The sequence below is a fragment of the Phascolarctos cinereus genome, unplaced genomic scaffold, assembly GCF_003287225.1.
Source record: "Phascolarctos cinereus isolate Bilbo 61053 unplaced genomic scaffold, phaCin_HiC Scaffold_5;HRSCAF=322, whole genome shotgun sequence".
In the NCBI taxonomy this organism is placed as follows: Eukaryota; Metazoa; Chordata; class Mammalia; order Diprotodontia; family Phascolarctidae; genus Phascolarctos; species Phascolarctos cinereus.
The window spans coordinates 41,580,540-41,724,718 of NW_027555958.1; the positions used below are offsets into that span (position 1 = coordinate 41,580,540).

A 144,179-nucleotide genomic window follows, 5' to 3' on the forward strand; every position below is an offset into this window, starting at 1 on the left:
TAACCCTGTTTGCCTCAGTTTTCTCATCAGTAAAATGAGCTGGAGAAAAAAATGACAAACCACTCCAGTATCTTTGCCAAGAAAACCCCCAAATGGGGTCAGGGAGAATTGGACAAGACTGAAATGATTGAACAACAACAGTATCAGAAGAGTCACGAGAGCTGAGCTCTCAGTAACTTCAGGTTCTACATATTATAGCGGCAAATGTTTAAAGTGGCCATTTTAACCTCCTAAATCATTTGCCCTCATTTCATTGCTAGCAGCAATGAGAACATTACTAATTCTCCTGCTCTCTTGGTTGAAGGAAAACCAAAATGAGAAGCAATGAAAAATAGCACAACAATTTGTTATTAGCTCCTAGAGCTATTAATTTGGTTCATTCTCTCAGCTTCCCACAGTCGAGAGAGAACTAGTACTAGTTGGTAACTAGTTTACTAGGTGCCACTGTGGTGCGGTGGAAAGAGAGATGAACTTGGAGTTGGGAAACCTGGATTTGAATCCTTGCTGTGATCCACATTAGCTGTGTGGTCCGAGGCAATCTACTGAGCTGTTCTGAGTCTCAGCTGTAAAAGGACAGGCAGTTTAGGGATAGTAGAGAGTGTGCTGACCTTGGAATTAGGAAGATCTAGATCCAGGTATTGCCTCTGACTCATAATAGTTGGATAGCCATAGACACTTGAGCTTTTCAGTGCCCCACTCCCTAAGATTCTAAGTTATAGAAGTGCTGCAATTAACACCAATAGACAAGAGTTTCCATTCTGGAGTTCCCTATACCAATGAAATCACATTTGGCTGGGAAAAAAAACAAAACAAAACAAGGCGATAATAACATTTGCCCAGCATTCCTCATGTGCTCGTTGTGAAGTGAGTTACAGAAATATGAGTTAGAAGGAATATTTCTGCTTGGAGGGACAGCAATTAGAGCAGTGCCCAGAGCACAGTAGGCACTTAATAAATGCTTGTTGACGACATAAATATGAGATGAGAGAAGAAGTTGAAGCTTAGCCTGGAGTAGCAGCGGTGTTACTTGTGTGTCAAGAATTGCAATGAGTTCTGGGTTTCTGAGATGTAAGAAAGGAAAAGGAATAACTGGTCAAAAGAACCACACACTGAGCCAATTTCCTATTTTCTTTTCTATTTTCTGGGCTACTAATTACCTTCCAGGTTCTTCCACATTAGCACACAATTCTGAAGAGCTCACATGCAGTTCTTCATCAACCTTGGGCTTCTCTTTTTATACCTCTTTTTCATCCTTAATGAGCTGTGTGACCTTGGGTAAGTCACTTCCTATGCATGTGTCACACATTGTGGTCCCATGCACTAACTAGCTGATTCAGTTCAACAGGTTTTTGTTAAGCACAGTGTGCCAGGGAGGCCAACGCACATTGTTGAAAAAGAGCTTGTCCTCAGTGGGGGAAATGGCTAAAGAAGTTATGACACATGAATGTAATAGAATACCACTACAATCATGACTAGGGAAGCATGAAAAGGCATATATGAAACAGTGTGAAGTAAGAGGGTGGGCAAGACAGCTATAGACAATGACTAAAATTTAAGTGAAAAGAAAAACAATTGCTATAAGACAATTGAAAATGGATTGTGCCAAACTGCAGAGAATAATCTTGGTCCTAAAGAAGACCTAGGAGAAAACAAGCCCCTCTAACTCCTTTGTAGAGATACATGTATTGAGGGATGTGGAGGGGAAGGGGGGCATCCACAAATACAGAAGACTGAATATATCAAATTTTTGCCATTTATTGATCAATTTTACCAATTTTTTTCTTTTAAAATTCTTTATATGGGATGACTGTGGATGGGGTGATAGGAAGGCTACAGTGGGAAATATAGGTGATGCAAATCAAAATATGTATGAGCAAAATTGATTTTAAAAAATATTGGTGTGAACAGGCAGTTGAGATTAGACAACAGTCTTGTAGAGGATGCTGTCAGAATAGTTGTGTGATTTCCTCCAGAGCTGGTCAGCTGCGAACCCAGTGGGAAAGGCTGATAGTAAAAATGAATCCAAAGAGTTGCCTCAGGCTTGGAGATTAGGTTAGCTGGCCCTCAGGTTACACAGCTAGTCGCTCTTGCGGGCTGGGTTCTGAAGGCAGGGCTTCTGACTACAAATTCAATACTGTAATCACCAGGCCGTATTGCTGTGTATTGAATATGCTCTCATTAACAGTACCACATCATGGCATAGAGGGGCTGTGTGTGTGTGTGTGTGTGTGTGTGTGTGTGTGTGTCTGTGTCTGTGTGTGTGTCTGTGTAAAGGCACGAGGGAGTGCTGGAGTCAGCTTGAATCAATTCATGAGAGCCCATTGTTAAATTTTCAGTGTGAGCATTTATACCACAGAAATCAACAAGCTCCAAATCTGGCCTTGGTTCATTGTTTTGTTGATTGTCTAGACTGAAAAAAGTGATGGAGAAAATGTAAATAGAGTAAAGTAAATTTAAAATATACAGGGTTCCCCTTGCCCCCCTTTTCAGAGAGCCACTTGTTAAATATTTGCCTGCACATCTGTGGAGATGACCCTCCGGTCTCCAGCTAGCTGAAAAAGCACAAGTTCTCAGAGGTCCTACCATACTGGAAAGGTTTCAAATTCAGCCCAGCTAGGTCTGTTGTCTGAAGACAACCTGGCTCCATGCAGGGAGATCTATTTCCAGACTAGAAAAAAGGGGATGAATTTTTCAGCTATAGAAACTTTCAAAGATCATCTCCTAAGTCAGAGAGAAGCTTGTAACCTGCTCTGATAGAAGAAACTAGCCCCACCAATTCTGAGACCCAATTATAATGTGATTGACATTTCTATTGCATTTTAAGATTTACAAAGGGCTTTTAGACATAATATGTAATACATATGTATTATATATATGAAGAATAGAGAAAATGCACTTCTCTCCCTTCATTACAGAGGCAAGGGCCTGTGTGTATAATATAGCATATTATTTTTTGTCCTTTATTTTGAAGAGAACCGATTATATCATGAGGTAATGTCTCGACTAGTGAGTGAACTGGCTTAAAGTGAGGCAGGGTTGCATCAAGTCGTCAGCCTCTCTCTCTCTTTTCCAGAGTCATCAAAGTCCAGTGGCAGGACAAAAGTCAGGATGACTGGCATGGCCCGGGTTGGGATGGACAACCTTGGCATCGTCGCTGTCTGACCAAGCTCCAAGCGCTCCACTGCACCTGTTTCAGCCACCTTCGTGGCCGTTGGAACAAATTGTTCTCATCCATCCATTCCACAGGAGGAAAGTCTTCACATTCTTGGTACCAGGAGGCACAGTCAATCTGTTGAGTGGTTTTGCTGAACTATTTTTTTCTCTTTATTTTTTTAAACCTTTGTTACAAGGGATGGCTTGCAGGGGAGGGGAGGGATACATTCAGAAATTAATGTGCTATCAGTTAACAAGTATTTATTAAGGGCTTGCTATGTGCCAGGCATTGTGTTGATTGCTAGGGATACAAGGAAAGGCAAATACACAGTCCCTGCCCTCCAGGAGCTCACAGTCTAATGAGAAAGACTGCAACAGATAACTTTGCATGTTCTTCACTTTGAGAATGATAACAAGGCACCTCCTACTGCTGCCTACTAAGGCACCTACTGTGTGCTAGGAAGGACTGAGCCAAGTTCTAACCTTAACCCTAACCCTGGTGGGGTAGGATGTAAACATAAATATCAAGCAGTGTCCTACCTCTAGGAGCTTATATTCTATGGGGGAGAGATAACATGTAAACAAGACAGACTAACTTCAAGGAGAGATCTTTGACAAGTGGGGGGAGGGGGTCAGGAAAGGCCTCGTGTGGGAGGGAGACTTATGAGGCTTCCTCCCCTGTCCTTCAAGAGAAAATTCCTAGGTGAGGAACTTCTGGGAAATTGTGTGCTCCTCAGCTTTCTGACAAACCTGTCAGCTCTTCCAATCCATAATGGTTGCCTTCATCTGCAGAGAGGAGTTAATGAGGTGTGTGGGACAGTGATGGGAAAAGGTCAGTCTCAATATTACTTCTGACACTACTGCTAAGTGAAGGGGACAGAAGGAGGAGAGAGCAATAGGGGAAGAGAGATGGACCAGAAAACAATATCCACTTAATTAGCTCGATGATTCTAAATGTGTGGAAAGAGGCCAAGGTCCAGCTTACAGACTGTAACAGAACATCATTGTAAGGCAGTGCCATGAAGCCCGGGCAAAGGCCAAAGCCTTGAGAAGGCCCCTCTTCTCTTTTTCTATCTCTGGGGAAAATTCTTTTTCTGATTCTCTCTCTGCGTTTTTCTCTCCCTTGTCTTCTCTCCCCAGCTCCTCTTGTTTCTCTTTCTGTTTTCTTTTCTTTCTCTCTTCTGTATCTATTCTGTTTCTTCTCTCTCTCCCTTTTCTCTATGTCCCTTCCCTTCGTCTCTTTGGTATTTTTTCCCTTTGTCTTGTCTCTATCTCTCTGTCTCTTTCTGTGTGTCTCTCCCCCTCTGTATCTCTACTCTCTCTTCTGTCTCTTCCTTTCTCTCCTTTCTCTTCTCTCTCTCCTCTTCTCTTCTCTTTCCTCCATTTTCTTTCTCTTTTCTTTTTCTTTCTTCTCTCTTTTTCTGTATCTCTACTCTCTCCTCTTTCTGTCCTCTCTCTTCTCTCTCACTTTCTCTATATCTTCTCTGTCTTCCTTTTCCTTTCTGTCTTCCTCTTTCTCTCCTCTTTCTTTTTCTTTTCTCTCTTCTGCCTCTTTCTCTTCCTCTGTCATTTTCTTTCCCTTCTCTGTTAATATTCTCTCTTTTTCTTTCTTCATTCTTCTCTCATATTTCTACTCTCTTTTCTCTCTTTCTCTCTCTCTTTCTCTCCTTGCCTCTCTGTCCTCTGTACCTCTTCTCTCATATTTCTTTTTCCTCTCTCTTATCTCTTTTCCCTATCTTACTTTCCTTCTCTTTGTATATACTCTATTTCTCTTCTCTCTCCTCTTTGTTTTTTTCTCTTTCTCCTTTTCCTCTGTCTCCATTACCCTCTGTCTTTTCTTCCTATCCTCTGTTTCCCTTCTCTTTCTTGTCTTTTCACCCTTACTTCAAAATAAAAAAAAATGATTCCCAAAAAGCAGGTGCCAGGTGACCTCTGGACAAGGTCCTGGTTGTCAAGGAAAAAAAAACCCTTTTAAAGTACTTTTGTTTTTAAGAAAATAGCACTTTGCTTATAACTCACCAGTGTTTACAGCCTCATTGACCAGAGCTCAAATGAGATTCCTCAGCTCCTGCAGAGGCCAGGGCCGGAGTATTGCATCTGAATGGCTACAGGTCCTATGAAATGCCATCAAACCAAGAGATTGACAAAAATGGATGACTCTTTTGAGGTTGATTTTCAACTCAAAACCAGAGAGGACTGAGTGATGTCGCCAAAGGAGGCTTGAAAATGGGCAACTTAAGGCAGAGTGTTTTTTCTTTAAAATGGGATCCTTGTTACTCTTTTTTCTCCCTGGTCACTTGCTTCATGTCTGCCACTAACCTTTGAATGCTAGTTGAGTTACTTCCCTTTCTGTGCTCCATTTCCTCAAATAGAAAATGAATGGGTTGTGCCAGATCCTTCTCACCTCCCAAATTGCTGTTCAACCACAAGGAGAACATTTTAGCTGCAAACAATGCAGTCTGTCTTGTCTAGAATCCATAGACCCTGGCATTTCAGTTAACCAAGAATTCCTTGAGATCTCACTGTGTGAAGAATAGTGTACTAGGCTTTATGGAGGGACGTCTTTCTTGCCCTCAGTGGGCCTTATGATCTGGTTGGGTAAAGAAAAGTGTGCACCCATGAAATGCCTTGAGAACAGTTATAAGATACATTAACAAACTAAAATTGGAACCCATTCATGGGGCAGAGATGTACAAAAGTAGAAATAATCACAGTAGGACGATGCTAATGAGGAAGGCTTTCAGTTGGAAGCAATTTATGGACCCAGAACTCAAAGGAAGTAATAAACCTAAGACAAGTGGCTCATTTCCATGTGCTGTGAATTTCTGTTAAATCAGTAGACCTCTCAGGCCAGTAGTGGGAAAAATGTTAGGATTTAGAATTAGGAGGCCTGGGTTCAAATCCTCGTCTTCTGAGACTTACTAGCTGTGATCACAAGCAAGTCATTTAACTTGGGCCTGAGTTTTCCTCTTCTGTGAAATGGGAATAATGTTGGCATCACCTGCTTCACACAATCAAGCTTGGTAAACCTGAAAGCATCATATAAACATGAAGTGGAATTGGAGGAAGAGGAGAAGTTACTATGGGGGTTATTATTGCCATCTGTGGAATGGGGACAAGAATGCAATCTGTTTTCCCTACTCCAAAAAGCTCTGTGAATATCTTAAGCGAGAAGTGCTGCATCATCACTGCATAATAACGAGCCAGAATCTCCACCCTGCAGAACTAGGGCCAGGGTGAATGTGCAGTCATCAGGGCATGACCAGATACTTTGGGAATCCTTCCTATGGGGCAGAGTGATCATACCTGTCACCATGCACAAGGTGCATGGTCTATGGTTACCCTTTGGGTAAATCCATACAATGGTATGCATAACTGGTTCATGGATCCTTGGGAGGTTCCCAGGCACTTCAGCAGGGGGTATTTGGTAAAGGGGAATGAGTGGGTCTCCTCTCGAGTTCAGAACAGCACCACAGTGGAGTAGATTCCTGGCTCATGTGGCACTAACCTGGAGCCTTTCTATGCTGAGTCTCTCCAATCTTGAGTAAAGTAACAGGTACAAAATGACCAAGATGAGAATGTGCTCACCTCCTTGAGAGCACTGGGGGTCAGGAATCAGTCACTGATGAAATATTCAGTACGCTATGCTCTGCATTGTTTGGTCCTGGAGATAAAAAGGCAGAAAGGATCCTTTTTACCCTCAAGGAGATTATATTCTATGAGGAGAAACAATATGTTCCTCTAGAAATACAAAATAAATACAAAAAATGTAAAATGATTCAATATGAGGTAGTTTGGGAGGGAGAACATTAACAGATAAGGAGGGTCAGAAAAGTCTTTGTGTAGAAGGTGGCACTTAATCTGCATCTTGAAAGACGATAAGGTCTCTTTGAGGCAGAGGTGAAGGAGGGCATTCCAGGCATGACGGATGACCAGAGCAAAGGCAGTGAGATGGAAGATGAAGTATCATCTTCCCCTTTGGCTGGACTATAGAGCATAAGAAGGGAAGGAATGTATGATGAGGCTATGAAGAGCATAAAAAGCCAAACTGAAGAGTGTATATTTTATATCAGAGGCAGTAGGAAGCCACCGGAGTTTTATCAAATAGTGGAGTAACATGGTCAGATATGAATTTAGGGGAAATCATTTTAGTGGCTATTGGGAGGGACAATTATCGTGGGTAGAGTCCAGAGAAAGAGGCCAATTAGAGGCTATTGAAATAGTGCAGGTGAGAAGTGATAAGGGATTAAACCAAGGTTAATAAGTTTCCCTATTATCAGAGTTGGGAACTGAGGCTGGGTGGAACTACGGTCCTCACATTTCCAGTCCCAGAGATAATGTACTTTGCAAACTTTACAATACCTTAGAAATGTTGGTCCTTACTAGCAGTAGTAATGGCAGTAATGGTCATAGTAGTAGTAATAGTAGTAGTAGAGTAGTAGTAGTAGTAGTAGTAGTAGTAGTAGTAGTAGTAGTAGCAGTAATTAATGATCTGTAAGAACACAGTAGTGCCTTCTGGGGCAATGTTTTGTGCCACTGCCTTACCTAAGCCAGTCTAGTTGCACTATCCCAGCTGTATCACCCTGGCTGGCTAGGTCAAGATGGCCTTGGTCCTTGTAGGAAAAACTCCTTGTGCTGAGGCTACACAGGTTGCTTCAGTCTTTCCCCTCATATATTTAGAATGAGTATAGTGTTTTCAGGTTTGTGAAGCATTTGACATTCTTCTGCCCCTCACAACAATAACACTATAACATAGATACTACAGATTTTAGGCTACCCATTTTGCAGATGAGCAAAGTGAGGTAAGTCAAGTCAAAAAGCATTTATTAAGTGCCTACTATATGTCAGATGCTGTGGTAAGGGATGAGGATACAAAGAAAGGTAAAAACAGCCCTTGTCCTCAAGGAACTCACAACCTAATGGAGGAACTCACAATCTAATACATAGAGAGGTTATGTGACTTGGCCATAGTCATACAATTAGCAAGTGCCAAGATTTGAAGGCATCTCTTTACTGGCACCACGACTCTTTCCATGTTACCATATTGCCTCTTGACATGAAAAATGAGGAAGGGATATAGGAGAAATACATAAGTATTTTATTTTTCAGGGCAAGGAAGGGAAGACCTGAGTCTAATAACTTTGTAGTGACCTTCAGTTAAAGTTACTGTGGTCTCCGAACCACAAAGAATCCAGATGTTTTTATCTGCAAACAGAAAGAGGAGATCAGGCTAGATCACATTTGTGAAATTAAAGAAAAAACTATGCTTGGAATGATTTCAAGTTGTTCACTGCCATAGGAACCCATATTTCTTCATACCAGTATTATCTCAGCATTGTAATGTGTCTGCCAAACATAGAATAGCAGAACTTCAGAAGAAAGAAGCCTAGCATTTGGAGCAGAAAAGAGGAATACATTTCACATCACACACGCATTGAAATATCCAGAAATCAACCTAATGCTTTTTCTCCCATCAAAAAGCTATTTGTTTTTTCATTTTCCTTTTTAAAAAAATTAATGATCTGTAAGAACACTTCTTGCTTCAAGGCTGCTGAGCAGACAGGTAGAAAGGTCAGTCATTTTTACTTCTCTGTCTCTCACCTTTGTCTGAGCCAAGTTATTCCTTTCTTGGGACATGACTTTCTCTCCAGGGACTACCTCAGCCTCACCATTCAAACCAGGCCATGAATAATGACCAATGCCTACCAGTCAGCTTCCCACTGTGCTATTACTTGTGAGTGTTACTGACTCATTTTGATGTCCAGAGAAACCCCTCTAGTGAATGTATTCTCTCTTTTCTGAGAAGTTGTTAAAATAAGCAATATCTCCTTTGAGTATGATCCCCCAGCCAGAAATCCCTCTAAGCAATTCATTCAAGCAATAATATATGCTATTTAGTAATTCTGTTGATCAATAGCTTTATCACATTTTCCCACTTGAGAAACAAAGTAAACCTTTAAACACACAAGGGTAAACATTCCCAAGCTCCAAGGGAAGAATTGAGTTCAAAAGGAGTGCATTTTCCCTCTTTAGAGAGAAGAAAAAAAGCAGGAGGGGGAATCAAAGTCACTGGCCTCAGTCTTCAGTTACAGAAGGTCTTCATAATGAGTTTCACCCCGGACATGGTACATACATATGCTGCTCCTACCAAGCCACTGGCAACCCAACCTCTTGTCTCCTCCTCACGGTACCAGCTTCTTCCTTCCACTGTTGGACTTTAGATTGCTTCCTTTTTTGCTGCTGTTGGGATTATAAGTAATGCTGCTATAAAAATCTTTGAAGAGTTTTTTTTTAAATAACAGTTTCAGGGCATATTGCCCCAAAAGGAATGATTGGATCAAAGGAAATAATTATTTTTATAACTCTTACTATATTCTGCCAGATTGCTGCCAGAAAAGATTCTACAGGTTTGCAATTCCATTAATAATTAATGATTTTCTGTATTTCTTCACAACCCTACCAGCATGGAGTTTTATTGCTTTTTATTATTATTTCCAAATTGATGGGTGTGAGGTAGTATCTCACAGTTGTCTTGATTTGTACCACTTTGATTATATTAATTGAGTGGTTATTAGCAATGTGTGTTTTTTCTGTTAAAAATCCTTTGTCCATTTATCCATTGTGGAATCAGGGAGACATTTGTAAATTTTAACCATTCCTTATATATTTTACATTTTGAGTTTTTAATCTGTCATATTTACCACAAATATTTCTCAAATCTTTTTAAAATACATTTTTATTTTAATTTAATTCAATTTAAAACTTTTATATTAAGAACACTTGTCTCTTCCTTAATAATTTATTCTTTTTTCAATTAAAAATGACCTCCCCTCTACCACTTAGATAGACATATTATTCTACTCTCTTTCATCTTTTTATAATTAAAAAAAAATTTAAGTGGATTAACCAGTTGGAATTCACTGAGATGAATGGTACAAGATACAGACCTAGAGATGTTTCTTGTAAAATTGTTATTCAATTTCTCAAGTTTATTTGTTATTTGTTGAATCCTTTCCCCAGTTTTAATTTTCTGTAGATTCACCAAACATTGATTTCTGGCAGACATTTGATTCTCTGATCTCAGATTCCCTTGATTTATTTCTCTAGCCATCATCCCCTCCCCTCCTCAGCACCAGATTGTTTTGTCAACACTTCATAGTGTTTTAAAATTTTCTTTAGCATAGACCCTTGATAATCACTCTCCTTTTTGTTTTTTCATATGAATTTTGTCATGATTTTTTCCAGTTCTGTGAAGAAATTCTTTGCCTCTTGGGTTATAATCTCATTAAATCCATAGATTAATTTGAGGAGTATCATAATTTTTATTACATAAGTCTAGCCCTTCCATAAGCAATCAATGACTCTCCAATTGCTTAGGGTTTCAATTCTTTATGTAAAGTCAAATTTGTATAATGCAAATTTACATAAAGCACGAACTATCTGTACTGGAAATATTACTTTCCTTCGAATCACACTCAGGGAGAGAGAGAGAGAGAGAGAGAGAGAGAGAGAGAGAGAGAGAGAGAGAGAGAGAGAGAGAGAGAGAGACTCAGTTATTATGGAGGGGAAGAGGAATAGCTCATTGTCCTGAAGGCATTCTGAGCTAGGGTGTAGTATTAGCTTAATATCATGCTAGGTTACTAGTTTTGAATTTAATCTTTTACTAGGCAAAGATCCTGTCAGGTACTCAGAACACCTTATTTCTAAAAATGTTCAGGGAGAAAGTCGTGGGTGGTTGAATAAAAATGATAAAGTGAATTGACTCTTCAGTAGCTTCCCTAGCAAAGATAATCTGATTGCAGGAGGTTTTAAGGACAGGGCAGAGAGCTAGAAGGGACTTCTGGATGTGACATTGTTCTCATCAGCCCTGCAGTCCCATAAAGCACTTTGTACTGAACTCTATATCCAGTAACCTTTGAGCAGGAATGAACCTTAGAGTACATTCAGTCCAGCATTCTCATTTTACAAAGGAGGAAATCAAGGCTCAGAGAGGTAAAGGGACCTGCCCCAGGTCATACCGGAGGTAAATTGCTGAGTAGAGGTTTAAATACAGACCCTGTGATTCCAAAGCTCACACTTGTTTCCACAGCCTCCATATTCCCTCAAATTTTCGGACTTCTACCTTTGCAGGTACTATATAGTATAGCTTACAGTTCCCCTACCTTCGTTTGGTAGCTAGGTGGTGCCATAGTGCACAGAGCATTGGACCTGGATTCAGAAAGACCTGAGTTCAAATTTTGCCTCAGACACTGTCTTTGTAACCCTGGGCAAGTCATTAAGCCTCTTTCAGCTACAGTTTCCTCCTCTGTAAAATGGAGATGATGATAATAGTGCCTGCCTACCTCTCAGAGGTTGATAAAATGAGATATTTATAAAGCACTTTGCCAACCTTTAAAGCACTACGTAGCTCTTTGTAGTTAGTTGTTTATTCCTTCAACCAGGATATATTGAGATTCAGCACAAAGAAAGAGATATGCCAGGCACTGGAGAAGCAAAGACAAAGACTGTATAATAATGCCTGTTCTCAAGGATTTTTTACTCTACTGTAGGGATACAACATATGTACCATAAGTACAGTAATGTGGGGAGAGAGACAGCTTGATAGAGGCTTTGTAGATGAAGTGGTGACTGAGCTCAGTCTTGAAAGAAGACAAGGATTCTGAGTGATGGAGATGAGGTAGTCCATTACAGGCGCGCAGAATAGCTTGGACAAATGCATGGAAGCTGGAAATGAGATATGAATTCAGGGAACAGCTAGTAGTTCAGTTTGACTGTAACATAGACTATGTGAAGAGGAGTAATGTGAAATGGATCTAGAAAGGTAGACTGGAGCCAGGCTGTGACTGGTTTCTAATTCCAAGATGAGGAAGGATTTTGTATTTCCTTAGAGCTGCTAGGGAGCCATTGAAGACTGTTGAGTAGGGAAGTTATATGGTCAGACTTGTGCTTGAGGAAGATCATTTTAGCAACTGTGTGGAGGGTGAGTTTGAGAGGGGGAGAGACTAGAGGCAGGAAGACCAAATAGGTCTTTCCTGGAAGAAGTGGTTTGTTATTGTTGTTCAGTTGTTTCAATCATGTCTAACTCTTTGTGGGCCCTGGGGGTTTTCTTGCCAAAGATCCTGGAGTGGTTTGCCATTTCCTTCTCCAGCTCATTTTACAGATGAAGAAACTGAGGCAAACAGGGTTAAGGGACTTGCCCCGGATCACATGATTCGTAAGTATCTTAGGTGGGATTTGAATTCATGAAGATGAGCCTTCCTGACTATCCACTGTGCCACCTAGCTGTGAAAGAGGTTACTTGAGTGGCAGCTGCATGAGGGGGAAAGAAGCAGACAGATGCAAGAGATAATTGTGCAGTTAGGATTGACCTTCTGCCCCTCACCACTCAGGAAACTATTATGTTTGTGGAGGAGTGATGGGCAGGTAGAACTCAGCCAGATGCAGCTGTGTGCATGTGTGTTTCTTTTCTTTTCTTTTTCCTTTTTATTCATTTTGAACTTAAATACAAAGAGAGAGAGAGAGAGAGAGAGAGAGAGAGAGAGAGAGAGAGAGAGAGAGACTAACATAAAAAGAGGATTCAATATAAAACCATGAATTTCCATCTCACACTGTTTATTTTTTTGGGAGAGAAAACTATGTAAAAAACGTGACACATTATTTTCAAAGCTACCCTGCTTTTCTGTGCTTTTTTCTAAGTTTTCTTTTGTTCTCTGCTGTGCAGCAGCTTTTTAAAAAAAATCTAATCTAATAAACTAAGTGTACCAACATGCTAAAGGTAGAAGGCTTTGGACAAAGTTGCTTGTGTATATTATTAAAAAAAGCCACCAAGAGACAATTAGCATCACCTCAAATTGGGCTATTGCAATAGCCTATCATTTCTTTTCCCTACTTCAAGTCTCTTCCCACTCTAGTCTGCCTTCCACTCAGCTGTCAAAACGATCTTCGGAAAAATGAAGATTTGATCATGTCCCCCTCCCCCCCCCATCAATAAATTCCAGTGGCTTTCTATTACTTTCAGGATAAAATGTAAAATTATCTGTTTGGCTTTTACAGCCTTTAGTAACCTGGACCCTTTTACCTTTCTAGTCTTCTTATGCCTTACTCCCCTCCTAGAACTTTGCAATCCATTGACATGAACCACTTTCCTATTCCTCACATGAGACACTCCATCTCCTACCTCTGGCCATTTTCACTGATTATTCCCCATGTCCAGAGTTCCCTTCTCATTTCTACCTCGTGGCTTCCCTAGCTTCCTCCAAATCTCAGTTAAGATCCCACCTTCTGCAAACAGCCTTTCTGAGTCATCCTTTATCTTAATGCTTTTCCTCTGAGACTACCCCACATTTGTCCTGTCTATGCATTGCTGGTACATAGTTGCTTGCGGGGTGCCTCCCCCATGAGAGGATGAGAGCAAGGACTGTCTTTTACCTTTTTTGTATCTGCAGTACTTAACACAATGCTTGACACATAGGAGGTGCTTAATAAGTGCTAGTTAACTGAATGACCATCTTCCTAATGTATTAACTTGCATTAAAATAATTATGAACCAGTACCAAAATCAGCAGAATGCTCAAAAGATTCTGAAGTTCCTAAGGTCCTCCTTCAGTCAAGGATGGAATGGGAAAGAGGGGCCAAGGTGATGAGGAAGGCCAATAGCTCTTTCCTCTCTGATGCCAGACACTGGAACCCTCTTAGTTCAGAATTGGCTTACTATTTTATAGATGACCCACAGGGTGTGGCCAAGTTTCTATAGACAATAAAAAAATGCTCTTCTCCCGGCATCACTCCCTTTCATCCAATGGCTTTTCAAAGACTTCTAAATTGATCGAGGACTTTGGAACTTAGTCTGAAGTCTATGATTTATTTGTTGATTTAATAGAGAAGTCTGGGCCTTGTTCATACCTCTGATGAATGGTTCTCACCTGACAGAAATATCAAGGCTTAACATCTTATCTATTGCTTTCGTGAGGTATATACCCTTACAGATGTATATATGGAAGGTGGGGGTCAGTTGCATCAATAAATCACTTGCTTTACCCTACTTAAAGTGATTGATATATATGTACATATATGTATAGATGCACATTGCTTATATGCACATATGTATGTATATAATGATGTAATTCTTCAGAAAGTTACTTTATAAAAATGCTACCATAAACTGGCTGTTTTCCTTTAAAAGTCTGCCATCTTATGCTTGTTGCTTGGGCCTTCCTGGCTCTACATTTTAGGACATGGTCTGTAATTTCAGGTGCAGATTGGCAGTTCGACAATAACTGTCATAAATCTATTTTGTTTCAGAGGCTAGACTTGAACCTGGGTTTATTCTGATTCCAAAGAAACCACACCAGCCACTCCACCTCAGTGCCTCTCACATTATTGCCCATCCCACCATCTGTCACTGTACTGTCCAGGCTCTGCCCCAGTGAAGCCAGGACAAATTCACTAAGACTCCAAAGAGCTTGCGAAGGAGGTCCCAACCCTAGAACTGCCCCATTAACCCCACAGAAAGGCTGTAGGCTTCAGAGCAACTCCATGGTCAGCTGCCCAGAACACAGATGAATAAAACATTCTGGCACCAGCCTGAGACCTGTCTATATTTATTTCTTTTACACTGCAGGGAAAGAGCTCACATTTTGTCAATTGGCCAGTTCTTTGGGGCAGGTTCTTGGGGATTTTATTCAGGTCCTAGGGCAAGGACATCAGATCAGGCCTCTTTTCTCATTAGGCATGATATGAACCAAAAAGGTAAAAATGAAAATTATAGGAATCATTTGAATTTTTATGACGTTGTTCCAGAGTTGCTGGAAAAACTTAGCAATTAGTCCTCTCATGCAGGGAAATCTTGGGCATATAAAGAGGAGGGAGGGGCTCATTATGTTAAGGCAGTTAACCTGAGAGGGACATAATAGGAAGTGCTTCTCATAGGAGGAAAGAGTGAGGAGAAACTGATGGGAGGTATTTTTGGAGGGATCACAAATCTTTATAATTGGGCTGGGGCCTCAGAAGGATCACTCTCATTGAAAGTCAGGTCTGGTAATCTAGATGGTGAAACTTGTTCCTTGCTGGTACCCAGAGGGTACATCACAGAATGTCAATTCTGTGAGGGCAGGCCTTGTTTTTTTTTTTCTTTTCATTTTGTATACCCAACACCTAGGACAGTGCCTGGCATAAATGGGCACTAAATAAATGTGTGGTGGATGGGATTAGATTGGGGTGCGATTCTTTATTGAACACCAACATCTTTGAGACTTTGCCTCGGAGCTTTGTTGTCCCCTTAAAGAAATAGTTGGTCAACAAACATTTATTAAGGTCCTCCTATGTTAAGCATATGTCCTTGGGGAGTTAGAGGAACTAAGAATTTGAGATTTAAGGTTGGGGGGATGGAGGTGGGTGGGAAATAGCACACTTAAACACTTGATTAGTGACCTGGAAGTTCTGCATCTGCATCCTACTCTACCTAGATATTCATCTTACTCCTCTCAAGGTTCAGAATCACAGAATTTTGAAACAGTAGAATTTTATAAATGCGAAAGACAGCAGGGGTCATCCAGTCTTTATCTGATTCTAATTTATCATTCTGTTTTTCCAATATCTACTCACTGTTCCTAAACCTACTCTTCATCTTCGTCATGGTCTGCAGTCCTTTTACTCTAAAATTGACTCCCCTAGAACTCCTACTTTGCCTTCACTTTTCTCACTTCTTTTTTTTTGGTTGGGCAGTGGGGGTGAAATGACTTACCCAGGGTCACATATCTAGTAAGTGTTATGTGTCTGAGGCCAGATTTGAACTCAGGTCCTCCTGAATCCAGGGCTGGTGCTCTATCCACTGTGCCACCTAGCTGTCCCCACTTTTCTCATTTCTTAAACATTAACCTATAGTTCAATTTGATACTGTCATCAGCTCTAAAATCTCTTGGTTCCTTGTCCTATCTAGGCTCTGGTCTCATTGAAGCCCAACTCTGGATTACTCCCATCATCTATTTCTTCCATTCTTACTCATATACTACTAAATGGTGCTGGAAGGAAGTTATGGAATAATGCTGAATGGGTATAATGCAAATTGAGGTTATCTAGTCTCAGCTGGACCCTCAAACCCAGCATGGATTTTTTTCTTTCCTTTCCTTTTATACTTCCCTAATAGATTTTCTACTGCTTTCCCTCAGAGGCTTTTCCCAAACTTTTCTTCTTTCCACATGCTTCCCACACCCCGCTTCCTCCCCTTACCCTTTCTGAAAAAGACCTTGCCTCATACTTTACTAAGAAAATAAACCCTCTCTCCTTGCCTACTATACATCTCAAAACCTCTTCATGCCATCCTTCTTTCTCTCATTCTTTACTGTAGCCTCTGAAAAAATGACTCTTCTCACCCAGGCCAACTCCTCTACTTGAATTTTACTCTTATTGTATTCCTCTCATTTCTTCAGGCAGATTGACTCCCCCCCCCCCATCTCTTCTGGTTCCTTCCCTGCTTTGTATAAGCATGTCTAAATCTCCCATCCTGAAAAAACAAAAAACAAAAAACAAAACTTACTCTCTCACTTGAACCTACCAGCCCCTTAAGCTATCATCCTATCTATTCTCCTTTTCTCAGTCAAATTCCTTTCCAAAGTTACCAATTAATTTAACAATTCTGATTACTTTTTCCTTAAACCATATCCTTCTTGACCTTTCTGTGATTTGACAGTGATAGCCACCCTCTCCTGAATATTCTCCCTTCTCTGGGTTTTTCTGACACTGTTCTCTCTTCGTTCTCTGACCTACCTAAACACTCTCATCCTTTTGCTAAATGATCATCATATTACACTCTTTGTGTCTGTCCAAGTCTCTGTTCTAGTTCCCTTACCTTGTCTTTCGCTCCCCACTTCTGCCATCCCCTTTTCCTTTCCCTTCTTTTCCCTTCCCTTCCTTTTCTTTTCTTTCCCTTGTCTCACTCTCTCTAGGTGACCTCATCAGTTCTCTTGGGTTCAATTATCATCCCTAAGCTGATGATTCCCACATCTGCATATCCAGCCCTCACCTCTCTTCTGACTTTCAGTGCCACAAGACCAACTGCCTACCTGACATTTCAAATTGGATGTCCCATAAGTACACCAGACTTAACAAATCCAAAATGGAACTCCATTATCTTTCCCTTCAAAATCCATGCTTCTTTTGAACTTCCCAATCTCTGTCAAGGGCACTACCATTTTTCCAGTCATCCACACTCTAAACCTCAGAATCATCCTCAATTCCTTGCTCCCCTTTACCTTAGATTGTCAAATAGTTGTCATGTCTTGTTGATTCTACATTCTCTGCCCCTCCCCCAACATCTCTCATAACTGTCCCCTTCTCTTTACTCACATAGCCACCACCCCCGATCAGGCCCCATCGTCTCTCTCCCACATCACTGCAATAGCCTTCTAATTGTTCTGCCTGTCTCAAGTCTCTTCTCTGTCTAATCCATGCTCTACGTAACTACTACCAATGTCATCTTCCTAAAGCATGAATGAGTCTGAGAACATCATTCCCTTCTCAATAAGCTCTAGTGGCTCTATATGACTTCTAGGATCGCATACAAGCTCCTCCATTTGGCCTTTAAAACCCTTCAGGACTTGTATCCAACCTACTTGTGTGACCAGCCAAATTCGACATCACTCCTCTTTACCCAGTCTTTGATCCAGCCAATCTGGCCTCCTTACTGCTCCTCATATACGACATAGACAACCTTCAATGTCTTCACTCTATAACTGCACTGGCAGTCTCCCATGCCCAGGAAAACATCTTCTCTTCACTTCTCCCTCTTAGAAGCCCTGGTTTCCTTCCAAATTTGGCTCAACCAACACCAATTGCAAGGGGCCTTTCTTCCTCCCCTTCCCCTCCCCTCAGGTATTAGCCTCTTTTTCATCGAATATTTTAATTTTGTGTAATGTGCATAAGTTATCTCTCCCCACAGAATATAATATCCCTGAAGGCAAAGACTAGCTCATTTTTGGTTTTGTGTTCTCACTGCCTCAGACCAGGGCCTGGCGCTGGTATTAAGTGTTCAATAAATGCTTATTGATTGATTGTGTTCTACCCTCACATTTTAAAGAGGATGAAACGGGCCAAGAGAAATTGTGATTTACCTAAGGATGCACAGCTAGTTAGGGACAGAGCTGGAACCAGAATCCAGTTTTCCTGACTCCCTAATCTATGATTCCATTATCCCACACACAGCCAGGTACCCTATCTTACTTTGTTTAATTACATCACACCTTACCCAGACCTGTTTTGTGGTTTGCATTTGTTTTTTTTTTCCTTTTTAAAACCAGGGTGGATTAAAATTATTTATTTTGAGGTTTCCTTGACAGCTGGAGACAATGCCATAGCTAGAATTTTTTGTGGCTCAGGCAAGAGACTAGAACTGAGCGATCAAGTTTTAGTCCAAAGGAGTAGGGGAGAGTCCAGGACATTGTCCAGCTGCTTCGTAGATTAGGGACTGGGGCTGGGCTGGGGAAGCGCTCAGCTGAGGTTATTGGGGCCAGGGAGGGAGCATTTAGCATTTTATTTTAGATAATTATTCAAACTAGACACTGAAGTGCAATTGATTCTACCTTGCTAAAAGACTGCAGGTATTGTTAACATTCTCTAAACATCAGTTCTGCCCCCCCCAAAAAAAATTCTCTCAGGTGTCCTGCCCTTGAAAGTCTAAGAAACAGGATTATGTTGCAGTCAACAAGTGTAAAATCTCTTAAGTGTGTTTGGACCAACTTCTTCCTGCCCTGTACTAGAAGGCAATCATGCAAAGGAAGAAAGTGGGCCATAGGTTTGGAGATGAAAAGGATTTTAGACATCATTTAGTCCATTTTACAGGTGGGGAAACTGAAGCTTAGAAAAGTTAAATATTTGCTCCAAAGCATATAGCCAATGAGCGACAGAGGTTCTCTGACTTCAAAGCCAATACTCTGTTTATAGTTACAAAAAAAAATCATTTATAATACTAATCCCCCAAAGAGAGTCATTCCATAGCAACTTGTTAGCTCATTTTGAGAAATCCTGAAGGTTTGATTATGAAAGTTTTACATATAATTCAATAACTCTGAAAACCTTCATAAGGTAGGCCAAGTTGGAGCTGTAAATAAATAGGCATTCTCTTCAAATCAGGGGTTCTTCACCTTTGGGTCCTGGCTGGACTCCTTTGGTGGCAGTCTGGTAATGCTTATGAGACCTTTCTCAGAATCATATTGACAAAGGAAACCAATTATATTGAAACACAGTGGTTGAAATAAAAGAAACAAACCAAAGTTTGTTTATAGATAGTAGGTAGTAGGTAGAAGATTTTAAATCCCTGCCCTAAATGGTCTTAAAAAATAATTTCATAGGCATGATCTAGACAGGATTCAATGTTTTCTTTTCAAATTCAGTTTCCCTTAAAATTAGTGCTTGAATGATGAAACCAAATAAATTCTGGGTAATTATGACAAAACTCAGCTCCAGAGAAGAAATAGGAAAATGGACCTGCCTCCTTTCTATGTGGAGGTGGGGGCCTGTGGGTGTGGAATATTGAATATACTGTCAGGTTTGGTTAATTGTTAGTTAATTTTGTTGTACTACTTTTTTTCCTCTTTCTTTTTTATTCTCTATTACAAAAGATGACACTCTTGATAGGACAGGGGAGTAGATGAGGGATATAGTCCAAAATGTAAGTGATGTGAAGAGCATGGTTGTTAGAAAAACCTGATAAGACTTGCATGAATTGATACAGAGTGAAGGGAGAGGAACCAGGACAACATTTTACATAATAACAACAATATTGTTGGAAGACTTAGCAATTTTGATAAACATAATGGAATCAAGTACAATTCTAGAAAACTAATGATAAAATGTGCTATCCACTTCTAGATGGAGAGCCAATGGACTCAGAGTGAAGACAAGCATGTTGGACATGGCTAATTTGTTTTGTTTGAACATACGTATTTGTAACGGGTTTTATTTTTCTTGCTTTTTCAATCAGTTAGAAAAAGGAATGTGGGAAGAAGAGAATTTAAACTTGAAAGCAAAATACAATTGAAATTAAAAATAAAACAAAATGAAGGCTATGTAAAAACAAAAAATATTAAATTTAAAAAAAACTTTTGAGCATTTTTGCTTAAATTAAAATTAGTGTTTGAGGTAGAAGACTCAAAGGAGATGAATGCTCCTATTCTTTTGGTCTTTTAAATTAGGCTTCTCACTCCTTAGCAGACTTTATATATGGAAATAGACAGGGGATGATATAGCTCAAATTTCTCAATCTACAGATAAGAAAATGTAAGATCAGAGATGCTGAAAACTTGCCTAAGATCACACAAGTAGTATGTAACAGAGCTGGTAAGTGGTAAGAAGGGTTTGAATTAGGAAGGCGAGTCATGTGAGTAGAGACCAGGGGACAATATTTCTACCTAACAAGGAGGCTAGATACATGAATTCACTCATTTATTCACTAATTGCCTCAACAAACATATCTAGTATGTGTGAACTGTCCTAGGTGCTGAGAGATACAAAGTGGTTTAGATGAGACAGTCTCTGTCCTCATGGAGTTCACAATCTAGTCCCTTCCCTGCCCTCCCCAAGCCAAGGACTCCAAAAGGGCTCTACTATGAAAATGCTTAATAGAATTTAAGTCTTAAAGATTTAAATGTCTAGAGATGGAGGAGAGCTGCCCATATCTCTCTGTGCCCATGAGAGTGACCCTCATGGGATCTGGCAAGGCTTGCCCACTTTCTCCTTAAGCCTGGCTGTTTCCCCACCTCAGTTAACCAGAACTAGTGCCCATCCTCTTTTTGATGAGTGAATCTCTGGGGTCTGTCAAGAAAGGGCTAAAGGACACATCCGTTAAAGCTCCAAGGATCCATGATGTGGTCCTCGAGTATGCTTCCTACATATCTGCAGCTAATCCAGGGATGAGACTCTAAATTTAGCTGGACTTGCTTCTAGTGTTGCTCAGGTGACAAGCAGGCCATCGTTTGGCCCCTACTTGAATCTGATCCAATTTTGTAGGACCTTACAGAGGTCATGTTCCATTGGCATGGTCCTCAAGAACCCAGGATCTGACCATGTTACATCATCAGAACAAGACTTTTTGTGGAGGAATGAACCACGCATTGCCTACATAGTTCATAGTAGAATAGAAAGCGAACAAGAAAAGACTCTAACACAATCTAATTAAATGCCCTTATTTTATAGAGGAGGAAACTGAGTCCCAGCAGGGCTAAGTGACTTGCCCAAGGTCACCCAGATAACATCAGAGGTGGAATTTTAAACCATGTCCTGAGTGACTCCAGAGTCAGTATTCTTAAAACTGTGCCATGCTGCCTCAGTTCCACTCATTCTCCATAAGTAACCACCATTCAGGACTCAGCTTTAGGCTCCAAATCACCATGTTCCCCACTACCTTTTCCTCTTTGTTATAGTTTCACTATAGAATTATACTGAGGTTTTTTGTACCTCTGACAGGGGTCTTGAAGCCTGTAGTGTGCTTTTTTATTTTTTAATCTTAATTTCCATTTGAGAGGAGTTGCTATAAAGCAGTGGTTATCCAACTTTTTATCTCAGGACCCATTCACACTCTTAAAAATTTTTGAGGACTACCTAACCCCCACCCCCAGAGCCTTTATATAGTGTATATCTATCAATATTTACCATATTATAAATCAAAGCATCTTAAAATTTTAATGAAAATAGTTTTAACTTCATAAATGCCCTGAAAGGGTCTCAGGGACTCTCAGGAGACCCCAGACCACACTTTGAAAACCACTGCTGTAAAGACTGAAGTTCTAGGTGATAGTCATTGTACATACCTACTTCATCCCTACATAGTCTCTTTTGTGACCACAATCAAATTACTAAGATTGAAAAAATAAAGTATAACTTATTAATGTAAAAATTCCATGGCATAGATAGATATTTATTGTTATTTCATATGTAATAACTCAAATTTATGCTGTGGTCTGAGGTTTGTAAAGTGCCTTATGTACTTGACCTCATTTAAACCTCATAACAAGCCTTGAGGTAAATTATTATTGTTAGTCAATCAATAAACAAGCATTTATTAAGCATTTACAACATTTGAGATACTGTTTTAAATTGAGGATACAAAGAAAAAGTAGAAACAGGTCCTGCCCTTGAAGAGCTTACATTCTGATGAGGGAAGTGACATGTACAGAAATCGATACATACAATATAAATACAGAATGGATGGAAGGTAGCCTTGGAAGGAAGTCACTAGCAGCTAGGGGAACCAGAAGAGGCCTCTTTGAGGAGTTGATGGTTAAGGTGACTCCTAAATGAAATCAGGGATTCTCAGAGTTTAGGAGAGAAAGCACTCCAGCCATGGAGAACAGCTAGTGTAAAGGAATGGAAGTGGGAGATAGGAGTGTCTTGTGTAAGGAAGAGCAGCTAAACTAATGTGGCTGGACTGTTTTTTTTTTCCTCTTTCTGATTTGCCACACTTGGCTTTATTAGGGAATGACAAACATTTTACAACACGAGATATGTCAACTTTTCATTGCTTCTGTGTTACATGGGCCAAAATATTACGGCTGTACTTTTGTGCCAAGGGCTGTCATTCCAAGTGACTTGAGCTCTGCCCACAGAAAACATACCAAGCCCCATTCTTTAGGAAGTGATGGGGAGCCCAGACTGGGGCTAGAGCTCTGTAACACTTTTACTGATGGACCGGAATTGGGGTTTATATACCTAACATAAACATAGCTTTCTGCTATTCAAGAGGAAGGGTCCCCATTGTGCCAAGTCATTTGTCCCTTTGTATGTCATGCTTTTTTGGCTTGTTTCATACTTCACGAAGGAGATTTAGTTTCTTGCAGAGAGAGTAAACGCCATCTCTCACAATGTCACCCAGTGCACAAATAACTGAAATGATTTCTTCCAGGAGTTTGTTCTGTGTGGCTGCAGCCAAGGCCTCCTTCGATAAAAATCAAGGGTTATCAAAGCAAACTCTTCCCTTTGCCAGCTCGGACCAAAATGGGATTTCAAAGATTTCTGAAATTAACCCCTCACCCAAAGAAGTGGCTATACTGAGGAAGCAGCCCAGCTCTAGAGATTATTATATACTGCCCAAGTAAACTGGAGGAATTAAAACCTTTGAAATAAACAAATACTTTGAATGGCCAGAGGGGAATTGAGAGGACACAGTTCTGGTGATGCAAACTTAGGAGGAAAAACAAAAAAAAACAAAATGAGGAAGGCATTGAATATAATCCAGTAATTTGGAGGCACCTCTCCAAATGCAAAAAAAAAAAAAATTTCAAGGAGTTTACCCAAGAAAAAGAGAAAAGCTAAAGGATAGCTAGTAGGCATGGCAGAATCTAGTGAAGGTTCTTTCTTTCTTTCTTTCTTTCTTTCTTTCTTTCTTTCTTTCTTTCTTTCTTTCTTTCTTTCATTCTTCCTTCCTTCCTTTCTTTCTTTCTCTTTCTTTCTTTCTTTCTTTCTTTCTTTCTTTCTTTCTTTCTTTCTTTCTTTCTTCCTTCCTTCCTTTCTTTCTTCTTTCTTTCTTTCTTTCTTTCTTTCTTTCTTTCTTTCTTTCTTTCTTTCTTTCTTTCTTTCTTCCTTCCTTCCTTCCTTCCTTCCTTCCTTCCTTCCTTCCTTCCTTTCTTTCTTTCTTTCTTTCTTTCTTTCTTTCTTTCTTTCTTTCTTTCTTTCTTTCTTTCTTTCTTCCTTCCTTCCTTCCTTCCTTCTTTCCTTTCAGGATCGGGGAGATCTGGGCATGTTTGTAGGCAGCAGGGAAGAAACCAGTAGATAGGGAGAGACTGAATATTAGGCAGGGGTTATTAACCTGGTTAACATATCAGTGGGTCCATGAACTTGGTTGGGAAATAAATTACATTTTCATTTTCAATTACCTCTAACTGAAATGTAACATTTCCTTCATTATGAACATTATTACAAGCATCATTCTGAGACAAGGGTCCATAGGCTTCACCAAACTAAGGAAAGCGTCTATTAAATACAAAGAGTTTAGACCCCCCATGGATTAAGAGATGTGTCATCCCAAAGAAGATAGTAAGAGAAGACAGGAGGGGATCAACATTACCATATAAGTTGGATTTGACAAGGAGAAGAGCCCTCTCTTCATCAGAGGCTGAAGTGAAGGAGGAAACAGTGGTAGTGGGGCAGCTAGGTGGCACAGGAGTTAGAGTACTGGCCTTGGAGTGAGGAAGACTTGAGTTCAAATCTGGCCTTAGACACTAGCTGTGTGACTCTGGACAAGTCACTTAACCCCGAATGCCTCCAAAAATAGTGGCAGTGTGAGTAGCAGTGGTAATAGTGGTAAGGGGTGTGAGGGGGATGTCAATGGTATATGAGTTGTGGTGGAGGAGGGAATAGAAAGCTATCTCCAAATGGCCTCAATATTTGAGTATGAGTTAAAACCCTCAGCTGGTAGGATGAAGAGAGTATTTGGTGTGGGAGACCTGAGAAGAGATGAAAAGGTTTGGAACAACCACTGTGGTAAATGGGATAAAGAATCATCTAGGGAGAAGGAGAAGTCTTGTTTTGCAGCGCTGAAGACCCAGTCATGATTAGAGAGTAAATTTGTAGTGGAAATGATTCTTCCAGTTTCATTTAGCAGAACATAGTTAGGAGGAGTGAAGGAGTATCCAGAGCTGGTGTTTGGCAAGGTGTGATTGGCGATAGGGGAGGGGGGCAAGAAATTGGAGAGAGGATAGTGTAGGGTTGGACTCACTGAGGAGTCAAAACTGGAAAAGGGGGAGAGTGTAACCAGAGCAGGAGTGATGGCTTGATATGGTACTCAGTGATAGAGATTGGAGGCTACAGTGAGGGAAGAGAGTAGGTTTAGGAGAAATAAGGCATAGGGCCAAATGGAAGAGATTGTGATCAGTGAAAGTACATTCAGAGTTCCTGAATATTTTATTATTCTCATCTTATACATGGTGGCAATGTGGTATATAATGGCTAGAACACTGAATTTGGAATCAGATGAATGGGAGGACCTTAGTTTGATTCCTAACTCATTTATTTACCATCTGTATTAACTCAAGCAAGTCAGTCAGCTTCTTTGGGTCTCAGTTTCTCCTTGACAGAAGGGGAGAATTGGACTAGATGGCTGCTAAGGTCATTCTCACTCTAAATCTATTATCCCATGAGGCTCAGAGATGGTTAAGTGACTTGCCTCAGGTGGCACAGACAGCAAATGTCAGAAACAGATCTTGCTGACTACAAATCCACCAATTTCTCTTCTACATCATGCTGCTTCTCCCACTTATGGTATACCAGTTACTTTATGTAAATTGCATACCTGCAGGTTAAGAATCTATGAGTAACAGCTAAAAAGAAATGGAGCCAAGTTCCTGAAAAACTTACCTGGCTAGAGAGAGAGGTGGAGGACTATGGAGGTGGAATGTGGTATATCCCATTTTCGAAACTCTTTTTCTTTATTACAAAGGAGAGTTATATGGCAATAGACAGGGCAAATTGGGAAGTGAATGTGTAAAGAAAACAAAACTCAGTAATAAGACTTTACTTTAAAACTTATCCGGTGACTCATGTGTGAAAACCAAGTACTTCGTGCTGTGTATAAGTCTTCCAAAGTATAGGTGACATAACGGTCTCATCGGGAATGAATCTAGGGATGGGTGGGTGGCTAGGTGAAGGAAGAGGAAGTACAGCTGAATTTTGATTTTAAGAGTTAAAAAGCTTCAAATGTGTGTGTGTGTGTGTGTGGAGTTTGGCTAATACTTACTGGAGCTGCAAATTGAAGGGCAGTTTTTATAGATGAAATGACTGTTAGTTTAGAATTGGCCTTCAAAGTCAAATAAATACATAGAGAACAGTTCTCATCAGTATTGTGACTCTATAATTTGAAGGATGGCCACATGTACATAACCGTAGAACCTAGAAGAGATCTTTGAGATGATGGGATCTGAGATTTCAAGCTGGAAGGGAGCTCAGAGGCCATCTATTCTAATGTCATCATATTACAGATGAGGAAACTCAAGCTCAGAGAGGTAGAGACTTGCTGAAGGTCACGTGTCGTTGTTTAGTCATTTCAGTTGCATCCAACTCCCCGTGACTCCATTTGGTTTTTTTTTTTTGGTCAAAGATATTGGAGTGGTTTGCCATTTCCTTTTTAAGCTCGTTTTTACAGAGGAGAAAAGTGAGGCAAACAGGGTGAAGTGAGTTGCCCAGGAAGTTGAGTTTTCTTGACTTCAGGGCTGGCATTCGATCCTATCTATCTAGCTGACCCTCAGTGTTCAAGGTCACACAGGGAATAAATGTGAGAGGCGGAATTTTAATCCATGGCCTATGACTCCAAATTTAATCTTCTTTCTCCAATAGAGTGTGACCCTTTACTTTACAGATGAAGGAACTGAGGTCCAGTGATTTATTCGGTGACAGAGTTGAGATTAGGACTGGTTTTTGAATCCCGGCTCCATCCCGGCTTCATTTTCTTTTAAACAGGACCTTTCATTCAGGGTCCTCATTCATCAGCCTTTCAGCATCAGTGGGTGAGGAAGGTACAGACAATTGTCCTCACCCAGGGAGAAATTTTCTCATTACTGCTGATGAAGCAAGAAGGCAAACAGATTAAGTTGATGCCAAATAAGAAAGCGGTGAAGATAACTAAACTAGATCCTTAACTCTCAATTACTGCCTTTTCTCTCCATTTTTGGGGGGTGGTGGTAGTGGTGGGGCAGTCAGAATACGTGTAAAACTTTAGGATACTCTGTGTCTCACATCTGCTTTCCTATACCTTTGGTGCCCTAGAAACCTTTGAGTACCAGCATTGTTTGCCAGCCCAGATGAGAGCTAAACCCATGGACTTAAATGTATAAAGAAAGGCAGGTTTGAGAGATTCCCCATGTCTCATTCCTAGAAATCCCACCCTGTATTTTGGCCTATTGGTCTAGGTTTACCATTCTTGCTTTGGATGTGGCTGGTCCTGTGTCCAAATCCCAGAAGGACAAGTCATATTTTCCCTTTGAGAGAACGTGGTATCATGGAATGTACAGTGGAGTTAGAGGTTCTGGGTTCAAATTCAGCTCTGCCATTATACCAGAAGGTCTCTTTCAGGCTATGTACTATGTGACCCTGGGTAAATCACTTAATCCTATTTGCCTCAGTTCTTCATCTGTAAAAAAATGAGCTGGAGAAGGAAATGGCAAAGCACTCTAATATCTTTGCCAAGAAAACCCCAAAATGGGGTCATGAAGAGTTGGACATCACTGAAATGATGGAACAACAACAAAAAAACTTTGGGCAAGTCACTCTCCTTCTCAGACCCTAGTTTGCTCAGTTTTAGAGAGGGTTGGATAAAATGATCTCTAAGGATCTTTCCAACAACAGCAAAAAAAGCTCCCTCGGCTCTAAGGAGAAAAGGAGACCAAGGTGGATAAAGACAAGGTAATCTAATGTTCAGGGCTCTACTCCTTCCCTCTTCTCTGCAGGACTCCTCTCCAACCATTCCCCTGCCTCTTTGATGACAATGACAGTGGTAGCTGCCTGGAGAACCAGGTTTGGCAAGTGGAAACTCAAGGACAGCTTTTGAAAATTTCCTCTTTTTTCTCCTTTCAATGTTCCCCATTTATAGCCCCTACTGCTGCCTATCACCATATCCCCAGGACTGTCCAAGAGTTTCACCCTGAAGGGCCAGCTACACACCATCCACATGTGTGTCTATGTATGCTTTGATAACGCAATCCAGCACAATTCAATCTTCTTGGCCCCTGTATTTAACTCATGGAACTAGACCCCCTGGATACCTTAATGAGTATTCAACATTGATGTCGATAGAAAGATATTCAGTCATTCTTCTTGTCAAAAGGCTGAGGAGCAGGAATTTGGCATCAGTGAAGCTCCAGAAGCAGTCTTGGGACAAATATTAATATAAATATCAGAGTAGGAATGGGATACTGCCAACCAGGGTATCTTTTCATTCATTCATTAATTTAAATACCTATTCTTTGTGCCAGGAGGGACTTATTACAGTGCTAAGAATTCAAAGACAAAATACAAAACAGTTCCTGCTCTCAAGGAGCTTACATTCTTCAATGTTAGGGCATGAGTACAATGAAAATGAATGTTGCAGAATTACAAAGACCAATCTTGATCCAAAGAAGAGCTATGAGAAAATATCTCCCCTCAGCTACTTTGCAGAGATGGGCTGTCTCTGGCCATGGAGAATTGTATATGTCATATTTTTTCCATTTACTGATCTATTGATTTTGTTGATCTACCCCCTCTTCTTCCTCTTTTTCATTATTCTTTTTAAAAAATCAATTTGTTGTAAGGGAAGGCTCTCTGGTAGAGAATGGGGGAGGGATATAGGGAGAAATCTAGGGAATGCAAAAACAAGATATCAATGAAGTCTGCTAAAACACAAATACAGTGTGATTTGAGGACAGAGATAAAATACAAATGGGGTAGTGTCCCCCAAATTCCCTGTTGGTCAAGACCAAGGCAGAGAGGTCCCTGAAATGGGAGGGGTCCTCTTTCTCCTGCCTCCTGGGGATCTGGCTCCTGTGAACCTTCATTCAGGCTCCAGTAACTCCTTAATTCAACCTAAGTAACAACTTCGTGTCCTCCAGAGACCAGGTTCAGGATGACAAGTCCCTGTTGCCTCTATCTTTCCTTTGGCTCTAAAGTCCTTGCATTCTTCCTCCTCTTCCTCACCTCAGGGCAGGTGAGGCTGGAAATCTTGTGGAGTTGAATCAAGTCAATTTTCTTTTTGTGCTGTTTCAAAGGCAAAGCTTCTCTGCCTTGTTCCTTTCATCCACATGGGTCCCTACAGAATGTTTGACCCAAGGCCTTGTGGAATGTAATTCTCCTGGTGGAGTGGACAAAACACGCTTGGGAACTGGGAATGAGACATGAGATGGGAGGTCAGCAGACACTGAAGGGAAACTTTAACTCTGCTCTAGAGAGCTATGGGAAAATGGCCTGGAAAATAGGCATGCCAGGGAACCAAAAGAAGAGAGGTATAACAGAGAAGAGCAATTTGGATCTGAGGGCTTCTGCTGCCTTATCCTAGTTTGTTAGGGTGCACTTGGCCAGAGACATAGAGGTATTGTCCAAACCAGTCTCCAGCTCTGTCCTCTGTCCATTCATCGTTCATTCATTATTATTTCGAGACTATTGCCTTCCTTTGCTCTTGTCCATTTAGTGTCCCCAAGGCTTTAAGCTCAGCCTAAATTTAGGCAGTCTATTGTGATCTTCGTTCCAGTGTCCTGGGAGCATTCCCTCCCACCCCCAGCTACACACCCTTTGCCCAACCCTAGGGGTTCTATAAATTCGAGCCAGCCCTCGTTTATAGTGTCCGGTAGAAAGGCCTCTTTAAGCCCTGAAATGGAATCTGAGTTAGTAGCAGATATTCTCCCCACCCCCACCCCAAAGCCCTATCCCCACAAGGAAGTAGTCCTCCCACCTCCAATCCCCACTCATCAGCGGCCCGGGTTTGACCTGATTGCACCTCTTCTTCCAGTCCACGTGTTGAGTTGGTACCTCGAGTCGGCTCTTGTTCATTCACCCCTTCTCTTTCCAAAGGATCCCCCTTTCCCTACCACCATCCCCCCATGCCCAGTATCCTTCTCTCACCTTACCTTCCGGTAGGGCTAGAAGCTGGGGTTGGGGCCGGGTGAGCCGCTGGCTGGAAGGGTTCTCCCAGCAGTCGCACTTGGCTGCCGACTTCTTGCTTAACAAGTCCAAAGTTCAGCTAAAGTTTGGCTGATAAACAGAACCAATAAAGAAGGTCCCCGGCCCCCAGTGTAAACACCAGGGGCTTGAGCAGACCCAGCTCTCTAGCCGTGAGCTCTCTCTTTTTCCGTGAGCTTCTCTCGAGCTCTCTCCCTCTCTTCCTCTAGCCGACTTTCCCCCTCCCCATCTCCATTTGCATCTGGCCGAAATGCCAGTCCCTTCCCACTGATTTGCATATCTTATATTGGCTAATGGAGGCGATCATGGAAAGTTAGAAGTTTGCTGACTCCTCTCGGAGGAGACTCCGGGACCGGGGAGTAACAGGTGTGCGGAGGCTTCGGGGGGGCTCCCAGACTTGGGGTTTGCTCGTGAAGCTCCCCTCCGCCCTCTTCTCTCACACCAACCCCTCCCCACCCACCCCGAGCCCCCCTCTTCTCCAGTCCGTGGAAAATGGTGTCCAAGCTCACGTCTCTCCAGCAAGAACTCCTGAGCGCTCTGCTGAGCTCCGGGGTCACCAAGGAAGTACTGGCTCAGGCTCTAGAGGAACTGCTGCCAGCCCCGACTTTCGGGGTGAAGCTGGAGACTTTGCCGCTGTCCCCGGGCAGTGGGGCTGAGCCTGACACCAAACCGGTGTTTCATACCCTTACTAATGGACATGCCAAGGGTCGCCTGTCAGGGGACGAGGGGTCAGAGGACGGAGACGATTATGACACCCCTCCCATCCTCAAGGAGTTACAGGCCCTCAACACCGAGGAGGCTGTGGAGCAGAGGGCCGAAGTGGACCGCATGCTCAGGTACGGGGATCGCCCAGTGGGCAATCTGGGTGAGTCCTGGCCCTCTCTCTTCTCTCCTCTTTGTGCCGTCTTGGCAGGGCAACTCTGTTCGGCCCGTCCCTCCAAGGTTGGTTCTCCCCTCCCTCCCGCTCTTGGGATGCCTGGGCCCCAGACAGAGAAGCCCCTGCTGGGCCACCCCCAGACTCACCTAAACCCGTCCCCTCTCTCCAGCCCAGACTAAGGGCCCGGCCAGTCCTCCTTTCTCTGCGGCTCGCAGTGGAACACCTTGATTCTAGGTACAGGTCTCTAGGTCGGAAAGACAGAGACTTGGCCTCCTAAAGCCAGCCAGTGGCAGAGACTTGGGTGCTTTTAGCTTTTACTCAGGGACGCGGTTAGATGGGAAGCAGCAACCCCCGGGGAAGTGATTGCGCTCGGAGCGGAGGCCTGACTTAGGCTCACGGTCCCAAATCTGAGAACCTAGCCCTGAGCTGCCAGCGGGTACACACTCTTCGGATTGGGACAGTCCACCGGCCTTGGGCCCTGCTCTTGCTGGGATCCTGGAGAAGACCCACCCGGACCTGAGCCAAAAACTGTGAGGGGAGGGAACAGACTTTGAGCTTCCCCAGCGGCTTGGTTCGGTTGTAGCGGTGCGTTTGGACCCTGCAGAACTCACTGATCTGGGATTCCCAGAGGGGATTATTAGTGCCACTGTCAGACAGAATACACGGCCTGAAAGGGCCTGCATCCATCCCAAACTTATTTACAAATTTTCTCCGTGTTCATACCCAAGAACAGAAATTTACTTTACTGTTCCCCGCGGCGTTAACGCTCAGGCTGGGGTGTGGTGACTTGTGGGAGACCCACTTGGGCTTCCTTTGGGGGCTTTTCTGCAGTCACTCCTCGCGGGCCCAGGATCTACTAGCTGCCATCTCAGGACACCAGAGAGGCTTTGACAGCTGGTTACTAATTATCCCAAGGGGGGCTAACTCGCCCCACTTGTGGCCCTCTGGGCCTCTCCTCAGCCCACAGCTCCCGGACCGTTCTGACCAGCCCCAGCACTAGGCCGCAATTCATTTCACAAAGCTAGTAGATCTTGGGGCCTGGTTAGGAGGCTGGGTCGGTCCAGGGCCCCGGAAGCTGGCTGTCTAGGGGTAGGATGTGAACTTGCTTTTGAAGTTTGTTCCCGGAGCCCTAGCTCTTCCTCCAGGCTGCCCCCAATTCCTAATTCAATGAGACACTTACGGATAATATCCAAAAGGATTCCTAGGCCCGTTTTGGCCTTTTATTCCTTCCTCCCCAATAAATGGAGTTGGGGGATGGATGGGCGATTGCTCACCCATCTTCGCGGGTTAGGATTTGAGAATCCCGGAGATTTGGGAACCAGAGATGGGCAGTTTAGTCCGCCCTCCCGGCTGCTAGTGCAATCTCCGCCCCCGGGTGGCCCTCGGCTGTCTGGGGGTGCTTGGGCTCCGGCGGGGTGGTAGGGCCGGCGATGTCCCCCGGCCCGCTGGATAAAAGGCTGGGACCCAAAGGCTCTCTCACTCCCGGGCAGCCGGAGGCGCGGGCTGCTGCAAGGGCCATGGGAGTTGTAACTTTTCTCTTGGACGTGATGCCACTGCCCTTCGGAGACTGGGGAGAGTTTCAGGGGGTCTCGGCAATCCTCGGGGCTCCCGCCTGTGTCTACCCCCATCTCCGCCCGGCCCACTCTCAGCCGGGATGAAACGTACACGGCAGCACGTGGAGTTGGGGTGTTATTAATTTATTTCTATAAATCATCAACAGAAAGATACACAAAGGGCTGTGATTAGGCTTGAATAGAGAGGCGGGTTATTCATTGGTGAAGTTGTAAACTGGGCTTAAAAGGGGGAAGGAAATAAACACACACCGGGCACGGGCACACTCCCAGCTGCTACACAAACACACACGCGAGACCATTGTCGCGCGCACCTGGGCCCGGCCCCTCCCTTAGGCCCACTTAGCACCGCGAGGAGGGGCTTACCGCCTAGCAGGCGCTAGTCTGGGGCCGGATCCCCCTAGGCGGGCGGGCCCAGCCTAAAGCTCCTGGGAGTTGCTTTGTAAACTCTAGTAAGGCCCGAAACGGGTCTCCTTACTTTTACTTTGCCTGCTTCCTTTTAGCTATCCGACAGCCGGAGCTCTACTCTGGCCACACGCAGGACACGAAATCTGCACCGCCCCCTCCCATCCCCCCTTCTCCTTGGATTCTGGGGGCCCTAGGCTAAGTGTTAAGTCCGAAGTTCTCTGCTTTTTCCCCGGGGGACGGGCAGCGAGCGCTTCCTTCACTCCCTGGGTCCGGAACTGTGACTCGGCTCTAACTCCCTAGAAAGGCATTCTTTTTCCCTGGACAAATCTGGGAGGCAGTCCCGCCGCGTGAGCCTCCCTCCCTTCAATTGCGCGCACACAGTCAGAGTCCTCACTTGTAAGAAAGCTCGCGTGGATGTACCTTTCGCTGGGCTGGAGGGGTTGGGGGGAAGACTCCTTTCTTTCAGATTTGCTTGCCTCTTTCTGGGGCCGAGGCTCTCGGGGTTGGGTGGTGCTGAGCTCAGGTCTGGGTTGGGCTCCAGGCAGCCTGTTTTTGACACTGTACGTTTCCCTCACTTAGACCCAGGGATAAAGCCTCTTACACTCAAGGCGAAGCGAGTTTCCCAGGGGCCAGGAAATTGACACACTAGGGCTAATGGGGAATTGTTTTGAAAACTCGCGTGAGCCCGGCGGACCTTGCCTGGTAGGGCAGCCGGTGCAAGGCTCGCGCGCCTGGAGATAAGGGCGTTTGACACCTGTCTTCTTAATACAATGTGTCCAGAGCTTTTGGCCCGTAAGTTTGTTCAGAGTAAATGCCACCTGAAAGATTTCTCTTTCTTTCTTTCTTTCTTTCTTTCTTTCTTTCTTTCTTTCTTTCTTTCTTTCTTTCTTTCTTTCTTTCTTTCTTTCTTTCTTTCTTTCTTTCTTTCTTTCTTTCTTTCTTTCTTTCTTTCTCTCTCTCTCTCTCTCTCTCTCTCTTTCTTTCTTTCTTCCTTCCTTCCTTCCTTTCTTTCTTTCTTCCTTCCTTTCTTTCTTTCTTTCTTTCTTCCTTTCGTTCTTTCTTTCGTTCTTTCTTTCGTTCTTCCTTCCGTTCTTCCTTTCTTTCTTTCTTTCTTTCTTTCGTTCTTTCTTTCTTTCTTTCTTTCTTTCGTTCTTTCTTTCTTTCGTTCTTTCTTTCTTTCTTTCTTTCGTTCTTTCTTTCTTTCTTTCTTTCTTTCTTTCTGCCTTTATCTCTCTCTCTTTCTTTCTCTCCTTCCTTCCTTCCTTCCTTCCTTCCTTCCTTCCTTCCTTCCTTCCTTCCTTCCTTCCTTCCTTCCTTCCTTCCTTCCTTCCTTCTTTGCTTTCCTTTTTTAAAAATAGTATTTAAAAAATAGAGAGTTGGGTCAGCAGGCTCTTTCCCCCCTAGGGAATACTGAATTCTGAGATCAATTTTTACCCACACCACTTTATCCCAAGATTTAAGAGGCCTTTTCTAGGTAGGATTTTTTGGTTTTGTTTTTGTTTATTAAGCAGGGCTCCACTGCTTTTCTTGGTGCGTGTTTTGAAGCTGCTCCATTGTGGGTTCTGGACACAGAACTTTCGTTCCATTCATTTATTCCGCGAATTCCTCGCTGGAACGAGCAGGCTGAGCTGAGCGTGGCCCCAAAGCGCTTCACTTCCCAGCGTTTCTGAAACGTTAAAATAAAATCAGGCTAAAAACTAGATCCCAAATCGCCGAATCTGTTAACACAAACAAAAAAGCTAACAACCGAATGCCCTTGTCAGCTTTTAAAATTATTTTTCGTATCTCTCCTTCAAAATTTTTTCCTCTCTAAGGAAATCTGGTAAACATTCGGCTCCGCACATTTTCTGAGCAATTTCTGATATTTAAATGCCAGTGTCCAAAACAGCAACAGTTGAGAGATTCCAGAGAAATTTTCTGTGTTTGAAACTTTTCTCTTCCTCATTTTGCCTTTGGCACTGATGAAAAGTAATGTCTAATTCAGAGGTAGTTTATAAATATTGGCGATGAATGGCTCTTTTGCTAATCTCCGAATTCCCCTTCGCGACAGCTACCCAAACTCGGGGATCTAACACCGTTTTCCCCCTTCATTAATTTATTAACTAAGGATTTGCGAAAGGAATCGCTGCAGTTACAGAACGCGTTTTTTAAAATATGGTAGCATAATTATTTAGTAGGGCGTTTTTATTTGATTCATAAAAGTACAATGAAAATGTTTCTATGACTGTCATAATTTACAATGAAATTGCTGCTTATGTTGTGACACCATGACTTGTTCTGATCGTTCCAAATCATTTTTAATGGATTCACACACGCCCAGATGAATTTTAACACGAATGTTGACATTCAAGTAGGGGAGATGCCCACCCCCCACAGACATTATAGTATAACCTTTTGTTTTAGATAAGAATCTCGTCAATTTCAAGTCACCTGGTACGACGTGGGGAAACAATGAAAAAAAAATCCTAAAGGACAGATGGAATTTGAAGGTTATTGTAAGGGAGGCAGTAGGTCTCCTGGGCATTTTTCTTCCCAAATTCTGAAGAGTTTTGGGTTAAGGTTTTGTCATCGTGGTCGTCCCCCCCCCCAATTTAGTTTAATAGAATTGAAAAGTATTATGTTTAGGACTCTAAATGGAAGCTAATGGGTAAAATGTGTTCTCAGGTACCCCCACCACATCAGAGGAGAAATCTGACCAGAATGTGAAGAAACAATAGCTTTTCTTTTTTAACCTTGACCACGCTGAAATTTTTACGTGTTATTCAGAATTGTAAAATCCTGTGTTGTCCTTCATTGTTTTTTCTCCAGGGGTAGGGAAGCTAGAGTCCATATTAAAAAACAAAAACAAAAAACAAAAACAGAACAAAAAACAAAAAACAAAACATTTTGTGTTACCTTCAAAAGGAGGAAATGTCAACCTACTGGCAGTTTCTTAATACTTTTTTAGAATGCCGAAAATCCATTTTACAAACCTACAAAAGGGGAACAATGTTTGTTTTCTAAGTCTCTCTCTGAGGTAGATGGGTATGGGCCATTACTATTTTACCAATCTGAAACTAAGGCACTCCAAAGGAAGTAATTTGATCAAGGTGGAATTAGGTGTCTGAAGAAGCTCATCCTCACTTCCATTCTATTCCCAATCAACTTGGGATCAACCCCACTGCAGATAGTGATATTTGCATCTTTGTTGTTGTTTTCAATTTGTTTTGCATTTCCTACCTAGTCGGGTAAGAATAAGTAAAATCTATCTGAAAGCGATCAGTTTTAGTCAGTTGGTTTCTGTAGGATTGACTTTAGGAAAAATGCCTAAGAAGTCTCCTAATGCCCTTCCAACTTTATTGGAAGAAAGGAAGTGTAAAGTGACCACCAGTTCAGAGGCAGAACCTTCATCTCTTTTCTTCTGGATAGTCAGAGCTTGGACTTCACATTCGTTCACTTGCTACCAGCTTCCCCAGGATGGAATAGGTTGTGTGGGGAACTGGGACTGTTAACCTGGAGCCACAGAAAGTTAAGTTTTTGTGTTTTGGTTCGGATTTGTTTTGTTTTGTTGCATTTCCAACATCAGTAGAAAGAGCTGAGAATTTGGAGCTGAAGGCATACCAGCTGTGCCACTTCCTGGGTAACTTTAGATAAAGCACTTCATCTCTCTAGGACTCAGTTTCCTCCTTTGTGAAATTAAGGGATTGGACAGGGTGATCTCTCAAGCCCTTTCCAACTTGAAAATTCTCCGATCCTGCATCAGTGTTTCTCCTGGGTTTCTATAACAAGCATCCTAACTGTGTTTTTTTTGTTTAGTGAGGACCCCTGGAGGGCAGCCAAGATGATCAAGGGATATATGCAGCAGCATAACATCCCCCAGAGGGAGGTAGTGGATGTTACAGGCCTGAACCAGTCACACCTCTCGCAGCACCTCAACAAGGGGACCCCGATGAAGACACAGAAGCGCGCAGCACTGTACACCTGGTATGTCCGGAAGCAGAGAGAGATCTTGAGACGTAAGTGTTTTCTGGATCTGCCTTGTTGAAGGACCTTTGCTCTGTCACTGACCTCTGTATACTGCCTTGGTTTCTCCATCATTAAATACACTTACTAGAGCAATTGGTTAAATTCTTTTAGTTATTTATTTTTTAGGCAATTGGGGTTAAGTGACTTGCCCAGGGTCACAGAGCTAGTAAGTGTCAAGTGTTTGGTCTGAGGTCGGATTTGAACTCAGGTCCTCCTAACTTCAGGGCCGGTGCTCTATCCACTGCGCCACCTGGCTTGCCCTGAACTGGTTAATTTCAAGGAGGAAGGTAGGGGCCAAGTAGGGGAATGGGTTAGCCCCAGTGCTACTATAGAACTGACAGCCAGGGATTGAGTGTAGGGATGGAAACGAGCCTTTGGATGCTTACTTGTCAAAGGGTTAACTCTTAATATCTGCAAAAGGCCCTGATCTAGTTTCTCATCTCCTCTATGTACATCGAATTCCCAAGTAGGGTGAGGAGAAAATCCCCTACCTTCCTTCCCCCATCTCCCCCTAGACTGGGCACTTATTGCTGATCCAAGTTTCTAAGGGAGATAAGCTATTTCCACACCCTGCTCCATTTTGGAAAAAGCACAGGATATAGTGGTGACCCCCCCCCCTTCACCCACAGCTTTTCATGCCACTAGCTGTGGTCCCAGTGTTCCTGCTTGGGGAAGTCTGGTAGGTTTTAGGGGTCAGGGAGAGGGAACCGTCCAGTATTGAAATCTCCACTTCCCAAAGAGTACACTGAGGGTTGACTAGATGTTTACCAACAGAATTGTTGGAAGAATTCCAATTTGAACAGAGCCCTGAATGCCTCCTTGGTGCTCCTTCCTCTGTCCAAATTTAAACAGCAAGCTAGGCCAGTGGGCAGCAGTAGAAGACTTGGTGAAGTTTGCTGGGAGTTGCTGTTGTTTAATTGCAATTCTCCCCCCACCCCAAGTCCAGACTTCTCCCCCCACCCCCACCACAAGACTTTTCTGTTTAATCTTGCCACTAAGAAGGTTTTTTCTCTACTTTTTTAAGTTTGGAGAGTTTGAAAATTCACTGAGTTATAGATGAGTAACGTGAGCATGAAGGACAAATTGCTTTAATTTAGGAAAGTATTTTTTTCCTTTTGTCCTTCAATTATTTTGGTCTGGTTCTTTTCCTGGTTAAAAAAATAATTAATGAATGCCACACAAATGGACACAGGCACACGTGTGTGTATGTGTGTGCATATATATTATATATACACATTTGTACACTTAAAAAATTTGTGTGTATATATGTGTATATGTGTGTATATATACAATGCTTGTTTTCCCACTACCTTCCTTTGAGGCTCCTCTAGCCAACTGCTTCTCCTTTTTAGACATACAAAGCACTTGATGCCACATCTAGCTTTTATTCCCTCAAAGACTGGGTAATGAAACTCTTAAAATAATGAAGGTGTTCATGCTCCCACTTCTTTTACTATATGAATTCAAGAAATGGGGTTTAAGAATATTGCTTCCTCTGTGTAGTGGAAAAAATGGCATACTTGAAGTCAAGAGGACCTGGGTTCGATTCCCAACTCCCAACTCCATCCTTACTACCTGCATAACTTTGGCCAAGTCACTTCATCTGAGTTTCAGTTTCTTCTGCTATAGAATGAATGGATTGGAGTAGATGGCTTCTGCAGTCCTTTCTAGCTGTAGATATATGATCCTAAGACCTTTATTATAGAGTGAGAGATAGGTGTTTCTCACCCCCACCCCACTTTTAAAGTGTCAGATTTAAAAAGTTATGCATTAGAAGGAAGGAAAGAGAAGAAAGGAGGCAAAGGGGAGAGAGCAGGAGGAAAGAGGGAGAAGAGAGGTAAAGAGTACAGAAGGATGGCAATGTGTGTGTGAGTGTGTGAAAGAGACAGACAGAGAAACAGAGACAGAAAGAGACAGAGATAAAGAGAGACAGAAAAAGACAGAGTCTGACAGGCTGAGACATAAAGCGACAGGGGAGAGAGAGAGAGAGAGAGAGAGAGAGAGAGAGAGAGAGAGAGAGAGAGAGAGAGAGAGAGAGGCAGAAAGAGAAAGAGAGGCAGAGACAGAGAGCATTTCCTTACAGAACTATAGAAAAGAAAAGTAACCATCCATCAGTCTTGACTGCTTTCATGAAAGGACTTTAGAACAACAATCACCAGGACTGACTCTTCTGGGTCCCATTAAGAATGAAACAGAAGCCGACTTCTGCAAATCCATTTTTATGGACAGTTTACATTTTTCACCTCCCCCAATTAACCTGAAATTAGAAAGGAAGCCAAGTGAAGGGGAGTGTGAGCAATGAGGTTGGCGGGGGAGGCTGAATTCTCTAAAACAGGGAAAGGCCAGAGAGGCTTTGAAGTTGTCAGGGCATGGATATTACCCTACCTGTGTAGTTTGATCCAGGGCTGTGCATGCAGCAGAGATGTACTACTTCTATAAGGAGCAGTCTGTGAGGTGGAAGTCGCCCCTCCTCCTGCACAAGCTACAAAGCAATAGCTTCACCTGAGGTTACTATTTATAGTTCATATAGTTCATTGTAGATTCAGAAAGGGACCTTAGTGGTCATCTAGTAATTTACAGATGAGAAAACTGAAGCCAGTAAAATTAAATGACTCACCCAAAGTCATATAAGTAGTAGTTGTCAGATTTGAGATTTCCTCCAATTCTAAAGCCAGTGGTCTTTCCTTTGTATCACTCTGTCTCTTCTATTCTTGAGGATTGTTTTGTTTTGAGACTGTCAAATTTGAGGTTTTTTTTTTTACATAATGTCTGTTCAAGTCAAATACCTCCTCCCTCTAGGTCCTTGGGAATATCAGTTTCAATATTAGCTGTTATTCAGTGATTCTCCAAGAAAGGCAACGTGGCATAATGAATAAAAACCCTGGACTTGGACTTGGGAAAGACCTGATTTCAAGGCCTACCTCTGACACTTGCTAGCTTTATGACCAAGGGGCAAGTTGCTTAACCCTTCTGAACCTCAGTTTCCTCATCTATAAAATGGAGATGCTAATAACACCTGTAATACTTCCCTGAAAGAGTTGCTGTGAGGCTTTGATGAGATAATATAAAGGGCTTTGCACATTTTCCAGCAATCTAGAAATGCTGATTGTTCTTATTCTGAGTGCTTGGCTTAGCACAGAGAGTAGGGAAAACAACAAAAGATGAGCCCTGTCAAGGTGTGGAACTCTAGAAAGCACTTTGTAGACTTGTAGGAAAAACACACGTGAATATTGATATTTGAAGCTATTATGAAGACCATATATGATAATAGACTAGAAAGTGATTGGAAAGTACAAAGCACAATGCAAGTTCATGATATTATTGCTATTTCTGCTGCTGTTATTCACCTCCCTTAGGTTCTGCCTACATTCCAAAATGTGGCTAAGACCATCAAAATGCTCTTTAGGTTTCTACTGAACCCATTTTACAGATGGAGAAATTGAGTGACCCAGACAGGAGTCCTGTTTAGTCAACGACTCCCCCTGCTAGTAAATCTGACTGCCTAGAGCACCATTTAAATGGTAATAAGACAAGTATGCAGAGAGTCTTCCAAATCAGATGAGTTAGTGATGGGGCCAGAGCCATAACCAACAGCTGTGGCATGTTCTGTCCTCCTTTCTTTCAACCAGGCAGGTATACACCCACAGTTTGAATCTGAACTTGTAGCATCATAGGAGATAGCCTAACCCAGCCTTCTTATTTTGCAGATAAGGAAATGGGGATTGTAAGAGGTTAGGTGAATTGCCTAAGGTCATGCAGGTAGCAGGTGACAGAGGTGAGACCCTGAGATTTGAGGTCCTCTGGCTCTAAATTCAGTGCACTTCCTACTGCACCACACTTATAGGGAATATTGATCACTGGACTTGGTGACAGAGAACATGAGTTCCTATCTTAGATCAGCTCTCTATGTTCTCCCAAGGGTGTTTGTGTCTGTGTGACTTCAGACAAATCATTTCATGTCCTTGAGTATTAGCATCCTCATGGATAAAGGTCCCTTCTAGCTCTAAATTTTTTTATTAACTTCTTTTTAAATAAAATTTAATTACTTTGTTTTTGTTGACATTTTTTGTTCCATCACATTCATTTCTGAAAATATCTCTCCCCTGTTCCTTACCCAGTGAACCATCCCTTATAACCAAGATTTTAAAAAAGAAAGGAAGCATTATATCCTGTGATTAGCTAAAAACGTGGGTGGTCATCAAATGGGACTGGCAAGATAGGATGGACAGTGTCCTGTCTCCTGTCCAAGTCTAAGGCCTTGGCCATCATGGTCACTTGCAACCGGTGAGCGTGCTCTTCAGGGCTCCGATTCCCAGGATCACATTGGAAGCATCCAAGAAAGGAGTCAGTGGGGTGGGATTTGAACCCAGGTCACAGGATCTTAGATTTAGAGCTATAAGGGACCATCTGGTCCAACGCTCTTGGTTTATTGATTGAAAACAAAACCCAAAAAACAAACAAAAACAAAACAAAAACTGAAACTCAGAGAAGTCAGATGACTTGCTCAAGGCCATACAAATAGAGAATAGAAGAACCAAGGATTTGAACTCAGATTCTCTAATTTCAGAATCTTTCCACTGTACTTCACTACCTCCCTGGTCTGGGGTTTGAATTTCTGATCTGTTACACATCAGCTGTGTGAATCCTAAGCAAATCCCTTCTCTCCGAACCTCAGTTTCCCCATCTACACAATAAGGCTAATCATAATGCTTATATTTCATAGCTCACAGGATTGTTGAGAGGGAGGAAAACTCTTACATGCTATAGAAAGTGCTTACTATTATTAATCTACCTTCCTCATAAACTAATCTCATTAGGGATTAAATGAATTAGTCTGTAAAGCTTCTCCTATTCCTGGCAATTCTGTGCTATAGAATTCTGGGAGACATGTTAGTGTGTGTGTGCTAACGTAAATAAAAAGAGTCCCATACAAGGTGGTTATAGAAAGGAGTTAAATAATTTATTTTAAAAATCTGAACATCTAGGGTACAAACAACTGGAGACATGAGGAGTCTAAGGATTCAAATTCCCTGAAAATGTTTCTTTTAAAGATTGTGACTCCAAAAGATGCTTAAGAGCAGTTTACCTCAAAGCTTTGACTTAAAGAGATTTGGTGCCAAGGCCTCTTAAGCCAGGTGTTCCAACCCAGCCAAGAATTCTTTCTGTAACATGCTAGAATAAACAAAACAAGAGAAAACGGTCTTTGGTTTTAGAGTATTGCTTCATGTCTGAGGGTCAAATAAAAACAAATCGTCTCTTAAACAATGGCTCTTGGATTGGAACGCCTTGAAAAAGAAAAAAAAAAAGAAATAATATTGGCTGATATAATCACAGGTTTTACATCTGAAAGGTACCACAGCGGCCACCTAGTCAAATCCCTTCATTTTATGGATGAGAAAACTGAGGCCTAGAGAAGTAACATTATTTGTCCAAGGTCACACAGATATAATAGATCAGAGCTGGAGTGGAAAATTAGGAGAAGGGAATGTAGGTGTTTATTTGTCTGTCTGTCATCTGGGTAGAGGCTACAGACCCTATCAAATCTACTCCTTTCTCTTTTCAGAATTCAACCAGACAGTCCAAAGTTCTGGAAATATGACAGACAAAAGCAGTCAGGATCAGCTGCTGTTTCTCTTTCCAGAGTTCAGCCAGCAGAGCCAGGGGGCTGGGCAGCCGGATGATGCCTGCTCTGAGCCTGCCAACAAAAAGATGCGCCGGAACCGCTTCAAATGGGGGCCCGCTTCCCAGCAAATCTTGTACCAGGCCTACGACCGGCAGAAGAACCCCAGCAAGGAGGAGAGGGAAGCCCTCGTGGAAGAGTGCAACAGGTAATGATATTGATAGCTCAGTTAATAAACATTTATTAAGCTCATACTATGTGCACCGTGTTTAATACTGGCCACATTTACAGGCACCCATTCTGTCTGTGTTGGTAAATAAGCCCGGGGAGAAAAAAGGCTGTGCTAGCCACACCCCCTCTAGACTGCTTAGAGACAGTTCCCATGGGAACCAGCTCTGGTCATTTAGGATGCATCAAGAGACAAATGCAAGCCAGTTGGAAGTTACTGATGGTCAGATGGAATGGATCTATGGCCAGAGGCACGAGTTTGATCCCACAGAGGTTAATTGGTTTTAGAAATAAAGCCCTCTTTTGGTCGTAGGCCAGCCATCCTTCCCATTGCTGGTTACAAGGTGGATACCATGAGAGACAGAATGGAGCAGTGGATAGAATGCTAGATCTGAAGTCGTGGAGACCTAAGCTAAAACCCCGCCTGAGACATTTACTAGCTGTGTGATGTTGGACAAGGCTCCTCGGTCTTAATTCCTCCCACTTCTGAATCTATGATCCGATGAGGTAGGCAAAAGAGAATGGAGAGATCAGATTGACTGCAATCAGCTTCAGTTAGGAAAATTAAGTTAAATAATAAATTTAGATTCCATTCAACAAGCACTTATTAAGCATCTACTATACAGCATTTAGGGATAGCTATGTGGCTCAGTGGATAGAGCACCAGATCTGGAGTCAGGAAGACCTGAGTTCCAATTTTGCACTTACTAGCTGTGTGGCCCTGGGCAAATCACTTAATCCTGTTTACCTCAGTTTCCTCATCTCTCAAATGAGCTGGAGAAGGAAATAGCAAACAACTCTAGTATCTTTGCCAAGAAAAACCCCAAATGGAGTCACAAAGGGTTGCACATGGCTGAAACAACATATAGCATTGGGCTAGATACTGGTGGATATAAAGGCAAAAAAATCTCTGCCCTCAAGGAGCTTACATCTCATGGGTAACAGTACATACTATGCTCTCAGTGACATTATAATATTATGGTGATTATTATAAAATCTATTATAAATAAGTTATCATAAATAAATTACATTATCCTAATATCACATACAACATTAATATAGCCAAAATCGATATCATCACAATAGTGCATTAACATCATATGAATATATAATCTAGTAACAGCATTACTGCATTATAATTAATATTATAAATGCTATGTAATATATCTAAATATAATATTAAATTATGAATAAATGCTAATTATATGTCTATGGCTTGAAAGGCAAATTTTAATTGAGATAATTGTTAGAAGTCCTGGGACTTGGTGTGTGTGTGTGTGTGTGTGTGTGTGTGTGTGTGTGTGTGTGTGTGTTTCAACTCTGCCTTTCTCATCCAGATTCATAGGTCAGCAAGTGTTAAGTCAACATGCTTTTATTAAGTGTTCACTATGTGTTGGAAGCTGGTACAGGTCCATAAATGTAGGAATGGTTCTTAGAAGAAAACTACTCCAACCTTCTCATTTTATAGATTAGAAAACTAAGGCCTAGAGGGGCTTGCTTGAGGTCACACAGGTAAGAAATGCTGGGTGGGGATAAGAGGCAAACCCAGGTCCTTTGATGTTAAATCTAGCACGCTTTCCACTGTGTTATGCTGCCATCCCATATGTAGAGTTACAGGAGCATAGATTTTGATCTACAAGAGAATTTAGGGGCAATGTAGTTAAACCCTCTCGTTTTATGGCAGAGGAAGCCGAGGCCCAGAGAAGTTAAATGACTTGTCAGGGTCACACAGATACTAATTCCATCATAAGATCTAGATCTAGAGCTGGAGGGGCACCACAGAAGCCATCCAACCCCCTGCCCCCATTTTACAGATGAAAAAACTGAGGCCTCTTGAGGTTAAGTGACTTGCCCAAAGTCATACAGGGAGTGTCAGAGATGGGATCTGAACATTTTTGCTTCCCTGTGAATGCCATTCATTTTTTTTTTATTACTTTCAACCAGTGCAAAACCCAATACAGATTTGTGTGGCTTCCAAAACTCAATCTGAGTGGCATGGGGCTATTTGGCTGGATTGAGTGTGGGCACTGATGGTTGTGGTGAGATCTGGCTAGGGAGGGAAATGTGGGCAGAAAAATCCTTTTCTAAATGCCACATGAGCCCTAATCTGCTCTTACCATGCCCAGATAATGAGCACAGGAAAACCAAGGGCCCCCACCACCTTAAGAGTGGCCTTTCAATCACTTTGATGGCTTCCCGGCAGACTGAGGCAGCCAGGAGTATTAGGTCTACCACCTATCAGCCACTAAACCACATCCTCTGTCCTTCAAAGACTCTTCCAGATCCCACTTCATAGGAGATGGCAGATGCATAAGAATTCCTATTTCTCTCATACTTCTTTGTTCATTAACTGGACGTTCCCCAAAGAACAGTGTACTCTATAGGGGCTGGAATGGTCGTCTCAGAGACAATGTTACAGTTTACGACAGAAAGAACATTATATTTGGAGTCAAAAGAACTGGATTCCCATTGCTGTCCTATTGCTTACTCCCTGTGTGACCTGGGGACAAATGCTTCACCTCTCCATGCCTCAGTTTCCCTACTCATTAAATGAGATGGTTGGTAGATGGCTTGGTGGTTAGAGTCCTGGACTTGGAATTAGAAAGAATTGAGTTCAAATCCTCTTCTAGGCACTCATGTGACCTTGTGCATGATACAGTGAATTTGGAATCAGAGGATGGGGTGCTCATCCTGGCTCCACCACTTCTAATCTGTGTGATGTTGGGTAAGTCACTTCTCTGGGCCTCAGTTTTCCTTCTCTATAAAATGAGGGAGTTGAACCAGAAGGCCTTTCTGGACCCTTCCACCTGTAAATCTATAAGTCTATGGTTAGAGGAAGGCTCAGGTCCCTTCTAGCTCTGTGAACCATGGAGAAGATGACATTTTGGGAAAAAAAATAACAAATTTGAAAGTTCCCAGAAGACCAAAGCTGGGACTGCTCCATTCACCTCTCATCAGGAACTGCCCAAATGGTCCATGTAAATACTGGCTTTCTTTGGCTTGGTCATAGGATCACAGATTTGAAAATGGAAGCAACTCCAGAGGTTACTGAGTTCTTTCAACTCTTTCATTTTATAGAGGAGGAAACTGAGGCTGGGAAAGGTGACTTGTTCTAGCTTATAGGGGTAGTAAGTGGCAGAGCCAGGATTTGAACTCAGACCCTTAGACTAGCAATCCTACATTCTCACTACTGCACCAGGCTGCCCTTCAGCCATAGCTATGTTTTCAGCCTATAGAGCAGAGATTCAGCAGATCTGTGAACCTGGGGTCTGTTACCTTTTCTTTCTTTTTTCTTATTAAATTTTCATCACTGTATTTCAATAGAATTGTTTTGCTCTGTAATCCATTATTTTACTTCATTTTATTTATGTGAAAATAATATTCTGACTTCATCACATTGCCAAAGAAGCCCATAATGGGAAGGAAGGAAAAAAGGAAGGGGAGGTGGGGTGAAGAGACAAGACAGAGACAGAGGCAGAGGCAGAGAGATAGAGAGAGATCTGGCTGGGAAAAGGATACTAAGAGGCAGGGAAGTTTTTTTTCTAAATGCCATATGAGGAGAGAGAGAGAGAGAGAGAGAGAGAGAGAGAGAGAGAGAGAGAGAGAGAGAGAGAGACAGACAGAGAGAAGAGGAGAGGAGAGAAGAAAGAAAGGAAGAAAGATGTCTTGCTGGAGAGTAGATGTAGAGTATATAGTCAGCAGTTCTTTGGGGAATTGCGGCGGGGGAAAGAAGAGCTAGGAAATCCTGTGACTTAGTGTCCAGGATCTTCTTAACCTGTCTGCATCTAATGACCCAGGGCTCAATTATAGAAATCAGTTCCCCACCCCTACCCCAGCACCCTAACTTTAGCCTCATGGTATTCCTAGCAAGGACTGTTGCTTGATATTAAATCCCAAAGAACCCAATCTCCCCCCATACTATTTCGCCATATCTCTCTTTTGTTTGCTCACAGGGCAGAATGTCTGCAAAGAGGAGTCTCCCCATCAAAAGCTCATGGCCTGGGCTCCAACCTGGTTACTGAAGTCCGTGTCTACAATTGGTTTGCCAACCGCCGGAAAGAGGAAGCCTTCCGCCAGAAGCTGGCCATGGATGCCTATAGCACAAATCAACCACACGGCCTGAACCCAATGTTGTCCCACGGCTCCCCCCACCACACTCAACCAAGTGCCTCTCCTCCAAGTAAGCTATCAGGTAAAGAGACTGAGTGGGCACCTCTCCACATAAAGGCTGCTGAAGTGGGCAGGGCCTGCTCTTCCCACTAAGTGTCTCTTGGTCCCTCCAGTTAGTAAAAGGATGCTTTGGGTAATTCCTAGGAAGCTACTGGCAATACCTCTGAGGCAGAATGTTTTTCTAAGGAGGAATGTAGGACTAGAGAAGGTGGCTCTGTACAGTGAGATTCAAGGGTTGAGACTCCTGCCCCTTTGCCCTTTTCAATGTTGTACTATAAGGACTAATGTTTCAAGGGAGGGGTCCCTTTCTCTTCATACTTGTCTCTGGATGTCTGCTGATTCAGGAGCTCATCAATCAGTCAATATTTATTGAACACCTACTATGTGTCAGGCACTATGCTAAGATCTGGGAGTGCATCAGATGGGAGATAGTGAAAGGGCACTTTTTCTGGCTTCAGGGTTCATAAATGTTAAAATGTGCACCGCGCAGTTAGGAGTTCAGAAGCATTTTTTGTGAAGATGGCTTTCCGATACTCATACTCTTACTCACGTAAGGATTGAGAGCCATTGTCCCTATTGGTGTCCTCCATGATCTGGGAAGTGTAGGCCTAGCATAGTGCTTACTCTCCAGCGAGCATTCTGATCGAGCAGATGCCAGGCATCCTTTTTCAACTAGGTTAGCCGAAATAGAATCTTTTCTCCTTGATCTTCTTCTGGGTCATCCTGGTGCAGCTTAGTATAGTCAGAGGAATCTGTTCTACCAGTGTGATCTTGGGCAACCTCATTTGAAATCACCTTGTGCCTCAGTTTCCTTCTCTGTAAAATGAGGGGGATTGGACAAGATGGCCTCTGAGATACCTTTTAGTTCTAGACTGAGACCAGACAGGGACTTACTTTCCGGGGCCAGTCCAAGTGTCACGATGACTCCGCGGGCACCAATTATGAGTGGCATCGGCATGACCTTACCAAAGCAGGTTGGGCTAATGAGGCCAGAATACCAGGGAAAGTATTCAGATGCCGTGGTCATGGCTGTTCTCTCCCGAGCTGAGAAAGAGTCATTTCCTTCCAAGAGGCAACAAACATCATCCACTCAGTCATTAAACAAGCACTTATTAAGTACCTACTGTATGCCAGGCACCGTGCCTCAGCGTTACAACCTAAACATATGCCTTTAGGCTCCCTACCCTTTGTACTGATGGCTAGGAGTTAGGGAATGAATGTGGTCAGGTGGAGTTAGTCACTTGGTCAGTGAGCTAGCTTTATCAAGTGCTTTGTATGTGCCTGCTCTGAGGATACAAAGAAAGGCAAAAATCGTCCCCTCCCCTCAAGGAGCTTTCAATCTAATGGGAGAAGCAAAGTGTAAATAACTAGTTACATACAGGATAAGAGAGAAAGAAGGCACTAGCAGCTGGGGGGATGGGGAAGGGTCTGCAGAAGGTGGGATTTTGGCTGAGTACTTAAGGAAGCATAGGGAAACTGAGAGGCTGAGGTGGGGGGGGTGGCATGTTCAGATCCTATTTTGGGCATGTGACCCTGGGTAAGTCATTCAACTTTGCTGAGCCAGGGAAACTCAGAGGCAGAGATGAGGGGGCTCAGATGTCACTTCTGATACTGGGTGACCCTGGGTAAGTCATTCAATTTTGCTGAGCCAGGGAAACTCAGAGATGAGGGGGCTCAGATGTCACCTCTGATACTGAGTGACCCTGGGTAAGTCATTCAACTTTGCTGAGCCAGGGAAACTCAGAGGCAGAGATGAGGGGGCTCAGATGTCACCTCTGATACTGAGTGACCCTGGGTAAGTCATTCAACTTTGCTGAGCTTCTGTACAATAAGGAAAACAATATCGCTGGTACCCAAGTTGTGTTGTGAGGCAGCAAAGACAATGTGTCCCTAGTGCTTGGGGAGCTTCGGAGTGCTTTGTCAACGTCAGTTATTATTATTACTATTATTCTTGCTGCTAGGTAAGAAGAGATGGTGGCTTGCTGAGAACCCGGGGAGGCCCTGGGAGCAGGCTGGGGTGAGTTTCAGGGTAACTCAGCTCCTCTGGGGAAAGACAAAGCGTTTCAGAGGAAAGCAGCAAACCGCTAGCGTCTGGTTGTGAGCTGAGTTTGGGGAAAACAGTTTGTAGTAAGCAAAAGGGCTGAATGGAGAAGGAGGGGCTGGGGGGAGGGGTGGGGCCGAGAGGCATTCTTGGGAATACAATGTGCATTGTGCCGTTACCTGTGATCTCCACACCAAAGTCAGGGAGCCTGAGCTGCAAACAAAAGCCCAGCGGCTCTCTGACAAGCTGAGGTCGTGGGGAGGTCACTGTGGGGTCACTAGCTTAGACTGCTCTCTTCCCTACTGCGGCCAGCTCCCTGTGCCCCACATTGGAGGGGCTGATGGTGGAGTCTGGCAAAGCAGGCATGGGGGTTGGGGACTGAGAAACAGCCTCGCTGGGCTGGAACAATAGCATTACAAGAATGGTCGTGGCCAGCTGAAACCCAGAACTTTCAGGCCCTTCCCAGGGCTGAAAGCCTGGGCTCCATGGGACCCCAAAATGTTAGGGCTCTAAAGGTCCTGCCATCCAAATCAGCTGACCCCAGAGTCAGACAATCTGGCTTCAAATCCTGCCTCTGACATTTACTACCTATATGACCTTGGACAAATCCCCAGGCCTCGGTTTCTTCATCTGTAAAATGAGGGAGTTAGTTTAAATGGACCCTGAGGTCCAGCCCTAAATCCATAATCCTATTACTGGAGTGCAAATTCTGCCCCCCCCACTCTTATTATCTGTGTGATCTTGGACAAGTGTCTTACCTTGGCTGGGCCTCAGTTTCCTCATTCATAAAATGGGGAGGAGAGGAATTGAACAATATGATCCCTTCTAGTTAAAGATTTAAGATCCTATAACACTAATTCAAGAAGCATTTGTTAAATGCCTAGTGTATACGAGATTACTATGCTAGAGTCTGGTGGAGGGGCAGACAGAGACAAAAAATAAGTAGTCTGTCTGTGCCCTCGACTAGAGAGGGAAAAACACCTATGTATATGGATAAGTAAATATAAAATATCCACAGGTAATTTGGGAATGGAAAAAGGGGAATACTACTAACTCAAGGGAGGTATAATTGGACCTTAAAGACTGTGTAGATCAGCTTCCTCACTGGAGAAAATGAGTCATAATGAGGTAAAGTGATTTGCCCAACATCACATAGCTATTGGGGGCAAAGTCAGGCTTCTTGACTTCTAGTTTCAGTTTCTCTCCAATATATAATAAAATAACAGCTAGCATTTATAGCATTTATTACGTGCCAGGCACAGGGCTCACAACTTTACTATTATCATCTGCTTTGATCTTTAGCTAATTTAATTGTAGAGATAGGATTAAGAGTGAGAACATATGTGCCCAAGTCAACCTTGGGATCTGTTTCCAAATCACTGGGACCTCGTTGACATATGGGAGCCCCAGTGACCTAGTACTTTTCTTCCCAGAAGACAACTAGTGGGGCCACACTGGTAGTTATTAGTGGACAGCCTGTTTGTTACAGATCCTGGAATTGACCTCCCTGTCTTCTCATGGCCCCTTCCCAAAGAGCAGGACTGTGTTAACTCAGCTCCCTTTATAGAGTATCCATTGTAGGCCCAGATACAAGCTCCTTGTTGTTGTTGTTGTTGTTGTTGTTGTTGTTTTAAGGCAATTGGGGTTAAGTGACTTGCCCAGGGTCACACAACTAGTAACTGTCATGTGTTTGGTCTGAGGCCGGATTTGAACGCAGGTCTTCCTGACTTCAGGGCCGGTGCTCCATCCACTGCGCCACCTAGCTGACCCCTTGCTCAGTGATGAAATTATTCATGGGAAGAAAGAGGCCTTTCTGAAGTGGCTCAATGTAGGCCAAACCCATCTGATCCTATAATCAGAGAGAAAAAGCATTACCAATTGTAGAAGTTCAGCATAGACCAATGTGGATAGAATGCCAAAGATTCATCTTCCTGAGTTCAAATCCAGTTTTGGACACTTACTACCTGTGTGACCCTGGGCAAGTCACTTACCCTGTTTGCCTCAGTTTTCTCATCTGTAAAATGAACTGGAGAAGGAAATGGCAAAACCACTCTGGTATCTTTACCAGGAAAACCCCGAATGGGGTCATGAAAATGACTAACAGCAGCAGTGCACAGACAAATCCAACTCAACTTGATTAGAGCAGAATTTGTGGAGCACCTAACGTGCCACTTGGTGGGAATAGAAAGACAGTTCTTGGCCGCTGGAGCATGTCTTCTACAGAGAGAAACAACCTTGTGCAGGAAGAGAAAGCACAAAACCAATGCAAAGGGACAGCTGGGAAGGAGGAAAGAAAGGTCTCTATTAGGAAGGAGGCTGCCTGAGCTGATCCTCGAAGGGAGTGAGAGGGCAGAGAAAATATAATAGCTGGGCTCAATGTTGCTTTTCAGTTTGCCCATCTGAGTTATGGGGATGTGATTATAGGATCAGAGGTCATCTAGCTCAGTCCTTTCACTAAGGAAGACTGAGGCCCAAAGAGGTTAAGTGGGTTTGAACCCAGAGGATGAAATAGTGAAATCTAGGGTTTGGAAACATGGAGCATATTACTGTCAGTTGCCAGAACTGGCCACCTCATTTCCCCTGTTGTTATTGTCCAGTCATTTTTTCAGACACGACCAACCATTTGTGATCCCATTTGGGGTTTTCTTGGCAAAGATACTGGAGTGGTTTGCCATTTCCTTCTCCAGCTCATTTGACAGATGAAGAAACTGAGACAAACAGGGTTAAGTGACTTCCCAGGGTCACACAGCTGTTATATGTTTGAGGGCAGATTTGAACTGAGGTCTTTCTGACTCCAGGCTCAGTGCTCTATCCACTGTGCCACTTGGTTGCCCACAAGTGCCAGGAAATTGGAAAGGTTTTTTTCTCGTGTGTGTGTGTGTGTGTGTGTGTGTGTGTGTGTGTATTGTGTGTGTGTGTGTTTGCTCCTTCTTGTTTCTCTGGGACACCCCTGGATTAATTAGCCAACAAACCTCCTATTTTTTTATGTCACCTGCATTGCTCAATGTATCTTCCTTTCTCCCTTCTGACATATGACAGAATTAAAAAAAAAATAGTTCAGCAAAACAAGCACCTTCAGAAAGTCGGACAGGATCTACAGTGCTCCACACCCATAGTCCTCCATCTCTGCAAGCAAGGGAGGGAGAGGCCTTCTCTTATCTCTTCTTTGGGGCTAGGCTTAGTCAGGATAATTTCAGCTTTAATTGTTTTGTTACTGTTCCTTCCATGGTCTTGCCAATTGCTTAAGCCAAGCTTGGCAGCTTTCCTTTCTCCTTCCTTTCTCCCTCCCTCCTCCTCAAAGAGATCCAATGTGACCCAACATGGCATCCCGAGGACATCTCTATGAATGGGAGTAGTGGGAACCTAGGAAGACCTTGGCAATCATTTAATTGGACCCTCTCATTTTACAGATGAGAACACTGAGTCCCAAAGAGGCGAATCATACTTTGATTCTATAAACAAATAATTAAGCACCTACTACATATCAGCTATGAGATGCTGGGGACATAGAGGCAAAATTGAAGCTAACCCTTGCCCTCAAGGGACTTGCATTCTCCTGTAATGGAGTGAAGTGATTTAATTAGTCACACAAGGATTAGCCATCTACTCCAGCCCTCTTAAAAATGAAGAAATTGAGTTAAAGGGAAAAATGACTTAGCCTAAGGTCACTCAAGAGTCAGAGGTGGGATTGGAACCTGTTCTTTTTCTCCTAAACAAGGCCTCTTTCTACTATGCCCCTCTAGATGGCAGGTACAGAGACAGGAGAGACAGGGAAACAGGAATTGAAGAGTACATGAAAGCTCTGGTTTCTATCTTCAGGTCCTAAATGATATGCCCATTTTGTTCCATACTGGCCAGAACTCTAAAAGAGAGCCATTGATAATATTTGGCACCTAACTGAAAAATTAATGGGAGATGTAGGACAAGACATTGCAAAATGAATTGTCAGTATGGTCCTGCTGATTGCTTTTTTAAAAATAAATTTCTGATTTTTTTTAACATCACCAACATAGCCCTTCTCTTCTCTGTCCCTTATAACAAAGAACAAAAAACAGGAAAAAAATAGTTCAGCAAAAGTGACATGTTGAGAAAGTCTGACATGATTTGTAGGGTTCCACACCCATAGTCCCCCACCTCTGCAGGGAAGGGAGGGAGGTGGCTTTGAGACCCTCTCTATCCTGTTGTGGTGCCTTATTAATCCCTATCTGAGCTGAGGCAGAGATATAAAATCTAGTAGGCATAGACAGGGAGGGGACCCTTTGGTGGAGGTTTCTTGTGTTTTACATTCTGGTAGAAAGACCCGAGATGGAGGAAAGTCCTGCATGTAACCATGGACAAGCTACTTTCCTTCTATGTAGTGAGGTTTACTGGAAGGCTGAGTCTTCTTTCTGTCTGCCAGCACGGTCCCTGTCTTGCCAACCCAGTTTAGAGTGCTGGCCCACTCTGATTTGTGCATCTGTCCACCATCCATCCACCTTCTGCAAGTCCATGATGACCACCGGGTGACCCTAGCCCTGGAATGTCCTCTACAATAGGGCCAGGGCGGGGGGAGGAGGAGGCGAGCTTTGCTACTGTCATGTGCTGATTGCTTACAAGGTGCCCTACAAACACATTGTCAGCAAAATCAGCTGTTTTCAGTGTTCTCCCCTGGCTCGACAATAATACACCAGCATGCGGCCCAGGGTTGTCATGGCGTTTTCTCCCTTATGCATGCTTAATTGACAATTAAGTTGGGGCTTTGAACGAGCCTGGCTTCCTTTGATGTGCCTTCATCTTTTCCAGCAAGTGTTACAGGGGCAATCCTTTGTTTTCCTCTATGAGGGGACACAGTTACTGTAGCATGTTGAGGGGTTCATTTATCTTCAGCCTGGATGGCCTTTGTCTCCCCCATCCCAGCTCCAGCCAGCAGGAGCTGTCCCTGGTTGTAGGGCCCAGTGACAGGCCATTCTGAACCTCCTTTTGAGCCCAATTGGAGTGAAGGCTTCTGCCTCGATTCCGGAGCTGAGTCTAGAGAAAGGCTGCGAGAGGTCAGAGGGGAAGGTGGAGGGAATTAATGGAACTGGTTGGAGGATGGTGCTTGTATTGATTGCTCTGGAGGAGAGCAAGGAGGAGGAAGTTGGCGTGGGATGAGAGTCCATCTAGCCTTGGCACGAGCCATGATTTTTGCTTTCATCAGACCTACCAGTGGGCTTGTTCGTCATACCCTTTATCCTTGAGAGCAAGGGGCTCATGTAGGTGCCCCACTGAAAAGAACAGTCTCCAGGGCCGAAAAGAGATGGAGTAATGGCAAGCACTCTGGACAAACCAGAAAGATGTGGGTTCGAGTCCTGCCTCTGATAGCTGCTAGTTGTATAACCCTGGGCAATTCCTTCTTGTGCCTCATTTTCCTCATCTGTAAAACAGGGATAATGATACTTGCAGTCCTTACGTTGCAGGGTGGTGGGAAGTATCACATGTAGTAATAGATGTAAAGCATTTTCTGAGTCTTAAAATAATCTCTAAAAGTCAGACATTATTCATCTTTCCTCTCCCTCATCTCTTTCATTCTTCCCTATCTAGCAATGTTTCAAACTCACATAGAAATGGGGCCCTCCAATCTGTACATAAGGATCCCTGTGAGCTGTGTATTGACTTAGTTTTAACATATAATGTTTTCTATGTTTATTGTATTTTTATTTGTTTAGTTAAATATTTTATTATTTATTTTATTTATTTTTTATTTAGTTAGTTAAATATTACATTTTAATTTGGTTTTGGGAGCACGGGGCGGAGTGTTTGATGCCTCTGCTGTAGAATGTGGGCGAGTTTATCCTCCCTGTTTTATAAAGAAGGATCATAGATTTGGAACTATTTAGGGGCTATTGAATCCAGCCTCTTCATTTTACAGAATAGGAAACTGAGGCACAGAGAATTGATGTGACTTGCTCAGGATCTGAAGTTTTAAGGAAACTTCACTACAGAGAAGGAAAGTGGTTTGTCCATGATTACATGTGCAAGATTTTCTAGGACTTCCTGCCACTTGGGTCTGAGTTCATTTCTCTTCCTACCAGAATGTGGAACATAAGAGACCCCCACACAAGAAATAGTTCTCCTGCCACTCTCAACTCCCTGGAGTCATTTCTCCTTCCTGTCTATGTCAGTTAGATTTTATATCACTGCCTATCAGGCCTTAGCTACAGAATAGAGATCAATGAGGCAATGTGACAATATGGTGGTTCTCAAACTTTTTGTTCTCAGGACCTTTTTACACTTTTTTTTTTTGGCTAGGCAATGGGGTAAGTGACTTGCCCAGGGTCACACAGCTAGTAAGTGTTATGTGTCTGAGGCCGGATCTGAACTCAGGTCCTCCTGACTCCAGGGCTGGTGCTCTACCCACTGTGCTACCTAGCTGCCTCCCTTTTGCTCTCTTAAAAAACATGGAGCGCTCCCTTCCCCCAAGAACTTTGTTTGTATGGGTTATATTTAATGATATTTACTGCATAAGAAATTAAAATGACAATATTACCATAAAAATGGTTTTGACCTTGTGGACCCCCTGAGAGGGTCTCAGGGACCTTCATGCGTCTATAGATTTCACTTTAAGAACTTCTGGTATAGTGGATAAGGCACTTAACTTGGATTCAAAGGACCTGGGTTTGAATTGCAGTTCTTCTACTTGTTAGCTGTATGACCCTGGGCAAGTCATGTTACTTCCTCATCTGTAAAATGAATCGGCTGCATTCGAAAGCATCTGAGGTCCTTTCTAGCCTCAATCTGTGATCTTATGTGTCTGTGCTCTTCCCCCATAGTAGTCAGCGTAGTATCCCAACTCATCTTCCCTTCCTAGCAGTCAGATTCTATCTTGCAGGAAAAAGAAGCTGATGCTTAACCCAGAGAAGCTCTGTCCTTCCTAAGAGCTGACATCCCTAAACTGAGCAGGAGGGATAGGTGCTGTGACTGAATACAGCTGTCTGCTGGGAAGTCAGCAGCCACCAAAATGACGTTTCCTTCCCCCAGCTCCTTCTGAATCCCATATTCCTGGAGCTCTTTTCGAAGAGGCTTGGGAAGGAGGATGGCTATAGCTGGGGAGGGAGGGGGCTGTGAGTCTGGCCTGTCTGGCCACTTTACTGCTTTCTCCCCAACTCTTGGCTTCTGAGACAGACTTGTCCCTTGAGCTGGGGGGTGCAAATGAAAGCTTCTTTTCACCACCCCCATCCCTAGCCTTGCTAGGATTTGAACTGCCCTTGCAGTCCGAATGCCTGTGGGTACTAAATGTCTTAACAACTTAATGGGCCCCTGAACGGGACCCAAGGACCCTTTGCTCACCCCTGGGAGCTCCTCCTTCCCTTAGGCAGGAGACAATGGGGAGCAGTTTATGAGGGCAGTCATAAAAATATTCATCTTAGCAGCAAAGTCCCCCCCCCACCCCAACCTCAAGTAAATAATAGCAGTTGTTTCCAAAGGACTGATTATTTCAGTTCAGAAAAAGGAGTAAATTTGAGCTCTTCATTTGAAAACTTCAGTCGGAGGTGAACACTTTGTTTGAATAGAGTGAGGTTACTGTAAAGGCATTGTCTCCACACTCCTCTGCCTTAGGACTTTGTCTGGCAATCCCATTATCTGCTGGATTTGAAGGTCACATTATCTTAAGGCACCACCCCATAGGCCATCATTTAGTTGAGTAAGACAATCGGGATATTAATAAGATTAACCAAGCTAACCCACATTGCTGTCTGCTGTGCCCCCACCTTCAGATAGCCAACCAGCCAGATTCTGGGGGCTGCATACAAAGAAACCCAGCCCACCAGACCAGGAGGGCTTCATTTGCTCACAAAGAGGACCAGAGAGAAAGATATGGGATCCTATTGTAACAGGCTGCCCTAGTGAACATGCCTATCTCCCTGAAGGATCCTTCAAAGATTGGAAGACTGAGTACAGATGGCGCCAGTGTTGGAGAGGAGACAGGGCCTCCTGGAAGCCCAGAGCACACACACGGGCAATTCCTAGGAGGAGGACACTTTCTATCTCCTTGATGAAGGTTCCTGGTTGGATAATCCAGACCATGAACTAAAACCTAGGTGGACTTGGCAGGAGGATACAAGCTATGCATGAAAACAACAACAAACAACAATGGTAATGGTTAACATTTTTATAGTGCTTTAGGGTTTGCCAAAACATATGTGTTATCTCATGGAGTCCTTTAGTTCAAAATAGGAGCAAAGAAGGGGAAGCTTATGAACAAATATATTCCACATAGACATAGGATCACAGTCTTAGAGCTCAAAGGGACCTCTGAGTCTAGTTAAACCCCCTCATTTTACAGGTGAGGAAACTGAGGCCCAGAAGTGAAATCATAGAGGGAGTGAATGAAGGAGCTGAGATTCCAACCAGGGCTAGGAGTTGAACCAAGGTTCTCTAACTATGTTGTTGTTGTGTCTGACTCTTCACGACCCCATTTGGGGCGTTCTTAGCAAAGATGCTGAAGTGATTTGCAATTTCATTCTTTAGCTCACTTAACAGATGAGAAAACTGAGGCCAACAAAATTAAGTGACTTACCTAGGTCCACAGCACTCGTTAAGTATCTGAGGCTGGATTTGACCTCGGGTCCTCCTGACTTCAAGACTGGTACTCTACCACTGGGCCACTTAGCTGCTGAATTCTCTGACTTAAAATCCCGCATCTTTTTCATTGTAGTAAAGGGCAGCTAGGTGGTACAGTGAATAAAGTACCTGGAGGAAGATTCATCTTCCTGAGTTCAAATCTGGCTTCAGACACATACTAGCTGTATGACTTTCGATAAGTCACTTAACCCTATTTGCCTCAGTTTCCTTATCTGTCAAATGAGCTGGAAAATGAAATGGCAAACCACTCCAGTCTCATTGCCAAGAAAACCCCAGATGGGGTCATGAAGAGTCATACATGACTGAACAACAAAAATAGAGGTGGGATAGAGAATCAAAGGCCTTGGGTTTAAATCTCAACTCTACTTCTTACTACCTATATGAACATGGGTAGGTCACTTCCCCTCTGGGGGGCCTCATTTTCTTTTATCTGAAAAAAACAAAACAAAACAAAAGAGTATTAAAGGCTGCTTCTAGTCCTAAATCCTATGAGCAATTGGAACATACGTGTAGAGCTGTTTAATGGTATTATGGAAGTCCCTTTTTCCTGTTCCTCAGTTGTTCTTTGCCTAGGCAGCTGAGAGCACAGTGGATAGAGCACCAGGCTTGCAGTTGGGAAGATGAGTTCACATTTACCTTAGACCCTTACTAGACAGTTGTATGACCCTGGGCAAGTTATGTAACCTCTGTCTGTCTCAGTTTCTTCAAGTGTAAAATAGGAATCAGAATAGCACCTACTTCCCAGAGTTGTGAGAATCAAATGAGATAATATCTTTAAGGCACTTAGCACAGTGCCTGATAAAGAGCTGATACTTAGTAAAGGCATGTTTTCTTCCTTCCTTTTCCCAATCATCATCCTTACTATCATTTTGTTTATTTAAAACTTTTGCTTTTTTTTCCTTCTGTACTTGATAAACACCAATAAATATGAACATTTCCATAGATAAAGAAGACCGGTGAGAGAGGATTATATGTATATAAAATGTGAATCTCATTATGCATAGCTCGGGTTTGTTTTTTTTTTTTTAATTATATATTGAATTCAGCACATTTGGTTCAAAGCTATCCAGCTTTTCTTTGTTACCCTCTGAACCTCCTTCCCTCAATCCCTTCTGCGTAGTTTCTTTAAATATTTTATTGCTGCTCATCTTTCTACTTTTCTTTTGGGGGGCATCTCTATGCCTTCTTTACCCCTTCCCTCCCCGCCAAGAAAAGAACCCACATCCTCCCTTGTAACAAGTTAGCACAGTCAAGCAAAACTAATGATGTATCTGCCGTATCTGAAAATGCATGTCTCATTTTGTATCTCTAGTTTATCACCTCTCATGAGGTGGGACTTTGAAGAATGCTGTATCATTGATCTTCTGGAGTCATGGTTAGTCACTCAGAGGTCTTAAATCTTTCAAAGTTGTTTTTCTTGACAAAGACATATAAATTGTTCAATTTCTGCTCACCAATAATGTCTTCTCTGGTTTCTTTGAATCCATCCCTTTACCATTTTTTAGGACTCAGTAATATTCCATTAAAGTCATATACATTAATTTGTTCAGCTGTTTTTTAATTAATGGGCACCTCATTCATTTCCAGTTCTTTGCTACAACAACAACAAAAAAGAGCTACTGTGAATATTTTTGTACATATGGGTCCTTTCTCACTTTCTTTAATCTCTTTGGGATGTATACATAGTAAGTAGCATTGCTGAGTCAAAGGGCATATGCACACTTCAGTGACTTTGGGGAGTATAATTTTAAATTGCTTTCCAGAAGGAAAATTTTGCATCTAGAATCTGCATCTACTGATATAATCATAATTTTATTGATTTTGTTATTAATATGATTTGTTACATTTATAGTTTTGCTAATATTGAACCAATCCTGCATTTCTGATATAATTCCAACCTAATTGTAGTATATAATATTTTTAATACGTTGCTATAGCTTCTTTGTTAATATTTTATAAAATATTTTGCATTGATATTCATTAAGTAAGGTTATTGGTTTATAATTTTCTTCCTCTGTTTTATCCTTCCCTCGTTTATCAGAATCATATATAGAAGCAACTTGGTAAGATTCCTTCTTTTCCTATTTTTGCAAATAGTTTATGAAATATTGGAATTTATTCTTCTTTGAATGTTTGAAATTCGCTGGTAAATTCATCTAGTCGTGGAGTGGAAGTGGGGGTCTTTGGGACGTAATTTATGGTTTTTTTCTCTTTTTTTCTAAGACTGAGTTATTTAAATTCTCAATTTCTTGTTCTGTTTATCCAGGTACTATATATTTTTGTAAATATTGATCCATTTGATATGTCATGAATTTTCTTGGCATATAATTCAGCAAAATATTTTCTAACAATTTCCTTTATTTCATCTTTATTTGTTGTGAATTCTACTTTTTCATTTTTCATGTCAGTAGTTTATTTTCTATCCGTCTTTTAAAAAATTAAAGCAGCTAGCAGCTTATTTTATTAGTCTTTTTAAAGCTCCTATTTTATTTTTCAGTTCTATTATTTTTCAATTCAATTGAGGTTTTTTGCTTTCAATTTTGTTAATATTTTCTTTTGTTTTTCAGGATTTCTATACCTTTGTTTAATTGCATTTCAAATTTTGTTATATTTCTAATTCTTTTAATTTCATGTCTAGTTCATCACCCTATTCTCTCACTCTTTGGCTGATAAAAGCATTTAGCAATATAAATTTTCCTCTAAAGCAGGGATTCTCATCCTTTGGCAGTTTAGTGAAGCCCATTCTTCTCAGAATAATGTTTTTAAATGCACAAAATGAAATATATAGAATTACAAAGGAAGCCAATGATATTGAAATAAAGATGTGATTTTTTCTATCTAAGTTTATGGAGTTCCTGAAAGACAAAAACCTCTACTCTAAGGACTTCTTGGCCACAACTCAAAAGTTCTGGTATATTGTTCCCTCATTTAAAAATAAAATTATCTTTCATTTCTATTATTTATTCTTTGGCCCACACTCCTTAGGATTAAATTATTCTCCATTTTAAATTTTAACCTTTACTTTAAAAGTTCTTTATTGATAATAATTTTTATTGTGTTGTGGTCAGTTAAGAGTATATTTAATATTTCTACTCTTCTGCACTCCCTTATGAAGTTTTTATTGCTTTATAGCTTAATAAACTTGTGTAAAGGTACTATACAAGACTAAAAAATATGTATATTCCTTTCTCCTATTCAGTAATTACCAGAGAGCTATTTATATAAAACTTTTCTAAAATTCTATTTGTGTCCATCCTTAACTTCTTTCTTTTTACCATTTTGTTTAGATTTGCCTAGGTCTGAGAGGGGGTAGATTGAAATCCCCAATTATTGTAGTTTTTATATCTATTTCTCCCTAAAATTGAACTGTTTCATATTAAGTATCAACCTTTATATAAAATACTGATATTATTTCATTGTCTATTATGCCTTTAGTTATGATATAGTTTCCTTATTTATTTCCTTAACCCTGTCTAGTTTTACTGTTTTCCTACTGCACTGCTCATATTCTTGTCCTCTAGACCAAGACCCCAGTAATTGGTTATTACACTTTCCTTTTAGTCCTTTCTTTATGTTGTACACTACTAAGTTGGAGTTGTTTTGCATCCTCCTTTACTCTCCTAAGCTGGAGTTGTTTTGCATCCTACTTTACTCTCCTTCTTAAGCTCCTCCTTCACCTTTCCCTTTTGAGTTTGATGCATTACTTGGTCTTTATATGCTGTTCTTTTTCACATACTCTAGTTATGAGACAGTAAGTTCTACCACTTTCTTCCTCCTTTTTTCTTGAGTATATTCCTTTTCCCCTTCCCTTTTCTTTCCTGTCTTAGACAGAACCATCCCTAGGCCCTCTGTTGGTCTCAATTAATTCCCTGTGTAATCCTTGAAGACATTAAGAGTTTGAAGGAACACATTTCTTCTCCCCCAGTAAAATGTAAGGGCAGCTAGGTGCCACAGTGGATGGAGTGCTGTGCCTAGAGTCAGGCATTTTTGCGAGTTCAAATCTGGCCTCAGACACTAGCTATGTAATCCTGAGCAAGTCACTTACCACTATCTGCCTCAGTTTCTTCCTTTGTAAAACAAGCTGGATAAACCGCTCCAGTTTCTTTGCCAGGAACACCCCAAATGGAATCGTAAAGAGTTGGACAAGACTGAACAACAACAATAGAATGTAAGGACTTCATCATTACTTAGCCCTCTCCAATTGTTCAAAAATATCTACTTTTCTTGGTTTCTCTTTTTTTCCTGTGTTTTCACTTTGAGATTTCTATTCAGCTCTAGTATTTTCATCAGAAATGCTTAGAAGTCCCCTATTTAAGTCCATTCCACCCCCCCTTCTCTCCTCTCTCCCCCCCTCCCCCACACTGTGATTATACTCAGTGTTATGGAAGAAGTCATTCTCGATTATAAGCCTGTGTGTCTTTTGGAATTTCATATTCCAAGATTTTTTTTCTCTATTATATTGTGGAGCTAGCCTCTTCTGAGTTTCCCTCTTGGGAATCTCCTGATCCATATTTCTTCATAGTGTTCAGTGTTTTATGATGTTTCCTCCTGTTTCCAGCTTCAGTCTGTGATTCAGGTTTTGTGCCAGGGCCAGACTCTGCTTGCCTTTTCACTCTTTTGTGGGGCGATCAGACTCTGTTTGCTCCTGACCTGCATTTCCTGGACTTCTAGCCACTGGCTTCTACCTCTTCCTGTGGCAGTCTTTGGTGGCCCCTGTTGGAACTCTGTGTCAAGCTGTCCCTGGTCAGGGGCTGGTCTGGACTTTTGGCATGTTCACCGCAACTGATCCTGGCTTTTCTGGTGAGATGTTTTTCAACCATTCTTAACTTCTGGGTGTCTTTTTGGTGTCACCCTGAATGGGATAAAGAAACTTATGAATCTTTCTCTTTGGATTTTTTCATCATTATTCAATCTGGTTCTGGTTTGTAATTACTGCTAGAGTACAAGTGGGAAATCTGGGCTCTTCTGTGACCTTTCATGTCTCTATCTTAACTAGAAGCCTATTATGAGGACCTTTGACTGAAAGGTAGCAAGGTGTAGTAAAAAAAAAACAAACACAACACCTGAGATTCTGATTCCATCCTTCTACTTACTAGCTGTGTCCTTTTTGGGGAGTGGAGGGGTATTTGGAGGGAGAGAGGGAAGAAGTTATTCATCTCTTCTGAGCCTCAGTTTTCTCCTCTGTATTATGGGGATGAAAGGTAGTATGGAATAATGGATAGAGATCTGGCCTCCTGCCTCTGACTGTATGACCATTATCATTCCATTTCATCTTTCAGTTCTCCTAAGCAACTCTTTAAGATTTAAATGCAAGGCAGTTGCAAATCACTGCCTCGCTGACAGTACCCTAAACCAATCCCTTGTCTGGTTAAAAAAAAAAAAGTAATGACGCAGCTAGATGTCATAATGGATAGAGCACTGGATCTTAAGTCAAGATAGACCTGAGTTACCTCAGACACTAGCTATGGGACCTTGGGTAAGTCACTTAATCTTTGCCTGCCTCCGTTTCTTCAATTGTAAGATGAGGAAAATAACAACACCTATGTTTCACAACCTATTGTTGAGAGGATCAAATACTCCAGCTACCTATCCCCTAGGGTTACTAGGAGGATCCAGTGAGATAATTTATGTGAAAATTTTGGTAACCATAAAATGTTACATAAACACAAGCTAAATGTTCCCCTTCTTCTGTGCTCTTCATTTTTAGCATGTTAGGAACATTTCAAAACAGGCATTCTGCTAGGCAATATTGACAAAAGGCTCCCAAATACAGTTCACTCTGCTTGCTGCCAAGGTATAGCCTATCAGGAAATACGCACTGGGTGGGGTGGGGTGGGGTGGAAAGGTTCCCCATGTCCCTGAGAATGATGGGAGGTCAGGTTCACAAGCTAGGAGCCAGAGCTGACCCTGAACTTCCCTGTCCCCAACAAGGCATTTTTGCCTTTTCATTAAAAGGAGCTGTAAACACCTTCCTTTTGCAAAGCCTGTTGGTAATCGGTCCTCCAACCTGCTAGTCAGGAGGGGCACTCTGCTCAGGAGGCCAGGCCTTTGTTCTCCCCGTATTGGTCCTCCAATGTGTTTTTTTTAAAGTGGGGAGAACTAAGAAGAAGAGGGAGGGGATGGACAAAAAAGAGTCAAACTGAGTATAGGAAAGAGAAAGAACAATGAATGTCTGTTGGGAAATCAGTCCAAGAGGAGCAGCTGAAGGATGTTCCCTGTGCTCAGCTCAGTGCCTGGCACATAACAGGCACTGAAAAAATACTTCTCGAATCCGATTGTCGAATTGATAGATGAAACCTTCAGAGCGGACTTCAACCCCCGCAACTCATAACTCCTGATGCCTTTCTTAGCTCTCTTAGGTGGGTAGTCTATTTCTGGGGCATGGCCCTACCATCTGACATGATGAAATTTCCTCAGAAGCAATCTTTTTATTAGGCCAGCCCTTGGGGGGTCAGGAGTTAACAAGGAAAGGACTCAATCATTTTAATGTTTTCTAGTCCTACAGAGTAAACCTTAGCTCTGGCTTTCTCAGGGCACCCACCTCATCAACTCCCCCAGAGGTAGAGAATAACACAGAACAGATGATCTTTGGCTCTTAATTACTTTCCAAGGGAAAGTCAGCAACCTTCTTTTGGGTCACAGAGCCATGCCAGATTTATGATTCTTTGGGACAGTTTTAGATTGGCCCCTGAGCGCATCACTCCCCAGACTGAGGAGCCTCTGGAAGCATCTGTGAAGCTGGGGAGGAGGAGGCAGTCTGCGGCCCATGAGATAGTGTGATGGAGTGGAAGGAATTTGGTGTGGAGTCAGAATATTGTGCGATCCTAGCTTTGCTTACTACCTGGATGACCTTGGGCAGGTCACTGGTGTATGTCAACCTCACAGAACCTCTCTGGGATTTGCTTTCCTCATCTTTAAAATAAGGGGTTGGACCTTAGTTTCCTCATATGTATGATGAAGGCAGTTGACTAGATGACCTCTGAGGTCCCTTCCATCTAACCATTTAGAGATGACCTCTGATGGTTCCTTCTGGTGTTCAATCTATGATCCTTGTGCTTCCTGAGCAAAATATCATTTTCTTTTTTTTTTCCTTGTGAGTTAAGAATTACTTTATTGCTACTTTAAGGCAATGTGGTTTCCTTTAGAGTAATGTATCTACATGGATTTCATTTATTTACATAATCTAAATAATGATGTTAAAAATCAACTATGACCTAGTTTATTGCTGGAGCAAGCCTCTTTTCTAATCAACCAATTAGCAAGCATTATTAAGTACCTGCTATGTGTTTGGTGTTAGGGATTCACCCTACCCGGCAAGTGAAGCTATCCCTATCTTATGGAGCTTATGTTCTTCGGAAGCAGAAAACATACGTACATAAGCTGATAGGAAATAAATGTATACAGAATTTGAACCAAGCCAGATTTGACTTGGGTTCAAATCCCACTTATGATGCTTACTACCTGTATGATTTTGTCCAAGGGGAAGGGAAGAAGCACTTATTAAGCACTTACTGAGTCCTAGGCAATGCTAAGCATGGTACAAATACTATCTCATCTCAGGTCACAAGCCTTCTGGGTCTCACTTTTCTAGCCCATAAAACCAGGGTTTCGGGATGAATTGGCTTCTGAGGTCTCTTCCAACTCTTGATCTATGATCCTAAGTACTTAATAATATTAAATAGAAAATAAATATGAGGTAGTTGGGGACGAAGAGCACTAGAGGCATAGAGGAACAGTACTCCTCCTCTTCCAAGAAGGTAGGAGTCCAGTCAGCTTCTGAGGAGTGAGGGAGTTCGATTAAAAATGAGATAAATCCCTTTGTGTGTGGAATGGGGTGGGGGAATTCTTAATTATATTAAGAAGATCATTAAAACAGTAGCTCTGAGAGCCTTGGGTACCTCTGGGTTCAGCTCAGAAAGCTGAATCCCCAGTTGGGGTATGCGCCATTGTATGATTTTACAGCTACAATCATTGTCTCTCCCTCCCTCTCTCCTTCCCTCCCTAGTCAGGGACTATGTGCTGTTAGAAGTCTTCCGGCTTTATTGAGGGGTCATCAGAGCTTTACAGCAGCAGCAGATTGGGAGGAGCCAGTCACAATAAACAGATTTACAATGGATATAAACTAGACATCTTATAACTCAGGACTTTCCAGACTTTGAGAGGCAGCCAAGAGTCTGCCTGTCCACTGAAGGGACGAGTTTAAGAAGTGATGGGGGCTGTAACTCAGCCTGGACTACTTTTGTTCGACTGACATACCCCAGGACTCCGTGCTTGGACTTTCTCAGAAGAGCATTTTGATCAGTGATTTGGATAGAAGTATAGGTGGTGTTCTCATCCAATTTGCAGATGACACTGAGTGAGGAGGGGTGGTTAGCCCACTGGAGCTGAGTCAGAATCCAGGAAGAGTTCAATACTCGGAGAGTAATTGTTCCCAAACTTTTTGAGGGGTCTCAGGACCCCTTGTTCCATTTTAAAATTGTCGAAGACTCCCAAAGAACTTTTGTTTATATTGGTCATATCTATTGATATTTTCCATGTTAGGATTAAACCAGATAAAAATTTTAAATATTTATTAATTCATATGAAATGACAATAATAAACCCATCACACATGAACATAATCACTTTAATGAAAAATAGCTATTTTCTAAAACAAAAAAAAATATTTAGTGAGAAGAGTAGCATTGTTTTACATATTTTTGAAAATCTCTTTAATATCTGGCTTAATGGTAGACAACTGGACAATTGGGTTGGATCTCAGAAGAGGAAATCATGGGTGAATGTAATAAAATATGGGTAAATGTGAAGTCTTACAGGGGTTCACAAAATTAGGATAGAGAAGGAGTCATTAAATAGCAGTTTGTCTGATAACGATCTCTAAGGGAATTTTAGTGGCCTGCAGACTCAAGAGGAATCACAGGCTGATTTGGCAGTCCCAAAATTGAATGTGGTCTGGGGCTGCATTAAGAGAAACAAAGGTTGTCAGAATGAGGAAGTGATAGTGACTCTGTACTCTGCCCTAGTCAGTCAGTGTCTGGAGTACCATGTACCAAGTTGAGCCCTACACTTTAAAAAGGATATTCTTAATCAGATCATCCTGAGGAAGCCTATAAGTATGGCTAAGGGCCTTGAGTCCATGTTCTACATGAATCAGTTAAAGGAACTGGGCATGTGTAGGCTGGGGAAGAGAACAATCAGGGAGAACAATGGGGAGATGTTAAAAGAGGCAGATTTGGGCTTGAGGTCAGGGGAAATTCTTATGAATTGCGGCTGTCCCAAAGTGGAAACGGCTGCCCTGGGAGGCAGTGGGTTCCCCTTTCTGGGAGGTCTTCATGTAGTGGCTGGATGGCTGCTTCTTAGGTAGGCTGTAATGGGGATTCCTTTCAGGTCTGAGTTAGGTTAGATGGCTTCCAAGCTCCCTTCCAGTTGCCAAATACTGTGAACCTTATGAGTGTGTCTCTACTAGGGTCTAAATGAGTTATTCTGTTAGGAAATTTGGAAGGTATCTGAATAATCATAATAACGGTAATAGTAATAATAGTGAGATAGCTCACATTTGTATAGTACTTTAAGCTGTTCAAAGCACTTTACACATATTACCTCTTCTGGGGGCAGCGAGGTGGCACAGTGCATAGAATACCAGCCCTCAAGTCAGGAGGACCTGAGTTCAAATCCAACCTCAGACACTTGACATTTACTAGCTGTGTGATTCTGGGCTAGTCACTTAACCCCATTGCCTAGCATAAACAAAGCAAACAAACATATTACGTCTTCTGAGTCTCTAAAACAAGCCTGTGAGGTAGGGTGCCATTATTATCCCCATTTTACAAAGGGAGAAACTGACTCTCAGTAAAGTTAAGTGACTTAGTCAGGGTCAAACAGCTAGCAAGTGAATGAGATAGGATTTGAACCCGGGGTTCTTTGTGGCTTCAAGTCCAGTACCCTATGCCAAGCCTGTTCTCCTAAGGAAACCTGTAACTTGTGTCAGTGCAGTCTATGTGTGTGGGATATGTAAACAAGAGGTATTAAATACATTTCAGATATTTTTTTGGGGGGGGGATGGTAGCTAGGTACGGTGGTTAGAGCACAGGATCTGAGCTCAGGAAGCCCTGAGTTCAAATCCAGTCCCAGACATTTGTTAGCTATATTACCCTGGGCAAGTGCCTCAACCCACCTCAGTTTCCCCATATGTAAAATGGGGATGTATAACAGCACTGACTTCCAAGGGTGGTTGTGAGGATGCAGTGAGATCATATTTATAAATTGCTCTGTAAATACAATTTAAAACTTTGCAAACTTCTAAGTGCCTTACAGTGGTGGGAGTCACAGAAGGACAAGGCTGACCAGTACCTTGGAGACCACCCTTGCCCACCACCTCAACTGTGGCAGGATTGTAGCTTATACAAACACTTCCGAGGCATCATATGATGCCTCCTCCCAAATACTTTAATGCACTTTTTCAGTCCTTTCACTTCCCAAAAAGTCAGTGACGGGCAATTAAGGGCTGGGACTATCCACTCGAGTTTCACTTCAGTCAATAAGCACTTATTAATCTATTATACCTCAAGCACCATCTTAGATGTTGGGGATACAGAGACAAAAAAAAAGTCCCTGCCTTCAGGGAACTTCTATTCTATTTGGGAGAAACAATATACAAGGTCAGTGCCAGAAGGTATTTGGGAATGGAAGGAGGCACTGCCAGCTAGGAATGGATAAGAAATCATCGAGGAGTCTTACTTGAGCTGAGCTTTGGAGGAAGCTAGTGATTCTACGAGGAGGTGAGGAGGGAGAGTGTTCTAGGAGGGAGGACAAAGACATGGAGACTGGAGATGGAAAGTTCTGGACCAAAGAATTCTTAAAAGGGATTTATGTGTAGTATGTCTAGAAAGGCAGGCTGAAAATGAAGCATGTTTGCCTCATCTGAAAACACAGAACATGAACCACTGAGAGATATCAGGACAGCATCTAGGAGTTCTGATGTTGTTTTTTTTTTCTTCCATCTTTAAGGACTTCAACAAATGATGGTCCCTTACCTTCTCCAGGAATATGCTTATTCTCAGTATAGTGGGGTGGGGGAGGAATTTGGGATCTGGAGTCAGAGGACCGGGCTTTGAATGCTTACTCTGTTACTTATTGTATGTTATGATGTCCTTGAAGAAATCACTTCTTTTCTCCAGACCTCAGTTTCCTTGTCTGTAAAATGAAGGGGTTGAACTTGATGGCTTGCGAGGCCCCTTGAAGCTCTTCCTCTGGCCCTAGGCCTCTGAGCCACCTTCCAGTCCTAAATAACAGCTAAAATTTTGAGGTTTGTAAAGTACTTTACATGTTACTTGATCTTCGGAACAACACTGTGAGGTAGGCGATATTATTAATTAGCCCCATTTTACAGATAAAGTACGTAAGGCTGTGAGAGAGAAAGGAACTTACCTAGGGGTCTCAAAGCTAGTAAATCTCAGCCAGGATTTGAACTCAGATCTTCCTGACTCCAGGTCCAGCACTTTATCCACTAGACTACCAAGCTGCCCTAACTCTAGTTTGCTATGATCTTATGACTTGCCAGAGAGGACCCTAGTCTCCAAAGCCTTTAGAGTAGTCCCCTAACTGCATCAAGGGTTCCAAGGTCTTATAATGCCAGACACCTCCGTGGTCCAGCTTCCCTGCTCTAGGATTGCCCCCAATCCTAAGCCTCAGTGGCCAGCCAATAAATAATGATTGATGATGATGATAATGATGATGATGATGATGATGATTGGGGGTGGGAGTGGAGGAGGAACAGCCCTCAGGGAACCTTTTAAAGAGGCCCTGGGTTGACTGGACAATCCCCCCATGGGGTGTCTCTGCTGCCTTCTGGGGCTCTGGTTTAAGACACTTCTGGAAGTATTGTTTCCCTGATGCGATCGAGCCTAGAAATCACCGTGAATAGGCCACAGAGATGGAAACCTTCTCTTTTCTAAGAGGACTTTATTAGCTCTTCCGTCACAATATAGATGTCTGTTTATATTGGACCTGACTCTTGTTTGGACACCTCTCAGCTCAGTTTTCATGAAACTTTATGGTCTTCACCCTTTTTCCTCCTAGACAAACCAGGAGCACCATCATTATTCTGTGTTCCAGCCAGGCACAACCACTTTTGTCCCTAGCCTAGGGTAAGGAGGCAGGGCTGCCCAGGAGTTCTTTCAAAAGACCAGACCAGCATGCCATGAAGGCAGGAACACTGGGGCCCACACTGTGGTTTATTGGGCTACAAGGTGCTCTGTATACAGCTCTCGCTGTGACAAACTCCACTGTTTTCTTCTCATTCTTAGCCAGCCATCCTCTGAAAAGAAGGCATTTAGGCTGTTCTCTTGGCCTGTCCAGGCCACTCCCAGTTAATTGATTGCTTCTCTTCCCTTTCCCCTGCTTCAGCCGTACTGACCTCCAGAGGTAGGCTTAACACTACATCCCCCTCTCATCCCCCAATAGGCTACTAAATTTATATTTGTAAGAGACCTGAGTTTAATGCCTTTATTTTGCAAATGAGAAAACCAAGGCTTATAGAAGTCTAGTGACTAACCCAGGTTGCAGAGGTGTCAGGAGAACTGGAATTAGAACGCAGGCTTAGTGACCCCAAATCCCATGGCCTTTTCATTGTTTGATGTTGCCTTTCCTTCCCTAGGGTGCCAATGTGAACTTCAAATCTCCAAAGCCAAATTCTGTGAACTTACATTCTTTGCCTTCTACCCATGCTTTGGAAGAAGTATTCTTTACAAACTTACAATTAAAAAGAGCATCAAATCTAGGGCTGTAGAGTTTGGGCTTGTATCCTGTTTCTGCCACTTACTAGCTATGTGACCTGACATCAATCATTTTTACCTCTTCTGAAAAGACCAGAAGACCTTCAACATCCCTGTTGACTCTCTATATAGCAGCCCATGAGCCTCGAAGGAACCCCTGCTCTCGTGGTCACCAAACCCTCCAGGGCCATCTGGACTGGAGGATCACAGGGTCACAGAACTAGAAACTAAAGTCTCATTTTGCAGATGAGGAAACTGAGGCAGACAGGGTGAAGTGACTTGTTTAGGGTCACATAACTAGCAAGTGTCTGAGGTCAGATTTGAACTCAGCAAGATGAGTCTTTCTGACTCCAGGGCTGGTGCCCTATCTACTGCACCAATCCCTATTTACTACTTTGGTGTGAAGGGGTTCACCAACTGCTAACTGGAACAATTACCCAGGTCATGGGCTCATATATTTGGAGCTGGAAGGGGCCTTAGATGCCATCTGGCCCATTTCCCTCATTTTATTTATTTATTTTTTTGTTTTCTTTTTTTTTTAAAAGGCAGTTGGGTTAAGTGACTTGCCCAAGGTCACACAGCTAGTAAGTGTCAAGTGTTTGATGTGAGGCTGGATTTGAACTCAGGTCTTCCTGACTTCAGGGCCGGTGCTCTATCCACTGCACCACCTAGCTGCCCCATTCCCCTTGTTTTACAGATGAAGACCTGAGGAGTCAAAGTAAAGTACCTTCTCCAGGACCTCATAGCAGCTACATGGCAGAGACGGGTTGATTTTATACCAGAGGGATGTAGCTGGTGTGTGTGAATTCCTTTAAACATTATGATGCCTTGGACTTAATTTGGCCACCATTGCATGGAGTAGAAAAATCAGAGAGACAAAGGGCCAGCGATGATCCCTTCCATCTGGGTAGGATGCTTGCATTTTCAAAGCCCTTTGCAAATTTTAAGACATTGGGCAAAGACAAAGTATTGTTATCATTAGCTTTACAATAGATAGGACAGCTAAGAGGGCTCTGGACCTGCATTCAGGATTCTCATACGGCCTCAGACACTTACTAGCTGTGTGACCCTTAGCAAATCACTTCAGTGGTGTCTACCTCAGTTTCCTTGTTTGTAAAATAGGAATAACAATAGCCCTACTTCCCAGAGCTGTTGTGAGGATCAAATAAGATTAATGTAAAGCACTTTAGAAACCTAAAGCACTATATAAAAGCCAGATACTGTATTTTTTCTGATTAGTTATGAGACTCATTTTGTAGCACTTTATGTTTATAAAGCATTTTCACATCTCTTATCTTATTTGGTCCTCACAGAATTCCTGTGAGGTAAATAGGATGAGCATTATTATTCCAGATGGAAAAACTGAGGCCACAGGGAGGCTGCAAACGCTTTCCCAAGGTCACAGCTAATGCAGACAGAGTTTGAATTCAGATCTTCTGATTCCATGTCCAATTAATAGTAATAACTCATTTACATGGTTTTTAAGGTTTTAGGTGTGCAGATTGCTTTACATACATTATTTCTTTTGGTACTCCCAGCAAAAACCCTGGGAGGTATGTCCTGAAGGTATTATTATGATCCATTTTATAGGCAATGAAACTGAGGCTCAGAGATGCCTAATGGCTCGGTGAGAAGAGCACTGGATTTGGAGTCCAGAGGATCTGGGTTCAAATGTGCTATTTGTGAGACCTTGAACAAGTAACCTCACCTCTCTGGGCCTCAGTTTCCCCCTCTATAAAATGAAAAGATTGGAGTAGATGGTCTATGAGATTCTTTCCAGCTCTGAATCCATGATCCCATAATCTTAAGTGGCTTCCTCATGATCACACAATTAGGAAGCATCAGAGTATTCATGCTCAGCTCTCTCTGATGCCCAAGCACAGGGCTGTATCCGCTGTGCTCTCCCCCACTTCTATTTCTATTCTTTTCATCTCTTTCTGCTGCTGCTTCTGCTCCCTCAGTTGCTCCCTGGAATTTAGGATGTGGAATTAAAACTGTATCATGATTGCAACCATTCATCATAATGGACCAAATTGCCTGGGCTCAGAATACCGGGTAAGAGCTGGAGTACAGGTCATTCTGACCCATTGATACATAACTAGGGGCAAGAAGGCTTTGGGGAGCTGCACTGAACCTTGGGTCTACTCCAAAGTGCAGGGGTCTACCCAGGAATACCCCCATAGGAAAACTACCTTCTGTCTTCTGCTCTTTAAGTCTTCCCCTCTTTCAGATAGAACTCTGATCCTCCCTAGGCATCCATAGTAAACTGTAAAAACAAACAAACAAAAAACACCACACATTGTCAATGGAAAGGATGCCATCCATTCTTTTAAAAAAATTGATACCTTTTGTTTTAACATCACCACCATTTCCTAATGTATCTCTCCTACCACACCCTCCCAGAGAGCCATTTCTTAAAATAAATTATTTTTTTAAAGGAGAAAGGGGGAAAATTCTACAAAACTAACCTACGTTGGTTTTTTTAAAAAAGTCTGATCTTAACATTCAATTTTCTATGCCCATAGTTCCTGTGCTTCTGCAAAGAAAACAACACATGTTCTTTAAAAATATGTTTTTTGTTTATTTCCTTAAATATTTCCCAATTACATTAATTTTTTAATATTCGTTTAAAAAATCGAGTTCCAAATTCTCTCCCTTCCTCTTACCCCTCCCCCACCCCTTGAGAAGGCAAGCAATATGATGTCAATTAAATATGAAACACTGTATGTTCTTAAGCATTTAGTGATGAAGCCTTTTGGTTCCGACAATCCATGCAACGACAATAACACAATAACATTCTCTTGGGTTGTGTGGTTTTTTTTTTGGCTAGGCAATGGGATTAAGTGACTTGCCCAGGGTCACACAGCTAGTGTATGTGTCTGAGGCTAGATTTGAACTCAGGTCCTCCTGAATCCAGGGCCAGCACTCTATTCACTGCGCCACCTACCTGCCCCTCACCTTATCTTGTAACAAAGAAAGCAGTTCAGCAAAACCCACTGACCCAGGAAGCACATGTGATAGTATATATCACAACCCTTGCCCGTAGTCCCCTCCATCTTTCCACTGACAGCAAAGAGATTAAATGTCATCTGTCTTCTGCTCCAGAAATTGGCCACTATAGTTCATCAGCTTCCAACCACCTTTTAGTGGTGTTTTCATTTATATTTTCCGGCTTATTTGTTGGCTAGGTGGAGGTGTTCATTTGCAACAATTCAGTGTTTACATACAGTACTGTTGAGGACAAAGTGTGTTGGGAGAAGGGAGGAGGGGAAGCCTGCTTTAACCGTCACGAATAAGAGATTTTTATTCCCCAGGTGCATGGTGCACGCTGGCTTCTGTTCACAGCCAGGACTCTGTTGATGGGAGACTCTTTATGCTCTCTCACTGGTAACATTTGCTTTGATTTTTATGAGAAAACCAGTTTGTGTGTTTCCTTAAGTATCATTCAACTTTTGCCCTTGAGTCAAGAATGTTTGAAGTCTCAGCAGGTCCATATATGCTTCCCCTCTTAGGAGCTGCCTGTCTCCTCCCTCACTGTGCCACTGCAGTTAGAAAAGGCTTTGGGAACTGGAACTGGCCCAGTGTTTGAACTGCTTTTATCTTGCAGACAGCTTTTGCTCCCAAGGCTAGGAGATTTTTAATCTTCTAAACCTTTTGCAAACACACATTCATTCTTGTCCCTGGAGGGAAGGAAATAGTCATAACTGCAAGGAATATCCTAATTTTACTGAGAAGAAACTGAGAAAACCAAGTGCTAATACAGTCCAACAAGCATTTATTCAACAAATGTTTATGAATACCTACTATGTGCAAAACACTGGGGAGACAGATGAGAATTAGCTTTCATTGAGGGGAGCGGGAGCGGCATGTATAAAGATGAGAAAATGCAACTCAATGCAAAGGAATTTGAGAGAGGAAAGAACATGGGGTGGGGTGTGTGTGTGTGTGTGTGTGTGTGTGTGTGTGTGTGTGTGTGTGTGAAAAGGTCTTGCTTAAAGGAAGCCTAGGATTCTAACAGAAGGAAATGAGGAGGGAAGGGATTGCACCTATGGAAAAGGCCTCGAGGTGGGAAATGGAATATTTTGTGTGGGGAACAGTTAGGAGGCCAGTTTGACTGCAATGGGAAGTGTATGAGGGAAGTAATAGGAAATAAGATTAAGAAGGTAGATGGGAGTCCAATTGTGGGGGGCTTTAAATGTTGATCTGTGTATCTTGTGACAAGAGGGAGGCACTGCAGATTTTTTCAGTAGGGGAGTGACATGTTCAGATGTGTTGGCAGCAGCATGGAGAACAGATTGGAAAGATAGGAGGCAGGGAGACTGATTAGGAAGTCCATGCTATATTCAAGAAAAGAGGCGCTAAGGACACGAACTACAAAGACATGAAGTTCTCTGGATTTCTTCCTTCATTGAACTGCCATACAGAAATAAAGGTGGCACTAATCAATTCATTAAATAATTACCAGATTCAAGGCTGTGTGCCAGGCACTGAGGACACAAAGATGGAAACGGCCTCTGTCTTCAAGGAGCTTACATACTACTCAGGCATTCCAAAACCTTGGTCTCTTTGCACAGAATTAGAATTCTGGTATATCTCTCTTACTGTCTCTGTCTCTCTCTGTTTTTGTCTCAATCTCTCTGTCTCTGTCTCTCTGTTTCTCTTTTGACCTTCCTAAGGAAAAGTGGTTCCCATCAAATGAGTCAAAAGTTTGCTGTATGTATTGTTTTTTCTCTAGGCTGGTCAAAGTGAAGCCAGAGGGAGGAACCCCTCCTCCTACCCTCAACACACATATACACTATATTTTGACTCTACAAGAAAGAAAACACAAGCTGGCCATAATTTATGGGCTCTGTTATTTCATTTTTGGAAAAGCATTCCAGGCCATCCCCTCAACTCCCAGAGTTTGAATTCCCCGATTTTCTGACTCTTAGTAGCTGTGTAGCACTCTGCATGAGGTTAGGAACACAGAAAAAAAATGTGTGTGACAGTGTCCTGGCCTGTTGAGTAATGTTTACACTCTTCGTGGTTGGGACGCTCACTTGAACTGGCAAAGGTCCACCTGCCCCAGGAACATTCCTGCATTATCAGGGATGGGAGATTGGTTTTGAAATGACAAGGGGCAAAAGGCATCCCAGGGAGATTCCTAGAGCAGCCTTCAGACCCGAGGTCACCTATTCTGATCCATAGGCTCTTTGGGTGTGTGTGTGTTGTGTGTGTGTGTGTGTGTGTGTGTGTGTGTGTGTGAATTCTAGGGAGAAACCTGGGCTCCCACAGTGCCCTGTGATTATTAGAGCTGGGCCCCAGGAGTCCCTGAACTATTCCCGGCTCTGTTCCTAGTCAAGTAGGGTTCTACACATATTTTCATTGAGAGGCTGTGGGGAGTAATGAATAGAGTTCTGGACTTGGAATCAGAACGACGGGTTTGAATCCTGCTGGAGATATTTGTTAGCTATGTGACTCAGAGCTGTGTAACCTCTGTGGGCCTTGGTTTCCTCATCTGTAAAACTGGATGTGATGATTTCTAAGGTCTTTTCCAACTCCCAATCTCTAATCCTATGATAGTTGTCCCAGTATCTAAATACCTGAGACTTCCTCTTTCTCCCAGGACTCCCTGGTAGCCTTCAGGCACTGCTTTTCAAGAATCCTCTCACTTCCTGAGCACTGGAGAAAGGCAGGATGGATGGGTCATTATGCTCATTTTGTGTAGTAAAGGCCAGGGCACAGAAAGTTACTGGAGGGAAATACTAATAATTATAAATAATACCTTCATTTTCTAGATGAAGAAACTGAATCCAGTGATGAGTTAGGGTAGAGATGGGATCAGAGTTGTTTAGCAAGCTTGCTTTCTTGTTAGCCTTGTGGCTCCAGCTGCTTTCTGGGCCAAGGGCTTCTATAGCTACTTTCATCTCCCTGGAACATGGAGAAGGAGGATTTGAGAGACTTAATATACCATGCCTCATTTTTCAAAAACCATAAAGTTCTGGTGCCTAAGCAAACATTTTAGAAAGGGCTCCTTTGCCTATTGTTAATGGAAAAATAAGTGAATCTCCAACGGAGAAGAGCTTCCTCCTTTTATGGGGTGGAATATCCCCCGCTCTAATGCGGGGGCTGATTGGATTGTAGTTATGCTTGGCTTTGAATGCCAGTTCAGTTCCATTTGATAGGCATCTCTCAGCCACCTTCTGTGTCTCAGACACTGTGCTAGGTTCTGAGGACTCAAAGACAAAGACAAAACCCTTGGATCTTGCAAAAACTGGTAAGAAATGACAGATACACATCAGCAGAGAAGTCATATAAAATATAATTATGGTAAATACTGAGGAATTAGGGGAGAGGAAGAGAGAGAGAACTAATGAATAGAAGAGCCAGGACTGGCCTTGTAAAACACAAGACCTTAGGTAGAAGGTGCCTGACACAGGTTGTTATTTTTTTAATTGGATTCAATTGAATTAGGAAATTGGAGGTTTGAAGCTCCCAGTTATATTAGCTTCTTTGAACCATATGCAGAGGCATGCTGATAAATATTTAACAACCAGCTTTCTGAGGGGGAAAAAGTCCATATTGTAAAGTTTGATCTCCATTGTTAACATCTTCTCCATCACTTTCTTAAGTCTAGACAATCAACAGTCAAGCCCTGATTTGTATCATTTAACAATTTCTGGAGATGTAAATAAATACTCGTGCTGAAAATTTAGTGATTGGCTCTGCCAGAATGTCCACTGGGTTCCAGCAGCCCCATAAACATGACTTTTGTCCCTTCTAATTAGAAAACATGGGTTGTTTTAGGGTCACTTAACTTTAAATATTGGTCACCAAATAGGTTGTCGACTTTTCCAGAATATGTAACCCCAGCAGAAATTATAATTCATTTTCCAGGGGCCAGGTGGGTACTTTACAATGGACTATAGTAGCCATAACTTATCAGGACAGGAAATGGAGAGTGACCTTAATAAGGAATTACTGTTTAGTGAATAGCATTAGGTATAGTGGAAAGAACACTGGATTTGGAAGGGGGGGTTCTAGATTAAAATTTTACTTCTGATGCTTGCTTAGCGGCTGTCTGAACACAGTCAAGTCACTTAGACTCTCAGAGTCTCAGTATCTTATCTATAAAATGAAGAATAGTGACTCCACTCCCTAACTCCCATAGTTGCTGTGCGGATCAGTCCGTTCTGACAGGCATTCATTGAGAACCTACCGTGTATGAGGCACTGTCCTAGGTGCTGGGGATACAAATAATAATAATTTAAAAAAAATAGTCCCTGCCCTCAAGGAGTTTACATTCTATTGGGCTGAGGAAGAGGGATGTGCATGTGTACATATAGGGTCATTTGAGCAGGGAGAAAGTCCAAACTACTAGGGAGATTTGGAAGGATTTCTCTTAGGGGAAAGCACACAAGCTGAGCTTTGAAAAAAAGCAAAGGATTCTTCAAAGGTGGGCAAAGCCTTTTGCAAACTTTGATGCACCTTATACAAACTTTATAGTGCCCTAGAGGCACCAGTTATTATTATAGTGGTCACAGGGTTGGGAGTAGAAAGTATCATGGACATGACTTGTGGGCATCGTGAGGCCTCTTCTGCCCCACTAAAATCACATCTGCCCTAGACAGTAGCAGGGCTCTCACCCCTATGAAGCTGCAAAGTATGGTATAAAAGCCCACTGGATTTGGGGTCAAATTTGGGTTCAAATTCTGCCTATATTATTTATTTCCTGTGTGACTGTAGGTCACTTCAGCTCTTGGCCTGAGTTGCCTTATCAGTAAGTAGGGGGTTGGGGGGGGGAGGGAGATGACCTCTCAGATCTCTTTCACTACTAGATCCCAGCAATATTAATCCATGCTTTCTTTTATTCATTCATTTATTCACATCACACTCCCTGAGGGCAGGGACTGTCTTTCTTTTTCTAATTCACACCCTCCAGCACTTAGCACAGTGCCTGGCACATAGTAAGCACTTAATAAATGTTCATTGAATTGCTAGAGAACTGCATGGCTTGGAGAGAGAAGGCAGGATGCTGTCCTATTTCTTTGCAGTAGCTCCCAAAGTCATCTTGGTGCCTCTTGGTAGACTGGCCATAAAGGCTTATGCTTATGGATTAACCCGTTATATTTCTGTATTGCCCTCACTTCAAATGCTTTCGAGGTCTGTGGAGGGTTGGATAGTTTTGGTCCATCTTGCTCTAACCGATAGTTCTCTCCACCCTCTTTTTGTTACCACAAATAGTCCCTGTTCTATGGCTGCCTTTCTTCATCAACCTTTGCTATACACAAATACTGGTTTATGTAAGTAAAGGCGAGGCTCCTTCAAGGCCCTGGACTGCTTAGTGGAGAGCTTATGACACAGGTGCTTAATAAGTGTTTATTGACTGACTGGCAGTTGGAAATAAACTCAGACCCGGAAGATGAGCAGCGTTCTCTCCCTGCCACCTCTTCCATGCTCTGCTTACCTCCCACACTCCTGCAGTGCCAATCACATACTCCTTGAAGGTGCTTCTTTGGGGCCAGAAGCTATAGGATCATCTGGTCACCATCTTTATTTCTAGAAAAGATCCCAGAGTGGCTTAGTAACTTGCCTAAGATTACCCAGCAAGTCCATGGAAGAATCTAGATCACAACATGAGTGCCTGGCCGGCTGGCCCAGAAAGTGCTTTGTCAGTCTTAAAGCTCTCTATGAACGGAGCTGAGGATATGGTGATTATTGTTATTGCTGGTACTGCACCCCTCAGGCTAGTTGCTTTGTTACTAATAAATGGTCCTTGTGTGTGTCTCTCCAGGGATCCCTTGTAAAGAAGGCTTTTGTTTCCAGTGGATACCCTTGGTTAATTATTTTAAAATAAATAATTATGTAGCCTGTGGCAGGGGAGAAGCCTACCCATGACCCATATTTGATCGGCAAAGGGCTAGCCCTCTTCTTTCAGCCAAACTAAATAGGTTAAATTGAGACGCTATGTTTGACTTGAGAGTGAATCGATGATGCAGACAGGCTGGGAGGTGGAAACACGTCTGGCTCCCAGTGCTGTCACCACTCACTCCAGAGCAAAGCATCTTGGGGAGGCAAACAGCTTGTCAGAGCAATGGGGGTGGGGAAAGCCTGGGGTAGGGGAGAAAAAAGAACAGAAGGAAGCATATTCCTGAAAATGGAAAGGGCAGGTGGGGAGTAGCAGAGATTTTAAGAGACCAAGCAGCAGAAATCCTCAGGGTTCTCTGGGGAGTTACTGTCCCTGACAATTTAATAGGATCACGGATTTAGAGCTGAGAGGGAATTTAGAGACTTAAATCTAGCTCTGTCATTTTACAGATGAGGAAACTGAGTCCTAGTCAAGTCAAATGGCTCGCCCAAGATCTCACAGGGAGTGACAGAACCAGAAATTGAACCCAGGTCTTCTGACTACTCTCAGTTTAGGGCTCTTTGTACAACTCACTGCTTTCCCATTATATTGGTCATCTTTCGTTACTTTTCTGTGCTTGCCATACTCAGGAATAAGACCTCTTCACAGATCGGATTATAGATTTAGAGCTACAAGGGACCACAGAAGCCATGGAGGAAACTGAGGCACAGAGAGGTTAAATGATTTGCCTGAGGTCAGACAGCTAGTGAGTATCTGAGATGGGATTTGAACTCAGGTCTTCCTGATTTAAAATCTGGGACCCTATTCATTACACAAAGTTGTATGCAGTTTGGCACGGCAAGGTATTTGTCTTCTGGTCACTGCTGTGCTGCTCACTCCAGTTGGGCAATTGTCATTGCTAATAGCTAAGCTGGAAATTAGAATAAGAACTGGTACCATAGCTATGAGATTTAGAGACTTTGGTGATTTTCTAATCCAGGCATCTTAACCTCTTCTGTGTCATGGACCTCTCTGGCAGCTTGATAATTTGGTGTAGTGCCTTGACTAGAGTTGGAGTCAGGAAGACCTGGGGGTTCAAATCTTACCTTTGGCAGTTGGATAAAGTCTATCGACCCTTTCACAGTAATGCTTTTTAATACATAAAATAAAATATACAGGATTACAAAGGAAACCAATTATAGTGGGATACAGCAATCAAATATTCTTTAAAATGAGTTTATAGACCATAAGTTAAGAGCCACCAATCTAATCCAATCTCCTAATTCTAGGAAAGCGAAATTTAGAGAAGTTAAATGACTGATCCACAGGCACATAGGCTGTTAGAAGGATCAGAGATATAGCATTGGAAGGGAACTTAGAGATCATCTAGTCTAGAACCCTCATTTTGCAGACAAAGAAACTAGTTCTAGGGAAGTCAAGTGACTTGCTTGAACACCATGGGGAAAACTACATCAGAATATAAAAAGATGTATGTTTGTTGTAGAGAGAAATATGGAATCATCAAAAAAAGTTTGCAGTTCAATCCAGCCCTCTTTCCTCCTGTTTAGTGTTGGTCCCAGATTCGTTGTTCATGTGCAGTATCAATCCAAAATATAGATAGATGTAGATGTAGATGTAGGCAGACATAGTGACGTAGCTTAGAGTGCATAGAATCGCCAGATCCATAGCAATTCTTCATCCACTTGGTTTTAGGTAAAGCTCTCATTAGTGATTATGGTTTCAAGGTTCTTAATTTATTTTTGTTTCATGGACTTCTTTTTAGAATGATGTTAGTCTGGTAAAGCCCATGGACCCCTTTACAGAATGTTTTTATACCCACAAAATAAACTATGTAGGATTATAAAGGGAAACTATTGATATTTGAACAGTTATCAAACTATTTTTTAAAAAAATAAGACAGGTTCACAGACTCCAGGATAAGAAACCTGCTCCAAAGAGATGCCATTTCCTAATCCCCTGTCAAATCTCAAATGGGCAATGACAGGTCTGAGTCTCGCTGTACCATCTGTGTCCTTGGTGAGGTCAGTCTTTGGCCTACTCCCGCCTTTACCTCTGCTCTTCTTCCTTTCTCAGGCAGGTCTTGGCTCCCATAACCTGCATATAGGTCAGATTCTCTATCAGCCAGTCCTCAGCCCTATGAGTAGACCCTTTCCTTCCATGAAGGCCATCCTCAGCTTGGGTTTCTTCAAGCAATTAGCAAAGTAGGGAGGTGATGAATAGTCTGTGGTTCACTCCTCTTTAAAGAGCCTCTGAGTACTTATAGACCAAGCCATAGTGGATAATTAAACCTCCACAGCCTGAGTAGGCCTCCATCCCTTCAGCCAGATGGGTCTTCCCTTATGACCTCGAAGTCAGCAAATTGGGACCATCATCAAGGAATGTAAGTTCCAGAGTTAAAGACACAGCTAAAGTGTCATCTCTGGCTTGCCATCCTTCTCCTTTGGCCAAGCCAAAGAGTGACCAGGACTAAGAGCCTGGAATGGAGAAGGGGTTTACTCTGGCTTGGGAGCTTTAGCATGGCCTCGGCCATGTCTGCCTGGGCCACACACCTAACTTCCCACTGAGCTATCTTTTCTGTATCAGTGAAATGGACCCTTTCCCTTTCCCCCACCCCAAAATAACTAAGATGCTTCTCAGAGTTATGGAACTCCAAAGAGAGATTGCCAGTCAACAAATCAAGTCAACAAGCATTTATTAAATGCCTGCTGTGTGCCTGGTACTCTGATAAGTTCTGGGGATAAAAAGAAAGGTCTTTGCTCTCAAGCAGCTCACATTTTAAAGGGGGAGACAATGTATAAGCATCTATCTACCTATAAAATATATACAGGGTAAATTAGAGCAGGGATGTGTTGGAGCTAGCTTGAACTGATTCAAGAGCTAATTGATAAATTTTCAACATTTCTACCTTAGAAATTAGTAAACACTGTAATTCAGGGCTTGATTTATTGATTTTTTTTGCTTGTCTAGACTTACGAAAGTGATGGAGAACATGTTAATAATGCGGATTAAATTTAAAAGTGTGTTATATGTACAACTCCCTCCACCCCAAACCAGTTGATGATATTTACCAGAACACTTCAAATTTGGAGGCAATCTCAGAGAGAGTGCAGTAGGAAGTGCTGACTAAGGGTTAGAAAGCCACAAAGAAGTGTTCCCCTGACCAAGGAGGATACCGAAGGGTCCCTTCCAAATCTCCTACAACCTAAGGAAAGGGTACACATGCCACAAGGAGCACAGCCAGTGTGAAGGTCACCACTCTACCACTGTGACCTCCTGGAAAGACCACCAAAAGTGTGTGGATGGAGGGGGTGCATTAACTTTGTTTTCTTCTTGGTGAAACCTCTGAAAACAAGGCTGGAGGCCACTGAATCAGGTATTCTGCATTTCTAGAGGTCATTCTAATGGCCCATCACTTGGGCTCATGTTGTCTTGCAGGAGTGAGATACAGCCAGCCGGGAAACAATGAGGTCACTTCCTCCTCCACCATCAACCACCATGGCAACAGCGCCATGGTGACCAGCCAGTCGGTTCTCCAGCAGGTTTCTCCAGCAGGCCTGGACCCCGGCCACAGTCTCCTCTCACCTGATGGTAAATTGGTGAGTACACCTGGGCCATTGTAGCACTCGGAGCTGATAAGATAAGAGGCAAAACAAACAGGACTTCTCACAAGGCCTACCTTAAACAATGAAGCATTGTAGCCCCAGCAAAAAAAGTCAGGGGCTGTTCACAGTTGGAACGGAAAAGCAGTGCTATGTGACCCTGTCTTTGGCTGGTGGAAGAGGTGTTCGGTTTGAACCCAGCCAATAAATCTGACAGAGAGCTGCTCTCATTTTATTGATTGAATGCCTCATAAAGGAACAGAGCGGGTGGGACACTGTTTGTCTTTTGCTGCTGATGACATTCACATTGATAAAACTCGTCCATGGGGTGGTTGGTTTCATTTTTTTCTTTCTTTGTTTCTTCTTCTTTTTTTTTTTTTTTTGATTGCTCCAAAGTCAGGAGTTCGTACCCAGAAAGCATTTCATCATGAAACATATCCCTACTGGTGCACCCCCCCCCCCATCCCTTCCTCCTTTCCACTGTTTGCTTTCTCCCTGCTACCAAGAATGCAGCAGATTGGGATTTAGGGCTGGGCCGCTGATGGTGATGAGAAGACACTTCTAAAATTGGGCAGTTGGATGGCATTTTCAGTGGTCTCTGCCACCACGTGGCTCAGTAGGATGCCTGAAACAAAATGGAAGGAGGGTTGTGATATCATCAGTTTCCTCTTCATGCAGACCTCCTTGTGGTCTATAGTTTCAAAGGGCCACATCAGAAGGTACCTATTTGATTCAATTCAAATAATAATTTTTGAGTTTCTACTATGTGCTGGGCATTGTGCTAGGTTACGGGGAATATGAGAACAATAAATAAAATTGTGCCTGACCCCATGGGACTTACATCTTGTTCAGGGAGATGGGAGAGGGTATAATGTGCACACAGACATGTCATTCCAGCCCTTTCTTCCAGGTGAGATGAAACGAGTTTGACTTTCTGAGTGACTAAGAATCCACACAAGTCCCAGAGAGCAAGGGAGAATGAATAGCATCATGACACTTGCGAAACTTGGTCGGAAATGGGACATTTATTCTTTGGGTCATGCTCTGCTTGTGTTTTTGGGGAGGGAGAGATCATGCATAGGCTGCTAGTTTCCACCATGGAGGCGGGTCAGGAGCACACTCCCCAAAGCTGCTACTCTCTTCAATTCTTTGACAGAGAACCTGACAAGAATGGGAGGGGTGCCCAAGTTCATATGCCACACCAGACCTTGACGCTTAAGCTGTGTAGGCAACATAGGAGGGCAGGTCACAGGCGATTGGCTGCCTGGCTTCCTGAAGGAAAAACAGTGTGTGGTTTCTGTTGGCTTCAGCAGGCTTGGCCAGTACAAGTTTCAGGGAACCCAGGGCTGCTTTTCCCAGCTGAGTACCCTTCAAGGAAAATACAAAGGTGCTTCCTGTCCCACCCTCCCCATGCCCTTCCTTTCTCCTGGTCCTCTAACCCATGCCATGAGTATAATTCATCTCTTGAAAAAGGCCCTTCCCCATGAACCCAAACTATCACAGGTCCAACACACAACACAATCCAATCCTTGGAATTTTTGCTGGGTCACTTTGTGGCCAAAACTCCCACCAGATGAGCCCTGGTATGGCTGAGGTCTCATGTGAGAGGTTTAATTTCTCAGTTGAGGTGACTTTTATGAGTCTCTGAGAGCCCAAAAGAAACTTTACCTTGGGATGTGCAGATGTCTCCTGAATTTCAGCTTCCGTCCAGGAAGATAGCTGTAGCAGAATATGGCCTGACCTGCCCTAGGCCCAACCTATAAACTTGTTTGCTTCCTCCTTCCATCTCAAATCCCATCTCTGACACCAGCTATAGGACTCCAGGCAAGTCACTTAACCTCTGTACCCCAGGCTGCTCCCTAGGAATTTTCTACTAAGTCACAGAAGATTTGCACTGGAGGACGGAGCTCCCCACACTGACAAAATCACAGACCCTTTATGCACACCCAAAGGGAACACTGATTTGTGTTGACCCAGCCATGTACGTTCTGTCATTTAGTCCTTCTTGTGACCTGTGGCAAGACAGCTAGCCAGGATGAGCTAGAGGTTGTCCTCAGCAGAGTGTAAAACATAGCAGAACACAGACTTTCCTGCTAAGGATCTCCAAGTACCCAAAAAGCCCAGTCGTTTTCTTTAGCAGTTTACTGGACTCTCATCAATCCCATCAGCAAATGGAAGTAGAGAAAGGGAATTCTATTTTTGCATTAGCAGAAACAGAGGCAGTAGCACAGGCAGGGTACTCCGGCCCTCAGACCCAGTATCCTTTCCACAAGACATGCATACACACACATATAGTATATGTGTATATATTATATATAGTATATATACACATACACACACATATAGTATATGTGTATATATTATATATAGTATATATACACACACTTACAGTATGTATATATGTATATACACATATATATAGTATATATACACATGCACATAGTGTATATACCCACATATGTTTTTCCCTCCACAATTTATAATCAAACCAGGAAAAAAAAACCCCAGGAAGTCTTTTGCCCCTTCCTTGACTTTCTCAAAGGGACTATGCCACTTAACTGGCCCAGTCCTGGAACAGGTTATTGGAGTGTGTGTGTGTGTGTGTGTGTGTGTGTGTGTGTGTGTGTGTGTGTTTTACGACTCTGCCATTTCAAAAACAAGTCTGGCAAACAGGCTGGTTCTCTCTTGTTTGATGTGGTCAGAATTCTTTCTGGGTCATGTGACCCCGAGCTCATTTCTTGGTGCTCAATTTAAAAACACAAACAAACCTGTTTTGATTTTTTTTTTCCATTTTCTTAATTTAACCTTGGAAACCACTGGCAGGGCTGGAACAGCAGCATTGGCATTCAGTAGCTTACTTGGTACAAATGGTGTGTAACCTTTGAACTTGAAGAACTCTCCATCACAGAAGTGACCAGAAAAGATGCTGGCTGATTTCTAGTCATGTTCTCCATCCAGTTGTGTGCAAGGAATCTTGATTTCTTCACATCATCATGGAGAAACCCAATCCATCTGTCAGTCAACAAGCATTCATTATGACAGGCAGTGTGGCATAATGAATAAGAGAGCTAACCTGGAAGCCTTGAAGACCAGAGTTCAAGTGTTTCCTCTGACGCGTACCAGCTGTGTGAACCTGGGCAAATCTTCATGCTCCAGACAACTCTCTAAGACAAAAACTTGAAGTGAATATATTGACCTGCATCAGTAGAGGAAGCTCCTTCATCAAGGGGTTCTCTGTGCCAAGCAATTATAGGTCCCCTCTCCCTCCCTTCTACACCAGGTGCTGTATTATAGTGATGGGGACACAAAGTGAAAAATGAAGCTGTTATTAATTTCAAGGAGTTTCCATTCCTTTGAGGAAAGCAACATGTGTATACATGTTCATGAGTATGTACATATGTGTACATGCATGTATATACATGTTGCTTGGGCATATTTATATATATATATATATATACACACATATGTATGTGTGTGTGTAAGTATATACAAAATACTTAACAAAAATTGTATTTTTTTTCTTTAAAGAGTATATGGGTCAACCCGATCCATGGGGTTGTGGGAATACAAGAGAAAAAAGAAAGAAAAGGATTTGTTTGTTTGGCATTTTCACCATTTCCATGCCAACTTGCCAACTTAAAAATGGCTTTTGGTTATATTGCTGAGACGGAAGTGGGAATGGGTTGAAGAATTTGAGATAAAGGTAGCAAAATAGGAGGAAACTAAAAGATATGTGAACTTTGCAGGAGATATCTATGGGCTCCTCTTCCCACCCACTAACCTTAGGGTCGGAAGTGAAGCTGTGTGTTTTTCTCCCGCTGAATCCACTGAGTTTATAGAACCAAACTTTAGAGATGTAGAATTTAGTAGAATGTAAGCTTCTTGAGGCTGAAAATGAACCAGCGGCTGGTTTTCATTTTTGCCTTTGTATCCTTAATTCCAAATACTTTTTTATGGTCTAGACCTGTGATTTCACTGGGCTAGCAACCTCCCAGTGTAGAAACACCATCTACCAATGCAATTAGGCAACTATAGTCTAAAACTTACAACATAGAGAGATGCCTGGAGGCATGAGAGGGAACTTAGGTGACATAATGAATAAAGCTCTGGACTTAGAGTTGAGATAGACCTGAATTTGAATCTTCTTTCAGAAGGTTACTAATTGTGTGACTCTGAACAAATCACTTAAGCTGTCTTGGCCTCATTTTCCTTATCTATAAGATGAGGAGAACAATAGCACCTACTTCACAGGGCTGTTTTAGGATCAAAGGAGATCATTTTTGTTAACACTTAGAACAATGTGTAGCACATAGTAGGTGCTTTAAAAATGCTTGTTCTCTTCCCCCTTTTTTGGGAGACTTAAATGACTGCCTAGGTGGTCACACAAGTAATATATATTAGAAGTGGAACCACGACTCAGGTATTTCAAATTTCCAAGGCTAGGCCTCTACCCACCATGCCATGCTGCTTTGCACACAGTAGGTGCTTAATAGATATTTATTGAATTTAATGAGAAAATAATATTATCATTTTAACTGTGGCTAAAATCTCTTAAAACTTGGTACTACCCTGTACTCCTAGCCTAGGCAGACCATTATTTTTACAGAGGAAATAAAAAGAAAGGGATTTTATTCCAGTTAGGGGCAAAATCTTTAGGAAGTAGCAATGAGAGACTCTGGCTGGGAACTGTAAGTGTCCAGCAAGTTGCCCCTCTTGCCCTACCCTCTGCAAAGCTAGGGATCCACCTTGGATACCATATTGGAAGGCAGGGCCTGTATTTTCATCCTCAGTGATTGAAACACAGTAAGCAAGTAATCAATACTTTTGCCTTCATTCACATGAGTGTTCTGCTCCTCCCCTTCTCATCCTATCCCCCAACCACAGTGTAGTGAGTTTCTTCATTTAATTATTTTTTCCATCACACATGATCATGTTTCCTCAACAGTACTCATAGAGAACCCTAAGTCTTGGGGTTAAGGCCTTTGTCAGGGCAGACAAGGGATGCCCGCCATTTGCAGTGGGAGCAAAGACTCTGGGGCAGCAGGATGACTCAATAATATGGAGAATGAGGGGTATCGAGTTGAAGCGTACAGTTGAATGTTGTTCCTTTGTCTTTTTGCATCCTCTGCCTCCTCTGATCATGCTGTTCTCTTCTCTCTTTCGGCAGATCTCCGTCTCGGGAGGAGGCTTGCCCCCAGTCAGCACCTTGACGAACATCCATAGCCTTTCCCACCACAACCCCCAGCAATCTCAGAACCTCATCATGGCGCCCCTCTCAGGAGTCATGGCTATTGCACAGAGTAAGCTACGTTCTCAACCCTCAGGGTGCAGGGAGTTGGGTCAGCACAGAGTTGTGAGTGACTATAATGTACCCACCTCCCACCACGCATCACTTATTGCTGGCCCATTGGGGTAGAAATGCCTTAATTTCTTGGCTTCTTAATTTCTTGATTAGTAGGATCTGGAGTGGTTTAAGCTGGAAAAGACTAAGACGTGACCATTAATTGTCTTCAAAAAGGACAAGAGATTTAGGGCTAGAAGGGCTCTTCAGCACCATCTAGTCCAACCCCCTCTTTTACAGATGAAGAAGCTGAGGTCTGGGGAGCTCAAGTGACTTGGAATAAAAAAAGTTAGAGCTGGAAGAGATTTCAGTGACCATCGAGTTCTGTGGTTTCCAATGATTTTTGTCCCATGAACTCCTTTCAGCAACAACAACAATTTGTTGGGAACGCCTGGGATAAATTAATATACTATACATAATATTCTGCAATTATTTATTAATTAAGATGCTATTAAAGAATTTTTAGAGGAATTCCCTTAGACCATCATCAAAAGGGGGTTCATGAATCACTAAATGCGAACCAATAATCTAATCTAACACCTTCATTTTACAAATGAGGAAACTGAGGCCCACGGAAATTAAGTGACTTGCCCAAAGTCACACATGCAATAAGTAGGTGGAATTTGAACCCTGCTCCTCTGACTCTAAAGTCTCTATTCTTTCCTGTACCATGCTGACAAGTGTGTGAAATATTTTTTATCAGGAAGTGCTAATATTTGTCCTCCATGTTTACACATAGTATCAGGTGAGATGAGACCTAAATTAAAACAAGAAATATGGTGCTCTGACCTCAGGGTCAATTTCTTGACTGTCACTGATAGAACACTGTAGGGGACAGCAAAGGGAGATTGTAGCATTTTCATATTTGGAGAACTTTAAAGACAAAACAGATATCTATGCACCTTCATTCTTAAAAGGGCAAAGGCTGGGGTCCTTTCAAGTTCTTTGATTCTAAGATTCAAGAGCAGGGGTTTCTTAACCTTTGTGGGGGTCCTGGATCCCTCTGGTAGCCCAGTCCATAGAAACCTATGGACCTGTTCTACGAAACACAATTAATAATAATAATAAGTAGCACTTCAAACTTTGCAAAGCACCTTATAAATATTATCTCATTTGATCCTCACAACAACCCTGTGAGCTAGGTGCTATTTTGATTCTCATTTTACAGATGAAGAAACTGAGGCAGAGAGAGGTTCAAAGATTTGCCCAGAGTCACACAGCTAGTATGTAAAATTACAGCAGAAACGAAATATAGTTAAAGTATTGTTTGAAAGCTTGTGGACTCCAGATTAAGAATCCCTCATTTAGAATTGGACTTTTCTGCTATCTCAGAAGGAGCTGATGAAACATTGGAGCAGGTTGGGTGTACCTATGTATCCTTCAGACATGTATGATGTATGTGAGTTTTCACGATCACGCTTTGTGCCTCCTTCCAAATGTTTGTATGTGCTTCCATTTCAAGCTTCATAAGGACAGCTCAGGCTGACCATGTTCCTCAGATTGGAAGTGGAGACCATTAGAAAGATTTGCCAAGGAGACACAGGAGAGAACAGCGCTATTTGTGATGTTGTGGAAAAGATGCTGGGCTGGGAGTCAGGACATTCATTAATCAATCTGTCTATAAGCATTGACTAAGTACCTGAGATGAGTGGTGTCTTTGTGGGTAGCAATCTGGCCTTCAAGTCCAGAAGATCTGAGTTCAGGTCCCTCCCTCTGACTGTGCACTTGGGCACCATGAGACCTTGGGCAGCTAAGTTGATAAGTTGGCGTTGGGAGAATTTCCCCACTTGTGTTCCCTATACCAGTGACATCAGAGATCCAAGTCCCATGCTGTATGTGCCAGACACCATTTGAACCCCTAGATCTGGGATCTAGTCCCAAGTCTGTCACTAACAAGCTACGGAATCTTAATCAAGTTACTTTTTTTTTTTTTTTTTTGCGGGGGGAGATATCAGTTTCCTCCTCTGAAGAATGAGGAACTTGGAATAAATGATCTGTAAGGACCTTTTACCTCTAGTGATTGTGATAACTCCTTCCCTTCCACCTTGTCACCACAATCCTCCTTTCCTCCTTGAATCTCCTCCGTAACCATACCCTGTGCAAGCATGAAATCACCTCATTTCTCAATAACAGCCTTAAGCCAAGGGCCCAAATTTTACCGAAAAGTTGCAAAACCCCTCTTGAAGAACTCTCAGGTGATTGCCCGTTTACGATATTGCTCCTGGGAAATTGATAGCCTTCTCTAAGATTGCTTTGCTCAACCCCATGCTTTGTAGGACCAATTAGTGATGTTAAGTGGCCTCTGCCCAGACTTGTTGTCCCACCTTGCCCCCAGCATAATTTTGTTCTTGCTAGGTGGTGCAGTGAACAGGGTAGCCAGCCCTGGAGTGGCCAGTCAGGAGGACCTGAGTTCAAATACGGCCTCAGACACTTACTAGGGCAAGTCACTTAACCCTGTTTGCCTCAGTTCCCTCATCTGTAAAATGAGCTGGAGGCAGAAATGGCAAACCACTCCAGTGTCTTTGCCAAGAAAGCCTCAAATGGGGTCCTGAAGAGTCTAACAGAACTGAAACAAATGAACAACAACAACAGTAGTTACCTGCCCTTGCCTCCTCTTTCCTGGATTTCTTTTTAACTTTTGTTAATTTTTATTTTATTCATAGTTTTTTTTTAAACTTCAATTAATAAATATTTTTTCCCCTCCCACCTCTCTCCACTATTGGAAAAAAAAAGTCCTGTAGCAAATATGCATGGTCAGGCAGAACAAATTCCTGCATTGGTTCTGTCCAAAAATGAGCCTGCCTCGTAAGTCTGTTACCTCTCTGTTAGGAGGGGGTGGGGTAGAACGGCTCATCATTGGTCCCCTGGAGTCATGAATGGTCATTGCACTGATCAGAGTTCTTAAATTTGTAAAAGTTGTTTTTCTTTGTAATGTTTTTATTGTATAACTTGTTTGCCTGGTTCTGCTCACTTCACTCTGCATCTGTTCATACAAGTCTTTCCGGATTTCTCTGAATCTATCCTTTTCCTTGTCTCTTGCAGGGCGATGCTATGCAGTACATTACCTTTCACATACCATGTCTATTACACTCATGGACCATAATTTGCTTAGCCATTCCCCCACTGATAGGCACCTGCTTAGATTCGAGTTCTTTGCCACCACAGAAAGGCTGCTAGAAATATTTTTGTACATATTCTTACATTTTTATGCTTATTTTAAAAAACATTTGCACAAATGCCTTGGATTTGGAGTACAGGCACTTGCATTCAGATATGGGTTCTGCTGCTTGCTACCTGGATAACAGTGACCGAATCATTTCACTTTTTTTCTTTGATCTCTTTGGGCTCCTAGTAGTGCTGTCTATCACTGGGTCAGAGGCTGTGCTCAATATAGTGATGTTTTTCTCTGCTTCATCTTTTCTCTCCCCTCTCTGCAGGTAGCTTTGTCTCTTTTTTCTCTCCAAGGAGATCTAACTTGTCTGTTTCTTCCAGTGTCTTTACATGTACCCTACAGAGCTCAGAGAGGTGGGGGGTGGGGAGGGAGAGGTGGGAATAAGCATTTATATAGTAGCATCTAATATCTGACAGGCATTATGCTAAGCATTTTACAAATATTATCTCATTTGATCCTTACAGCAGCCCTGGGAAGTAGGTGGTGTTATTACATTTGAGTCAATTGAGGCAAACAGGTGAAATGACTTGCCCAGGTCACATATATTATAAATTTAGATTCAGATACTCTTCACTCCAGGACCAGCACCACCTAAGACAAGAACTCAATTGCTCCTGAAATCATTTATTCAAAGACATGTCACTATCTCTTTTTCCGCAGCTGCTTGAAAAATCAATGCCTTTTTTTTTTTTTGAAAACCAGAGGGAGATAGAGACCAAGTGAGAATCACAGGAACCTTTAAGGAGCTCACTAGATGAAAGTCTGTAATCACTCAGGCTTTTCCATGGGCCATCTCCTGAATTATGAAGTAGTTGGAGCCATAAAGGTGTTTGCATATGTCAACACCGGCATTTGAATAGGGGATCCAGGGCTGAAGCTATTCTGCTGTTCTTTAGACTTCTTTAGAGGACTCGAGGTTATAGATAAGCTATGCCAATTATTTTTTTTCTTCTCTCCATTCAAGCACTGCCCAACGCTGATTTCAATCTGTTCTCAGACAGTCTTGAAGTTAATTTTCCTTCCTGTCTTAGCCAGGGAGAGTTGCATAGAAAATCAAAGAAGTTTGGATAGGATTGCCAGAAACCTTTTGCCATTGCTATTCAAGGGCCCCCTCCTTAGATTTATTTTTGAACTTTCATTACTGGGGCCTCGCTTCAGGATTGTAGGAGAGGAAGAAGTAAATGGTAACAATTCCTGTGTATCCAGACTGAAGTACAGTGTGGTGCATAGAGGGCAGGACTTTCAGAAGACAGGGAGACTATAGGGTCATATGGCCCAATGGATAGAGATTGGAATTGGAGTGAAGAAAACCTGAGTTCAGATCTGGCTGTAGGTACTTACTAGCTGTGTGATGCTGGACAAGTCACTTAATCTCTCTCTCTCTCTCTCTCTCTCTCTCTCTCTCTCTCTCTCTCTCTCTCTCTCTCAGTTTTCCTCATCTGTAAAATGAGGGTGATAATAATAATAATAGCACCTTAACCCCAGGATTGTTGTGAGGATCAAATGATAATGTATGTAAAGTGCTTTGCAAACCTTTGAGTGCTGTGTAAAGGTTGGTAATTATTGTATGATCCTATGAGCGTAGATTTAATTCAGGAAGGTACCTTAGAGATTATTGAGTCCAACTTTTTTATTTGGTATATAAATAAACTGAGGTCCACCAAATTTAAGTGACCGGCCATTGGTCACATAGCTAGTAAATATCAGAGATGGGATTTGAATTCAGATCTTCCTGACTCTCCATTCTGTATGCTACACTATCTCTCTGGGGTCAGATCTCTCCTTTGCACTGTGTAACTATGGGCAGGTCACACGAGCTCTTCAGTCTCAATTTCCTCATCTGTGAAAGGGGGATGATAATACCTATAGTTCTCACATAGGGGTTGTGAAGCTCAAATGAGACGCTTTAGGTGAATGATTTACTTCAAAAACTCTAAAGCGCTTTTATTAGTACCAGGCATGATTACCACGAGACCTTTTCTCTGTGTGGACAGGGTCCTTTCCCAGTCCCCTTATCAAACAGACCCTAGGACATTGAAAACTAAGAGGAACTGAATTATTTCCCTTCTCACAGTGTGATATAGTGGATAGAGAGCTGGTCCCAGGCCAGGAAGCTCTAGATTAGGGCTCTGTCTTTGCCATGCCACTGTGTTGTGTGACTCTAGGCGAGTCAAATCTCCCAGTACTCTAGGCAATTCTTCAAGACTATAACTTTCAGGTACGAAGTCAACCTGCATCTATAGAGGGACTGAGTGCTTTTGTCAATGAAATTATACATCTAGTCTCTATCCTGTTTCACACAATGAGCCATTGGTGTGGTATAATGGAAAGAGGATCTGGGTTCAAATTCCACCTGTTACTTCTTATGTGACTCAGTCATTTCACTTTTCTGGGCATCAGTTTCCTTAACTGCAAAATGAAGGGGTTGGACCGGATGGTCTTGGAGGCCACTTGTAGACTCTAATATAAACAGTAGATCGGTTAGGCTTCCCCTGAGCTAAAACCTTTGGGGAATAAGCGGAAAGAAGGAACAAAGAAAAAAGTATCAGATGAAACAGTGAGGTGCTGGAGAAAGGCTGGGCTGGTGGGGGAGTAGAGGACTGAGTAGCTTTGAGGAATATCAGAAAGCTGAGACCCTCTTGAGCTCCCCATCCTCCATAAACCAAGAAGACCACTCTTGCAATTCTGCCAAAGACTCCAGCCTTCTAGGCAGCTGATAACAATATCAGCTAAGGCTCCCAATGTGTAATTGTTGAGGGCTTTGCTTTATCTTGGGTTGAATGGGGGGTAGGAGGGAGATGAGAAGGGAAAAAAGGTCCTCACCCACCTAGAAGCTACTGGCTCCTTGGGCGTGTCTGATGTACTTTGCCTGTCTCACCTCACTTGGGATTCCTGAGAAAAGACTTTTTTTCTTTCTTTCTGGTTTCCCTCTTTGATTGCCTCTTTTTTTTATCCCCTTCCAGCCTTAAGGAAGCAAGGATCAAGGGACTTGTTCATGTGGCACCATAGGAAGGACAATAGATTTGGAGTCAGACTGGGGTGTAGGTCCCATTTATGCCATTTACTGCCAAGGTGGTCAAGTCATTTAGGGGAACTCAGGGAGGGCATTGGGCAAGATGGCCTCAGCGGTTCCTTCTAACTGTAAATCTGTGCTTCTGTGATCTTCTGACATGGCTGGTGGGTTAGGTAGTGAGGAGGAGGTTACATCATGTCATAGTTATTTATGGGGGAAAAAACCTTGCCCCACCTCCAGATTGACTCCTCTCTCATAACAAAGAAAACAATTAAGCAAATACACTTGATACAGGGACCCCATACCTGACAATGCATAAACACTGTCTCAGTAAACCTTATCCCTTCTTCCCAGTCTTCTTTATTTCTCACTTCCTCCCATTCTATGGTACCCTATTTTAAACCTCCACAATTTCCCCCAAGTCGTACATCGTAATCAGGCTTCTCTAGCTACTGCTTTTGGAGTTCCGCACACATTCTTGGGGGAGAATTCTGGGAAGGTCTGCAGAGAGTCCAGTGTTCAGGGCCCTGACCCCAAATTCAGAAGCAGAAAAGGGCTTTAATGGAGCAGGATCCAGCTACATATAGCCAGGTCCAGGAGCCACCATCTTAGAGGCAAGGGAACAGGGTGCACACCCAGAGGATGGGAACATGGTGATGCCCAGTACAACCGCTCATAAGAACAGACTCTAGTTCAATACTAGCTCCTTCTTCCTCCCTAACCACTACCTTTCACTGCCTGACACTTAAATTCAGCTCTATCCTGCTTCACTTTTTACTATAGATGGAAAATAGGCCAACACTCTTAACATCGCCCCAGATAGGAATATTCATAGTTCTCCAGGTAAAAGAGTGACTTTTAGTGGAGCTTGGGCTCCTTCACATTTCTGCCCTCTGCTGGTTGGACTCAGACTAGCACCTCTTAGGAGCTCAGGGAGCCCTTCTCTAGCAGGGTTATGGGCCTGGGTCCTGAATTTCCAGGCTGATCTACTCACTCTGGACTGATGCAGAGGGAGCATTGACTTTCTTTCTCTCTTTTTTAAGTTAAATTTCATTTTTCTCAATTAGCAAGCATGTATTTTCTCTCGTTCCCACCTGGAAAAAAACAAAACAAAACAAAAACTAAACCATTATAGTATTCATTGCCTTAAAAATTATTAAACTGAGCAGAGACTTTGACCCAGCAATACTACTTTCTACTAGGCCTAGATTAAAAAGATATTGAAGAAAGAGGAAAAAGACTCTAATGCACACAAATATTTACAGCAGTCCTTTTTGTGGTGACAAAGAACTGGAAACTATGAGAGTACCCATCAATTGGAGGATGGCTGAGCAAATGATGAAATATGGATGTAATGGAATAGTATCATGCCATAAGAAATGACCTGGGAAGACTTCCACTGGTTTTCTCTTGCCGTAAGAGATGACTCTGTCTCTGTCTCTATCTTTCTGCCTTTGTCTCTCTCTGTCTCTCCCTCTCTCCGCTTCTCTTTCTCTTCCTCCCTCTTTTTCTCTTTCTGTCTCTTTTTCTATTTCTCTCTCTCCCCCTTCTCTTTCTCGGTCTCTTTCTCACCCTCTTCTCTTTGCCTGTACTTGTCTGTACACCCCTCCTCTTCTTTTTCTTCTTGTCTGTGTCTCTCCCCAGCCCCCAGGCCCTTTTCTTCCAGCCCAGCTTTCCCAGTGATGTCTACCAGCCCCTGGTGAGTGGGTGGGAGCAGCTGCTAAGCTTGCAGTCCCTGTGTCTGAAGGCTTCTCCACTTCTTCTCTTGCTCCCACAGGCCTCAACACGTCCCAAGGCCAGAGCGTCCCTGTCATCAACAGCGTGGCAGGCAGCTTGGCCACCCTGCAGCCCGCCCAGTTCCCCCCGCAGCTGCACAGTCCTCACCAGCAGCCGCTCCTGCAGCAGCCCCCCAGGAAACCCCATGGCCCAGCAGCCTTTCATGGCGGCAGTAACTCAACTCCAGAACTCCCACAGTAAGGAGTTGGGCAAGGCGGGGGTGGGTGGGCAGGACCCTGGCAGGGCTTCCTAGTTTCTCCTGCTCCAGGTTTTTGTCCTTCACTTATTCCAATGCAGATTATGATCACCTCCTTTCAGAGGTAACAAATAGGATTTATTGAATATAATTCTGGGCCACTGGGCAAAGCAGACTGAATTCTAGAAGAATTGAGGTTTAATGGAGAGGGCATTAAACTTGGAGTCAGGAAGACTAGATACATAACTTGAGACAAATCATTCATCCTCTCTGTGCCTCAGTTTCCTTTATCTGTAAAACAAAGGGGTTAGACCCAGCGTCTAAGGCTTCCAACCTACATCTTTGGGCCTGTGCTTCTTTCTGGGCCTCATTTTCCTCAGTCAGCTGAATTCCATTCAACAAGCATTTATTAAGCACCTACTGTGTACCAGGCACATTAGTGGGCACTGGGAACAAAAGAGACGAAAACAAAACAATCTTTGCCCTCAATGAAGTTACATTCTACTGAGGTATGTATATATACATACATGCTACATGTATGTTTAATTATATATGAATACATGCACTTGTATATGTATGTGTACATGCACCTATGTGTAAGTGCAAGGTAATTATAGGAAGGTGGTAGGAATCCTAAGCATTGGAGGAATGAAAATGGGGAGGGAGTGGACCAGGCCAGAGCTTCTTAATCTTTTTTGTGGCATGACCCCTTTAGTAGTCTGGTGAAGCCTATAGACTCCTCAGAATAATATTTTTAAATGCGTAAAATAAAATACACAGGATTATAAAGGAAACCAGTGTTATTGAAATAGTTAATTAGTATGTTAAAAAACCAAGTTCACGTCCCCGGGTTAACAGCCCTTAGGTTACCTGGTCTCTAATGCCCTAGCCAGCTCCAGATTTTTTGATCGTGGCATCCTGCCTGGAGCCTTCCAAGGGGAAGATCCCAGGAGGGCAACCCTGGGAAGCGCGTCAATCAAAAAGCACTTATATAACAGGTACCAAATGTGCTGGCTGCTGAGGCTACAAGTACAAAGAATGAAAGGATCCCTACCCACAACTAACTTTTATTTCAGTTGCAGGAGACAATAAGTCCATACGTAAGCATATGCAGAATCTTTTATAGTAGATAGATATGAATAAAGACAAAGTAATTTGGGAAGGCCTAGCCTTTGCAGGCATCAGGAAAGGTTTGCATGATGAGGTTAAACCACAGGATGATACAGGAGGCCTCCAGAATCCTGTCTGGCACTGGCCCTCCTCCCCACTGTCCTATTTCTCCAGGCAGCATGATGAATCTTTTGAGGAAAGACTAGACTAGCAGGAGGAAGTCATAGCCCTGCTTCAAGAAGGCATGTCTCGCTCTCCTCTGAACTGTTCCCAAAGGCAGGCTCAGCCTGGCCTCCCTCCTGTAACTGCCATCAGATGCCTTGTCAAAAGACTGTCCCAGGCCTTTGTCAGCATCCCTAGAGAGATGCTCCAGGCAGCTGCAGGCCCACTTCCAGACTCAGGTCTCACTCTGAGTGCAGGTCCTAGAGGAAGGCTGATTTCTCTAGTTCAGATAAAGCATCTCTAAAAGGAGACAAACAGCCCTCCTTGGAGGAAAGGGAACCAGCCACTGTGCAGGGAGGAATTTGTGGTGGTTCAGTCATTTTTCAGTTGTGTCTGAATCTTCATCACCCCATTTGGGGTTTTCTTGGTGGAGATATTGGAGAAGTTTTCCATTTCCTTTTCCAGCTCATTTTACAGATGAGGAAACTGAGACAAACAGGGTTAGGTGACTTGCCCAGGGTAACATTGTTAGTGTAAGTTATGTGCAGGAATTAGAACCAGGGATTTTCTTTCCCCTCTCTGGGCAGCTTAGGGACAGGGCCACGGGGTCTGAGGGAGCACAGCCAAGTTCAGCTGCCTCTGTCACCATGGTTCCTGGTCCCCATAGAGATCTGTGAAGCAGGTTTGTGATCCCCATCTCACATTCCAATCGCATTTTTATGACTTCTCAGAATCTGCCACAGCCTGAATCTGAGCCCTAAGCCTCGCTTGCCAGGACTGTTCCTTCTGGCCCCTACTCACGTGACTCTTACCTTATTCCCTACCCACTCCAGTTCAAGCCTGCAGCTGACCTCCCAGGTGACCAGGCCCAAGGCTGGAATGGCTACGACCGTCGGTTAGCTCTAGAATGTCAAGACAGACCATCCTTTACTGACACAATGAGCCATCCCATGAGGCCCTTTTCAAGCACAAACTAGCACACACATTAAAAAAAAAAAGTCCCATGGATGCCTTTCATAACTAAGGGAAAAACAAAACCAAACAAAACAAAACTCTTCCCTCATCCTGATTAAACTTTCCCTTGTAACAAATAAAAACAAATAAGCATTTATACCTAATGCAGTAACCACATCTAACAAAGTATAAGACATTCTGCCCCAGTATTGCACACCCTCTACTGCTGCCCCCCCCACAACCGCCATAAGTGGAAGGCATGATTCTTTCTCTATTTTTTCTAAAACCATTAGTGGTTTTTCAGTTTCTCAAAGTTTAGCTCACATATTTTAAAAATTTTATTTTTATTGCTAATCTTTTGTTTTTATACCACCTTCCTTTGAAACTATGACTCACCTACCCCCAGAGCAAAACACTGAGAGACAGAGACAGAGTGAGACAGAGACAGAGAGTAGAGAGAGAGAGAGACAGAGAGACAGAGAGACAGAGACAGAGACAGAGAGAGAGACAGAGAGACAGAGAGGAAGAGAGAGAGACAGAGAAGAAGAGAGACAGAGAGAGAGACAGAGAGAGAGAGGAAGAGAAGCAAAAGTAAAGTCATAGCCAAATTTGACATAGTGTTTAATGTTCCATGCCTAGAGTCTTCCAGCTCTGCAATCACCTACGGGCTGCATGACCCAGAACAATCCACTTAACCTTTTAGTGCCTCAAGGCAACTCTAACCCTGAAAGTGCAGAACAGGTTCTGACTTATTTTAGAAGAGGGATTTCCTTATCAGGAATTTTATATACCGAATGAAATCAAAAGTATAGTAAAAAAAAAAAAATCAATTCGTCAGAAAGGATGCTCCTGGAAGGCAGGGGAGTGTGTTTCTTGGTTTTGTTTTTGTCTTTGTACATACAAAAGTACCATAGCACATGGCCTTGTGCACAGTAGGTATTTAATAGTTGTTTATTGGATTCAGCTTGCATTAGCTGAGGCTTCATAAGCCCCACTTTTTAGTTGGGACCCTATGTTCTAAGCCCATTTGGTCACTCATCTTTTCCTTGGTAATTTATATTGAAGACCAGGAGAATGGAAGCATTCCCATGACCCTGGCCTTCCAGCTGTAACAGGAAATAAAAGTAGTTTTCAGGAGCTGTTTTATAGGTACCCCTCCCCTACCCAGGGCTAACTCCCCCAAGGGGCACTGATAGGATGAGTCCTCTCTTCACAGGGTGACCGCTATTTGCACATCCCTGCATGCTTGCTGACTTTCTCCATTCTCTTTCTCTCCAGTGTACGCGCACAAGCAGGAGCCCCCCCAGTATTCCCACACCTCCCGGTTTCCATCTGCCATGGTGGTCACAGACACCAGTAGTATTAGTACACTCACCAACATGTCTTCCAGTAAACAGGTAATTCTGGTATGTCAGGGGCTGGTTGGGATTTGGGGAGTGTGTTTATGTGCTGCAGATGGGGAGGGAAGATGGCTAGGACAGAGCAAGGTCAGACAATATATGTAAAGTGCTTTGCAAACCTGAAGGAGCTATGTAGATACTAGCAATCATTATGACTTTATTTGTGGTTAGAGACTTCACCATAAGCTTAGGGCCCTGATACCAAGTTGCTAGAAGAAAGAGCCCTGGGCTTGGAGTCTGATAAACTAGATTCAAGTTCCAAGTCTATCTCTAACTAGATCTGTGACCAAGTCTTTTCATTCTCTGAGTCTTTTTTTCCCTCACTTATAAAACGGGAATGGGGATATTTTTACTACCTACCTCACTGGGCTGTTAGGAGAAAAGAGCTCCATAAAGCTTGATATAAATAGAACCTAGTATCAGGGACTCACTGGGATTGCAGGTGAATGAATGAATGAATGAATGAAAAGGCATTTATTAAGCACTTGCTGTATTCCAGATACTGTGATAGAAATCAGAGTCATATTGTAGAATCATAGATACAGAGCTGGGAGGGATCTTAGAGGTCATTGAGTCTACCCCTTTCATTTTTCAGATGAGGAAACTGAGGCAGAGAAGTTAAGTGATTTGTCCAGGGCCACATAGCTAGTAAATGTCTCAGGCAGGATTTGAATCTTCTACGCTCCAAGATCAGTGCCCTATCCAACATGGACGCTGCCCCCAGAGATAGAACAACAGAGTGAAAAAAGGAGCCAAAAGTGCTTAGCTCTGCACAGGTCTCTCTACCTCCCAGGTGGTGGTCTCTGCCAGTCAGCATAATGGGATAATAAAGCCTTCTTAGAGGACTAGACAGTTGATTATGTAAGGTTTTCATGCACAGCTAACCAGTCCCCTCTCTCTGTAATTCTGTGGGCTCACAGCCCAGTTCTGTTATTACTTGTATGATCTTGGGCAAGTCATATAACTTTGGCCCCTGGTCTCCTATTCTGTCAAATGAGAGGGTCGAGCTTAATTTTCTTGCAGGTCTCTTCCAGCTCTATATTTATGATTAATGACTGAAGATTATTCACATGTCTCCTTTGTAGAAGAATCCCTGAGGATTTCTCTCAAGTAGACCATAGCCAGTCAAAGGCCCAGTGTAGAGAAGGCTCAATGCAGATGCTTCTCCATGGCCAAGGGTCCAAGTAGGGGCTGGGCTCACCTGAGTCCCGAGTGACAAAGACCCTGGAATCTGAACTACCTTGAGTGCTTGAGAGGGATGCCCCAATTTGAATGGGGTGCCCAGGATGCAACTTTTCTGCCTGCCCGACCTCTCTAGGGGACCACATAAAACACTTATGAGTGTGCTTTAATGAGAAAGGAGTCAAAGAACAGATCGTTGGGTTGCAGAGGGAGAGAGGGAATGCTACTATTCTGGTTCATGACTAATTCCTGGCTCCATGGTGGAGAAGAGAGCAGAGTAACAGAGGACAAAGATAGGGGAGTAAATGCAGGTGGAACCGTCACTGTGGCAAGGGCTGTCAGATTTATTTGGGAAACTCAGCATTAGACAAAAAAAGACATAGCCCTCTGTAGACAGAATGTGATTCCAAAACAATCAGTGAGACCTTTTGAGGAGCTGGGGCCATGCAGTGTGGGAACTGTTTGACCTTTATCGATTACGAGTTAAAAAGAAGGCGACCTTGAACTTTTTGTCAGCTTATGGTGATACTCAGCTAACTTGTTTATTTTTTTCACCCTCATTTGAACTCTGGAAAGCATACCATATGATGTAATAGAACCCAGGAGGCAGCATGGCACAGTGGAGAGAACAGTGCCTCTGAGGACCTAGGTTCAAATCCTGCCTCTGTGGGATCAACTCCACTGAGACTCAGTTTCCTCATCTGTAAAAGTTGCAGCTTGGACTAGATGATGCTAGATCCATGATCTTATGGAAGCAGAGGCCCTGGCTTTGAGCCCCTAAACCTGCTCTTTGCTAGCTGTGTGACCTTGGATAAATCACTTTAAAAAAGCAAATATTATTTATACAGCATGTTAAGGTTTACAAAGCTCTTTGCACATATTAATTTATTTTATCTCCACAGCAAGTTTGTGAGACAGGCATTTACAATAGAATAAAGGCTGTGACTATTCCATTTCTATTTTTGTATCTCCTATGCTTAGTATAGTGCCCAGTATGCAGTAGGCATGTAATAAATGCTCAATCAAGCAACTATTCACCAAACACTTCTTGAGCCTGTATTATGGGCCAAGGAAGCATTAGGAATGATACAAAGGCAAAGGCAAAGCAGTCCCTGGCTTCAAAGAGCTTGCCTTCTAAGACATTTCCATTTTACAGATAAGGAAACAGATTGAAAGCTGAAGTTTTTGTCTATGGTCACACAGCTAGGAAGTGTCAGAAGCAGGATTTGAACCCAGGTGTCCGCTGGCTACAAGTACAGGGCTCTTCCCACTATGCCAAGCTACCTTACTTGACCTCTCTGGGTCACATTGTCCCCACTGGTCAAGTGAAGGGATTGGGCAGGTGATCTCAAATGTCTCCCCTCCTCCCAATTCTAAATCTCTAAGATTCTATGGCAGATGCCCATTTTTTAAAGTAAGGTCTCAGAGTGGACCTGTTACTGTGGCCAGAGCTATCATTCTGTCCCACCACTGCTACCTACACACACATCCCATACCTCACCTCCTTCTCATCCCCATCCCCTGCCTAACTGAATGCTGAGATGGCTTAGAGCAGATGAAGAAGAAGCTATACCCCTTGCATGGGCATAGAGAGTACATTGTAAATCCCATGTGCTTGAGGAAGAGGGAAGGGGTGTGTGTGTGTGTGTGTGTGTGTGTGTGTGTGTGTGTGTGTGTGTGTGAGAGAGAGAGAGAGAGAGAGAGAGAGAGAGAGAGAGAGAGAGAGAGAGAGACCTAAGTTGCCACTCTTCTCTCACCTAATAGAAAGTGAAAGCATCCCTCCCAATCCCCCTGCCCTCTGATTCCCTGGCAATCTCCCACCCTTTGTAGTGTGTAGGGAAAACTTTTATCTCTGCTCACAAATCTCAATCAAAGGGGTAGCCAGGCATGGCCACGCTACTCGGGTATACTGCTTCCTTTGAAAGGCCTTATCGGTCCATCTGCCAGTTGGTCATCCCTGCCCTGGCCTGTGATTAATTATTCTGTCTTCCTCAAGTTGACTTTGATGCTTGCTTGTTGAAACACGTCCTCCAAATCCAGGAAATGTTCTCGTAATCAAAATACTCTGAGATGCTCCCCAGGAGAGGTGGTCATCAATTCCCACAATGGCTTCTCCCCTTTGCTGGACTAGGTGACCAGCTGACCTTGAAGGGCTGAGTTTGTCCAACCACAATGGTCTAATTCTCCCTATTTGGATTCTGTAGGCTGCCTCTTGTGCCAAACACCCCCAGGTGTTTTCCCTTCAGGATTTCCTTCCATTGCCCATTTATATTTTTATCTATCAAGGTTAAGTGACTTGCCCAGGGTCACACAGATAGTAAGGATCTGAGGCTGAATTTGAACTCAGGTCCTCCTGATCCAGGGCGAACACTCTATCCACTGTGCCACCTAGCTTCCCTCATTGCCCATTTTGAAAGCACCTACCAATATGGTTATTAATGTCATCATCATTACCATTGTAGGTTTTAGGGTCAAGATCAGTAATGGACATGAAATCCATAGAGTATGCTGCCTTTGGGAAGCTTCCCTCAAGGATCTTAGGGGCTCCCTTTTGCCTCTGAGGTAAAACACAATATCCTCAGCTTAGCATTTGCACCTCTCCACAATCTGGCTCCCACCTTCCTTTCCAGGCCTACCGCATATTATATACCCCCTTTCACCCACTTTCCATTGTAGGCTAACTCACCCACTAGCTGTTTGCTGCAAATATTGTCATACCAGATACTTTTAGTCTCCAAGACATGGGATAAAGAGCTGTCAAAATATAGAAGAAATTAAAACTATGTGGGAACAGAATGAGGTCCACTGCATGCATTCCATCCTGTCTATTAGAGTCACCCAGAAGATCCTTTCAGAGTCCACAGAATATGAGCCAACATCCCAATCCTCTTATTCCCATTACAAAAGCCACCATTTTATCTGCCTCTACTGAAATACTCCAATGCATTGGTGGTCTCATAGATTCAGGACTTCCCTCCAATGATGCATATTGAAACCCATCCACGATGCCTTCTCTTGTGCGCATCCTCTTGCCCTTGTCCTCTCAAAAATTCACCCCATAGGGTACATCCAACATGCTGAAGGAGTTCCTCATCCTCTGTCGACATCATGAGGGTAGCAGTGGAGTACCACCCATCATCTTTCTTTCTCACTATGTGACTAAGCCATCTTTTCTTCTCATCCTATAAATCACTGATGACATTCTTTACTGCTGTTCTTCAGAATTCCCCAAGGGTTGTGTGTTGTAGCCTGCTCACATCCACCATGTGCCTTTCCATTACCCTCTCTACTGCTCCATTTTACATCTTAGGAGGTATTGGTATTCCAGGTCTTATTACCAAATAGTAATGCCAATAAAATGTATTAAAAAGATGAATCTTGGCTGTTACAGGAATCTTGGGATCAGTAAAAGTGCTTTGTAATTGCCCGAAAGCTATTTAACCCATTTCCTCCTCCTTTTCAACTCTGGGCTGAACTCATTATGCATCTGTACTGTCTGTTCCAAACATACATACTGTTGGATAAGCTTTACTAAGTGTCCATTCAGAAGTGTGTGTTGAAATGTGGACATTCTTCATCCATTTGGTTTTTCTTATGTGGATGGTCAAGTCAAACTCCTTTGAGCCATTGCATGTTCTTCCACGAAACTCTGCAGTATCTTGAGGCTTGATACAACCAACACAATATCAACCACAAGCTGGAACATGTGGGGGACCTCACCATCCCTTCTGGGTGGATCTCCTCCAGCACAACAGAGAAGACTTTTGGCAGAAGGCATTCCCCTGTTTTACGCCTTGCCTACTGTTTATCATCAGAGGTTAATTAAACAAGATTGGAAGAAATCAAAACCATGTGGGAGCTGGATGACGTGTCATTCCTGCTGTTCCAAAGATGATTTCAGTGAGTCTGCTGGAAATGAGTTTACATCCCAGTATTCTTATTCAGTTACAAAAAGCAGTGATTTTTCCTCCACCTGCCCAACAGTCTACAGAACATTAACTATAAAAAGAACAATAGCTGGATAGTAACTCGTCCTCAGACTTTTTATCCATTCCCCAACAGAAAAAGGAGATAACAGTTATAGTAGCAATAGTAATAATAATAATAATAATAATAATAATAATAATAATAATAATAATAATAGTTGAAACTTCCATAATATCGAAAGAAGTACAAAGCACTTTACATACCTTACTTTTTGGAAAACAGAAAAGGAATAGCCTTCTCCTTAGTATCATCCTCTGTTCTGTTCTAGCTACCAATCCTGCTGCCATCTTCTTTTATGGATGGGGCAAGGATGTGGACAAGCCAATGGGTAATGGAGGAGAGACAGCAGAATCTTGAATTCTGGCCATCTAGAGTCAGAGCAAACATAATCAGTGAGAAGAATCCTCAAGAGAAATAACCTACATATTTTGCTCCAACTCAGTATCTCATCTCATTGTGAACATCAGCATTTGGCTCTTCTCTCTCCTCCCTTCCCCTCCGCTCCCCTGCCCTCCTGTCCTGTCCTGTCCTGTCCTGTCCTGTCCTGTCCTGTCCTGTCCTGTCCTCTCCTCTCCTCTCCTCCCCTCTTCTCTCCTCCCCTTTCCTCTTTTCCAAACAATTATTAGGCTCCTAACATGTGCACAGAGAAAGCTAGAGAGGATAGAGGGTCCACCAGTTAAGATCTAGGTTGAAGTCCTGCCTCTGACATATACTGGATGTGTGACCCTGGGCAAGTCACTTCTTGTGTCCCAAACAACTCTCTTAGACTATAAGTGGCAGAGTAAGTGGTAACTGGCACAGGTAAAAGTCATGCCTTCAACCAGTATTCCCTATGTCGTTGAATGAAGTCACAGGTTCAGTCATGTAAGGCATGCTGAGGAGACGAAAACAAAAATGAGCAAGAAGTTTACTTTCTACTGGGCATGGGTGCAATGTTTAATAGCTAATAATAAACCAAATCAAACAGTGAAATAAGATTTATACAGCACTTGGCAAATCTTAAAGCGCTATGGAGATTCTAGCTATTATAATTATACAGATAAGATGATTCTTAAAGAAACCCTAGGACATTGGTTTTATCCAATCTGTGTAAGCCAAGAAGCCCCTGGAACTATTGGGCTTTCACTGACCTCAGGAATTGGGTTGTTGTTTCTTTTTTCTGGAATGAATGTTTTTATTTGAATTTCTAAACAGGCCAAATCATAATAGTTACTGATGATCACCACTCAACTCACCATCCTTTTTTTAAATTTTTCCAAGATGGTAGGAGAAGTTATGATCTAGTCTCTCCTCAGTAGTCTCTGTTCTAAAGAAGTCTTCCTAAGCCTTTGGGAAGAGACAGAATGAAGAAACTGTCAGGGAATAGCTAAATCCGTCTGCCCTCTTTGGGACCTGGGCACGGTAGGCTACATCTGTAATCTCTGGTACTGGGGAGGCCGAAGCTGGTAGATTGCATGTAGGGCTGAAGCCAATTGGACAACTGCACTGTCTGGCACCAAGTTGGGAAGGCCTGGAAACAGGAGGACATGAGGCTGCCTAAAAAGGGAAAACTGGCTCAGGAAATGGAGCAGGTCAAAACTCCTGTGCTTGTGTGCCCTGGAGTCAGGCCAGTGAGTGGCTGCAGTGTGTCTAGCATAGGCAAGAGAGGGAGACCCAGGGGATAGAAGAAAGGGAGGGAGAGAGGGAAGAAAAGAAGAGAGGAAGGATAGAAGGGAGGAAGGAAAGAAAGGAGGAAGGGAGGAAGAAGAGGGAGAGAGAGAAGGAAGGAGGAGAGGAAGGCGGAGGGAAGTAAAGAAGGGAGGAAGGGCGGAAAGGAAGAGGAGGGAAGGAAAGAAGAGAGGAAGAGAAGGGAAGAAGGAAAGGAAGGAGGAAGGCAGGAAGAAAGAAAAGTGAAGAGAGGGAGAGGAGATAGAAAGAAGGCAGACAGGTAGATAGATCAATAGATGAATGGATAGATAGAGGCCAGGTTGTGAAGGGTCTTAAAAGCTAAACCTATATTCTCTGACTCCAAATGCAATGCTTTTTAATTTCCTAAAAAAGCCTGGGTATCACTTCTGCTTTTTTTTTGAACTGATATTCCTAGTCACTATACTCCTTTTGAATAATAATTAACATTTAAATAACACATAAACATTTTGAAAAACATTTTTTCCTTTTCAATCATCCTGTAAATTAAACTTATTGTGATTTTACAGATGAGAAAATTAAGGTTCAAGTGACTTGCCCAGGTCATACAGTCATTCAGTATGGGAATGAAACCCAGGTCTCCTGGATGCAAGTCCAGTGGTCTAGCCATTATGATACCCTCTCTCTTTTAGAGATAGATTTATCTGCAGACTGACTAGAAGGCATCATGATGGAGTAGTTTAGAGTCTGGAACAACTGAGTTCAAATCCTGCCCTGGATCCTTGTTCTCTATGTGATTCTGGGCAAGTCATTTAACCTTTCTTGGCCTCAATTTCCTCATTTATAAAATGGTGGAGGAGGAGGTTGGACTACATGGCATGTGAGGTTCCTACACCTATGATTCTATGATCTAGACTTTGAAACTATCTCTTTATCTCTCTGGGTCTCAGTTTCCTCATCCGTAAAATGAGGGGGTTAGACTAGATGGTCCATTGTCCAGATTGTCTTCTGAGGTCCTTTCCAACTCTAAATATCCAAAATCTCTTTCTAAATAAAAGACCTAAGATCTAATTAAATATTAGACTCTGAATACTCTAGAAGAAATATTTTGGCTACCATTGGTCCAAGTAATATTTTTCTCTTAAAAGTTCTCAGGATATTGACTTCCATGCTCACAAAGCCATTCACTCATTTAACATTTATGGAATCCTTACAGTGTGCACTAAGGGAGATGCAGAAAGAAATAAGACCCTGACCTCAAAAAGCTTATAGTCTATGAGGGAAATAGCATGAAAAGAGCTAGGAGACATGAGTTTCATTCTCTATGGTCCTGGATTAGATATTCCTCCTTCTTGGGCCTCAGTTTCCTTATATGTAAAATGAGGGGGTTGGCTTAGGGCAGTGTTGTCAAGCTCAACTAGAAACTGGGGCTACTTATGGATACATAAGGATCCCTGTGGCCTGCATATTGACTTAGTTTTAAAATGTAACATTTTCTAGGTTTTATTATATTATATTTATTTATATGTTATATTTTATCATATTTTATATTTTTAGTTTTTTTGTGATATAGTTTTTAATTACATCTTACATTAAATTACATTAAATTTACATTAAAATTACATTTTAATCCAATTCAGACTAGGAGTGCTGTGGGCCATGTGCTTGAGGCTCCCAGTCCATTAAACATATATAATACAGATAAGAATGTGGCCAATTTGGGCCCAGTCTAGAAAGTCCCTCTCTAAAACCAGCCTGGCATATCCCCAGGGTCCCAGGCCATTTCACAGTTTACAAGGGTCCGGGACATCACCCTACTCCTCCTCCCAGACTCAGTAGAGAGGACAGAGTTTAGGTCACTCTTCAAGGGCCTAGGCCCAGACTTCACTGTCCTTTGAGGGAGGCCAGAAGGAGAGTACCTGGGGAGAGAGGCCTGTGGCTAATTGTAGCTATCTATTTCTAGGTATCACAGAACTTCTCAGTTGCTGGCACTTGTAACCAGGGCAGCCCTGCCCATCCTCGCCAATCCCCGCCAGCTCCTTCCTCTTCCAACCTAATTCAGACTCATCCCCTAACTTGAAGGAAGGCCCAGGCTGGTAAAGGGGTAGCATATAAAGGGAATGGGCATTTGATAGGCCTTCTGAGGCCCAAGAATGATAAAGTACAGTAGATATTTCATTTGTCCGATAGGCAACATGGTACAATGGAAAGAGAACTGAGTTCATGCAGAAACTGAGTTTGAGTCCCGGTTTTGACACATTACAACCTTGGGTTACCTTGGCCAGGTCATTTCACATCTTAGGTCTCAGTTTACTCATCTATATGAAGAATCATTAGATCAGGAGACCTCTAAGGTTCCTTCCTACTCTAAAACTATGAATCTGTGATTTCTTGACCCCAACCCCACCCTACTGGCTCAAACCCAGACCCTGCATGGAGAAAATAGACATATTCCCAGGGCTCTATAGGGCCACTTTTTAGGAGCTTTGAATGTGAATTGTATTGTTCAGATAATAGAATCATAGATGTAGATCTAGAAGGGAGCTTAGAGGTCGTCTATCCCAAACCCCTCATTTTACAGATGAGGAAACCAAGGGCCAGGAGATAAAGTGACTTAGCTGAGGTCACACACATGGTAGAGAATCTTCTTAGATTATTCTTCATTATTTTTAGCCTTCAGAAAGCCACTTGGGTTTCAAACACACACACACAAACACACACACACATGCATTCACCCATGGTTGTCCGTGACTTCCCATCAGAACAGTTTCCCACTCAGGTTCCTGGGAAGCAGCCTCCTGTCAGACAGGAAATAGACCTAATTCAGCAAGTGGGAACCCGCATCAACAAATAAAGACAGGCCACAAGTTGCACGAGCTGACCACAGGCCATTTCTAGTGTACTTTCAACCTGTCTAGCTTCTAGCTGGTTTCCCTAGGTGTCTTTCTGAAAAGGAGGGAGGAGGCACCTTTTTCCCTCCCCTTCCCCCTTATCCAGCTGCTGCTGCTGCTGCCCACAGCTACTTCACTTCCCAGTTGGTGGGGAGGTCAAGAGAGTGTCTACAGAAACAAATCACTCCTCAGGGATGCTGAAACTAGACCTGGAAAGTCTACATCATAAGTCCCTGGTATTTTACAAACTCCTACCGTAACACACACACATACACACACACATATGCACACAGAGCCAAAAATTATAAGGTCCTAGATTGAGGAGGGGCTTAGCAATCATCAAGTCCAATCCTCTCATTTTATAGATGAGGAAACTGAGTCCCAGAGAGGTTAAGTGATCTGTCCAAGGTCACCCAAGTAAATATCAGAGAAGGAATTTGAATCATCTTCTCTGACTCAAGGGCCAGGGCCATTTCTAGTGTACTTTCAACCTGTCTAGCTTCTAGCTGGTTTCCCTAGGTGTCTTTCTGAAAAGGAGGGAAGAGGCACCTTTTTCCCTCCCCTTCCCCCTCAATAGGATGAATGATGACCCCCAGGATTAGAATTTCCTTGACTACTACTTCCCCATGTTGTTCCTTATGTAGGTGGGAATGGATTCCCAATCTAGCTAGGCCTGAAATTTTCCTTCTGCAACCCACCAAGGCCTTCTTCAATTTTCCTGGGAATACAGTGTGTCCCTTATCAGATGTTTTTGTTTAGACTTGGAGGGGAGGCAAATAACTTCGGTTCCTTTGACAACATTTAGGGCCCTGCCGCCATTTTATTATGTCAGCAAACATTTGATAGCTGGGAGGCCCATCCCTAATGACAGGTCATAGAATCTTGCTGGCGTCTCCTTATCTACCCCTGGTGTTTGCTCTCCTATTGAAACCTGCAAGGTCACAGGCCATTTTCCTCCTCTACACCTAAAATCTGAAAATTGGAGAGAAAAAAAATTCCTGACAAACCCTTAGGGGAGAGCAGAGTACAGAATGTGGACAGAAAGGGAGAAAGAAGTCATAAGGGGCATTTCTGAGGACCAGGACTCAGGCCTGAGAAATTTGAAAGGACTAGAACCCAACTTTTCCCACAGTTGTGCATCCTAACTCACTTTCCATCTAGCAGAGGTGGGTGACTATGGGTGTGGATTGCTGTATATACGTTACTATGAGACAGCACTGGTATGTTGGTTGAGTTTACTGAATTGTTTATATTTTTTTCTTTTTCTTATTCTAGGTAAAAGGGGTGACTCTCAAAAGTAGGAAGGATGTACTTGAGAATTAACATGATTAACAGCTAGGTAGCATTGGGCCAGGAGTCAATATCTGAGTTAAAAGCTAGCCTTGGACGTTACCAGCTATGTGATCCTGGGCAGATCATTTAACCTCTTCCTGCCTCTGTTTCCTCAACCGTAAAATGAGGCTAATAATAGCACCATCTCTCATAGGTGTTGCGAGGATCAAATACTTAGCATGGTATCTGGAAAACAATAGGTGCTTAATAAATGCTTAATAAAATTCTCTCCCTACCATCCCCCCTCAACAAAATGGGGAAAAAAAGATATCCATAAACGGAAGATTTTTTTTTTCTTAAAGAGAGAAAAATGAGGCAAGAGACTCTCTTCCTCCTCAACAGTGTTTGGAACTGAGGGGAGATGGAATTTGCCCTGTGAAGGTTATTAATCCCTGTCAGGGGGCCACCATGAGCTCTTGAGAGAAGAGGCCATTAGGCCTCAAGCTAAAGACAACCTTTAGGAGGAGTGCAAGTCAGGAAGCAAAGATGGAGACAGGCTAGCAATCAGAATTTTTTTTTTTAATCCATACCTAGGATTTTATAAGTGTAGGGAAATCCCAGTGAGGAAGCTCCCTCCACCAGTGCAGATGGCACTTGCTCTGTAACTTACACTGAGAAGTCAAGTGATTCACCTGGGGTCACACAGCCAGGATGTGTCAGTGGTGGGACTTGAACCTGGGTCTCCCTGACTCTGCACTGTGCTATGCTGCTTTTGTGAGTGATGAAGTAGCAGGAGACAAAGAGGGCATCGTGGAAGGAGAGGAGAGGGGATTCTCTGACCCAAAATCTTCTGATGTGGGTCTGCCCTAGCCGGTGGAGGCCGCTGCTGCTCCCTAGGGCAATGTCAGAGATAGTAGCCTTGAGGGTCGTTATCATCCACAATTTGATCTCCCCTGATTGCTTCCTCATGCTTTTATTGCTAACAGGGCAGTAAGAGTTGCAGAAGCCACATCCTCCATTTCTTCTCTGCCCTTCCTAGTTGATTCCAAAAATTTCTCTTCAAGAGAGATTCTGGCTTAAGGGGCCTCCTCAGCGTCTATGCTGAGGCTTCCAGAAAGGGCTGGGCCAAAACTGAAATAAGAAGGGGGCGAGCAGAGCCGTGCTGAGACTGGTAGACCTTCTATGGGCCAACTTCTAGGAGATGAGGCCTGCCCCACCCTCAGCCCCAACCTTGAACCCCTTGAGCACTGAGCATGTACTGCACATGGAAAAGCTCGGAGTAAAAAGTACAGTTGGATAATGAGTATTTTAAAGTGTCTATCAACCAAAGTCCGTACCCAAAAATGGCCAGAAGAGCTGGCTGGCTCCTGACTTTCCATCTTGTCCCCTTGCTTCCCAGAAGCCTGGTTTGCCTAGACCACCAATAAACACTTGATGGATTCTTGTAGAAGTAAGCTCCCTGCAGACAGGAACTCTGTGTGTGTGTGTGTGTGTGTGTGTGTGTGTGTGTGTGTGTGTGTGTGTGTGTGTGTGTGTCTGTTTTTGTCTTTTTATCTCTAGTTCATAACACATAGGCAGAGGAACTGGGTTGGTGATTTCCTTGGTATGGCAGTGGGTTCCCAGATGAGAAAACCCTATCGTGGTAGGTTGGCACCTTCTCTAACTCAGGGCCTTACAGAACTGCCTAAAACAGTAAGAGGTCAGATGAATTGCCCAGGGTCACCCAGATCATATGTGTTAGCCACAAGGATTTGATTCCAGAGCTTCCTGTTTTGGGGGATGACTCTCTCCCACAACGACTGGCTGCCTCTTACATTCATTTCCCACAACTTATTTTCTCACAGCTTTCCATGACATCCCTCTCATTGATTATACAGCTATTCTGAAGAAACTTGGTATATGGTAGGCACTTGATAAATGTTTGTAGATGGAGGATCTGGGTTCAAATTCCTTCTCTGATGCTTATTCCCTGTGTGACCTTGAACAAATTACTTGATTTCTCTCTGAGCCTCAGTTTCCTCATTTGTATAATGAGGGCATTGGGCTAATTAGCTCCTGGAATCCCTTCCAGCTCTGACTCTATGATCCTAGGAATAAATGGTTAATTTTCTAAGAGTGCATTGGAAAGCCTTGCTCTAATGGAATCTGTGCCTCTTGTTGACTTTATTTCCTCTTCCCTCTCCAGTGTCCTCTGCAAGCCTGGTGATACCCACACTTCACATTCTCTGTGCACACCAACAAGGACCCTGTTTCCACACCATCACTCAGCTCACCATGGCATCAGGGCAGTTGTTACAGAGGAGCACAGGGAGCTGATGGGCGACATTGAGCGGACCTAACGTCTCTTCCGTGTCTCTCGGACCAATTTCTCTCTCTCTTTCCAGGGCTTGGCCTGATCCCTTAGTGTGGGGGGTGTGGAGGGGAGCGTGGGGGTGGGGGCTCTGACCAGCAGCTGGGATTTTGCTTTGATTCATTGCAGTATTGTGTCCATGCATCAAAAGATGCTGAGTATTCACATTCACTCTAAGCCACGAGGAAAGAGGAACAAGGCAGGAAGAGCAGCTTGCTCAGAGCCGAAGAAGAGGAAGAGGAATTTCCCTGCTGTCTTTTAAGTTATGGTCCTTCATCGAACAAACTGATGGAGAAACAAAAACAAAAACTTGAATCTGTTACTGAGGTTTCAAGAGGAGGAAACGTGTGCTGTTGAACTGAGCCAAACACAGTGTAAATATCGGCAGTCTCCCAGTCCCCAGCCCACTCCCAAATGATTCTGAGATTTCTTTTAAAGAAGTAAATGTGTCCAATGGTTGTAAACTATAAACCACTGTAATCAAGTGCAATTCCCTTAGGGCTCCCCCTCCCCACACTTCTTCCCCTGTATATAATATTGGATGATATTTTAATTTTCTTTGTTAAGGTCAGAACCAAGGTTTAAAAAAAAAACCAAAAAAAATCACTCCTATCAGAAAATATCCCAAGCCTGGGCTTCTAGTTGCTATAACATTCCAGAGGACCCTCCCTCTTTCTTGCCTTTGATCTCCCAGAGCTAAGACACCTACTGGTGATTGAGTGATTCTTTGTGTGACCACAGGTGCCAAGTCACCTGATTGGAAGTCACATACCCAGGTCCCAGGAAGGGCTGGGCCTAGGGTCAGAGTACAAAACACAGCTCCTTGCAGGGATTGGGGATTTGGGTCATGAACCCCAAGAAACAGAAGGGTGGAGGAACTGGATGTTGGAGCTCCAAAGCAAAAGCTGACCTTTCAAAGCCTCCCATTAAAACATTTTATCTTAATGTTTCCTTGCCCAAAGAGCCTCCAATTCTGGCCTTGACACTGCCTGGTCCTGCTGCCACTCGGTGCCTAGTTTCCTCTTCCTGTTCCCCTGCCCTGATCTCCACTGGGAAATTTAAAATCATGGATTTGAGCTACTTGGTGTGCGGCATGGAGCTGTAGGGGGTGGGCGTGGGAGGGAGGTCAGGTTCTCTGTGTTGTTCAGTCTCTAGGCTCGGGGCCCTCCAATCCATGTTTACATTGTCTTAGCCACTGGCCTTACTGCTAATGAAGATTTTGTTCCCACAGCAGAGCTCAGGCAGCAGCTCCAAGGGGGGTCTGGCCAGGGCACTGAGGCATTGCCAGGAGCCCCTAGCAGGGGTGCCTATGCTAACTCCTCTTCTTTCTCTACTGTGTCCCAGGGCAATCACATAAGAGAAAGGCAGGAAATAAGCCAGGTCGCTTCCAAAGCAAATAGAACCAACTTTTGTGACTTGGTTCACAGGAACACTGGAAAACCAAACCAAACCAAACCCCACAAGCCAGTTTGGGATGGTGGAATGAACAGTGGTTCTGGAGACCTGGGTTCAGATCTTGCCTCCTATGCTAATTGGACAACTCTTCACAGGTTGCTAAATTTCACTGGGCCTAAGTTTTCTCATTGGTAAGATGAAGAATTTTGACTGGTTGGCCTCAGAGGTCTGACGTTCTGGGTCTAGATCTATGATTCCATAGATGAATGAGAAACTTCATCCAAGCCATTTGTTCCAACACCTTGTCTAACTGGCCCATCAAGCTTTTCCCAGGGTTACTAATAAGGAGGAAAATGAGTGTGGGTTTCTTGGCCTTCCTTCGAGCCCTCCCTAGTGTGAATGCTAACAACAGCAAACACATCCAGAGACAACCAGAGAAAAAGAAGAGCAAGGCCTTGGTATTCCACCCCCAGGAGACTCAGCCCCACAGATAATCTAGGCCAGTGACTATGGAGGGAGATGATGAAAGAGGCCTCCCTTACTGGTCTCTTCTTTTTCTATCTGTAATTTGTAGTCCACATGATAGCTTGCACTGACAACTTCTGCCCAGTGAGAGCACAGAGCTTTTCTTATGGGCAAGATAGGCAAAGTGAAATATTTACTGATGCCTCCATGCATACACATATAGCCCATTCCCTAGGGAATAAAAAGTCTACTGGCCTTTTGTCCCTGTCATCATGAAGGGAATGCCTTAGGAAGAGACAGAGGTTAAGGGACTTGTCTGGTGCCATGTAGCCTGTGTATTTTAAAAGCAGGACCTGAATCCAGGTTTTCCCGGCTGTCTGTCCGTTGTGACCCACAGTCTCACATATGTGACTCATGGTAACTCATTCATTGTAACTTGCAGTGACCTGGCACGTGATAGGTATTTAATAAAAGTGGAGGGCTCTGAAAAAAGCCATTGTACAGTGGACAGACCATTGGCACTGGAGTCAGAGAACCTGGGTTCAAATAGATCTCTGATACTTACAAGCTGTGTAATCTTGGACAAGTCATTTAACCTGTTAGCCTCAATTTTCTTTTCTGCTAAATGGGAGAGTTGGACTAGATGGTGGTTTCTGAGGGTCCTTTCAGCTCTAAATTTTTGACCACCTGGTCTGACCTCTGACACTTACTAGTTGTATAACCTTGGTTCAGTCCCTTAATCTCTGAGCCTCAGTTTCTTCATCTTTGGGAGATTGGACTTGATGGCCCTTACTGCCCTTTCTGCCTCTAAATCTAAGATCCAAAGACATGTCCAGCTTCCCAGCCTTTGGGGGTAACCCTGAGGTCAGACTCGCCTCATTTTTAGAACATTTAGAACATTTTTAGAACAGCAACTATTACTACTTTTCACTGATTTTTAGCCATTTAGAATTGTATGTGCCTCCATGGGAAGGAAACCTGATGGATTTGTCATTTCTTGATGAACTTTAGGTGGATAGGCGAGGCATCACCTAAGCCTCAAGGGAACACTCTTTTTATTGGGGCTGGAATGTTCTTTTCCATTATTCTCTGCCTACTTTTTTTTCATTTCCCTTTCCTGGGACTCCTGGCTTCTGAAAAGGGTCAGCCATGCATTTTGCTGGAAGAGGTAGAGAAGGAATTCCATCATTTCATAGATTATTGGATCAGACAATCATGGAGGGGGAAGGAGCCTTCAAGGTCATCTAGCCCGATCACCCTCATTTTACAGATAAGGTAACTAAGGCCCAGAGAGGCTGAATTTGCCCAAGGGCATCTGATATCTGAACCTAGGTCCTGTGACTCATTGGCCAAGCCCTAGCTTAAACCAGGAAATGGAGGGGAGAAAACTGGTGAAAAATGGAGAGAAGGAAACTGACAGGGAAGTAGAAAGAAGGAAACTGATGAGAAAATGGAGTGAAGGAAACTGATGAGGAAATGGAGAGAAAGAAAATGACAAGGCCCCACAAAAGAAGTTTTCTCATTTTAAGTCACAGAGAGCAGGAGGCGGGATGGATCCAAGATCCAAGAGCAGAGTCCTTTCCTAGGTACTCATGCAAACTGCACAGTCAGCTCTCACTTATCTCTGCATGGATGACTTACTTGGTGGATAGCCTAGGACAATTTTCAAGCCTGGGCTGATTTTTCCCGGGCCTCCTAACCCCTCCCTGCCACAGCCTTTACTGGCCACCACCCCCTGCCATTGTCTGGAATCCTAGAGAATGCTGCCGAGTCATTTGAATATCAGATTCTTAACTAGAATCAGGAAAGCAAATCAGCTTAAAAACAAAAATCTTGCTGTGCTTTCCAAAGTCAAATTGAGAGGCTTTCTAGATTTTCCCTTGCATTAATATAGATAATTGGGAGTCAACTCTGTTTCAGAGACTGGATGAAGAGAAACAGTTTGAGCCCTTCTGTGGTTCTTGGGTCCCTCTGTGTGCAGGCCTGTGCCAAATGCGTATGTCGTCTCATTCAAATAGTTTTCCTTTGTGTTTCTTGACTGGTATTTTTGTAGCATTTAACACAGAGATTTAGAGCTCTTAGGGACCCTGGGGAATGGGAGGTGTTGGGGGGTAGGGGAGGGTAGAGAGTCATACAGTCCAGCCTTTTTGTTTTACAGATAAGGAAACTGAGGCCCAGAGTGGGAAAGTGATTTGCCCAGGGTCACGAGGCAGGAATCAAACTCGTATCCTTGGACTCTAAATCAAGTGCTCTTCCCCCTGTACTACCCTGCCTCTAATTTCGATGATTTCTAAAGAGGGTCCCAGCCAACCAACAAACCAAGATGATCCTCTGTATTGCTGTGGGGCCCAGCAGATGACTTGGCTTCATTTCATCCTAGTGAGATGGGTAAAAGAGAGGTTGGGAGTGGGGGACAGAATGGACTAGTGGCCAAGCACCTTAAACTTGCACTGAGGAAAATTAAAAAAAACAAGGTGAAACAATGATCACCTGATTATATAAACTCAAAGATGGAAGAACGAAAGTTCTTGAGAAGGACCCAGAGTGGCACTGTGTCCCTTCTTGAAAGGTGAAAAGCAAAAGAACAAGTCAGCAGAGTCTGGAGTTCAATGTCTATCGAAGGAAATATCCAAGGCCACACTGTGGCCTCTGCAGACTAGAAATTATTCCAAAATGATACCCAGCCTGATTTGCTCCAGGGAATAAAAAATCCTTGACCCGGTTCTTATATTCCTTGTGCATCAAAACATATTTTGCATTGTATAATCTATGTCACTTCCCTAACTGGAGCTTAATTCTCAACTGTGTCACGCTAAGGAGGGACTTTCATGAGAATCCACAATATTCTTGACCTAAGCAAAGGCAAGAAGTTACCTCTGCTGGGCTGGTACCAAATTGACAGCAGCCATGAACCACAGGTTCCTGTGTTGTAGGCAGAGATCTGTTTGCACACACACGTGTGTGTGTGTGTGTGTGTGTGTGCGTGTGTAAAATACAGGTCTATCTACTGCATAAAGTTTTCTGAAAGGGAGAGTAAACTAAAAGTATGGGAGAGAAATCAAAGCTGTGTGTGTGTGTGTGTGTGTGTGTGTGTGTGTGTGTGTGTTTATGCCAGCAGCCTGTGCTATCCAGACACAATACAGGTCATTGCCACCTTTATACATATATGATGCCACCTTTCAGTGAATGCTATTCCAGATTCCAAAAGGCAGCCTAGCCACATAGCCTGCTAGGAAGATGACATTGGGGAAGAGAGTAAAGAGGTTGAAATCCAGAGTTTGCTGAAGAAAACCTCTTAGGTTGATATGTTCTTTGTGAGTCAGAAATTACTACTTAAGGCATCAATCCAGACTTTCAGACTACTCCATCAAGTCTACAATCAAATCCAACAGCAGATAAAAGATGTCTGTCATCCAACCCTGCCTTTTGCCAATCCCCTTGTCTGCTTGGGCATTCCTTGAATGGTATGATTTACTCTGCATCCATAATTCTTTATTTGTAATATGCGGTGGGTTCTTATGCCTGATGCATGCCTTTTGCTTGCTAGCTGGTCATTTTTGCTTGCTAGTAGATGCTCATTTTTACTTTTTGGAGACCATAATGTTCCAATGTCTCACAGTCACAACAATAACCCTAGAAGAACCCTGGCATTAGAAAAGAGGGACCTTTCTCTAAAATTTGATTTTATTAACATCATACCCAGACAGCCAGGAAAGAAAGGAATGGGAGATAACCAAACTCAATTTGATTTTTATATTTTCAAATAAATAAAAGGACCCCAAGTTACCATGAAAGAGATTTATGTGACGTACATTTGTTTACAGAAACACTATCATTGGTTTGTCATAAGAGGATTGGGTATCTCTTGGTTTTTAGAATGTTATCTGATGAAAAAAGATTCTTCATGTAAATATCCCCCACAGTGGCAAAACAGTGTTATCCAAACTTTTGGATTTTCAGATTTAGAGTTTTCCCCCCCTGTAATTATTAAAAGTAATACTTTAAGAAGTATTTTGAGCGTATATAATTTTATAATGTCTGACACCAAGCCGGCACCATTATTATTATTATTATTTATTATTATTATTTGGGGGGAGAGGAAGACGATGTAGGAGAAATGGAGAGTAGAGGAAGAAAAAAGAGGAGAGTAGAAAGAGGACTGAATGTGGACAGAGGAGAGGAAGAAAATCATTGTACTAGGAGCCACGGTTAACCCATTCCAAACACCTTCTGTCCTTCCCCACCAGAATTATATGTCCCTTTCAACTATATTTATTAATGCGAGCCCAGGGCTTGCTGGTTGATAGAGTTTAATTGAGTTCATAGGATCACAGATTTAGGGTTTGCAGAGACCTCAGAGGCCATCTGGTCTGACCCCATCATTTTACAGATGAGGAACTAAGGTCCACAGAGAGTAAGTAACTTACTTCTTAGGTTACATCGGTAAGTAAGTGTCAAGGTAGGTTTTGAACCCAGGTCCTCTACTCGAGAGCCAGGTCTATTTTCCCTCTACTCTACTGCCTCCAATATGGTAGCCTTTTCACACTTACCTCCAAACCAGATTCTTCCCTTGGACAAGCTGGCTAGAGAAAACAAGCCTATGAGTGATTCTCTGACATGCCCTGACCTAGGACTTTGAGTCTTCATTGTCTCTCACCGAAACCCAGACAGTGAATAAGCTGATTTTCCTCTCCATTTCTTTCCTTTTGTTTTTGCACACAACCCAAATCTGCTTTCTCCAAAGCCTTCTCACTGTTTTATTTGTTATGAGATGGGTACATCCAGCAAACATAGTCAATGGCCAAAAAACAAGAGGGCTGTGGGTTTCTTGGTCACTGTGGGACCTGTTCTCATTAGGATCAACATCTCAGAGAAGCTACAATACAGGAATAAATGTATTTGTGTTCCAGCCACTCAGGGTGTATAGAAACCAGCACTAGAATGCTGAATTTATAGTGATCTTGCTGCTCACAGGTATGAAAAAGGACTGGCTTCACCTAGCTTTTTTGCTATTTTTTCCCAAGTTTATTTGTGTATACAAATCAAGGAGCATTATGGGAGCTAAGGGGTGGAGAGGGCTCCTTATGACTCCTATGAAGTCTTGTTAGGTGAAGTCTGTGAAATAGGTTTTAGAGACCACCCCAACAATCAAGAATTTGCCAGCAGTTAAAAGGAGTTTTCTAACTTCAGTTCAGATGTTGTATTGGCTTAAGGCTTTCTTTTGGGTCAAAAGAATAGCGTTAATGCATTCTGCTGGCTTTTGTTAGCTCTCTGACTGAGTGTGCTGATTGTCACCCCTCTGTTATACACCAGAAGAATTTATGTGTATCTGCAAGCAACAGAACCACTAATTTTTTAGCACAAAAGTGGTCACTTTACAGATGCTGCTGTGCCCAAGGTTAGCTCTAACCAATGCAAAAGTCCCAAATGTTTTCTAGTAGTAGAAAATGGCACAAGTCAGGACACTTTTCAATTCTTTGTTTGTTTTTTTGGCAAGGCAATTGGGGTTAAGTGACTTGCCCAGGGTCACACAGCTAGTAAGTGTCAAGTATCTGGTCTGAGACCAGATTTGAACTCACGTCCTCCTGACTCCAGGGCTGGTGCTCTATCCACTGCACCACCTAGCTGCCCCTTTCCTTAGTCCCCCCCCCCCCCAATCCTTAGAAGTCATTCAAGATGGGTAATAAAAATTATAGCTAATGTTTAGATAGCACTTACTATGTGCCAGGGACTAGGTTAAGTACTTTAAAATTATTTCTTATTTGATCTTCACAACAATCCTGGTGCTATTATTATCTCCACTTTACAGATGAGGAAACAGGCAAACAGAGGTCAATTGACTTGCCCAGTGTCATAGTTTTAAGTGTCTGAGGCCAAATTTGAACTCAGGTCTTCCCAACTCCAGGTCTGGCTGTCTATCTGATGCACCACCCACCTTTATTTGTGGTTAGAGGAAAGGTGAAAGATAGAAGGGCCCAATCTGCAGCTACACCATTCCTTGTAGGTAAGAAAGGTCCATAAGACTGACAGGTGAAAGATTTAGCTGTGGTAGAAAGGAGAAATGGAGCGATAGGAATTGTGATCCTGTGGTGGTGGTTGGTGGCTAACTCGGCATTATCCTGAAAGAATCTGAGTTTCAGAAATGATTGGCCAGGGACTGAAACTCTGTCAAGTCACCAGGGTAGGTAAAGTGGGTGAGCCTGGCAATGCTTCTTCCTTAAGGAGAGACCAACTCTCTCCACCTTCATCACACACATATTTGGCCCCTACAGTCCGACTGCAAACATTCCTGGAGACCACACCATAAAGAAGACTGGATTATAAGCTCCCGGGGCACAGGGACCGTGTCACAAACATGTTTATATTTCCAGCAGTGCTCACATTATTTCTTGCACATAGTAAGTATTCCATTCATGTGTGTTGAATGAATAATAAATAGCTAGCATTTATATAGCACCTACTGTATGCCACGCACTGTGCTAAGCACTTTGCAAATATTATCTCATTTGATCCTCACAACAACCCTGGGCGGTAGGTGCTATTATTATCTCCATTTTACAGATGAAGAAACTGAGGCAAATGGCTGGTTAGTGACTTTCCCAAAGTCATACAGCTAGTCAGTGTCTGAGGCTGGATTTGAACTCAGGTCTTCCTGACTCCAGGTTCAGTATTCTTTAATGAGTAAATGAATGAATGAATGTTTCCAGTTGTGTTTAAGACTAAGCAGTTTCCAGTCTGTTCCCCCACCCCATGCTCTGGCCCACTGACTGTCCTTCTGAAATCATTCTATAAATCATGCTCAGACACGATGATGACACCTGGTCTCTAGGTCTCAGGACCCTCAGGTCTAGGTGACAGACGGGTCACTTCCCAACCAAGATGTCACTGGAACTGAGCATAAAATTCACATGTGCAGGGCCCCATGTCCCAGATGAGTGAGGGGCAGGGCACAGTATGTGATAGTTATATTCTGAAATTGCCGATCTCCTTCTCTTCCCAAGTGTCATTATATTTGTGAGTGGAAGGTAATTTTCCTGTTACTCAAGGACTCTTAATCTGCCTCTGATTGGCTTACAGGAATTGTTTTATGAGCCAGAGCCAAACTGCTACAGATAGGAGATGTGGTTTGCTGGGCAGTAGTTTAGAGGGCAGGAAATTGCTTTACGGGGCATGGACCATTCACCAGAAACACCTATGGGAATGAAAAAAAAAAAGGAAAATAAGACTCATAGAAGGAAGGCCCATTCTCCTGGTGGTTGTTTATATCATCAGCAACCCAAGTTCCTGCCACAACATGGCAATGTCACTTTCCAGGGGGGATCTTTGCCTCTGAGAGAATAAACACATTCCTCCCTCACTTGCAGAAGAATTAGCAGACATCTCAGGTTCAGAGATGACTCCGTGGTCTTAATGTTGCATGAACAGGACAATAAATGAGATCAGCTGTCCACCTATAAGCACCACAGCTCTATAACCAGGGGTAAATTGGAGTCAGATCAAATTAGCTCTCAAGAGCTGATTGTTAAATTTTCAGTGTGATCATTTACACCTCAGAAATTGGAATATGCTATATTTACTTGTCGATTGCCTACATTTCAGAAAGTGATGGATAACATGTCAGCAGTGCAAATTAAACTTAAAAATGTATTGGGATTTTTTTCTTTTTCAGAGAGCTGATTGTTAAACGTTTACTAGCATACCGCTGCCCATAACCAGGCCAGTTGAGAGTATAGAATCAATCAAACAACTAGCATTTGTCAAGCACCTACTATGTGCGGACATCAAGCTTAACATTGTTACAAAGCCAAGAACAACTGCTCTCCAGGAAAGACAATGTGTACTTAAATGAACATGGCTGTGCACATGCAGCTGTTGAAGGGGCTGAGGCGCTTGTCCCCTCTCTCTCTCCCTACAGGCTCTACTCAGCTTTGGACCCATGAGGCATGGGGCTTTGAGTTCAGTCTTGGGGGAGCCTACCTCTAGGGAGGATTCCTTTCTAGATGGTGGAGTAAGAAGAGCTACAACAACGCAGATGTCTCACTGCTATACTGGAAAGGGGTGTGTGTGTTTTCTTAAAGCACCAGACTGAGAAATGGTCAGGAAATATAAGGAGAACATACAGTAAGTACATTTTTCTAATGTACAGCTTCACACAAAGAGAGTCAGGAACTTTTAGATACTAGGAAAGGGGTCTAGACAGAAAAGACAGCCCCAGTGTGTTGCCAATATCATCGTTAGAACAACTAAGATTTATAGAGCACTTAGAATGCATTAAACCCTAAGTCCTTAACAATTAATCATCTCATTTGATCCTCAGAACCACCCCGGGAGAAGGGCACCATTATTATCTCCATTTTACAGATGAGAAGACTGAGGCAATCAGCGCTTAAGTGACTCACTCAGGGTCACACAGGTAGTAAGTGGCTGAGCCTGATTTCAGTCCTGGAACTCTATCTAACCACCGAGCTGCCATCTTTTTTAGAAGACTTACAGCTTGGCCACCAAGGGCAAGTCCGGAGCCTGAAGCAAAGTTTCTTACCAAGGGAAAGATATGGGGGCCTGGATCAGAGTTAGCCAAAGATGCCTAGAGCCTGCAGTTGAGCTTCTAGAGTTTGGGAGTTTGGGAGCCTGGAACCAGGAGGCCAACAATTAGGGCAGGTTCTGGATTGGACCACCCTTGGTGCAGACTGCTCTAGGTAGGTGCAGCAACAATGGCTGGAGTCATTTGTGAAATCCTTGATGAATGGAGGCATTATCACCAATACCCAAGATAAAAGGAAAAAAAAATCCTTTGGACAGAACCCCAACATGTAAGGGTATGATTCCTCATGTGGACAGGAGAGGAGGAAGAGAGGGAGGGAGAGAAGAAGGAAGGAGGGAAGGAAGGAGGGAAGGAAGGAAGGAAGGAAGGAAGGAAGGAAGGAAGGAAGGAAGGAAGGAAGGAAGGAGGAAAGGAAGGAAATAATAGCATTGCCCAACTAGAACTGGCCAGTTAGGTCCCCAGTGGGGCAGCTACTCCTCCCCCTCACAGATTGCTGTTCATCCTTCCTTCTCAAAGAGGGCCAATAACATCAGGAAGGTGATGCCTTGACTTGCAAGTGAATTGGGTTTAAGTGAGGCAGGACTGTGCAAAGTCATCAGCCTCACTCTCTCCTTCAGAGTTATTTGAGTCCAATGGCAAGACATAGGTCAGGGCGACTGGAGATGGAGATCGGTACCAAAGAAGGCCCACCATTCCTTCCAGAAGTGCACAAAGTTCTCATCCAGGAAGCAGGGTCAGAAAAATAATTTAAAACAAGAAAATGTGGAGAATAAAGAAATATTATGGAGCCAGACAGAAATCCAGAAGATGAAAATAACTGCAAAATCTATAAAGCAAAGCCTCAAAGGAACTCACCAATTTGCCATAGAATCTATTGGAATTCCTGGAAGAAAAGAAAGAAGAGTTTAAAAATTACAATATAAGTGAAACTAGAGCTCCAGAGGAAAGAATTAGGGAGTAAAAAGTTTAGTACACGAGATGGAAAGCCTTATTCAAATAACAGGTTCTTCAAAGATTAAGTTAGTTCAGACTGAGAGCGATGACTCCCTAAGACAATAAAAAAAATAGAACAAAATCAAAAGGTTGAAAAAATATTGGAAAATATAAAGTATCTCAGTGGCATTCTGATTGTTGTGGTTGTCCTTCATTTTCTAAGAGGACCAAAATGACCTCACTAAGCTAGAATCAAGTTTTAGTGTGTCCGACTGCAGCTGATCAGACCAATATGAGCTCAAAATGTTCTACCACAAGTCAGACACAAATAGTCCATGTGAACCTTTGGGGTGGGTTATGTAAGGTTGCATATCTTGCATTTCTCTTGAGCTGTTTCAGTTCTGCTTTGCTCATAGAGCACAGCACCTTTTCTGATGAAGGCACACCATGCTGAGCAATTCTGTGCAGTGTCTCCCATGTCACACAATCAATTCCAAAGTTCTTAAGAGAGACCTTGAGAGTGTCCTTGTATCTCTTCTTCTGACCACCATGTGAATGCTTGCCCTGTGTGAGTTCTCCATAAAACAGTCTTTTTGGCAAGCATCCATTTTGCATTTGAACAACGTGGCCAACCCACCAGAGCTGTGCTCTCTGAAGCAGAGTTTGAATGCTTGGCAATTTAGTTTGAGAAAGGACCTTATCCTGCCAGGTGATCTTCAGGATCTTTCTAAGACAATTCAAATGGAAGTGATTCAGTTTCCTGGCATGGTGTTAGTATACTGTCCAGGTTTCACAGGCATACAACAATGAGGTCAGTACAGTGGCTCTGTAGACCTTCAGTTTGGTAGTCAGTCTAATACCTCTTCTCTCCCACTCTTTCCTTCAGAGCCTCTCAAACAGTGAGCTAGCTCTGGCAACGCCTGCATCAACCTTATTATCAATGTATACATCCCTGGAAAGTATGCTACCAAGGTAAGTAAACTTATCTATAGCATTCAAGACTTCTCCATTTGCTGTAGCATATGGATGGTGGTGGCTGACGGAGCACCTGTTTTTTCTTGGTGTTAATTATTAGGTCAAAAGTAGCACAAGCAGAGGAGAATCAATCCATACTTTGTTGCATCTCAGCTTCAGAGGCTGCATTGAGGTAAATGTTCAACAACAGGTTCTCCAGGAAAAAAAAGGTACCCATACCGCACTTTTACCTATTCATTCATTCATTCATTCATTCATTCATTCATTCATTCATTCATTCATTCATCTATTTATCTGTCAATTTAGTTATTTATTTAACATGTTTTGACTTTCCCCCAGTTACATGTAAAGACAATTTTTGTCTTTACAAAGGGGGAGGGTCAGGCAATTAGAGTCAAGTGACTTGCCCAGGGTCACACAGCTAGTAAGTATTTGAGGCTAGATATGAACTCAAGTTCTCCTGATTCCAGGGACACCACTGTGCACCTAGCTGTCCCTTAACATTCATTAAAAAAATTTTTTTTGAGTTCCAAATTTTCTGTCTCTTTCCCTTTCCTCTTCTCTCCTCGAGACAGTAATCAATTTGATATAGATTATACATGTTCAATCATCACAGCACACTTTCAATTTTAATCTGCATTCTTAACATTTTCTTCATCACTTAAGTCTAGGCCACCATTTAAATAATATCATTCAATGCTGATTTATAGCATTTGCCAATCTCTGAAATTTTTATAATGAAATTTTAACAATCAGATGTTGATTGGGCTGCAGTAGGACCCCCCCCCCCCCAGGACAATGTGGGGAATACCACATGGCTGAGATCAAAGAACCATGGAAGGGATTGGAATTTGAAATGCACAGTTACCATAGGCTACCATTAACACTGCAAAGCAGCAAGTGTGGAGGTAAGGGGAGTGGGTGAAGGGTCCTATCATGACTCTGGAGGAGAGAGTGAAGCTGACACAGCTCTGCCTCACTTAGATCCAATTCCCGAGCAAATCAAGACATCACCTCCCTGATGATTGGTCCTCTTCCAGAATGAAGGGCAGAACACAGTAACAACAACAACAACAATAAGGGTTCTATCAGGAGCAGAGCCTTCCCACTTGTGCTCACAACTTCATAGCTGTACAAGGCAGCAGAAGCAACTCTACTGAACTCACCATGTTAAAGTCGGAAACTCATAACTGAAATGAATTAAGGAAGTAGGCTCTCTGGATACATAGGGCATACATTTCCCCTCACTGGAGCTCTCATAGCAAAGACAGGCTGGATATTGCTATTATTATCAAGTTTATCGAGGAGAAAGTGAAAGCAGATAATTCTATTCAACCTATTAAAGACCTATTATGTGCCAGGCTCAGTGCTAGGAGGTAAAGATGAAAGTGACTAGTTCCTGCCCTCAAGGAGCTGATGTCCTCTTGGAGGAATGTTATCTACACAGATAAGCAAATATAAAGCATATACAAAGTAACAATTCAGGAATCAGGAAAGGCCTCTCCTAGGAAATATCCCTCCAGCCAAGACTTGAAATCAGCTAAGGATTGGAAGAGGTAGGAGTGAGGAAGAGGAGTGGCAAGCACAGGATAGGCACAGCTGGTGCCCAGATATAGGGATAGGAGATGCAGAGTTGATGAGCAGAGTCAGAAGAACAATTTATGCCATAACTACAGAATTGGAAAGAAAAACAACTTTGAAAGACTTAAGAATTTTAGTCAATGCAGTGACCAGTCAGGACTCCAGAAGACTGATAACAAAACATGCTTTCTACCTCCTAACAGAGAGGGGATGGTCTAGGGGTGCAGAATAAGACACGTTTTCAGATGGGGATGTTGTGTGGATTTGTCTGCCTTGACTATGCTAGATGCTGCAAAGGAAGGCTTTTGAATTTGGGTTCAAGTTCTGCTTCTCAAACTTATTAACTTCATGACTCCAACCAAATCACTTAATCTCTCTGAGTTAGTTTTCTCATCTGCAAAATGGACATGATAATGGTTGCATCATCTGCACTTTGCAGGATTGTTATGAGGAAAGAGCTCTGTGAACTTTAAAGTGTCATATAAATGTGGACTTTTGGTATTTATAGTAACATGAGATTTTTTTTTGAAAGTCAAGTTAGACGAGAAAGCAAATATGTACTTACCTATATATGTATGTATGTATGTAAGTAGGTAGGTATTTTGCTTTCATCATTTCCAGGATTAGTGATTTAAGAAGAGCCTTCTTCCTAAGGGAGGGATTAGGAAAATTCCCATTTAATAAGTGGAAAGACTGAGGCCCATGTTTTAAAAAGTAAAGGGATATGGAAGAGAAAAAAGCAGGAATATGAGGAGGAAGAGAAGTCAATTTAAAAAGCATTGATTAGGCTATTGCTATTTCCCAGGTATTGCGTAAGCCCTGAGGATACAAAGAAAGGCAAAAACAGTCCCTGCCTCAAGAAGCTTACATTCTAAGGGGTGTGTGTGTGTGGGAGGTTGGGGAAGAGAACCCGATAGCAAAAAGAGGAAGAGAAGGAGGAGAAGGAGAAGGAGAAGGAGAAGGAGGAAGAGGATTGGGAGGAGAATAAGAGGGTGTCAGAGGAGGGGGAGGAGAGGAAGAGGGGAGAGAAGAAAAGAAAATGAAGGAGGAAGAGGAGAAGGACCAGAGGGAAAAGCAGGAGAAGAAGAAGCAGAAAAAAAATCTGTTATTTCCAGGTGGTACAGATATGGTCTGGTTTTCAGCTGGCTGACTTCAAAGTTAAATCAAGATGGAATATCACTACCTGTAGCCACTGAGGTGGGTAGAGAGAGGCCTCCTGAGGCTGGAGCCAACAAAGGGGAGATGAGTGTGTGTGTGTGTGTGTGTGTGTGTGTGTGTGTGTGTGTGTGTGTGTGTGTGTGTGTGGTGTTGGAGGGGGAGACCCTTTGGAAATGGGATTATGAAACCACAGGAATGCCCAAAGTGGGTGGGCCAGAACACTGACCTCCCCCTCACCCTTCAGGAAAGTGCAGCCCAGCTGACACCTGCTGAGACAGGTCCCTCCCATTTAGTCATTGTCTAGTGTTTGCAGAAGAAGATCTGGGAACTCCAGAGAGTGTACAGGGCTGGGTCACAATTAGGTGAGCCCTCTCTTGGCACCAGGGCATTAGCAAAGAGATAGAGGCAGCCAGTCCTGGGGAGAATTTATAACTCTGGATTTCAAGGACTTATCTTAAACAAGCTCTTTTCTGAATTGCAACAGGCTAAGGCACTGGGGGGCCAGAGGCTGGGGGAAGGGAAGGGGAAGGCTTGGGCTAGGGGAAAAGGAATGTGGTGTGTAACTGAAACAGGCAGAGACAGAGTGTGTGTGTGAAACTGTCTGAGCATCATCAGTAAATAGTGCAATATTACTAATCCATTGAGAGGATTATAGAATTGCTAGCCATTAGAGCTGTCCAGAAGTCGGCTTCCTCAGGGGGTAGTGGGATCTCCCTTCCTGCAGGCCTTCAGCTGAACGCTGGGTAGCCACTTGTAGAGTATTTTATAGAGGGGATTTCCTAGAATGGCACTGAGGTTCCTTCATCCTCTGCTTTGGTATTACCCCAAGCCTGCTCGAGACAGCTCTGCAAAGCCTGGCTCCTGTGAAATGTATGGGATGAAGGGCTGGATCATGCAGAGAACAGTGGTTCTTGACCATCAATGACAACTACTTTTAGACCTGGGGTTTTTCAGGCCCCTTTGGCATCAGTCTGGTAAAGCCCAAGGACCCCTTTTCAAAATCATGGTTTTAAATCCAAAATTAAATCAACATAAAATCAAACTAGTCAAAATGAAGATGTAATTTTTCCCCCATCCAAGTTAATGAACACCCTGAAATCTATCCTTAGACTCATGGGGGGTGGTGCGTGGACTACAGGCTAACCCTGTTTAGAGGAAGAAAGAGGGCTGACTTTGCAGTCAAGGACTTGACTTATAATCCTGGCCCTTCCATTAGCTCCTGGATGATTTGAGACAAAAGACTGCTATGCTCTGGGGTTTGGGATAATCTTTCTGGGGGCAGTGTGAAACAGTAGAAAGAAGGATTGGATTTTGGGCTAGAGAGAATTTGGAGCTGATTTGGAACTGAAAGGCACCTTACTGAGCCCAGCTCTCTCATGTTACAGATGAGGAAACTGAGGCCCAGAAAGGTGACATGGGGGAACATGGCAGCTGGCTTCTTGAGTTTAGAAGGAAGGTTCTTTGTCACATGGAAAATACTACCTTCAGCAAATCACAACCCCAGGTCTTAGTTTCTTCATCTGTAAAATGAGGGCTTTGGACTCAGTGACTCTAAGGTCCCTTCCAGCTCTATAGGTTTGATTGTATGAAGGAAGGAACAGGAATGTGTAGGATATGGCCATTGCCCAAGGCCACATGTGTTGGGGAGATCCTATTCCATTGGTGACCAGGCAATGATATGACGGCAGGGGAGTTGACTCCACTACATGATACCAAGGCAAAACTGAATGGAACTATCCTTCTCAACATCTATATATAGCCCTCAAACTACCGTTTTTGTAAGGTGAAAGTGGGTTTTGGACAAGGAGTAGGTGGGTGGGGGGAGAGGGAGACAGAGAGAGACAGAGGCAGACAGATAAATAGAGACAGAAACAGAGAGAGAGGCAGACAGAGACAGATAGAGGGAGACAGAGACAGATAGAGACCGAGACACACAGAGAGACAGAGAGGGAGACAAAGAGAGAGGGTGAGAGAGACCCACGGAAAGACACAGAGAGACAGAGACAGACAGAGACAGAGGCAGACAGAAACAGAAAGACAGAGACAAAGACACAGAGAGTGACAGAGAGAGAAAGAGAGGGAGAGAGACAGAAACAGAGAGATAGAAACAGAAAGAGACAGAGACAGACAGACACGGAGAAGGAAAGAGAGAGAGAGAGAGAGAGAGAGAGAGAGAGAGAGAGAGAGAGAGTGAGAGAAAGAGAGGGAGGGAGAAGAGAAACACAGAGAGAGAAAGACAAAGAGAGAGAAACAGAGAGACAGAGACACAAAGAAAGACACACAAAGAGAGAGATAGTTAAGCAGAGACAGACAGAGAGAGACAGGGAGAGAGACAGAGGCAGAGAGGGAGAGAGACAGACACACACATGGACAGAGAGAGACAGAGAGAGAGAGAAGGAGAGGGAGGGAGGGAGAGAGACAGACAGACAGACAGACGGACAGAGACACAGAGACACAGAGACAGAGAGAGACAGAGACAGAGAGACAGAGACACACAGAAAGAAGGAGAAGGGAGGGGGGAGAGAGACAGAGCGGCAGAGAGAGGGAGACAGACACACACACACAGAGACAGAGAGAGAGGAGAGGGAGGGAGAGGGAGAAAGAGAGATAGAGAGAGACAGAGAGACAGACAGAGACAGACAAGGAGATCCAGGCTGGTGGCTGAATTTTCAAGGTGTGGTTGCTGCTAAGAAGTTTATAGTATGAATAGCATCTCTCACCTGAAATGCCATTAAGGGTCTTCTAATATCTCAGTCCACTGGGTTCTAGGAACTTAGCATGGGCAGTAATGAGGCCAGGGTGGGAGCGGTGGCACAGAAAGAGTGGGGAACTGGGGCTCAGGAAAGGCTGAGCTTTCAATACTGCTCGGCAAACTTGGGCTTTTGTGAGACTTTGGGCTAGTCCCAACCTCCCCGGGCCTGTTTCCCCATGAAAATGGAGATGATAATAGAAACAAAGGTTATGTTAAGCAAATCTGTATCCAGGACAAGGAAGACAATGGGCCCTTTGTACTCTGCAGAACACGCCACATCTAGAGAACTATATTGAGTTCTGGGTGCCTTATTTTAGGATGGATATTGATAAACTGGTCTCATCTATAGAAGGAAACCTGGGATGGGGACTGCTTCCTAAAATCCTACCTTCTAAAAGATGCTTTCCCAGTCCCCCTTAATGCTGGGGGGGGGGCTTCCCTCTCCAATTTCTCCTGTTCATCGTTTGTTTGCACATTGTTGTTTGCGTGTTGTCTTCTTGTTGGGCTGGGAGCTTTTCCAGGGCAGGGACTGTCTTGGGTCTTTCCTTGAATCCCCAGTGCTTATCAAAGTGCCTGGCACATAGCAGATATTTACTAAGTACTTGTTGACTTGATTTGCCTTCCTCTGAGGACCAGTTGAAGGAACTAGACATACTGAGCTTGGAGAACAGTAGGGGCAGGGAGTGGGGAGGAGACCGATGTGCTGAAGTATTGAAAGGATTGTCACGTCAAAGAAGGCTTGCACTTGCTCTCCTTAGCCCCAGAGGGGAAAAACTAAGAACAACGGGGGAAAGTTGGAGAAAGGGGGGATTTGTGCTTGATGTTAAGAAAAGCTTGTAACGATTACAGCTGCCCCAAAGCAGAATGGGCTGTCTCTGATGGTGGTGGGTTTCCCTTCACTGGACATCTTCAAAAAAAGACTGAGCCAGCATTTATCAGGGATGCCCTAATCAGAGAATATTTGTAAAGTGCTTATGCCTAGCACGTGATAGGTGCTATATAAATGCTAGTCGTTGTCATCATCATCATCATCATCATCATCATCATCATCTTCATTATCTTCATCATCGTCGTTGTCGTCATCCTTGTTTTCTTGCCCTAAAGGGATTCACATTTAGGTAAGAGTTGAACTGTATGTCCTCCGAAAAGCTTTCAACTCTTTGTGCCATGGCACCAACCTTTATGGGAAGAGAAAGTAGGTGGGAGACAGTGTGATCCAGTAGAAAGAGCGGTGGCTCTGGAGTCAGAAGACCTTGGTTCAAATTCCTCTGCTGCCCCCCCCCTCCCATACACATTTCTTTCCTGTGTGAGATTGGGCACAAGTCACTCAAACTTCCTGGGCCTCAGTTTCCTCAAAGGGTCAAACTAGGTGTCCTCAAATGTCATTTCCCACTTCTTTTCCATTTTCAAGGTTGCCCTGCATGCTCATTTCAGCCTGCTTTTGAGTGCAGAATAATAATTCTATGGATAGATCACATTTCTGAGTGCTTTAAGGCTGACAGAAGGCTCTATATTCAAATGGTTTACATTCGATCTTCATGACCACCCTTTGAAACTGGTGTTAGTAGTACTTCCATTTTGCAGATGAGAAGACAAGCTCAGGCAGATGGATTTACACTGGCCCTGGGGAAAAAAAGAACCTCTCTTCAGTCTGTAGGACTGAATCTCTCTGCTCTGCTCCTCGGCGGTAGCTAGAGCTCAGCTAGAAGTGAAAGACTCCCTGTAAGAGCACTCCCCAGGTGACTCTCTTCTCCTCCTTCAGACAGCAAACACACCCAAGGCAGCAGGCGGTATTAACAAACAGAAGTAGGCTTGTGGGAGGCTGCTGAGTTGTCTTAGTCAAACTCCAACTGCAGCCTGAACAAAACACCCCCGAGACTTCAAAGGCTGGGGTTTGTTTGCTTGCTTGCAGTACATCACAACGCTTTCCCTTTTGACCCATCTCCTAAGAAAGTGTCCCTGATACTGTGGTAGGAGGTCTGTTTGCCCAGTGGATCTGCTGAGAACAGATTCCTGCTGACAGGGAGGTTTTTGTTTCTCCCAGCCAACTCTCCAGGCTCAGGAATACAATTAGGGAGGATTTTAAGAAATAGCGGACAGGTCTCAAGGGTCTTCCCAAAGCTAAGTGGGTATAGGGTCCCTAGGATGTCAGGCCACTGGGAAGGCAGCGTCCAAGGAGCTTAGAATCTAATGGTTGCTTCTTGCTCCTGAGGGAAAACAGTAGACAGGAAAAATTCAGAGATCCTAGAGCTAAAAGGCACCTTAGAGATAATCAAGGTACCCTAATGGCCTCTAAATCTTTGGATCCTATGATCTAGTCTAACGCCTTCATTTTACAGATGAGGAAACTGAGGCATAGCATATGCCCAAGTCACATAAGTAACAAATGGCAGAAATGTGACTCATGTACAAGTCCTCTGACTCCCATTTAGTGTCCTTTTTGCTATACTTCTGGGCTACGTGCTCCATTTTCCTTTGGGGGGAGAGTGAATTAAAGTACCAGGCACTTTGCTAAGAGCTTTGCAAATATTGCCTTATTTAATCCTCACAGCAATGCTGGGAGGTGGGTGTTATTCACTTGATTGTATTTTACTACTTTGTTTTATTCATTTCACATTCATGCTGTATCTGTATCTATGCACGTATCTATATAATCATATTCCCCCCTCCGTTAGAATGGATTAGAGATTTGCTATTAGAGATTGCTTCATTCTTTGTCCTTGTGTTCCCAGTACCCAGCATGGTGCCTGGCACATGGCAGGTGCATAATAAATACTTGTGGATTGACTGGTTGTTTTTCTCTAATGTATTTGTTTTTTAAAATTTATTAATTTTTACAAGCATAATTTATTTCTCTTTCTGGCTCCCCCCATTGAATAATATAAAAACGATAAATAAAATCCTCATAAAAATATGCATTGTTCAGCAAAATAGATTTCCATGTTTGTCCATGTCCAAACATATATTTCTCACACTGCATTTTAAGGAGATCACCTCTTGGACAGAAGATAAGTAGCTTGTTTCATTTTCAATCTTTTATCATTGCATTGATGAGAGTTCCCAAGTCTTTTGGAATTGTTTTTCTCTATAATGTTGTCATATAAATTATTTTTCTACTTCTGCTCACTTCACTCCCTCAGTTCATAAAGATTTTTTCAGTTTCCTCGGAAACTGTCACTTTCATCATTTCTTAGGGTTCAATAGTATTCTATTACATTCCTCTACCAGAGTTTGTTTAGCCATTCCTTAATTGGATGCCACTGATTTCTGCCCCCTGCTCCCCATGGTATTTGTTTTAGAGAGACAGATTAGTCTAGAGCTGTGGTCTCCAAATTTTTTTTGATCAAGTGAAAATATGTGAGCATCTACCCCCCCATATGTGTCTATTTACTTATTTATAAATCATATATGCATAATACAATATTAATAATTACATATTACATAAAACTTACACAAAGCAGAACTTTAAAAGGATGAAGTAAAAATGAAGTAATATTTGATTCTATAGTCAATTGGGAGCAATTGGAGTTTATTGAATATGGGTATGACATAGTCTGCTTCAGAAAAATTGATTTGGCAGTGGTGTGGAAGAAGAATTAGAGAAGGGAAGGACTTAATGCAGGGAAACCAATTAGGAGGCTATTGCTAAAGTCTATGCAAGAATTATTGAGAGTCTGAATAGGATGATGACTATGTGAATGGAGAGAACGGGACAGATAGGAGAGACAAGCAGGCAGAAACAATCAGATCTGGGGTTGACATGGAAAAGTGGGGTGAGAAAGTGAAGAGCTGAAGATGACACTGAAGGTGTGAGCCTGAGGGTACTGGGAGCATGACAATGTTCTCGACAGACATGGCAGAGTTTGGAAGAGTGGATTTTTGGGAAAAGACCATCTACTGGAATATGAGATGGAGATCTGTTTACTCATCCTGTCCCATCCAGAACGAAAAAGGGGGCAGGCTGGGAAGAGAATCTTACTCGATGCTCATTGCCCCTGAGCACAGAGCCTCACCTATGAGGGGTGCCATTGAAACTGTTAAAACTGTGAGGTGCTCTGAGGAACAGGAAGTATGGTGGGAAGGTGGGGAATTTTCCCGATGGCACCTGAAGGCTTCCCACTGTAGATATGTATCCACATAGTTTAAGACTGTCTTTAGGACCCAGAAGGGTAGAGGATGGGAGCTTGTAAAGCAGAGAGTGCTGGAATAGGAATACGGGAAAATGTGGTTGGGTTGGATACAAACCCCAAGATTGACCATCCTAAGGATGGTGGTATATGTGTGTGTGTGAGAGTGCTGGAGCCAGCTTAAACAAGCTCAATAAAGCCAATTTTCGGTGTCAGCATTTATACCTTTGAAACTGGCAAATGTATAAATCAGGGCTTGATTTATTGTTTCTTTGAATTCTCAGTTTAAGAAAATATTATAATGCAGATTAAACACAAAACTGTGTGTTGTATACAGATTTCTTCAGTGAGCTTACTGCTAAACATTTACAAGCACACTCATGTACCTGACTCATCTTTCCATTCTCCAGTTAGTTGTTCATATACTTTTGGAGACACCACTTTGGAGACCACTGGTATAAAGAATGGAGTACTAGACTTGGAGTCTGGTTGGTGTGGGTTCAAATCATGACTCTGACACTTAACTAGATGTGAGAGCATAGGCAAGTCACTTAAGCCCTCTGAACTTCAGGCAACTTGGGAGTTCCTACTTTGATGAAATCTATTTTTAACTTTGGGGGAAACACCTTCCTTGTTTAATTGTCCTGAAGTTTAGCAATAAAGCTTCATCCATCTCAACGTCCCTGACTCCATCACCCACTCCAGAGCTTATCAAGTGGTCCTTTGTTAGCCTTTGCTCCCAACTCAAGGAGCTTCCCGTCTTATCTTTAAAACAATGCTTAGTTATCCTGCCTTCCTCCCCCATATGCCTCTGCTAAATTTAGTACTTGAGGGACTCCTGGAGGGTAATTCAAGGGATTAGAATTGTTCTACTTGGCTCCAAGGGCAGAGCTAGAAGCAAGGGGTAGAAGAGAAAGACAGAAAGATATTGGCATGATATAAAGGAACCACCTAAAAGTAGAATGAGTTGCTTCTGGTGGTAAGGGGTTTCCCTTCACTAGGGATTTCCTCAAGTTGCTGAGTTCTTAGAAAAAAGGGGATTCCAAGATTCAGCTTTCTAAAGAGAGAAGGAGGAGCTTCCTGGGAAGTACCAGCCCTTTGAAGGGAAGAGGATTGAGCATCCTGCCCAGGAACTGGAAGGGCAGCCAGTGCCTGAGACAAAGAGAAAATGAACAAAATTCTAGGCTTTGTCTTCTACTACTATTGGGAATTATTTGGAAAATGGGGGTCCAAAGGAAGCATCCAAACCTTTAGGTTAATATTATAGATACTAGAGGTCCCTGGAGTGGACAGTGGGACTTATTAAAAAGGGAGGAAAATTATATCAACTTTTTACTTGCTCTGTGAATCCTTTATATTGTTTTGCATTTTCTGTGTAGTGAGATAAAAGATATATTAAACATGCCACTCATTGTTACCTTGAATGCTTGCAGAGGAACGGGGAACCTTTTTATCCACATAAGTGGAGACATAGACCTGAGCTATGTTATGAGGTTCCCAGAGGAAACATTGGATTGGGGAAAAATGAGCTAAAGACATCACCTGAGGGGGCAGCCCCCAAGACAGAACTTTATTCATGTAAAACTAAAGATTTGGGTTCTCTGCCAGGAGTTACATAAGTCTCTGGCCTCAAGCAGTTTATGATCTATGTGGAGAAAGATTGTTGCTTCTCTTTCATTCTTGAAGAGGACCAATCACATCAAGAAGGTGATGTCTTGATTTGCAAGTGAATTGGATTTGAGTAAGGCAAGGTTGTGCAAAGTCACCAGTCTCACTCTCTCTTCCAGAGCCTTCTGGGTCCAGCGGCAAGATACAGATCAGGATGCCTGGAGGTAGCTCTAGATGCAGTAGGGCACATTGCTCTTTCAAGCTAAGGTCTTTTCCAGATTTCAGTTCCTGTGAGGCAGCACCAATTTGGTGATTAAGGCTGGGTAAGAAATGAAGCAAAAGATGGCCTCTTTTACCTACTCAAAAAAAAAATCAACCTGGGAGGTGAAGACCCTCAGCATTTCTGGCCAGAACAGAAACAATTACTATTTACACTCACTCTGATCCATCAAAACCCAAACATTGACCATCAGAGGCTTGGGCTGGGACTTATTATTGGCCAATCAGTGACAGCCAGAGTGATTTGGGTTTAAGGCATACTCAAGTAGTTCCATTTGAATCCCAATGGGCCTTAACAAAGCCTGGTTTTTCCAGAGCTTTATTTCAAGAAATCTACTTTCCTCTGGGCAAAGCACCCACATGTAAGTGCATGATTCCCCATGTGAACAGAGGAAGCAAGGAAGGGGAGGGAGGGAGAGAAGAAGGAAGATGTGGAGAAAGAAAACTGACAAAAAAAGAGATCAAACGCAAAACTTTGTACTTCTGTTATAATTTGAATTTTCAAGAACTTATTTAGATTCAAGATTTTAAAAAATACTTTTCTTAAGCAATTTGGAAGTACATCCAAAAGTTACTAAATTATAGATACTCCTGACAAAATGACATGTTACCAGATCTATATCCTAAGGGGGCCAAAGAATAGGGGAAAGGATTTATATGAAGAAAAATAGGTATATAGTTACTACCCTGGGAAGTAGGAGCTCAACAAACATGAGCATTCCATATACAAAGAACAGAAAAAGGAAACTATATATGAAACCATAAATCTCTGTTCAGAGCTTTGGTATGTGTGCATGTGTGTATTAAGTATGTATGTATGTATGTATGTATGTAAATATGTATACACATGAATTATTTGTGTGCATATATAGACACATGTGTATATGCTATATATACACACATGCATATATGTGCTTGTGTATATAGCTAAAATATATATGCATATACAAATATATAATGCACAAATGTATATAGTGTATATGATAATGTACATGGATAATGTATGTATGCAAACATATACATAAACTATATAATATATAACATATAAACATGTACAATTATAAATATAACAAATTCAACATGTTAGTCACAAAGCTATCTTGCTTGTCAGACCTGAATGGCCTTCCTTCTATTCTCTTTTGTGCATTAAGAAAAAAATGCCTCATTGACACTTTTTACTCTATTTTCTTTATTTGTACGGGAGGAGAGAATCTATTACTAGTTCACCAATTACTGCTCCCAGTGTCTCCCCCCGGCTAACCCTTGCAACAAAAAAAATGTAGTCAAGCAAAACCCAACCACCATTGGGCATATCTATAAACATGCATCTATTCCGTAACCCTAGTCCATTGACTCTCTCTCTTATTTATTTATTTATTTATTTATTTATTCATTCATTCAATTATTTATTTATTTGTTTGTTTGTTTGTTTGTTTGTTTGTTTTGAGGCAATTGGGGTTAATGACTTGCCCAGGGTCACACAGCTAGTAAGAAGCAGCAAGTATCTGAGGCTGGATTTGAACTGAGGTCCTCCTTACTCCAGGGCTGGTGCTTCCTCCACTGCTCCCCCTAGCTGCACCTAGTCCATCATCTCTTTGTCAAAGTGGAAGATGTGCCTCATCACCAGTCCTCAAACACAGTGTTACTATGTTCATTTGCTTTTATATCTTGTGTCCCTCATCTGTTTCACCAATCAACTTTTCTACTTTTTAACCAGTACCAAATAGTTTTGATTACTATTGCTTTTAATTTGAGATCTGGTCCTGACTGCTAAGGCCCTTTCCTTCTCATTTTTTCCCTTATTTCCTTTGAGATTCTTTGACCATTTGTTTTTCCAGATGAGTTGGGCTATTATTTTTTTTTCTCTAGATTTATAGATCTGTGTCTGTATTTTTGGCAGTTTGATTGGTAAGGTGCTGAAAGTAAATTAATTTAGGTAGGAGTGTCATTTTTATTACATTGGCACAGTTCAATCATGTGCAGTTAAGCGTTCTCCAATTATTATGTCTGTCTTTATTTCTGTAAAGAATACTTGTGTTTGTCATCATATATTCAAGGTAAGTTTTAGTGGAGTCAGGAGGAAGAAGAAGTAAAGATTAGGAGCTTGAGGTCCTTCTAGGAGTAGAGAAGGGTGAGACAGACATAGGTAGAGTAGTAGGAAAGAGAGGATTGTGTGAGTTCACTGGGTATCTGGGGCTGAGGAAAAGGTTAGGAATAGCTAGGGCAGAACAAGAGGAAGGGGGAGACACATCTTAGAAATCCTCTGGTCTTAACCTTTTTTGTTGTCCTGGACCCTTTGGGCACAGTCTGGGGAAGTCTATGGACCCTTTCTCAGAATCTTGTTTTAAAATGTGTAAAATAAAATAGTTGGAATTATGAAGAAAACCAATTTTATTGAAATGTAGTGATCCTCATAGAATCATAAATTCAGAGTTCCTGAAAGGACTGGTGGTGATTAATTAGATTAATTTGCCTGTTTTGAGGTTTTATTTGAAACCTATAATTACAGATTACAATTGTTTAATTGTTACCATATATGCTGCATTTTAAATTAGTTGAGCATTATTAATCCAGCTTCAGGCAACTCCTAGCTCTCTATCTCTGGGAAAGTCACTTAACCTTGGTCTGTCTCAGGTTCCTCATCTATAAAATGGGTATAATAAGAACATCTGCCTTTCAGTATTGTTGTGAGGATAAAATAAAATCATATTTGTAAATTGTTTTGCAATTCTAGCTATTATGATTATCATTTTGCTACATACAATTTTTATGTTACAACTTAAAAATCACACTAAAGAGTTAAATATAAATTTTAGAAAAGAAATATAATTGACTAGGTCTTCCAATCTTGCCCATATGAAAAGGTAAGGGTGTGATCCCACTGCTGAGCAGCACAAGGGTCTTGACTTGGTCCATTTCCAGCGTGTCCCCTCCTTGGGCAGTCAAGTGGCCTCCCACTCTCACGAGCTTACTATATTGGTGCTAGGCTTAGCATGGATACCAGTGGCTCCCTACAACTCAGAATTTATGAGCTCAAGTAATCCATCAACCTCAGCCTCCCTGCAGCAGGGATTACAGGAATTCAACACCATACCTGGTTATCAAAAGCTTTCTAAAAGGAAGTAGTTCATGGACCCCAGTTTAAGGACACTTGTCCAACCCCTTTTTACTGATGATGAAAATAAGTCCTAAAGATGGAAAGTTGACTTGACTTGCCCAAAGTCATATGGGCAATAAATAGCAAACAAATCCAGGTCCTTAACCCAGGTCCTCTGCCTCTGAAGTCCTTCCACTGATCACACTGTTTCCTGGACTTCATATCTTTGCTTGGAACCAATCATGAGTGTAAACATCTTGAGACTACCCCAGTAATGAATGCCCAGAATGGCACCACATTCCTTGGGAACTTCAATGAACATTGTGGATGAGGATGGGGATGAAGAGGCAGGTTGTATTTCCCTAAACATTTTGCATTTTCCTTTCCTAGAGGAGCCCTTACTACAGGTCCATGAGGAGAGGCTGAGATTTCATTACTCTCCTTTTTCTTTTTAGAACAACTCATCAAAATCAAATTCTGATTTATTGTTGGACAACATGTTATACGTGTGTGTGTGTGTATATGTATATAAAATCTCTCTCTCTTTCTATCAATATATATATATATATATATATATATATATATATATGTATATAAAACAGGCCAAAAAGTTTTGTTTAAACAAAACAAATCAAAGCTGAAACCCAAACCCCCAAACATCAACTCTATAGACAAAGAAAAGAAAGTGAGAAAAAAAGGAAATCTATCTTTGGCCTTTTAACCATCCACACAAGCAAAGTATTTGTGGTACAACTAAATACAAACACACACCAGAAAGTTATTGGAATACTCAGAATAAGACTGTATTTTTGTTTTCATTTTTGCTTTTTTTTTTAAACTTTTTTTTTCTTCTTTGGGCTAGTGAGAATTATGGTTACAACCCACGTCAGAAGCTGGACAGAGAACAAGTCAAAGGCTGGGGCTGGCCCCCCTCCCCCTTCCACTCCCTTTCCCTCTTGGGCTAGCAGCCCCGCTGATGTCAGAAAATGAATATGCGTCAGTGGCCAATTAGTCCACCTGAGTGCCCTCATGACCTCTGACCCCTGCTGGGTCACCCCCATCCATTAACTTTCCTCTCCTCTCCTCCATCCTCCTCTTTCTCAGTATGAATCGATGTTCTGACCATTCTCTTTCAGCAAAGAAACATGCTTCCTTATTCATCTGGTTGTTTCCACTTTCTGTTCTTTTGTCTCTTCCTTCTGTTCCCCATGTTGCTAACCTGGTCACCACTTCTTGACCCTTTGACACCTCCTCTCCTGGTGGGCTTGGGGGCGGTGGTGAGGGGGTGGACAGCATCCCAAGGACAGCCCTGTGAGGAGGAGCTGGGGGTGAGAGGGGGCAGTTTGGCTTCTCTCTTTCACCTGGGTTTTACTTAGCAAAATGGCTTCCAGCTGAGTGAGAGCTTTGATTCCCACCCTCGGTCTCAAGAAGTCCGTGTGACGCTCTTTGAGGGAACTCATGCTCTTTCTGAGGCAAAGGCCTTAGAAAGTGGAAACACCAAAAGAATGCACAGACGTGTTCCTTTGCAGCTTCTAAAAGAGGAAATCGAGGGGAGACTGACGGATTCTCTGTGAAGCCCAGAGAAACAAGCTGTCCTCTTTGTTGTTTGAATGAGGAAAAGATCAGAGGGTTAAGAGATGGAAGGACCACAGAGACCCTGCAGATCAGGGGTTCTTAACCTTTCTTGTGTCACATGGACCTCCCTGGCAGTCTGGTGAATAATGTTTTAAAATGCATAAAGTAAAATATTAGGATTACAAAAGAAGCCCAATTATATTGAAACAGAGTTACATTTTTTTAAAAAAGTTTATAGATAGTAGTAGACCTTAATTATAGTAGACCAGCCCCTATGTGGAGACCCTTGGGTGCTGCTGCTGTATTTTTTTTTTTGTTATCCATGAAGCCCATTTCCAAACATGTCTCATTTGATAGATGAGGAAGTGGAGGGTGGCAGGATTGAGGTGAACTATTCAACATCACATAGGTAATAAGTGACAGAGACAGAATTTGAACCCAGGGTCTCCTAACTCCAGGGTCGACAAATGTTCTCCTACCCCACCCTGCCTCAGCGTACCATCTGGTGAATAGGATGGCTCTCTGGGAGGGGGAGGGAGAGAGATACTTGGGATAAGTATGATGATGTAAGTAATGAGAGACATCGATAAGAACTTATTAAAAAGAAAAAGGAATACCTGCTGAAACAGTACTTTCAGGCTTACAAAACACTCTTCTCACAATGACTTTATAAAGTAGTAACAAGCATCATCCAGGTTTTACAGATTAGGTCATTGAGACACAGAGATGTGACATGTTTTGTCCCTGGGCATATAGCTAGGTAGTAAGTATGAGAGCTTGAATTCGGACTCTGGTCTTCTTAATTCAAGACCACAAGTCCAATACACTCTTTACCATACCACGGTGCCTTACCTATATGTGCAGAGGGAGAGGGGAGGGTGAATCGACCTGAAATTTCATTGGTGTAAGGAACTCCTAGAGAGAAAATCTCTCTCCCAGTGCAGCTCCTAATCTGTAATTTGTGGTTTTTAATTTAAAGAATTCACTGAGAGATGAAATGACCTGACTTGCCTAGGGTCATAAAGCAAGTACAGGTCAGTAGTAGGGCTTGAACTCAGGTCTTCTTGACTCCAAGGCCAGCTTTATCTGCTATACTACCTGTGTGAAAATACCCATTACCTGACTTTATGCAGATGTGTATGCCTGTGAGTAGCATGAATCAACTGCTGAAAAAAAAGAAAAAAATCCTTTGAAGGTAAGACCCTGGATAGGGACTATTCCATTTGTCTTTATGCACCTGAGCACGTCCAGTACTTTACACATAGTGCTCAGTAAATGATTGTTAAATTGAACCCTGCCATTATCAAGAGGAGGATACAAAGGTGATTTTAGAGAAGGGATTCTTTACTTTTTTGTGTGTATGGACCCCTTGGGCAGTCTGGTAAAGCCCTTCTCTGAATCATTTTTAAAATACGTAAAATGAAATACATAGGATTACAAAAGCAAGCCAGTTAGATTGAAACCTAGTTATCATAATACTTTAAAAAGCCAAAGTTCGCAGACCACAGGCTAAGAATCCTTGTTAGAAGATTTGTCTGATGTAAGGAATATATGTAACTTGGGTGTTGGATGGCTCCTCAGAGGTCTCTGATAACCCACTCTTTAGACTGGCATTTAAGGTGCTCCAGTATCATTACAACTTTTCCCCCCTTCACATGCTCTACAAATCCAGCTTGAATGGAGGGCTAGCCGCTCCTCAAACCCAACATTCCATATCCTGTTTCTGGGAATTACCATACATCATCCCTATGGCTAGTATTGCATTCCTTTCCCATGTTTATGGGCATTCCAGCCTCCACCTCAAACTGGAATTTGAATCTGCCCCTCCTCCATCCCAGGACTATGGGTTTCTCTCAGATGAGCATTCATTCACCTTATCATGCCCAGACTCAGACTCATCTTATTGCTTCCTGGCCATCTTTATGCCATGACTTGGCAAATGGACCCTCCCCCTCCCCACTCCTTCCCTCTACTTTCCAACTCTAGATCTGAGAACAGTGTTCAAACAACCCTACCATTCCTGGAAAAGACATGCCAATCAATTACCTCCATCCTCTTCACTCCCATGTCCAAAACATTCCTCTCTGGCTACCACTCCGCTATATGTGTGGTCTTCTCCTATTAAAATGTAAACTCTTTCTGCATGTGGACTTGCTTGATTGCTTGTGCATATATATCCCTAGCATCTAGCATACAGTGAGTGCTTAATAAATGCTTTTCATTTATTCATTTGTTTGTTCATTGAAGGCTACTTCCAACATGAAACCTTATTGATTTTCCAGATTATTAGCCCTCTTTTTTCCTCACTTAAATTCCCATGAGTGTACAATGTTTTATATCCTAGTAGAATGTAAACCTAGGGACCAGTTTCCTCTTTTTGTTTCCTTGGCCCTTACTGCCTTGCTGTGATTTCACCTGTGTGGGAAATCCTGGTATGGGAACTCCCTCCACTATTGCGGATTGAAATTGTAACTCAGTAGTTAAGTTTTAAGGGGGTTGCTTGAGGTACAGAAAAGTTAGTAACTCAGATAACAGAATTACAAAGCTAGTTAAGTGTCAAAGGCAGATATTGAACCATATACACCAAGCCCATCTCTTCTTAGGTTGCTTCTGTCTTGCATATAGTAGGCACTTAATAAATGTTTGTGGAATTAAATTGAGTTGTAAACAAGTGGATTTCTATTCTTGCATTTGAGAAAAGTCTCCATGGGTTGGCCTCAGTTACTTGGTACCACTTTA

General features: G+C 42.7%; 1 protein-coding gene across 1 annotated transcript; it reads left to right on the forward strand.

The window, feature by feature from the left end:
* The first annotated feature begins 29,645 nt into the window (after nucleotides 1–29,645).
* Nucleotides 29,646–117,543, forward strand: HNF1B (HNF1 homeobox B). The gene is given in 10 exon segments (XM_021005554.2): nucleotides 29,646–30,617; nucleotides 36,433–36,632; nucleotides 42,206–42,470; nucleotides 46,444–46,682; nucleotides 82,358–82,518; nucleotides 87,689–87,821; nucleotides 95,825–95,952; nucleotides 95,954–96,020; nucleotides 99,524–99,642; nucleotides 112,789–117,543. Coding segments are annotated over 10 exon segments (1,677 nt in total). The 5' UTR covers nucleotides 29,646–30,273; the 3' UTR covers nucleotides 112,810–117,543.
* The last annotated feature ends 26,636 nt before the right edge of the window (nucleotides 117,544–144,179 follow it).